Below are 112,087 nucleotides of genomic sequence, written 5' to 3'. Positions count from 1 at the left end.
TCATTTGACGGTGGTAAAAATGAAAAGATCTTTTTGGCGGGAAAGTTAGTTTTTAATTAATAATTAAAATTCTAATTAAAAATTCAAAAAAAGGACTATCCTATCTTTTAAGTTAGATCAAACTGCACACGGTGTGTAAATTTGATTAAAATCGGTTAAGTAGTTTAGGAGTCCATCGCGGACAAACAACGTGACACGTAATTTATATATATTAAGATAATAATATAAATTTTAAACTTAATTTTATTTTAATAATATAAATTTACTAGCCGCCTTTGGCGACCAGCCGGTTCGCCAATCTTATTGTTCGTTAAAATTTTAATAATTAAATATTTTATGCAATTCCAATTTTTATAGATTCTTCAGCAAAATATTTTCAAACTTCAAATTTTGATAGTCATATAATTCCCTCATAATATTATAAAGGATTTCAGTCATAACGTGATATGTATCTCTCTCATTTTCTGTTACCCCTCGTAGAATTTATGCTTTAAATTAAAGTGTAAATGATTAATCTGCAATTAATATAATAATATTTTTTACTGAAACAAAGCATTTTTTTAATAATATGATTATTGATAATAGAGTCACTGAGCGTTTAAACTTTATGGCCACTAAAGAATATCTTTCTTAATTTATGTAATATCTCAAGAATTTGTCAACAAAATTTTCTCAGATTCATCATGAACAGATCGATTAATGAACAATGTTTCATTTTAAATGCGTTAAACACTAAGAAAATAAAATGAATCGTTTAAAATAATAGGTCTAAAAAAGGTTTAAAAAAACTACTTAAAAAACGATGTACTTAAAACTATAAGCATATACAAAAAAATATATATTACTAACATAAATACAATTTAATTCCAAAAGTACACAACTAACCTAAAAATAATTTAAATCATTGAAAACAGGTTAAAAAAAACTACTTAAAAAACGATGTACTTAAAACTATAAGCATATACAAAAAATATATAACTAACATATATACAATTTACTTACAAAAGCATGCAACTAACCCAAAAATAATTTAAATCATCCGTTGAAAGTGGTTGTCATGACAACAATCAGAACAATGCGCATGAGTGAATTTTCTTCGCCAGTTAGGTAACGCAAATGCGTGAATTTTTCTACGCCAGTTGGGGTAACGCTAGGCAGATTATACAATTTTAATTTTCTTTATTCTGTGTTATTTTAATTCAAAAGTACTTCAGAATGAATCTGAAACATGGATTAATTAACAATGTTTAATTTTAAATGCATAAAACATTAAGAAAATAAACAGAATCGTTTAAAACAATCCGCCGAAAAATATTAACCCTAGCCTCATTACTGTTGGGAGAAAAAAGAAACGGAAGCCTTACTCCTTTGGCGGTGGAGGAAATTTAAGATTTTTTTTGGCGGAAAGGTTGGCGGTGGGGAAAATGGAAGATTTTTTTGGCGGGAAAGTTAGTTTTTAATTAATAATTAAAATTCTAATTAAAATTTCAAAAAAAGGGACCCCAGGTGCACATTCCCGACCTCTAAGGTATACATGTACCAAATTTGATAGCTGTATGTCAAATGACCTGGCCTGTAGAGCGCCAACACACACACACACACACACACACATTGAGCTTTATTATAAGTATAGATATAGATATAAACACGTTACTTAATTTACTAATTTAAGTAACGTGTGATTGAATCAATTTATCTATTTCAGCTTACTTTTTACATTTGATTATTTTCGAAACTATTTATTTAATGAGTAAATCATTTTCTAAAAAAGTTGAATTAAAATTATACCTCATTTCTTTAAAATATTTACTTTAGTTTTATATTCTACCAATAGATATCGCCAGCAGTGAACAGAATATATGCATTCAGAAAATCATGTCACAGGCAGTTAAAAATGATTTTTATGGGATAGTGCATCGTCAAATGCGAATATCGGAATGTCAAAGTCGTTGCTGTTAACCGGAGCGGTGACTTCACACTTTCCGATGAAGTCACCGCTCCAATTAATTTCAGTGATATGCAATTCAATGATACAATAATTCCAAGAATAACCGGTCCGTTTACTTTTCAACCCATTCACAAATTTCTTCTTTTCCCTTTATTCGCGTTTAGGGGATGGTACCCTCAGGACACAAGAGAAGAATGTTTTCTGTTTCTGGGATTTCCTTTCCACCCCCTGGAGGGTCGTGGATCAGCCGATACCCCTTCTTTTCTTTCAGAGATGACGTCTCAGGCCGCTTTTGATAGCGTAATGTCAATTCGAGGAGTTGTTCATTTGCGGGTTTAGATTGAAGGGAATCCGCGACTTTTTTTATTCCTTTCCCACTTACAACATATTTGCCTATTGCCGACTTTAAGATTTTATATTAATATCGTACATAAAATTGAAATCGACTGACTCTTTCGATGTCTTTTTGGTACATTCACCTAAGAATGATCGATCGTGTATAAATTTTTAAGCATTATGAATAAAAAAAAATTTCAATACATTTTTCAGTATTTTAAGTAAAAATATCAATGCTGAGGAAACTTGAATTTGTTATTGCAATTTTTGACAATTCTATCACATTTCTGCTGTTTTTGCTAATGAAGCATTGTTAGTGTTTATCATGGAGTTTCATGGTACAGTAACCTGAGAATGATTAATTTTATATTAATAAAGTGAGAAGAATTTTTTTAAGTTGATTATTTTCTACGTATTATACAACAAAGCGGTCATATATTCTGTTTTCTTAAATATATTTTGAAAAAAATGTTATCGTGTAAATATTTCTCATACCAAATACATTCTTTTATGGCTGTGACCTCATAGATATTTGTAAATGAAACCATTCATTTCTTCTATACAATAAGAAAGAATCATTAGATGAATGGATTATTCTAAGTATAACTACTTTTATATTCCTTTTATAGGCTTTTTATTTACTTTTAAAAAGTATTTTTAAAAAATATAAACATTTTTTTTTCAAAACTATCTGTTTTAAATCTAATTTTTAAGGATGGATGACTTGATATATTTATGCATTGCTCTGAAATAAGATTCTTTTAAAATTGAACTTCTCCATTTCCTACATTGTTTACTACTTTTAAGTGTCACAAATTGGGCAAAGATATTACTTTCCCCTTCTGCAGATTTTCCGCCCAGTCAGAATGTTAATTAATTCCCAGCCACCCGAAAGCAGTGTCAGTGTTGTTTATCGCTTTGTGAGAAAAATAGGTCCTTTTTCTTCTTTTTTTGATTTCTGAGAAAAACTAAAATTGCCTTGTAGTTTCAAAATGCAGCAAATCTGTGTGGGAATTGGTAATCGTGTTTTATATAACACTGCATAAAACTTACGTAAAAAGTTACGTTCTAGTTGTTAATAATTAAATGTGTCCGATCTCATGAATTTTCAAAAAAATGTTTAAACTTATTAAAACATTTTTATTACATTGAATTGCAAAATTATTTCTCGAAATTAGAGAAAAAGATTTAATTCCCAAAGCAAACAAAAAATATCTATATATTTGTATAATTTTTATATGAATTGAATTTATTTCTTGTTCTACTATTAAAATATTTCTATCTTTTTTTGTGTGTGTGTGCATTTTTAAGAATAAGTAAAACTGATTTGATTTCATAGGATAAAAAAAAAATAGTATTTTTAGAATATTTTATAACCATTAATGAATTAAAATCTTAATCATTTACTTCATTTTTATTAATTTTTAGTATACCACATTTCTTCATGGCATTCACTGTTGCGACTATTATGTTTGCTTCTCGTAGCATCCCGAAAAATAAAATTTTTACTGCATTAAGATTTTGTAATTTTTTTTCATTAATAATTTAATTCTACTACACTATTCTGCAAGTTTACAGTAGAAGGATTTAGGCTTTGAACTTTTTTCACAATTTTTCTATGGGCTGAATTTCCTGCTACATTGCCAATAATATAAATGTATATATTCTTTTGGGTTCATAAAAATAAAGAAGAGACTAATTTGATTTTAAAATAAAATAATAACTAAATAAGAATCTTATATGATGTACAACTGCATTAAAATTCAAATTATAACAAATGGTATTATATAATAAGCGATAATTTTAATAATTATTATCACTACTTGGAATGAAGTTTTCAAGCAAATAAAAAAATCCCTAGAGTCCATCCAAATGTCATTTAAGCACATTTTTTCAGAATGCTTTAATAACTTTCTTTTTTGCATAAACTCGTATAGCCTCCAGCGATTTTGCATTTTGGATATTTTTTTTTTTTTTTTAACATTAAGTCAGCTAAATTATATTTTGAGAACATTTTGAATTGAAATCTACAATAATCAAAATCAAGATTAGTGAATCAAATATATTCGCAAGCGGTTTTCAAAAGAGATTCTTAAAAAATTATCAATTTAAAATTTGGTGAACAATAAAATAAAATTATTCTGATTACATTTTTTTTATTTATTTAAAACTAAAGCTTTTAAAGATGCAAGAAACCGAAAACAAAATAAAATATCAGAAAAAGTTGTGTAGAAAAAACATATTCAAGTCTCCACATGTGTTAAGTAATTGCCTATTTAAATGAAAGATATTGATCCTCTTTTTCAAATAGAGTTTTTCCCAGAATAAATACTTTTCTGTGGAGATTTGAGTGCGAAAGAAAACTTCCAGTGATAGTCGTTATCATGCGATGGGATAGGGAGAGCTCGCATTGGACCGTGACCCCCGAGAGATATCTCTCGGTGAAATAGGAAGCACTCTGCTTGCGATCAATAGGTCCCGCCCCCTGCCACAACTGTTTGTGGGAGGTCTGTTCATGGAAAGTGCATCAGTGGACAAGGGACTTTCCCAATGCATGATTGAACTCTTGTTCGAGAGCTTCCATTGGACAGTTGTTACTTTCTATCGTGATCCAAGACGTGTAATCGAAATATCCGCAGTAAGATCGTATCAGGTATTTGAATCACACCCCTCTTTGAAAAGTATTGATCACTGGTATTTGTGATTTTTTGATATTGGTTACGTAATAACTGCTTGTAAAATATTCGTCATCCTTACTTCTTGCTGGATTCTAAAAAGTTGCTCATTCATGAATAGAGATTACTTTTTATCAATAAAATGTTTGAAGATTATTTCATAATACTATTTTATTTAATAGTTTTGATCTTTCTGGATACATTTTCCAGATTTGACTATGTTGTTACGATTGGACTATGGTCGTTTTTGAAATTCGAATCTGAAACATGGCATTGAATTTGATGGGAGATGGATGCTGAGCATAATGTGAGATCAACTAAAGAAGTCGTACCGGAATAAACTGTATAAGTAGGGCTCGGTGTGTTGAGAAGGATTAAATTGGAGTTTTGACGCCAATCAATGAAATCGCAGCTGATTGAAATAGATCTATTTGAACCCCTTAAAAGGTAATTTTGTTTAAAGTCACTAAAGGTGAAAACTGGAGAGGAAAATGAATAAAAAAAGGCTTTTGTGTTTTCTATGTTAAAGCCTTGAGGAGTATATAAATTTATAATGCATTTTAGATCATTGTTGATAGTTAGTTTCAATTTTGCCAATGTTAAAATTAAGATTAAAAAATAGCTGTTTTGGGTGTTAATTTCGATGTAGGAATTTCTTTCCCTTTTTTATTGCATTTTAATTTTTTAACAGCTACAAAGTCAATAATCTGGGCGAATAAACAGGTAGCCAAATGCGGCTTGTTTCGTTTAATATCCATGTAGTTTATAAGACGGGAAAAAAAGCGCATTTACAAAACCTGAAAAATTAGATACGTGCATCGGAGATTTGCGTTTTCAGTAGTGATATGATACCATAGAACTTGTCTCCATTAGAAAAAGTTAGGTCTACAATGAACACATATATAAGACAATTACACAGTTACAGTTTTACACAGTTTTAATATCTGTCAATTTTGCGGTATCATGGACATGGAGAAGTCATATCACTGACTCTCCAACCCATCCGAAGGCACACGGATAAATAATACTGATTGACCGGACCGCCGCAACAGCTACACCGTCGGGAACTGTGGTTGAGTCCTAAGGGTCATCACCAGCCACGGTACAACCTTCCCTTAAGGAAGTGCGTTCCGTCATTGAGGAGAGGAGCCATACCCCCCCCCCCCGTTATGTGTACCCTCCAGGGTGGGGAGAACCCAACCACCATGTCGGAAGCTTGTGCATCCTCATTTCAAGGAGTCCCCCAGGGGAATGGACATGGAAAAGATAAACTAATACCCTGGCGAACCAGCTGATTGCCAAATCGCCTAGTATGAAATAAAAATATTAGGAAATATAAATACACAAAACATATTCAGGTATATTTTTATATTTTTTAATAAACAGTTTTTTTAAATGCATACGAAGCAAAAATATGTTAAGAAACAAAAATGCTTTTAAAAAATGGAAAAAAAAAAAATTCTTAAACTCCTAATTTAGACTCTTACAAATTATTTTTTCGAAATTTTGTATTTAAGAAATATATTACTTTGTTCCTGAACTAAGAAATAAACTGTATTTCTATCCATTCTTTAAATGCTGGTATTCGTTTGATAAATAAAGTGAAAATTTTTACATTTGAAACGTTAAAACCACAGCTTTTCAAACAAACAGTTTGTCTATTTTACAGTTCACGGACTGCAAAACACATTCAGAAATTATTATAGTAAATTTGAACAAAAAAGGGTTTTAATTTAAGAAGTTTCCTTAAGAAAATTTTGCTATAATTTAAAATGTGAGAAGATAACATTTAAAAGATGTAAAATAGCATTAAAGTGCAAATATGCATGTGAATCTAGTTTCTCAAGGAATAAGCAAAGAAATTCAAACTGTTTTATAATGAAAACTGTTTGGATTTTAAAATGCCGAGCAAAGAATATTTCATATTTCTACCAAAAATCGTCTTTTGAGTACACTCCGAGAGTCCAGCACATTGACCTTAAAAATTGGACTATGTTCTAAATTCAGCCGTTCTGCTGGGTATATTACTACTAATACGATTATTCAATGCTATGGATGTACTTTTATATCTTCTAAATGAATATATATCGAGCATGGATTCAAACAAAGTTTCCTCACTTTTATATTTTTCAATAGATTACTAGATATAAATAGCTGGAAACCACTTATGTTGGTTAAAAATGCTCTGGGTGAAAAGAGGTGAATGTTTGCTGTATGCATAAAATGACAAATGTCGCTTAAAGTCATTATTCGCAGCTTAATAATTTTTATAACATTATCGATTGACAATAGTAACCGAATTGGGTAAGATCAATTACATTTTTATTATAACATGAGAAAAGAAGGCAATGGACTCCCCAAAAGTTTCTTGCATACTCTATAATAAAGGTTTTATGTCAGAGAACGCTTTGCATAGTATAGGGGTACAAAAATTACAAAATTTTAACCTTTGACGTGAATATAGCATTTTTACTAAATCTATCAAGTAATCCTTGGCGAGTTATTTGGCGATTAATTCCTGGCATGCTGTTAATAGTATCCGAAAATCGAATTTGTGTTTTAGACACGTTTTCTTCCAACCGATTGAAAAAAAATTGATTCAGAACTAATAGCCAGAAAATCTTATACTTAATTTGATACATTTAAGTCCGAGCCAGGCGCCCTGTAGTTTGCATTCCATTGACTCCAAGCCAATGCCGCTTGCGACGTCAGTGGTATCAAGTCAGATCTCATTGGAGGACGGACTGGCGATCTGTTGTGTTTTCTGATGAAAGCAGGTTCCGCCTTCTTGCCAGTGATGGCGTTCTCCTGGTCTCCTTCAGTGTGTTCATCTGAAGGAGGTCAGGGGAACGCTTGCAACCAAACTGTCTGCGGCCTAGACACAATGGACCTACATTTGGAGTCATGGTCTGGGTAGCAATTTTCTATGACAGCAGGAGCACTCTCGAGGTTATCCCAAACACACTGACTGCAAATTTGTACATCAGTCTGGCATTTCAACCTGTACTTCTGCCATTCATGAACATCATTCAAGGGAGAGTTTTCCAACAGAATAACGCTCGCCCTCATACCCCTATTGTAATACAACGTGTTCTACAGAATGTCGACATGTTACCTTGGCCTGCTAGATCACCAGATCTGTCTCCAATTGAGCACATATGGGATATTATTGGATACAACTCCAGCATCATCCACAGCCAGCACTGATAGTTCTATTATTGACAAAACAACAAACATGGAACTCCATACTACAATGTGACATTCGGCACCTGTATGACACAATGCATGCACGTTTGCAGACTAGCATTCGAAATTCTGATGGATATACCGGCTATTAATGTAACAGCATTTCACATTTTAAATGCCTTTTCTTGAGCTTAAATTAACATGTGATCTTGAAAATTTAATCAATTAAACATGTTAACATAATTAATTAAACATCGTTCAAATTTCATTACTCTATAATAATTTTTTCTTGGTGTTGGGATTTTTTTTCTCTCAGTGTATAACAGTATAGATTTTCGTTTAAACCACTCTAACCCAGACAAAATTTATCGTTTACCCCATCCTGTGAGGTAAATGATACTCAGATATTTTTTTTACAAGGAAAGCAATGAATTCTACGAACATCAATCACTAACGCTGGTTGAAATTGATAAATGGTCAATTCTTTTTTTTTTAATTTGATAACGTTAAATGATCACACTAAGTGAATATTTTTATGTGCATTTGAGTACTTCGATTTGGAACTAGGGGATTTTGATAATATAAAATGAATGATAACATTAACAGCAATCACTTTAAGTGGTCTTCATGCATTAACATTATGAAGAATTCCGTATTTATTCTTCGTATTTACTCATATAAATATCCGATGCAAATTAATTGGATATTACTCTTACTCTGCCTTTGATATTCTGCTTATCCACAAGTTAAAACAGCGGAAGTGGTCTCAACAAAATATTCTCGCATATTCTCTCATAAACTTGTCTTTCCAGAGACCGCCTTACATGGCATTAGCTTTCAATAGTTACGAAGTATCAACTTTTGACAAGAATTTGGCATTTTTACTAAATTTATCTTGTCATTTTTGGCGATTAAATCCTGGCATGCAGTCAAAAGTATCTGAAAATTGAATTTGGGCTTTAAAAACGTCTTTCTCAACAGACAAAATTCTATACCAAAGAATATTTAAATCATTGCGTTTTTGAGTTATCGCGTTGACATGCTTCCGGAAGTACAGACTAACAGAAAATCAATCCTTTGTTGGATTTGTCTAAAAATTTGACAAGTCTCTATACTATAGATTTTGAATCTGTGCACCGAATTTTATTTATCTAGCTCTCTTCGTTTTGTGATTATTGCTTTAATTTTTAATCCAAAAGCCGGACAAATGGATTTCCTTTCAACAGATTTTATTTAAAAGTTGCAAAAATCGGCAAATTTGTTGTAGAAACCATATAGCAAATTTCATTCGTCTACTTCAAAACATTTTTAAGTTGTCTTTGTTGTTGACAGACAGACGGGCATTTTCTAGTAATGTGTGTGTGTGTGTGTGTGTGTGTGTGTGTGTGTGTGTGTGTGTGTGTGTGTGTGTGTGTGTGTGTGTGTGTGTGTGTGTGTGTGTGTGTTTTTAACTCAGAAGGGTCTAAAACGTGGAGATACGTCAAAATCTCGGGTAAAAATTTTTTGCTGATCACTAACTACATTTTTTTATAATACTTATAATTAAAAGTAAAAGAATGGTAGCTAAAATATTAAGTATGTATTCTTTTATTTTGGTTATCTTTCCTAGTATAAGTATGGAAGCGCCTAAGATAAAACGATTAAGTAATTTTTTCTGCAAAGAACAATTATATTTTAAAAAGTAATATTATATTTATTCTTGATTTTATTATATTTATTCCAAATGCAAATTACAATTATTTGCTTCTTGCCGAAATATTCAATCTAAAAACGATTTTTGACTGGATCTTTAATTCATCTCTTCATCTTTCAAGTGCATTTACATTATCCTCAAGGATTAATATTGTCACCATAATGTTGGCGATAATGTTTATGCTAAGTTCATAAACATTATCGCCATCCCTCTTTGAACCTTTTCTGTTGATTTCAATTTCAATTTTTCTTTTGTAATGAACGCGGTTTAATGTGATTTTGACTGATATTATCATTCGTTTTTTGCTATCAACATCTTCTGCTCCCGAATCGATCTGTTTAAATGTATACGAAAATGTTCGTTTATTGTGATCGTTACATCATTTAATATTATCAGAGTAAAAAGAAAATTAACTTATCTTTTATTTTCAAGTAGCGTTAACGATTGATGTTTGTGGAATTACTTCGTTCACTTGTAAAGAAACATATGAAACACATTTTCCTCATGGGATGGAATTCACATTCTTTTGTCTGGACTAGAAAGGTCTCGATTAATTTAAACGGCAGTTATACTGCTAAGTCCAGCTTGAAATCTTTTAAACACCCGTAAAACATGAAAGTAAAATGGATAGAAAAATAACTGATTTGAATTTTAAAGAGAATGTTGAACGACAAAACTGAATGAACACTGTGGCAAAATTGAAAATTGCAAAATTTTGAAAAATCTTTGTTATTTTTGTGATCAAGTTCTGATTATAAACGTTGATGGTTCCTACAGGCACGAATGTGTAGCAGGAAACATTTCGACAAACGCAGACATGAGTTAAATATTTAGTAATTGCTGAACGTGCGGTATCGTTCAACAAATTTTTTTTAAAAAAAGCAATAAGAGTGTGAGCATTACGTAAGTGATTTGATAAGAAATAACCGTTTAGGAATTTTTAAAATTTTGTTTTTATTTTTGAAATAAATGACAGATTACCGTAAGATAAATGATCCCCCCTTTTCCTTGATGTGATTAATGTTTATTTTATCAAATACGTTTGTTGTTATAAAAGTTCTTTAATCCCAAAATGATCACATTAAACATTGTGTATTTTTGTACATTTGTGTGTGTGTATATATATACCCATACACCCCCCCCCACATGCATATATATTGTATATTTTGTATATGTTGTATATTTTTCTTCCAACTCGAACCGAATGGAGAATGGAGTTGCTACTGAAATGTATTTATGTTTTTAGTAAAACACCCTTAGGGTATTTCATTTTTTAACAAAATTTTTTAAACCCATTAATTTACCTTACTGATATGATGAGATAAAAAAAAATAGCTATTAAATAGACTTTCTAATAGAAATTAATGTGCCTTTGAAATTTGTGGGTCTCATTTTGCCTTTGAACTCCGTTTCATCCCTCGGACTCCAAGCTACGTCATACAATTACTCGAATCCATGCTTTCAAATTCATTGGTTAATCCGGATCCTTGTTAGGTTCTGAAGTAAACAACGTACAACAAAGTATATCAATAATATGAATAAAACTGAAGTGAAGCTGCAAGAGAGAAAGTAATGTCGTCACTTCAGTGGTTGCTTTTTTTTTAATTCGTTTGTTTTACGTTTTTTTACTTGAGCAGTATTTGTTTTGATGGAAAGGAATGCCACTGTGGTCAATTTATTGATCTGTTGGCAATATCTGGATTTTTATGTCAGCTTACCTTCAAAAATTGAAAATATACGTAGAAAATAATATTTTAGTGACATTCAGGTCCTAAATATTCCGATTTTTACCGTAAAGAATTCTCTTCATAGCATCGTAGAACAATGTAAGTAAATAAAAATTCCAGTAACCTAATTTACTACCAGCCAATCTAAAGCACGCATTGTTGACCAATGTTGATTTTCCAGCAATTAATTGCTTTTATTTCAGAATAGAATTTCTTTCAGGTTTTTCACTCTATTACGAGATAGAGCGAAATAAATGTGATTTTTTAACATAATTAATATTTTTATATTATTTGCTGTTATTTCTCTAGTTTATCATTTTTAAACTAAAGTTGCTAAAATTTTTTATCGTGCCTTAAAAAGATCTGTTTGTGAAAAGTTTTTTTTGTTTCGTTTTGTTTTTAATTCCATCTTAATACATATTCAGCTGTCAGTAATGCACAAATAATTGCCATTTTTTTGTCTAATAAAATGCGAAAAAATATTCAAATGATAGATTAATAACTAAAAATACCAAATCTTTGCAAAATAAAGATATCCGAGTATATTATGACAATTAATTGTTATTATTCCTTGATTTGTTAAGGACGTGCTACTTTCGGTTTCATTATATTGTACTGATTATCTAATGATTCAATATCAAATTCTATCACTTTATATATTTCGTACAATCAGGATTTTGCTGAAAAATGCATCTCATATTTTAGAGTCATCATATTTAATAGTATAGATGATACTTTTTCTATTACGATACTTTTTTATTATGCTCCAAAATTCGAAAATTCATTCTTCTCTCTCTCTATATGTATATGTATTTAAATTTTCCAATTAATAAAGCATATATTTAAGCTATCATTGAGATTGATTTATATAATTCAGCACCTCTATATCCATAGTGCTTCACTAATAGTGAAAGTGTTTTAAATTTAATAAAATTATTTACTTCTGTCAGATAACTGCAAAAGTTAAATATATTCTTATAATTTCTACATTAAGGATTTTGCCCTTATTCTCTCTGTATGCATATATTATTAGGAACTAGCTCCTTTTTTTCTGATTTGTACAAAATAATTATTTTCAAAATATTACTTCACTGCTTTGCTTCTTCTACTATTTAATTAGATGATATTTGAAGATGAAGATTATAAGATATAATTTAGTAATATGGTCATGAAATGTTTGGTAGATTACATAATGTGTTTGTATCAAATTTAATGTCCTAGAATGACTTAATTCTTATTTATTATTTAGAAAATAATGATTAGTTGATACCAAAGCTATGTGTGAAATTACAGTTAAATATTTAAATGTTATTAATGACTTTTCTCTGCTAAGGGCTCCAGGAAGTTTTAAAATTTTATGAATACTGAAAAAGAAACAGATTAACTATTTTGACTCCATATTTTTGTCATTATCGAAGGAAAACTTCTGTTTTTAAATAAAGTTGACTGTATGCGTAATGTCTCTGTATTTTTTTTATGAGGAGTAATATTAATAATTTTATTTATGAGGGGTAATATTTTTGAGGGGGAGGCAGACTTGGATGAACAATTTGCTTTCTGTCTGCAAGAAAAAAGGATTATATGTGTATATATATTATATACAACTACCGTTCAATTTTCTTGCATATAAAGACATACAAAAAGAAAGTGTTATAATTACCAAAATATTTAACATTGTGATTTTGTTTGCTAGAAGTATGATATTTGGTATGTGATTCTAATAGCAAACTCATAGATATCTGTCAAATTTTGTTCTATATCCATCAAAGAAAGTTTATATGTCTGAGTACAAAGCAATTGTTGAATGCAAAGTGAAATTTGTTACATGAAATTTTATCATGAAAAATATAAATGTGTATTCAATTCAGATTTGTCAATAAAGTGACCACCTGTTAATCTAATTATTCATGCATATATGAAAACGAAAATTCAATGACTTAGATAAATAAAATTTATTAAGCAGTTTTCTTATCTATTAATTATCAATCAGTTATTTAAATCCAATCAGTCTAGAGGATAAAGTCTAAATATTATACTCAGTTTTCTTTATATAATAAGAAACAAATTAAGCTATATTTTGTGTTTGCACATGGAAATTGGAGCATTCCCATTGACACATAGTTGCTGATCTCTTAGCAGTATATTATTTTTTTTGTAGATTTTTATATGGAGAATCTAAAATATAGTGTTAAATTGTCTAAATATATAAGAAAATCTTTAAAAGAATACTTATACTAGATTCTTCCTATTTTCATTTTAATTGAATTTTTCAAAAGTTTTAATGGATAATATGATAATGCTTGATTTTCACACAAATGGAATCCATACCTATTTTTCTTTTACAAATTATTAACATATTTTTAGCTATAACTGAGGAACTGTAGGCAATCCAAATACTACTACCTTGAATATCAATAGTCATTTAATTTCATTACAATAAGAATGAAAAAAAATTATCAAGACTTTTCTGGAATTAACCTCTGAATATGAGTGATAAGTAATCTCTTCATAAATTTGTACATTAAGATTTGTTTATGTTTTATCCAAGTAATTGCTCTTGAGAGTTTTGTAATCTTTTAAATTGATATTTTAGTTTTGATTTTATGCTACTGGTATGAAACCTTAAATTGGTAGTAAATCAAATTTCACTGAAAAATATTTTGATAGGAAAATTAATATTCATTTTAAAATACATTCTGGTTAGAAAATTAGAAATATTATTAAAATAAGATGAGAAGTTTTGAATTCAACTTAAAATATTCAGCAACCAGTTTTATTAACCATGTACATTTTTTTTAAACTGCAATCTTCAGCATTCCCTGTAGTTATTTGGAAAAAAAAAAAAAAAAAAAAATCTCTTGTACATTTGCTGATTTATTTCAAACTAGAATTTTTGTAATACAATGGAATTAAATCTAAAAAGTATTTGTTTATCACATTATAATTATGCTTTGGTTGTGTAAACATTCTTATTATCCTCAAAATCTCAACAAAAATAAAAAATGCATCTTTAATTGCTTTTCTCTATAATTTCAAAAATTGATACTCCAAATTGATGAATACACTTATTAAAATTATTTGTAAATAAAAGAAAAAAGGGCATTTCTGTGGACTTTTTAGAGCTGTACTTAGTAGCATATTGCTAATTGTTGTGAAAATTAGAATTTGACACTTCTTTCCTCTCCTCCCCTTTCTTTTATTTATTAGGAACAATTATGGCTTTATACTTAAATTCCCCCTTTCTTTTATTTATTAGGAACAGTTATGGCTTTGTATTTAAATCCCCCTCTTTTTTTAAATATTAATGTAAAAAGAAATACTTAATTTTTTTACTCGGTGTTATTTAGGTTTTGTTATTTCTCTTGCTATTATTCAGAAATTATTCAGAAAAGGTCATCTTTTTTATAAAGGAATTATGCATTTGAACAGTGCTTTTTTATTTACAGTTTTAACTTAAGTATATTTATTTTATTCTCTTCATTTAGTACTTTTGAAATGCCGAAAATTTCACATATGTCATCAAATGTAAGAATTTCTGCATATTAAAGGACTTTTTTTTTTTCTAAAGGAATGGCATTCTTTGTAACACTGAAGAGATAAAAAAATAAACAAATAAAAGGGCAGAATTCTCAAATGAGGAATATCTAATAATCCTGTTGAGATTTTTCAAGCCTCTTTTAATAAGCTGTTTCATCTGTTTATTTATTTGTTATTAGATATTTTGTTAAAATTAAAATCCATGATGGTCTATCCATCTATAACAGAAAATTTTAATTAAGTTTCCTACAAAGAATGACAGAATCTATAAATATACATAATTATCCTGCCCAAGCACTTTTTTTTTTATTTTAAAACAAAGCTCGATACTTTTTAAATTTCTAGAAATTCTTGGTTGCACATGCATTTACTGTTCATTCTTGATTTGCTGCTATAAAATCCAAAGTATCTTTACAAGTTTTGCATTCGCTTGATCTAAATGGAATATCATACTAACAAATTCAATCAAATGGTAGGGGGAGAGTGAGAAAAAGCAAATGAAATCTTTTTCAAAATTTCACTATAAATGATGTTGATGGGACGGTAAGGTGGGAGGAAATGTAGTCTTTTTGGAAAAAGATCGTTATGAAATAAAAAACTTATTTTTTAAAAAAAATTGGAATTTCCATTATAAAATTTCTTTTATTTTAGAATTGTTTTTTCCTCTTTACTAAATAGTGAAAATTTGGTGAAAATGGTTTACTAAATGGTGAAAATCTCATATCATACAGAAATATATTTTCAAGAATATGCTTTTCTAACAGGAAGATATTAGATATAGGAATTGTAATATAATGCATATGCATTTTATTAAATAATATTAAAGTATTTATGCAATTTATCCGAGTTACATTAAGAAAAATGTTTTAGGTGACAGCATTTTTCCTATTTTTTTTTTTAGCAATTGTTTTTATTGTAATAATTTTGTTAAATAGAATGTTTTATTCTCAAATTGATGTTAGCAAATTTTTAATATTAGAATTATTTTTTTTATTAGTTACTTGCTGGCAATTAGATGTTTTGCCAGGTATAAATATTGTGTTTAGTTCCAGTTGATTCTGATGTGCATAATTTGATGCAAATAATTCAAAAATTGCTTTTTAGATTCTATTTTTATCTTCCAAATTTATTTGTGCCAATTCTGATATTTCTAGATTCAATGTTTTGGTCTGCAGTGTACTCCAAAACCTACATTTTGCTTTATTATCGTAAAGATATGGATTATAAAATCCTAGTTTGTGGTTCAATAAGAAAATTATCCTATTCCTTTAAAATAACAGTTATTTTTATAGTCAACATAATACTCTTTTTTTAAAAGCTTACTTAATTATCAAAAATTGTCATTAGAAATGAAAACTTTAATTCAACCTGTGTTTTATAAATTTCAAATTGAATGAAAAGGTATCGTGAATTTTAGTGGCAATTATTTCTTTAAAGTTAAATTTTTTTACTATACCCCTTGATTTTAAAATTTAGTTTTTGTTTACTTGTATAATGCCTTTAAGTCTTGGAATTTTATCTCCCTCCTACCAAAAATGATATTTAACATTTTTTTTTTATTAAGCTAAGTTTACATTAATCTTAATGATTAATTTTAGGTATAAAAATTCTAATTCGTAATTGCTATTGCATTAAAAAATACAGTTAAATGATAAATGAAATATTATGCTTATGAAAAAGTAATTTAAAAAATTATTTTTTCTAATTATTTCATTTTATACTTATTACTGTATATTTTTGTGATATGAGTAATTTATTCTTTTTGTATAATGTTATGTTTTTAATTTTCTTCTGTTATCAGATTGCTCTTTTATTTCATTTTTAATTTTGAAATAAACAGCATTTTGTGAGTATTATTTCATTTTTGATTGAATTATATTTTTTTAAAGCATTACAAGCAATTTGTTTCTTTCTTATAAATGATTTTATAATTTTGCAATGTTGAATTCTTTTTGTGTTGTTTATGAATTTGTGTTATTCAGAGTTAGTTCTGATCTTTAACTGTTTCTTATTTACTAGAGATATCTTGTAGTAAGATTTCTACCTTTATTATAATTTTGATTTCTTGCAATCAATAATTTATGTTTATTTGATTTATTAGAGTATTATTTACTAAATAAGATTTTAATTTTTAGCCTTGTTTCAAGATGAATAGAAGAGGGAATATGGCGACAAGACGTCTCCGACAGGATTATTTGAGAATTATGAAAGACCCTGTTCCTTATGTCAAAGCACATCCTTTACAATCAAATATATTGGAATGGTAATAATTTTTACTAATAATTAATATTAATTATTTTTTAAGACCTTCTTAATACTTCAGAATATGTGATTGTTTAAATGTTATTAGTCATACATTGTTCGAGTTTGACACATTTATATACCTACTACATTTAAGAACCAGCTTGCTTACTAGCCATATTGGTTGATTTTAATTTGATTAAGTTTTTTGTACATGAATTAAATTAAATTTCTCATTTTTCATAATTCCGACATCTAGGCATTCTGGCAGTGTCTGGTTTCTTTGCAATATTCTTGAATATCTTTATTCCCTTTTCTTCATTTTTGATTCAGTAATGCCTAATTTCAGAATGTCCCTGTTTTGCAGCTTCACTTTTTTTTTGCTTCTGCTAGATGTGCATTGGATTTCATAATGAAATTGGCTTGAACAATTTCATATTTATTGTGTGAACAATTGGTTTTAGCATTGACTTATAATTTCTTCTAATACTGTTCATTAAATGTAAAAGAAGATATGATGGAAATTCAACTACTCCTATTATATATTGGCTGAATTAAAATATACTTAAAATATAAGAAGAGTAAGTAAGTGTTGGAGATTTGTGCATATTATTCTTTTTTTCATAATTTAGTAAGCGTAATGGTTTTTGCATTCAGATTGAATTTAAAAAGTTAATAGAATAGTACAATTTGAAAGTGAAACCTTAAAAAAACAGTAATAATATATTTTATATATTGAATTCTCTATTTATAGATTTAAGTCCAATATTCAGAAATTGATATATTATAAAAAATTTCTTCGACATCATTAACTTTTGAAATTAATTTCAATTAATTGCCTCAAAATTTCAATACTATTATATTATATTTGTAATATAAAGAAATGGACACTCTTTTCATTCTTTAGTTTTCACAATAAGACAGAAGAAAAACATTCAAGTAAATATTTCTAAAAATATTAAAATTAGCTTGAATTTCATTAGATCAAGGAAGGGTATTATTGCAAATAATATTTTAAGAATGTTTAAAAAAATTGTGTGAAATTATATATTATTATTATGCAATTATATATTATTATTAGTAAAATTATGTCATTAAATCACTAAGTAAATGTTTTTCTATATTTTATTATAAAAATATTCATATGATAACCATTTTAATAAGTTAAATTTTCTGGTAACTTGAAAATGATTATCATATGAATATCTATAAATGTTGCAAGCCTAAAGTTACAAAAATAAAATTCATTAATTATAATAAATGAATAGATTGCAATTGAAATTATTTAATTTTTAATAGAATCCTTACTTTTTACAATTTTTTTAGGCACTTTGCTGTACTAGGGCCAGAAGATACTCCTTATAAAGGTATGGCAAATATATTGAAATTGCTTTATTTTTCTTCATACTTGTTTCCAAAACTTATATATATTAAAGATAAGTCTTTGATGATTGTTTGTAATTTTGCTTTTTGGAGTAAATAGTTTCATATGAGAAAAATATTTTATGCTGAAAATATTTTTTGTTCTTTTATATTAATCACATGTCAGTAATTAATCGTCAAAAATGCCAATGGTATGCAACATATTTATTGCAACAAATGATTCATTGCTAAAAACATTGCTAAATAAGTCATTAGTCTATTGATTTAGTTTGCCAATAACATGTGATTAAGCCTAAAATTGTCAATGGCATATAGTTAATACATTAGTAGAAATTTTTTAAACTTATAATTGTTCCTCAGTTCATTAAATCCAAAATGGAGTTTGAAGAGAGTGATTAAGAAAAGTAAGCACAAAATATATTTGAAGAGATTGCTTGTCTCTGTTTCAATTTAGCAGTAATATTTTTCTCCTGCCATATTAATTGTCTTAAATTATATCAAGTATAGATATTGCATTACAGCTATATTTCTTTAGAAAGTTGATGAGGAAATTATGCATTATGGAGTTTAGGATTACACTGCTAGCTTTATCCGTTTGTACCAAAATTTGATTGCTGTCATATCAATAGAAAAGAACCAAATAAGTTTCTCTCATTTCCAATTAATAATATGTTAATAAAATAAAACTGTATCTTTTAGCAGAATCAAATTAAAAAAACATAATAAAAAGCATCATTTTATTAATATAATATCAAATTTAAAATATTCAGGGCATCAAAATGTGGCATTTCCTTTACAGAATTGCATTGTAATGGCGTTTAAATTTTTATATGATGTTTGAAATTCATTTGTTTTATTGACATTATATGGTATATTATTATGAATCTAATTTTTGCAGAATACTAGCTGGTACCCAGCACATTGTAGCTGCAGAAGAAAAAATTTTGGAAATATCGTTTGAAATTTGAAATATTTTTCTTGTTTCATTAGGAATGATGGAAATTATTTATTTTCTTGTGAACAATGAATATATTCATTGAAATTTAGTGATGTACAAAGGAGAAGTACAAATAATATTTATTCTATTATTTTATTATTCAAGTGCTTTAGGGTAGGCAATACTTCTTGTTTTTTCTTCTTCAGCAAAAACAAATTCCTTCGCTGTCTGATTCATAAGCATCTAGCATACAACTGGCTATGTGAAAAAAATGGATTTTCTAGGTTCAATCTGCACTCTTGAAATGATTGATCTTGCGCCTTGCTGATGGTCATCGAGAAAGCAAGTGAAATTGGGAACTGCTGTTGTTTCAAGTCAAAAGGCATGTTGGTGGGAATAATGGGAATGCGTGAAATGAGCACATCTACTCCAATCAACGTTCCATTAAGAATAATTGCCCTCTTCTTGCCACATATTGATTTTTTGATTCTGTTCCGCTGGATCAGGTGCATATAAACATTGTCTTTCAATTCTTGCCTCATGATTCCTAAGATTCTGAAGAACGTGAAGTCGTAAACGATCTGCTTTATTGCTCGCTTGTCATTCCTTGTTTGTTTGAGAAGCTTGAATCGGGTTATTTCTACGTTCTGAACTGGTAGATCTATTAAGGGACATATTTTTTGTTGATGCGAAGCAATAAGTTGACCAAATTTCATTGCAATTGATTGAACGGTACAGCAACGCATATGGTATAAACAAAAAAAAAAATTTTTTGATTTTTATATATCAGATACGATAACTGTACTATGCCTATAACCTTTGCGAAAATGCAAGCAGTAAATTGACCAAGCTTCATTGCAACCGGTTGAACGGTACGGCAATGCATAAGGTACAAAAAAAAAAAAAAAAAAAAAAAAAATACATTTTTATATAATAGATTACATTAAACATTTTTCAAATAATGTGAAAATAATTTAATCTTCATTGACTTGATTCAAATGGTTTCTGATTTCACATTCAGATATCTGTAAAATACCTATTTTTGCAGTGCAGAATAGTATATCTGCAGATTTTACTAATAAATAGTTAAATAATAAACATCTAGTCGCCTTTGGTGACCAACATGTTTGCCTACATTCTTGACAGTTAATGCTAAACATGATTAATATGGTAACTATTTTTTTAAAAATTTATTTAATTTCACATGACTGAAAAAAAATCATTCATTATATATATATTATGAAACAACAGGGAAGTAAAAATTCTACCATGTGGTTAATGATTGGCAAAAACGTGCAAATGAAAATTTGATTCCAGTATAACATTTAAATTAAAACATTGTGTATCAAATTAAATAATATTAGCAAAATTAAGAGGAAATAAAATGGATTTCATTAAATAAGTAACATTTTGAACCTTAAAATGATATAAAGACAATTTTTATAAGTTCATTGTTTTGGAAGATATGAATATAAATTTCCATAGGCAAGTGAGCAATTACTATTCTGAGATGATAAAGCCTATTTTTGTGCCCAATTAAACTCTTACTTTTGAAGTTTATTTCTTGATTTCTTTTATAGTTTCTTTCCTTTTATTAAATGGACATTTCAATGGCATGATGAATCCTTTCCAATATATTTAATAATATTTTGTAACTCCATCTTTTCATTAAGTAAAGCACTCAATTCAGTGTAGCTAGTTATATTCAACAAAGTAGCTTGAGTTAGTTAGAAAAGCTTTTATTTAAGCAAACTGAAATTCATACAATAGTTTGTTTGCATTTGATTTTTGCCATTCAACATTAAGTAATAAGAATAATTTCTGTGTTATGAACTGTAGTATTATATAATGTATATATGCAGTACATTCCAGAGTATCTGGTTTGCAACTATTTGGCTTCCATATTATCCAGCCTAGTTTTTCAGAAAATTAAAACTAAGTTCTGTCTCTAATCTTAGTTACCTTTTCATATTTAGGTATTATTTGCAAGTGAAAAATAAAGTCAGTTTGAGTCAATTTTCTTAAGAATTAGGCCTAGGATTTACGGCAATGTTTTGTTTATGTTTCCTGCATTTAAGTTAGGTATTACAGAATTTATTTTACAATGCGAACAGTTTATATCCTTTAACTTACTTTTTATCTTAAAAATTCTTGAAATGTGCTGTGTCTTATATAAACTATCCATACAGAGTCTTCTATTTTAACTTGACACTACTGACAACAACTTCTATGATTCATTTTGCAACAGTCGCGTTCACATTCTACATGGCTTGAGATAGAGGGCTTAGTATTCAATAAGAAATGAGAAAATACATATTTTAACAGTGAGTTTTGGTATAAAAACTTTGTCTTCTTGTATTGGTGGACAAAGGAATGAGTTTGTAGAATTAGCTTTTTTGTTATCTGGCCTACCCTCCCACCATATTAGATCAGATACTTTGGAGTGTACTTACTGTACATATATATAAAAAGTATGTTTTTCTGTGATATTGCTAACAAATTTTATCCTATTATTAGGTGGTGTTTACCATGGAAAATTAGTGTTTCCTGGTGAATTTCCATTCAAACCTCCAAGCATTTATATGATCACTCCAAATGGCAGGTTTAAATGTAATACTAGACTGTGCCTCAGCATTAGTGATTTTCATCCAGATACATGGAATCCTGCTTGGTCTGTCTCTACTATTCTCACTGGTCTCTTGAGCTTCATGGTCAGTATTTCTCTTGAAATTATAATTTTAAGTTAATTTTGCAATATTTGTTATTTGCTTCTTTATTATTATTAATCAACAATAAGTAGATGTTGATTGTTTGTTGATGATTAACCACCCATTAATGCTCAGTGTTCTGTTTATCGAGACAACATTTTACTTATATGGCTAAATTGAACATATTCCATTGTTTCTTTTTTGTTTTGTTTAAAAAATAAATATTTTTAATTTCCAAACATATGAACAACGTTCATCTGGTATATATAATCTATGGGCCAGATTTTAAAATTAAAAATTGTCTTAATTATTTATTTATTTTTTTGTCTTGATTTATTTCAAGATAATGCAGGAATTTGAAAGTAACTTTTATCTTTTGATATTTCATTATATTTAAAAAATATTTTAATATATATTTTTAGAAAAGTTTTTAAATGATATTTTTGTTTTTTAATAATTTTGCTATGAAAAAACTTGGAATTTACTTTTTATTTACCTTAGCCTTGGTGTTTCTGACATAAATTAAAAAACAAAACAAAACATTACTTAAGTCTATCTTTTAAATTAGGTGGTTAGTTAACAAATTAATTTTTATCGAAAAGCAGAGTACTTGTGTTTATTTGCACTTTCATATGAATTATTACTTTTTTCATTTTCAAATACTTCATAGTTGGTTTGCTCTCATTTATATTAAATTTTCTTTTATTTTTATTATTCCTTGTGTAAATTTAGACTAATTTGTAAATGAATGTCACTAATTGTAAAATGAAATATCGATAGAGTATTGTATGTCAATTTTCACATTTGAAAAGGATCATATTCATGTGTGTTGTTTTATTTAATAGGTTGAAAAGAATCCAACATTGGGCAGTATTGAAACATCTGATTATGAGGTAATTATATGTTTAATACAGGTGCAATTCATAATAATTTTATTTTCCCAAATGCAATTTTAATCACTGTAATTCCATTAATTTTAACCCTACTGAAAATTTATTTACTTTTCGGATATTCACTCTACAGTTGAGTAATCATCATTTTGATCTCGATTTTACTAAAAGAATTCCAGCTGTTTTAATATGGCATGTCCAGTTTTCTTCTGTTTAATTATTGAGATTCTTTCTTTGATCGAAAAATTACTAAAACTTAATTTATACTTCTTTTTATTTATAACTGGCAAAGGTTTTTTTACGGTCAACTTAAATCAATAAATATACTGAGAGTGGGTTTACCAATTATTGATTTTCATTTTTACTTACATTTAACATTTTCTCACCATATTTGGGTGCTTCATAAAATTCAACCGTTAAAATAATGAAAAGCAATTATTATATATAAAACAATTATTATAACAACTAACAATAGTTTGAAATGTAGCTATTTTTCTAAAATAGTGCAGATAAAAAGCCTTATGCTGGGTACTTCCATGATTCATTATTACACTCTAAGAATTATTTTTTGCATGTAATGGATTTCAATTTGTGTTTAGAATATAGTAAGTAGTACATGCACTTGACATTACAAATCGATACTTAATATATCTATGCTGCATTAAGGAATTATCTTAAATTAGAAGTTAATGGTATTACCATGAATATTTAGGTCATAACTGGAGTGAAGGCCTGCTTACTTAAAACATCTCTTATAAGCACATTAATTGATAATAAATATTACATGGATTATATAGCTTAATTGTTATCAATTTTTAATTTAGAAAATGAGATAATGTTTAATGATTTTTATTTATTATAATTATTTATTTTTTTATATATTATTTTTATTTTTTATATATTAAATTTATTTTAGACATTAAAATTACATCTGAAATTTGCATTTTGAATTAAATTTTGTTATATTTTAAATTGTGAAATGATTTGAAACTGCCTAAGTTGCATTAAGATGTCTCATATTTTAATGTTTTATTTGCTTGTTACTACAAGAATCTTTTGTGAAATCATATATCAATGACTTTTTCCCCTTTGAATATAGTTTTTAATAAATAGTTAATGTTATAAGAATGAATTTAGATCTTAAAATATTAACTTTGTAAAATTGATCATATTAGCTTTATTTGTGTGTAAATATTTAATAATATTTATAAAATGGAGAAAAATAGAAACTCTTTAAAGAAATTTTCTTCAGTGTTATGCTGTGCTTATGATGTAAGAAGTATTAATTTAATTCCTAATTCTGATAGTGATTTCTTTTTAATTGCTTTGATAAATATATTGATATTATTTTAGAAAGGCCATTGTTATTGAAAAACACATTTGAAAAGAAGAAATGTGTTTCTATATTATTATTATTATTATACTGCAAAGAAGAAAGTCCTCGTTGTTCTAAACTATATTATCATCATAAAATAATTTTTTCTCATATATATAGTGTGATGAACTTTTTTAAGAACTTAATTATTCAAAATACCATATAATGGAAGAAATTTAGAGTGCTGAAAAATATATATTATTTTAAGCTATGCATATTTTTTTAAATAAAAATTTAACTGATTTATCTGTGGATCACTGAACTGCATTTTTTAGTATTTTTTTTTCATATTTACTGTGCATAATTTTATTCTTAAGAATAACATTTTATACTACTCATTTTTAGAGGAATTACATTGTGATTTTTTTCTTTTGTTTTAGTACTTTTATGCCTAATTTATTTGTTTGCATTTTTGAAGAAATAATGACTGTAAATATGCAATTGTTTTCAAGTTAATTTTATTAAACTATGTGTATCAAGTTAAGTACTTTTTGTACATATTTGAATTTTAAATTATTTGTACAACTGTGAATGATTTATTTGGTTAAATTATTAAATTTTTACCTCATTCTCTCCTTTTTTATTACAGAAAAAACTACTAGCTACTAGAAGTTTAGAATTTAATCTTAAAGATCCTATATTTTGTGAGCTCTTTCCAGATTTAGTTGAAGTAAGTAATTTGCTAATTAAATTTATATTATTTTATTAAAAATTTTCATAAGAAATCAAACATACATTATTATTTATTAGGAATGTATGATAGAAAATTTGTTATGAAATAGTTCAGTTGAAAAAATTTTAAATCCTAAAAATAGTAATAATCGGGTTTTTGTTAAAATTTTTCAGTATAATAGATTAAATTATTACTAACATTTGAAAAACATCTAAAAATAACATAGCCTAAAAAGATTTTGAAATTTAGTTTGTGCAGCATAAGAATATTGCCAGAAAATGTATAGATGAAGTATCCATTTTTGTTTCATGAATTATGATGTTTTAGCTCATCTATTTTAGGTTTCTCTTAAAAACTTCAAATAAAATTGAAAAAAAAAAAAATCTGTCATATGTTTGCTACAAAAAGTGTTTGTGTAGAAAAGTTATAAATTGCCTTTCTAATATATATACTATGTATAATTTTCATTAAATAAAATTTTTCAATTCCAGGAGTCAATAAAAAAAATAAATGAGCTCAAATTGTTGAACTCTTCAAGAATGTCAGAAAATCAAATGGATTCCAATAGCAATGTTCATGGTTCTCAGTACCAAAAAGGGCAAGTTTTATTCAGTGCTCTAACAAATGTAGCAGTAATAGTTGGTTTTGCAGCATTTGCTTATACTGTGCGATATGTACTGATGAGCATTATAAAATGATTTCTGTAATGAAGCTGTCTTTAAATTTTTCACAGTACTATCATAAGAAAAAAAATTATATTGTCTTGTGTTATGCATTTTTTATTTCAAGAATATCCTTTTGTTTTTCTTTTCTTTTGTAAAAAAATTGTTTATTTTGTATTTAGCTTTTATTTAGTTAAGATCTGGCTTTAGTATTGGAAAATGGATGGGTTAATATAATACACAGTTTTTGTTTATGTACAGTTCATACAGGCTTTATTTTGTTATTAAATATGTTTGCAAATGCCTAGCTAATGTAGATGTTGATTGCGTGCATTTCATGAAATATATATAAATATTAATTGATTATTTTAGCTATGTTTATTTCATTATTATTATTATTATTATTTTTTTTTTTTTTAGTTTTTAATTTGATAGATAAAGAATTGAAAAGTAACAATTTTTCAGCTGTATTGCATACAGTTTTATTTGCTTATCTTTTCTATACCTTTCAAAATGCAATAATCATAATTTGAAAAGTTGATATTTTAAAATTAACATTGACTTATTAATGTATATTAAGGATATCTTTATTAAGGCACAACCTGATGTATTAAGAATTTTTGTTATATGTTTTGAAAAACTACAACTGTATATATTGGAATGTGTGCATTTCTCATGATGTATAAAAGACTTCATAAAGATAAAATTTATTCTATTGCAATTAAATAAAAAGTTTGACCTTTGCCTTAATCATTGAATTCATGAAAATTCAGTCTTATTATTTGTAAAAAATTATAGAAATTGAGGTAGTCTGAAGTATTAAGACTACCTGTCTTGAGTTATGTACAAAAATCTGTTTCTGTTTGCAACAGAAACTTTGAATTTGGTTGAAAAACCGCATTCCTTTTAAATAAAAGCTAAACAAACATGTATATAATGCCAGTATGTTAACATACTATAATTTTGTAATAAGTTGGATAGAATGTGAAAATGGAAAATAAAATCATGTGTCATCTTCAGTGTGTTTATTTAAGTAAGCTCAATTTTTCTGAAATAGAAATATTTAATGGTGCATAATCTTTTTGTTCATCTTGATGTAATATTTATATTTTTTTGATTTAAACGTTATAATGAGCTTTACTTTCTAATATCATATTTTTTTGACTTAAAGTGTTAAAAGTTCTCAGATTTTTTTTTTTTTAATTTTATCTGTTTTTATGTCATTTTAAACTTTCCAAAATTTGTCTTATATTTTCTAACCTCTTCCCCTTCCACAATATCAAAACTTGCTCTTACAAACAATAAATCTGCATGAAAATGAAATCTTTTAAATTTTTTTCCTTTGATTTAATCATAGACATGACTGGTAAATACTGTAGATATGTTTGTATTATCTTCCAAATTGATAATATAAAGATGATTATTTTACCTGAATTGCTTTGTAACAACATATACAGCATTTTAATTGGCAGTTTTTTTTTTTTAAATTTTGAAACTTATTTCTTATTTAAAAAGGGAAGGGGGGGGGGGAATTGCTCAAATGTATTTAGTACAGTGTGTATTGAAAGTCAAAAGTATAAAATTTGTTTCAATAAAATCAGCATGCAGCATCAGAACAGTAAATAAGATTACAAAATGTTCAGAACATATTTAAATTTTGACATTTTAGAATATATGAGTTTATTGTGACTTCCAAATCCACATTCCATATCCATTGATACTCAAAATTTTTTGGGGTAAGTGCTATTCAGATTTGCTGGCACATGCACACAAACTTAAACACCCCTCCTAAAAAAATCAATCAGGCTTGGAAAATGAAGTGATAAATCCTTAGCTCCTGTTACTATATGATAAAAAAGTTGCAGAGAACAGACAGAAGTCCTTCCAGACATGCCAAAAAATTCTTGTTGGCAATATAACAAAAGTTGATGACTTCTTTCCAGTTATATGCAAGTTGATTTGCAGTTGTAGAGTTAAAGCATTCTAAGATTAGATGATGATTTTCAGTGCATCCTGTATGAAGTAATTACCAAAATAATTTGTGAGCTTATCCTTTTATTCAATATCAGTTAGCAATATACAGTTTTCTAAATGATAGCAGTTACTCATCTCAATGATCATTTTTTGTCTGGCACAGAATTTTAGGTGCATTGCACTGCTAAAATTGTTTATAGGAATGATAGGTTTATAGGAATTATTTGAATCCCTCCAAATAACGAGGGTAATCACTATTCAATTTTGATGAAATGCATTCAGTTCATTTCTCTGACTTGAAATTAATCCTTCGGAAAAGGATTGATTTTGATTTAATTACTTTACTTAATTATTTAAGTTCACTTTAAATTCCTTTCGCTTAAGAAATGGCAGTACACTTTTTTCTCCACCATAGGAAAAAAGAACTTCCATTTCTAGTGATTGAGGTGGCATATGTAAGCAATTAAATGCAGAACTTGAAGCTATTTTCACCCCAAGCAGCCTTCTGATTGTTTAATGATAACCAAGTATATATTTCAAAATATTCAACAATGTATCTAAATATTGCATCAGTATGATAATGAAAATTCTGCAAAATGGAAAGTTAGTCAAATCATTAAATTGTACGAGAGCACAAATAAGATTTTTTACTGAAGAGACTATTGGTAAAACTGATTAAAAACCGTTGAACTTTATTTTCCGTTCTTCTACAACTACTGACAGGTTAATTAGGAATTTACTTTTCATATTAAAAAAAGTTTCTTCCAAAGAAAAACTAAAAAATCCAAGAAAACATAAATTGTATTTTTTTAAAATTAGAAATATTGGAATAAAGTATCTTTTCTTTAGATTGCCAGAAATAATAAATTAAGTATTTTGTCAAAAAAATGAAATTTTTAGAGAAGCCAGTTTTTTTTTTTAGAATTGGAGAGTGATAGCTGTAGAGAGGTTTCACTGTATTTTATTTATATTTATGTATTTTTTTTTTTCATTCATAACATTTCTTTTATGAACAAAAAAAAAATCTTATCAAATTTTAATATCTTCTAAATAGTATCTGTTTAGTTAAAGGCACAGTTTATAATTTCATAATTTATATGTACTCATAGAATAAGTATGTAATTTTATGTTTAATTATATTTCACTAAATAATACATTTATTATTAAAAAGTTTTTAGTTTATATGCTATTTAAATTTTCACATATGGCAGTTTTAAATAAAGGTTATATTTGAATGAAGGTGCTTTTTTTTTTTTTTTTTTTTATCAATTTCACTGCAGTCCTTATTGATTCTTGATATTTAGATTAGTAATATACTTGGATTTGTATGAATGAATTTAGCTCAGTTTATTTGCCATTTTTTAAAAAGATATTGACTCTTTGCAGTTTTCATTTCATCTACTCAAAACATGAAATGGTATATAGTATTCTATGTATAATTGGAAATCAAATAACTCGCATGTTAAAAATTGATATTCATAACTTATTTGAATATAAATTATATTGTAGTTGTTCTTAAACGCATTAAAAATAACTTATTTGTATGTTTGTTCAGATTTATACAAAATTACATGAAATTGAATATCATTGTATTTAAAAGGAAATCATCAATTTGTCATTCTGTTTATTCAAAAAATCATGATACATTAAAATTATTAAATGAGATTATATCTTTATTTTAAAAATTTTGATTAACCAAAAATAAAAAGGACTTATTTTAAGTAAATTAAAAAAAAAAGTATGCATATTTTCTATATTATTTTACAGATGAAGAGTGCCACATATTTTGAATTTTGTCTTGCTAATTGAATTATATATAAAAATAAAGCTATAGGTTTATTAAATGTGCTTTTATATCAACAATTTATTATTTTATTGAAATGCATAAATAGAGGAAAATTCTGAAACAATAACTGATCTCATTTTTTTATTATTCTATTAAATAGAAAATTCAAATTCTAAAAAAGAAGACTGAAAAATTTGACACTCCAATATGCCATTTCTTTCATCTTAAAATTGAAAATTTTTAATGCTCTAATCTTACTGCTTTGCTCATGAAATCGTAAAATATATTAACTATATATAAGGATAATCTCTTCTAAATGGAACATAAAAAGACCTCAATTTGGCTTAGAGAGTTAAAATGCAATTCATAATATTGATTTCAAATTTTGCATTACTCTTGATTATTATATAATCCTGTTCAAAGTTAAATTTTCAGAAAATTTTTCTAAATGTATTGAAATGAACAGTGTGTTAAAGGTTTTATATAAAATTACATGTAATAATGTCAAGCAGATATCTCCAAATTTCTCAAGAAAATGTATGCTTGAAATTTTACTTCATAATCTTTTGAGCAATTTTTTTAAAAAATTTATCATACTGATAATGTTATAATGTGCATACAGAATTTTGTGAAACATGGTTTTCTAAAAATAATTTTCAAGTAGAAAAATTGTATAATTTGAAGCTTTAAGTGATGTTAAATGGGATAGATATTCCTATTTTGATACAATTTACATCAAATAAATGGAAATAATTAATTCCATGTATGTATATTATTTATCAGATATTTCATTATTAGATGGGCTGTACTGCAAACAGAAAATCAAACTCAACTTTTAAAGACCTATTTATAAAAATAATTGCAAATGTATACCTAATTAAAAAGTTAGAATGTAATAAATTTTGCACATTAAAATTATAAAATAAAAAGTAATGTTGTCTTGAAAGAAGAAACTTAAAACTGCATGGGAATTTTCATTCTTTTCAATAATGTAAATATATCTGTATAGATGTTTTATAAATTGTTACTGAATGTGTAAATGTATTTTGTTGTTTATGAAAAATAATGCAGAATTCATATTAGTATTGAGTGTTCAATATCTGAACTTACTAGAAAAAGTAAGATGTTTCCCCTCTTATATTGTATTTGTACATACAATCTTGTTAATAAAATAATATTGAAACAAATTTTGAACATGAAAATCCTTTTTTAAATCATTTAAATTTTATTTAATTAAATACATGCATCAAGATAAATTTATAATTAATATTTTTAATCATTATCTGTTGTCAAAAATTACCAACTTTTGGTTGCAAAATCTATAAGGTTTGGTTTGTGCTGTTTATTGGCGCAAGAGCCATATTTGGCTATGCTGCGCCAAGCAAAATCTATAAGGAGTTATTTAAATATATTTTTAATAGTATTCCTTTATGTTAAGAATGAGTGTGCGATTCACTTTTCTCTGCTTAAAATGTGATTTTGTACAATTATCGTCTTAACGTTCATTACTCCTTGTTTTGTAGCTCGAACTGGAACAAACTGAAAAGGTAAAGAAACTTCCCCAAAATATTAATTTTTGTGAATTTGAGTTATTTGATCATAGTGAAATGTCCACTTAGGCCTCATCTTTTTTGGATAAATTTATGGTATTGCACAGGATTACATGATTATGTTTTTAACTTTCTGTAGATACTGATTTGAATGATTTCTCGGATTAGGGTCCAGATACAAAGAATTATCCGAGATTGTTTGATTATTTGAAATTTCCTTAAAATATTTTATATATGCAGGATAATATACATTGTGTTTTTGCAAACAAGTAAGATGCATCCGAACCAAACACTTTATTATAATAACATTACATTTTTGAAGTTCTACACTCATTTTATAAAATAAAAAGATTGAAAAAAAATTATATTGTTACAAAAATTTTCTTCTGCTACAACAAATATCGCTAATCAATTGTAATAGCGCAGCACATTTAATTGCTATAGTTCATTAGTTCAGCAGTTTTCTTTCTGTCTAATCCTCCAAGACCTCTACGTGTCGGCGACTCCGACTCTTCTCACTCCACACACCGCCCCTTTTTACGATCCACACGACTTCCGATACACACGACTCGACTTCCTCGCAGCTTGATGGTTGGGTTGACGGGGCGCCTAGCCCCGGTAAGGAGAGACTTCACAGTGCTTTGCTGTCTATACTTTGCCGTGGCCGTCTTCGACGCAATTTGGAGATGACGAGTGTCAGGACTCATTGTGATTGTCTGATATTAGGGTGGGGGGGGGTACGCTGCCGTTGGGCTTAGTAAGTTTTTACTGCTTGTGAGCTAGAATTGGCTATTGAGATACAGTATAATTTGAGTTTGAAAAAATAAAAGTTAGGAAGAAAAACTAAGGGGCTGAGATAAATTAAAGTAGTATATTAAGAGGTCTTCTAGAGTTTGTAGATGGTTTATATTTAGGGATTTTAGCTATTGCTTCATTTTCATTCTTATCCATGTTTTTAAAGAAGTTAGTGGCTAGATTTTTAATGAATTTTTTAAGAGGGGGATAGTCTAGGCATAAGTACATATTTGTATTGGGCTTGTAGTATTTCATATTGCATATGTCGGTTTAAAGCTATGGTAATGAAATTTTGATTTTTGTTTCTAGCTAGTATTGCAGTGTCATCAGCGTACATGCACAACATAGTGTTAAATTGCTTGGGGATATCATTAATAAACAAGGAAAATAAAATTGGCCCTAGTTTAGATCCTTGAGGTACACCTGCAAGAATAGGTTTTACTTCCGAAAATTCATTGTTTATCTTGATTTTAAAGGATCTGTAACTGAGGTAAGAAATTATAATTTTGATAAGGTGTGGGGGTATGTTGTAATTAATTAGCTTGTATATAAGACCATCTTGCCAAACTCTGTCAAAAGCTTTCTGAATGTCAAGGAAAACCGCTGCAGTTTTTTGTTTATTTTCAAAACCTTCCTCAATGAATTCTACTGCTCTAATTAATTGGTGGGTTGTAGATAGGTTACGGCGAAATCCAAATTGTTCAGGTGTTAGTATATTATGTTCTTCTAGGTAATTATTTAATCTATTGAGAATTATCTGTTCAGTAATTTTGCTGACAGAAGAGAGTAGGGATATGGGTCTATAACTGCAGGGATCAGTTGGGTCTTTTCCTGGTTTTAATATGGGGATAACTGCAGCTGTTTTCCATGACATGGGAAAATATCCTAATTTGAGAATGCTATGAATTATATTAATTAAAAATTTTAGGTAATTGTCCGGAAGTGTTTTTAACATTTTGTTGTTAATACTGTCAAGGCCAGGGGCTTTTTTGATATTAAGTTTTTTAATATGATCCTTTAATTCATCAGTTGAGGGAGGGGGAATATCAATAAATTTTTGTGGCAATGAGTCGAGAAAGCCTTTGACTGTATTATTTACATTATGTTCTGTGGTGAAATTGCTCAATTCATTAAGTTGAAATTGTTTCTCAAGGCTAGCCGACAGGCAGTTTGCTTTTTCTTTATCAGTTATTGCAATACTAGCAGGGCCTTTAAGGGCCGGAATTTTTTGTTTTTTACTTTTAAAAGTTTTGACAAGTTTCCAGATTGATCCGTCTTCTGTGTTAACACTAATTAATTTGTGTATAAATTCATTGCTTTGGATTTTATTGTTAAGTTTTCAATTTCCTTATTAATTTGGTTCATTAGTCTCTTGAAGACTGGGTCTCTGGTTTTTTGAAAATTTTTCCTGGCAAAGTTCCTGTCCCTGATTAGGTCTCTAATTTTAGGGTCAATAAAATTTTGACTATTTATAATGGGGGTGGAGGCTAGATTTTTTGCATTAATAATTTGCGATTCGAAGATGTTTACAAAATGGTCAAGTTTATCTGGGTTTGTAAATTCATCAATGTTTGGGGTTTCTGATTGACTGAGGGTTAATTTAAAATTATTCCAGTTTGTTTTAAATTTATTAAGATTATTGGGCAGGGAATATTTAAAGAAAAAATTTAATAAGATGGGATTATGGTCAGAGCTAAGTTCAGGTAAGGAGTGAATTTCATATGGGTACAGGAAGTCTTTAATTAAGGTGAGGTCTATTGTATTGGCTGACTGAAGCCCAAATCTAGTGGGGGTGGACGGTGCTATAATGTCTAATCCGGCCTCAAGGGCGAAGGATTTTAGGGAATTGCCTTTTGGGCAGTTACGCTTACAATCCCAGCTAACGTGGTGAGCGTTAAAGTCTCCGCAAATTATTTGATTAGGTCCTGTTTGCATCAGGTTTTCGATGTCGAAAATAAAATTGGAATTATCTGCACTAGGGGGGATATAAATAGAGATTAAGGTTATTGGATCTTGATTTTTAAAATTTAATTTTACCACGCTAGCTTCTACATGTTGTAGTAAAGGTGGGGGGACCTCACTGTGAGGTAAACCATTTTTAATTAAAATTGCAGTACCGCCGCCAGCCTGGTTAGCTCTGTAACTGTAATATGAGAAATAGTTTGCCAGGAAAATTTTTCTTTGTGGTCTAAGGTGGGTTTCTTGCAGTAGGATTACATCGGGGTTATACTTATTTACAAAATTACGAAGGTCAATTATTTTATTGTTAATGCCATTTGCGTTCCAATAGACTATGCGAAGGCTATTGCAGGAGAAAACTAGTTAGTGACAGGTAGACTTGGGTTATCGAAAGCCTTCATGAGTATATCCAGTTTTTCCATAACAGTGTTTGCGGTTTTTAGTTTTTTAAGCTGTGAAAAGAGTAAAGGGTACTCGGTCGTTAGCTTTTTCAGTTCTTTCATTGCTTCTATAATGTCAGCGAAATCATTGCCTTCTAAAACGGTGTTGTTGGCTTGTTTGTGACCATAGGTTTGTGGCGCCAGCTCTGGTGGGCTTGTGTGGTAAGAGTGTAATGGAGGCGCTATCTCATGATGGCTTGTGTTTTTAAAAAGACCTGCAAAACTGACATTTGGCCTGATCAGAGCTTGATTTTTGTGAAAATAGTTGTCCCTATTTTTTCTCGCAGACTGAATTTTTGGGAAGGCCTCGCAGCCGCGGTAAGATGCTATGTGCCCTTGTTTGCCGAAATTGATGCAAGTTGGCGTTTCAATTTTTTCTTTTATCACGCAAGCATTAGTTTCGTGGCTTTCGCCACACTTCAGACATCTGGGCTTTATGTTGCAGTTATTCGCTGCATGGTGAAAAAAGTTGCAACGATAACATTGCGAGACTAGGTTGCGACCTCTGTAGGGCTCTACTGTGATACTAAGGTAATCCAGATGTTCTATTTTAAAGATTTCCTCGGCTTTTTCAGTTTTATTAAGTTCAATCATATAAAATGGAAGAGGTCTCTTAGTTCTTAGCTGGGTAAGTTGAACAACCCTAGTCACTGGGAAACCACTATCAACTAGGTTTTGAGCTATTATTTTTGTGTCGTATTCATGGGGGAGCCCTTTGATGACTGCTTTTAATGGTCTTTTCTTTTGGGGGGTTATGATATAATAATCATAACCCTGCTGCCTGCAGAAATTTTGAATGGCTTTGTGTTGATCAGCCGATTCTGGGAATATTTTTATGAACCCTTTATTCAGTTTGTTGACAGTTTTGCCGCAGGTTTTGGCAATTTGGGATAAAATTTCATTAAAGTTATCTGCATATTTCAACATTATTGGTGGTATTTTATGTTCTGCAGTGTTGGGAGTTTCATTTTCAACTGGAATATTATTGAGGACTTGAAATTTATTGCTTATGTTAATTACATTTTTAGGGGGTTCCGGTTTATTTCTGGCAAGTTTCCTCTTTGTTGGAGAGACGAAATTATCATTACTCAGGTTCAGGGAGGGTTCCTTAGAGTGTTCACATTTCGAGTCCTGACAAGAACTAACAAGGTTCATCTTACCCAGAAGGATCTCCATCTCCTGAATCGCTTGTTTTCTTCTAGACTCCATGGCTGCAAGATGCGGGTGAGCATAATCAATCTGCTCCCTCTTGGCATGCCTTGTGGCTTGGTTGATACCTTCAATTTCAAGTCTTAGGACTTTTACCGCATCGCGGATCATCAATCTTTCCTTGCAATGGATGCAAGTGTATTTCTCTTTAGTTTGAGGCATATCACTATGATTGCCATCAATGATCATTTCTTCATTCGTCTCCGCGCATCTGCGCTTTCCACCTTCTTCGCAAACGCTACCGTTCATGACGGAAGCTAACACGAGAATGACTTCAAACAAAATCAAGTGAAAATCACAGCCTGCTTTTATGCACACAAGTGAATACACAGCAAATTGAAGACTTCCACAACAACGAATCAAAATACCGACTTCCTCGCAGCTTGATGGTTGGGTTGACGGGGCGCCTAGCCCCGGCAGGGGCTTATCCCCGGTAAGGAGAGACTTCACAGTGCTTTGCTGTCTATACTTTGCCGTGGCCGTCTTCGACGAAATTTGGAGATGACGAGTGTCAGGACTCATTGTGATTGTCTGATATTAGGGTGAGGGTGTGGGGGGGGGGTACGCTGCCGTTGGGCTTAGTAAGTTTTTACTGCTTGTGAGCTAGAATTGGCTATTGAGAAACAGTATAATTTGAGTTTGAAAAAATAAAAGTTAGGAAGAAAAACTAAGGGGCTGAGATAAATTAAAGTAGTATATTACGGGGTCTTCTAGAGTTTGTAGATGGTTTATATTTAGGGATTTTAGCTATTGCTTCATTTTCATTCTTATCCATGTTTTTAAAGAAGTTAGTGGCTAGATTTTTAATGAATTTTTTAAGAGGGGGATAGTCTAGGCATAAGTACATATTTGTATTGGGCTTGTAGTATTTCATATTGCAGAAATTTCCAATTAAGTTATTTTGCTGGCGTTCAATAAGTCTAGGATTAGTCTTGGCAGCACATCCCCACGCAGGGCAGGCATAAGTTAATACTGGACGCAAGTAGGCAGAGTAAATAAGCATTTTATTTTGTCTACTCATTTTGGAGTTTCGAGAAATTAAGGGATAAAATTTACGAGTTAGGTCTCGAAACTTTTTAGCTGTGTAAATAAAGTGGGGTTTCCAAGTTAATTTACTATCTAGAATAACGCCTAAATATTTGCATTCCTTAGACCACGGGACAGTTTGATTTTTAATTTTAACTGGGGAGAAATTCTTTTTACAGTTATTTTTGTTAAAAACTATAGCTTCAGTTTTACTAGCATTTATTTCAATTTTCCATTCGACGAACCAGTCCTCAAGAGATTTAATATGTCGGTTTAAAGCTATGGTAATGAAATTTTGATTTTTGTTTCTAGCTAGTATTGCAGTGTCATCAGCGTACATGCACAACATAGTGTTAAATTGCTTGGGGATATCATTAATAAACAAGGAAAATAAAATTGGCCCTAGTTTAGATCCTTGAGGTACACCTGCAAGAATAGGTTTTACTTCCGAAAATTCATTGTTTATCTTGATTTTAAAGGATCTGTAACTGAGGTAAGAAATTATAATTTTGATAAGGTGTGAGGGTATGTTGTAATTAATTAGCTTGTATATAAGACCATCTTGCCAAACTCTGTCAAAAGCTTTCTGAATGTCAAGGAAAACCGCTGCAGTTTTTTGTTTATTTTCAAAACCTTCCTCAATGAATTCTACTGCTCTAATTAATTGGTGGGTTGTAGATAGGTTACGGCGAAATCCAAATTGTTCAGGTGTTAGTATATTATGTTCTTCTAGGTAATTATTTAATCTATTGAACTTCCTCGCAGCTTCAGAGTGCCCGTCTTTTATAGTTCCGGGAGGCGAGGCTAGAATCTTCTGACCAATCAGGGCGTACCTGGCTGCATCTCGGTTGTTAGTGAATGGATCTTGAAAGTTCTCGAACTTTCCATTTAGTCGCCAAACTCATCGCCAAGCCGCCAAATGCTCGCCAAGCTCTAAGTTCATTGATCTCAGCACGTACAGGACCGATCGTACAACGGTCTTTCTTGCGATGACTCTATCCGTGTCGGGTAGCAATATTATAGGTTCGTAACAATATGTACTGAATCAATATCAACATTTGAATGCAAAAGAAGTTTCAGTATATTTCCAATTATTAAAAATTTTACATACACTACAATGGTTCAGAATAGGATTCAAGGCCTCATGAACTTTAGAGTGCATAGTAATACGGCAAGGAAATAAAATTTGTATCACATAGTAAAAAAATTACAAAAATCCACATTTAGCTGAACTGATTTCATTAGAACCTAGTATCATTAAGAGCTGATATAAATTACTTTCCCCAATAAAACATAACAAGTTTGCTAATTTGTGGTTATGCTTGTTTAATAATATATTTAATTATTAAAATTAGACACCACCCACCCTTCTTTTGTAAGAGAAATACAGCACCAGATATCTGTGAATGGATACAATCCTGTGCTATCCATTTGTAAATACTTAAAATATCCTGTATATGCTTTAATATTCTAAGAAAGTTGTTGAGATATGCAAATAACATATTGTCGTATTTAAATTCAGAGATTTATAGTTTGAACGTCAGATCTTATTTCCATGGTAGGTTGAGCACGAGTTAAATTTAGAACAATTGTAATTAAGGAAACACAATTATGTGAATAAGAGCTAACTTTTTCATTGGTAGGGGTAATTATTTTTTTCGAAATGTGTACAACTACCTAAACAGGCCTACAAAGAAAAAGAAAAAAAAAAAATTTTTTTTCTACAAATCTTGATAATATTTTTATACTTCATTCTCACAAGGGGTTATTCAACTAAATGATAAATAAAAATCTCATTGAAAATAAAGAGGATCGTCATTACACTCTTTGCTGTCCATGAGGGGAGATTAGTTGCCTCTAATCCCTCTATCTTCTATTAACAACTTAAAAAAAAATAAGCATGTATTCATAAGTGCATTGACACTTTTCATATTTCACATTGCTTCTTCGGAATAACCATTTCCAGTATTTCAATATACAGTATCATTATTGAAGAAAGAGGGGGGGGGGGGCGGAGGGGAATCATTAAGCTTTATCATAAAGTGTGTTGATATTCTTGAATCTATCTTAACCTGGATTCTTGCTATGAATTTTTTTTTCTTGATAATTCAGTATTCTTTTCTTAATACGTCATTATAAGCAGAACTTTATGACTATGCTTCAATTTATTGTATTCAATATTTGGGGAAGCAAGCAAGAATGCTTTCTTTGCACTTTTTTAAAAAATTAATGTGCTTAAAAATGGTTTTCAAATTTAAGCACATTTTATAGTTCATTTCCTTTAAAAATATCTTTTTTTAATTGCTTTAATAGTAGCAGAATTTAAAAGAAAAAAAATAAAGGATCTATTGGCAATATGTGCCATTAAATTTTCTCATAAATCTATAAGTATTAAGATAGCCAAGTTTTAATCAATCTAAGGTGAATGCTGCCATAGTAATACAACTGAAACAAAAGTTACAGAACATATCGAGAGAAAATGTCTTGACAATGATCATGATATTCCTAAGTGATTTGATTTCAAATAAAATTATCATTTAAGAAAGTTGAAGAAAGCAAATTTTAATTAAAATTTTTTTTTCCAATGAGTAGTATTATAAGTTAAAGAAAATATCAGACTATTTCAAAAACAAGGATTTATTTATTTGAAGTTTTCATAACATCCAATGACAGGAAACAATAATCAATAGAAATTTTTCAAAAGAAGTATAAAAGAATGAAAACAAAACAAAAAAAAATTATACAATTCTAAAATCTTTAATGCTAAATATACAATGATATGTGAAATGTATAAATAAAGATGAGAACATCACAGATTTTTCCTATATTACATGTTCTGACCTTCTTTTACATAGATGCTCCCACTTAAGCAGATCTTCTTTTCAATGTTACAACACCTTTCAATAATTCAGAAATATATATTTGATATTTCCCATTATCAGATGATCGTTTAACCCAAATCTGGAAGAGAAAAAGTTAAATGAGTAAAACAATAAATGAATAAGGAAAGAGTTTAGAAAGTAAATTCTGAAGATCAGAACCATTATGTATGAGAAAAGATGTGTCGAAATATATCCTCAAGGCAAAGTTACCAGTGCTTTGAATAATTTATGCATTGTACACAAGGATATATTAATTTACAATATTAACAAGTTAGATGACCACATTCAAGAAAAAAAAAAGAAAATTGTCAATAATGTTATATATTTTGTCTAAAAAGAAGTACCAAGACATGCAAGTTACCTATCCTGCACAAGGCCCATTTGCCAAAAACAGCACAAATTAAATACACACAACTAGAAAAGTTAGGAACTTTTACGACTTTACTAAAACATTAAATTTAAGAAAAAATATAATTTTGGTTTAAAAGTAGGCAAGGTAGAATAATTTTTTAAAGTTTTTAGTTGGATTTATAAGGCACAAAAGGCATTTTATTTTGGCAAATATAAGTCAATAAAATTCTAGAAAGATGCTATAAATTGGCATCAGTTATGAAATTTAACCTGATAAAAACATGGGATAAAATTTGAAAGTATCATACAAAGGTTAATATAATATAAAGTTATGGTCTAAATTGAAGAAAAAAAATTCAATAGTTCTGAAGATTCTAATATGAGGGAATGCAGTTAATGTACCATATTAAAAAATAATTGCAACAGCTGGATTCAAATTATTATGCTTTAATAGACACAATGCAGTTGTGCAATGGATACTATACAGTTTTTAGTTGATAATGATAATCCATTAGGTTTTGTCGGTTTTCAAACCCGGTTTTTTAAAGTAAATTTGTCACATTCGAAAACCGGTTTTTAAATTAAGAAAACCGGTTTTAAGAATTCATATTATTAGGTAAAAATTAATTTTGAACTTATTTGATTTGCTTTCATTCTATGCAACGGGCAGAAAACACATTTTTTCAATGTTGCAAGTTGCGTTGGCCTTGTGCACTGCACGTTGCCTTGGCCAGTGCTTGTGCACTGCACAGTTGCGCTTCAAATTCATCAATTTATGTTTTTTCATGAACATCCCTTTTCATTTTTTTTTTCTAGGTGAAACAAAAGTTCATCTCTTACTTCTCATCGGATGTTTTGTCTATTGGTATGAAGTCGGTGCTAATAGAAACGTCAGCAGTTTGACTGGCTCATTTCGAAGAACATGTGAAAGGAATAAATAATTCCCTGTTTTCTGCTTCTTGATCACAGTATTTAATGATATCATATAAAATTTTCTTCGTACCACTTCTGAAAGCTTTTTTACACCACTTGAACTAGCTATATCAATACGAAATATTCAGTTAAAATAAAATGCTGTCAGAAATGACATAACACTCACATACACATGAAAAGAAAAAAAAAAAGAACTAAAAAAGTATCTAATGTGAGACATCTAAGGTCGAATGTGATCATCGTTTCGCGTCTCCCCCCTTAATGAAATGGAATTGTCGAAATGTGGTCTCAGAATCCGATCCATCTCAAGTCACGACAGGTTTGCTTAATATTGTGAAGGTTAAAACTGGAAACAAAATTATAAAGTTGTTATATTTAGTAAAAATAACGTAAGTATGTTTGATTTTTATGTTTATATTTTCTATTTTACATTTTCAAATTTAAATTTTATTATATAAATTTCTTCTATCAAAAATTAGTATAAATTAAGAAGTTCTGGCTTCTGTTTAATGGAATTTTAAATAAAACACAGGGTGTTAAAATATTCTATATTTTCTTTCGCAATGTTTTAACATAAATTATGTCTTTAGCAAGCATCGGAATTAGATTAAGAAGTGCTTTTTTTTTTCTTTTTTTTTTAAATTCCTAGAAAATGTGTAGATTAGATTATTTTAAATTGCATTAATATTAATAGTTAAAATAATAAAATTGTAAAATAAACATTAAAATATTTATTCAATAACTTTAATTTCATTTTTAGATACAAAAATGAGTAAGTCGGAAGTTTGGGATAGACAAGGCAATCTGAAATCATTGTAATAAAATGTTGAGCAATCTGTGTAGCAATCGAGCAATCTAAATAATCATTTGAAAGCAGTTCATAAAATAACTGTCGGAAATAATATAATTGTTTAGTTTCTTGAAGACTCTGAAGAAAAACTTAGAAATCCAAACACACTGAAAGCTGAATTTTCATTATTTAAACAAACGAATAAAAGAACAAAAAACTTAATTTGTAAGTTGATGCCAAACTCAGTAACTAGTGAACGGGTATTTTCAATTTCACGCAATATTGTGTCTAAAATAAGAACGAGACTTAGCCACCGTTCAGTGGATATTTTATGTTTTTTAAAATCCTATTTTCCTAGGAGAAATTAAATTTAGTGAAAATAATATAAATATTATTTGAAATTTTTGTTTGAGTTTTCGTTATTTTGTGTAAGTAATATGTATATGTAATCTTTAATTTTGTTTTTTATATTTTGACTTTGATATTGATTTTGTTATTTTATATAAACTAAAGTAAAATAAAAAAAAATAGAATAGGGAAAAATAAAATATTTTTCCCTATTCAATTTTTTTAACAAAAATTCGAAATCCGGCTAAAACAGTTTTTTTTTTTTGGAAATATCGAATTTGAAAACCGGTTTTTCACAAAGTTGGTTTCAAAAGTCGGTAATCCATAATCATCTACTGCATGGGTCATAAGAGGCTATATCATTAAAGCTTTTATTTACAGTAATATTTAACCTTATAATAAATTTAATCATGAAGTAAATTCAGCTACTTACTTCTGTTGGATTAATAGCAGAAATCACAGCACTGATTTTACTCCCAATATGTTTGCCATCATAATATATTTGCTGACCTCGATGATACCTTTTTAAAAAAAATATTATATATATATATATATAAATAAAAGCAGGATTGATATGATTTTCTAAAAGTGACAATGAAGCATTAAGCATTAATGTACAAAAGTACTCTAACAACAACAAAAAAAGTTCACGGAAAGAAAATGCTTTCTTTGTAAAGTATTTAAAAAATACTTCTGTATATGAAATATTTTGCTTGAATCTGAATTTTCGAGCAAAAAATTTGTATACATTTTACAACAAAAACTTTTCCAAAGTTTAGACAAGCAGCTTTAAATTAAACCTGGTTAATTATGAAAGAATATTACTTTATTATTAAACTGTGAAAGGATGTTATTTTATTGAAATTAAGATTTAAACAAAGAAACATACCAGTACTTCTCATAATATAACTTTCCATTTTCCACTCTAATATCTAACAAATTGCCATTTTCGTTAGATAATTCTTCACCATCTGCAATATAAAAATAATGTTTTCTTATTCAATGAAAAAAAAAATTAAAGATCAAATTTTCTAAATCATAGGGAGCTACTGAAATAAAAACACAACGATACTAATAACAGATATAATTAGAGGTAATACAAAAAAGCATTTACATGTTAAAGAGGAATTATTATTATTATTTTTTTTTGTTAATTTGCTGAGAGGCAATAGAAATTTAAATACAGACAAATTGGAGTTTTAAATATCGCAATATTTTTAAGTAGTAATAAAAGGAAAAAATATTGAAGATAATTTCATAATGTGTATTAGATAATTTGTAATGTTCAAATTTGATTCATATTGTTTTATAGTTTTTTTTTTTTTTTTTTTTTTGCAAAGAATGATATTTATAAGATATGAAAATAATACATACTGTCAGGCGCTTGACTTGGTGTCTTTGCTAAACCCTAATGGAAAAAAAAAAAAAAAAAAAAAATACTATAAATAAAATGAAAATACATTAAAGAATTACTATATACAATTTCATTTAATGCTAATCATTTTCAATATTCATTATTTTGAAATACTAAGAAAAAGAGCCCAAACGGTTATCAATGAAAAGATATGGAATATAATTGTATATTATTTGATAATCTCAAAGCATCAGATTAAATATAATTTAAAATAGAAGTTCAGAGCTGTTCAAATTATAAGTAGTAAAAAATTGTGTAGCTTTTCCATTTATTCAATAATTAGTCATTAGCTATATAAAATAAAAATTCCTAACAGCTTGATTTGATACACTCTGAAAATATATTTAATTTGATGAAATATTCTTCAATAAATATATTTCCTTGCAAATATATTTAATTTGACAGTGATTATTGAAAAATATACTTTAGAAATCAAAACACTGACATATTAATATACTTGTTCATTAATTTAAGAAAAGAAACACAGTTAATTTCATAAATTTATTGATTAGCCTTTCTAATTAGACATATAAGCCTTAGATTTAAAAAAAAAGTTTCTTCAAAATTAAAAAAAAAAAAGAATAGGTATTCTGTCTAAAATACTAAACACTTTCTTTCAGTTCTTAATTTTAACCAGAATTTTGTGACTAGAAGGGAAGAATCATGACATTTAGAAATTTTTTCCATTATTTTCATATCCAAAATCTAAATCTACAACAAGAAAAGACTTCATAGCAGGCAAAACAATGGAACTGATTGATTTAAATGGTAATTTTCATATATTTTTCAAAAATTTTTCAATTTAAACTTCTTTTATTCAAATATTTCAAACTTTAATTTCAATAATAATTTTTTTAAAAATATCCATTTTAAGGAAAATGATATAAAGATGGGGGACTCTTTAGAAAGAGTTCTGCAATCAGTCTGAAAAGCTATCTGAGTATATATTTACTGATGTCAAAGGAAAATATGCAATGAACAATCTGTTTAAAAGAGTAAAACAAATGAATCATTTTTTAATGCATAAATCACTTTATGGTTGCATTAAAATTATAAATAAAGAAAGCAACCTAATCTGTTGAACTTCATGCCAAACAATCATAAGATTTTAGATTTATTTTTAATTTGCATGCTCAAACAAATATGAAATACTTAAATCTCGCATTTTATTCATTTTCACTGGTTGCAGTTGGAATTCATATGTAGGTAAAAAAGATTTTAAGACTATGCAGCAATTTTCAGATTCATAAAAATGTATCATAGCGTAAATGAACTTAAGCAAGAGTGTTCTTAAACACTTTTTCAAAAAGAACTTATCTCATAACAAAAATTCCTGTACTTTTCTATAAAGGAGAACCAGGTAAATTTCCAATCACACTGGTTAAATTCAAGGGCAAAATCAAATTATAAACAAATTAATATAAAAATAACCTCCATCTTATTGGTTGCTAATGAAAATAGATTAATTTCCTTAAATGTGGACAATGTTTATGATCTTGAGGATATCTAAGATCAAAATGATATAAAATATATTAAAATGAAAATATTTTGTATGGAGAAATTTTATTATAATGCATTATTATAATAAAAAGAATACATTTACACATAGTAAAATTCGACTTCTTGTAATGCTTATTTGATTTATTTGAAAAGAAAGAGGGAACAGCGTATAAAGCATTGATAATAATCACTTTTATGTAATGATATGATGCATTACAAATTCACAAACAAAGAACATTTTCATTCCCCCCCCACTCATATTTTTCATAATTTATAAGATGCATTTCTTTTTATGACACTGAATTCAGACTAATATATAAAGAATGGAATGGCAGATGAGGGGGAAGGAGTTATTTAAATGGAAAATTCACTGCTTGTGCATTAGGATATTTCCAAGATTTCATATATCTGCTGAAAACAGGGAAAAAAATCCTTAACAATAACATCAGTAACATATCTCCATCCGTAATTTCAGAGTTAATTTTTCCCTTGAAGGTAATATATGGTGCCAAGCATTTTTACCTTTATTTATGGGCTGATACAACTAGTATCAATAAATGATTAAGAATTCACCACTCCTATTTTAATTTATTAATTTCTATTACATTATATTAAGACATTTACCTCTTTTATTTGTTTAAGATCCTCATTTATTTCATCTTCAGTTAACTGAAATTTTATCTGTTGCGAATTTGAGGAAATTTTTCTCCTTTTTGTCTCAGGTGCAGGTGAAGGATCATTTCCTCTCCGTCGTAGTTTCCTGATTGGAAGATGATTATCCGTAATATCTAAAAGCAAAAAGGTAAAAAAAAAATTCAAAAATAAATATTTATGCATGAGCTGTATAAATTCAATAAAAAGCATGCAAATGCATTAATTTTTTTATAGAATATAAAAGCTAAACATAAACCAACTATAGAAAATACTGTTATGTTTATCGTTGATATTTATCACTTATTTTAAAAACTGATTTCAAGTTTTATGCCACTCTCCTCAAATGAGAAATAACCGTCTTTTAAAAGACAGATATTTTAAAAAGAAACAGAAAACAAATGATATTGAAATAAGAAAATATCCCAGATTAAGAAATACTTTTTATCTTGTTTCTCAAATAAAAATTCAAAACTTTTATTCTACACACAATTTCTTATTTTGCATCAATACTATCAAAAGATATTTTTTATGATTTTTTTTAAAAATTTAATGTTTGAATATACAGTCTAAGAGTATCTTTAAGGGATTGCTCCATATGATAGCATGAGTTGCCAAAAAAAAAAAAAAAAGAGTCTTGATCTGTGTAAAACATGGAATATGAATTCAGTAAAGAATTTGGGCATTTTTTTATTTGATGTAAAATATGAATGCTTGTTATTAAAAAAAAAGAAAGAAAAATTGTTTACAAATTCTAATGGCAACATCTTATAAAAGACGTTTTTATTCCTGTTCTTACAAAAAAAATTTGCAGGAAAAGTGATAGAGATTATTAATATTTTGCTATGATCAGGAGAATTTTCAAGAACAAGAAACTTATTTTAGAAGTAACACTAGATATTTATTAGGATCGATTGAGGCATTATGGATATTAGCTTTTGTACAGAAAATTTAAAATATCAACAGAATCTTTGAAGTAGCCTTAAAATGTGATAAGGTAGAGAAGGACGGACCCTTTAAAATATTTGATCTTGAATGTTATATTTCATCTTCCAGATTACTTCATTTTTCAGACTACTCAATTGGAATTTCACAATAAATCTGTTAATTACTGAAAACTTCACTGAATTTTGGGAGAACATCAAATGAAGTTGATTATTTGTATTCTGAAATCAATACACTAGAAAAATTGGGGGGGGGGGGGAATGCAAAACAATCATGTTTTATTCAAATTCAACCAGTCAACCAAACTCAAATGTCTAAATCACACATATTTCAGATTTCTAAAAAATTATTCCATGTAATCACCTCATTTGACTAATTCATTGATAAGAATGTATATATATATATATATATATATATATATATATATATATATATATATATATATATATATATATATATATATATATATATATATATATCATCATCATCCAGGATAGCCAATATGACAATTACCAAGGATCTATATATAAACATCGTTATAAAATTTTTCTTTTAAAATTTGTTAATAGCAGTATAACTACACTTATTGCGTTGGATTGTAATATATTGACCTTCAACAAGAATTTGCCAGGATATGCTCCTGTCTAGTAGGGGAAGGGAATTTACTGTAAACATGAAATAAAAGCAGATTATGTAACAATCAGAAATAAATTGCATAAGATTTTGTTGGCAGTTAACAGGTTAAAAATTAAACAAATTTAAAAATGGGCTAATACAACATTATATTATATATATATATATATAGCAAATAACACCTTTACAATAAAAAATAATAAATAGGAAAAATTAATCTTAGCCTTAAAATCAATAAAATTATACGTTGCTTAAACGGCAGAAACAACAATTCAGTACTAGAAACACACTTAAAAATGTTTATTTTGATATTAGTTTTGCATGTTACTTTAATAAAATGAAAAGAAATTTCTAGTACCACTAGTGATATCCATGTTGTCTCTTTCTGCTTCATATATCTTTTTCTTCTCTTCGAGATCAGCAATTAGATTTTCCTTTAACTCCTTTTGTTTTTCATTAAATTCGTCTAATGCAGCTTGTTTTTCTAATTCATGCTCTCGTTTAATTCTTTCCATCTGTATTTTAAAAAAAAATGGGAAAATGGTAAATAAATTGCATAAAAACATGTATGAAACATTATTTAAAAAGTTTAACAAATTCAAGTTAATTTTTTTAATGAATAAAATATCCAACAGAAAATTACAAAATACTTAGAAATGCTGAGATGTAGGTTCTGAAACCAATTGACCCAAATCCATATATCTCAATAATTATTAAGAATAATAAAGGATATGCTATAGATTGTTTGAAGGAAGATATGGTACACTGCAAAATGCATAGAAGGAACAATGTGCTGGAACTGTATTGGCAGCAAAGGGAAAAGTTCCTTTTCCCTTACTCTAACAAAATGTACGAGAGAATAAACTCACTGATGTATGTTAATTCTCATTAACGAATGTTACAGAATCCTACAGAACGATTATCTCATATACTATCAAAGACAAATCAAACAAAAATTCTCAATACTTATTTCATATAAGAAAACAAAATTTATCAAAAATTACACTGATGAAATTTACATTTCTCTCTAGAAATTTAAAGAATTATCAGGGACCTGATACATACACCTCTACTGACAGTGAGTCACTGTTAGCTAATTCAGTGAACATTGCAATTGTTTGAAGCAAGTCCAGTAGATTTCCTGAAGAATTATTTTAAGGATAAATTGCATCAAAAACTAAGGGAGTAAACCTTTTTTTAATGGATGGCAGGAACTCAGATTGAAATGAAATTTTTTTTTTGAAGTTTATGTACAGGATTTAAAATTCAAATTTTAGTATAGATCCAATAAAAATGGTTTGCATTTACATTATCTACAAAGATTGAAAGAAAAAAAAAAAGTCAAAGGAAAGAAATGTAGATTTATTTTGAAAACACATCATACAAAAAATAATGACAACAGTGTTTTTTTTTTCTCTTTTTCTTAACACTTTTTCTTCTTTGCTATAATCTATTCTATTTAATTTAAGATGTCTGGCCCACAATGACTGTATTCAAAACTAACCTAAGATGAATTCCAGTATGTCTGGATCTGACATGAGAGTCACTTTCTTTCATAAACAAAACAACTGCTTATGCTTCAAAAACTGGCTTTCAAATATTTGCTAAATTTAAATATTTCGTTCACTGAATTTTGCCTTAAAATCTAAATAGCACTGGATCTTGATTATCTTCATTTAAATATGGCTACAATTTGATATCTATAAAAAATGAAGAAAATCAATAGAATTTTTCTTTTAAGCACTTAAAAAAATCTAATATATTTCAAATTCATTTTTAAGTTTTACTGATATTAATAATCAATATTTATAAATAATCAGAGATTTAAAAAATTAAGGCAAAATTTTTTTATCAAAAATTTTAACAGATATGGTTATGTTTAGGCCATAAATATAATTGTTTTAGATAACATGTGACCACAGGCTTGATACCTTTGTGCTATATTAAATACTTTGGAGAAGTAACTTCAGAAAAAGAACCATTTTTGGTTTCAATCTATCAGATAAAACGCTGTTTACTGATTTTTAAAATCAAATAGTTTAATAAAGTACTTCAAAAGGCATGAGCTTCTTTTCATTCTTAGAAATCACAGGAAATACTCAAAATGAGAAATACCGTACAAATAATGTATTGCAAACTTGGCAGATGATTGATTTTATCCTTTTTTAAAATTAATTATAATGACCAAATAAATGGCATTCAAGGTTACATAAGATTAATCGGTATTGCATAAGACCATGGATAAATTCCATAAAGTTATAAAGCATTTGTTTTAAAACTGATTTAAAATTCAAATTTTAAAAAATATTGTATAATTTTTTTTTTCAAATTCTAATTAATAATTTTAAAATATACAATTGTCAGAAATATCAAAATATGACTTAAGCCTTTTTATATTCATAGTTGATTTCATATTTACAAAAATGTCTATCATTATTAATTGTTAAAAACTACTGTTGTAAAATTGGAAATATTTTGTACTATTGGAAAGTTTTGCCAAGCTTGAAAGGATGTTAAAATGATTTTAACAATTTATATTTTCTTTTCATAAATGTTTATTTAAGCATTATTTTAAGATATATTAAAATGTACCACTCCTATATATATTTTTTAAAAACATCATATTATGTACTTAAATTGGGCCAACAATAATATTTGAAAGAAGGTAAATTTGCCTAGTTTACAATAGGATTATAAGACTGTATTACTATTTTTGCTACTGAACCATCCATTAAGTCTGCTTATCTAAAAATATTACAAAACCTAGGATAGTATATTTTTATTCAACAATAATTTATGTCGTGATATATTAACATCCTAGTTTTGAAGCTACATGAGAGTTGTTATTACACAGACCAAATATCAACTGTGGTAATCTGAGAAAGACAAGAATTCAGTTTAAAACCTACAGTCTTCCATTCCATACCTAGGCTAGGATTAGGTAGGAAATGACTTGCTATAAAAATTGAAAGTTCAAGAATCCATACATTTAATGAATCTTCAGTGGATTTAAGACTCAAACTTATGATTCACAAATCTCAAATTTATGAAGACTTAATTACAATACCACTACTTCTCTCCTTGAGAAGGGATTTTTAAAAGTGTGACCAATCCTTATATCTATCTATAAAATATTAATATTTCAAAGTTAAAATGATAGAGAATAATGTTGTAATAGGAAAGTAAATATACAAAAATAATTTTGAGCAATTACAATTAATACTAATTTGAGATTTTTATAAACTTTCTATAAATGAACTTGGCATCAATTAACCAAATTTCTATGAATCTAAAGCCCATAGTGACTCCTCACTTCATTGACCACTTAAAGAAAATAAAGAAATATGTAAGAGAATTATGATTATCTGTAGACAGCAAAGAAATTACAGAATATCTCTACAGCCTTGCAAGAAATGCTTTAAATTAATTGTAGAATAGCATGTTAATGATCTTTCTAGAATATAAAAGTTGAGAAATACCTTTTTTCCGGAAAGTTTTTACCATATATGATATTTGTACAGATATATTATATGTATCTGTATACTATATAAACCATATGTAATACATAGAAGATAGCTCTGGACTTACAAGTTTCCCAAGTAATTTTCTTTCATTTGTCATTTAAACTGGCCATTATATAACAAAACTTACAAAATATTTATGCTTAGTAGCAATATTTGCTTGAAATTTAAACTGTGAAGCTGTATGAATCTACAGTGACCTGGGATTGCTGGCTTTTTCCTCTTCATATCAAACTTAAAAACCCATCAGGATCCTTGGCATTAATTCAGTTATTAACATATGTTATTAAATGCTTTAGTTATATATATATATATATATATATATATATATATATATATATATTGTTTTTAAACACATTTCTAGTTCAAAAAAATATTTTTAATTTATAAAATTACCTAATTGAAAGAAAGAGAGAGAAGTTCAAAAAAATAGACTTTTCAGTTTTTTTCTCTCTCTTTTTTTTAGAAGAATGCAAAATTTCAAGATCTAATACTTTAAAATTATGTCATACTTTCTTCATTAACTGGATTGGTAAAATGAAATTTATAGACCAAGAGAAATCACGTAGCTGTTTCATTTTTTTTTTTGTGTGTGTGTGTGTGAGCTGAATTTATCATAAATTTATTCCATGATCTTCTTTAATGATATCTTTAATCCAACAATGACAATAAAAACATAATTCATTAATAATAAATAAAATTATTTTAAATATATAATAAGGGAAAATGAAAAGTCCATTTTATGCAAATTTCTTGACATAATTTATAAAACTTTCCTCATAATTCTGTTGAATAAGAGTTGAAAAATAATTCTATTATATAATATAAAAATAAAAGCTTACATGAAATAACAAATATTAAATAACTGATAAGCTTTAAAATTTCTAAGAATATAATATAATGTAAACTACTTTGAGGTCGAAAAGAATGATTTTTGATTAATGTTAATAGATTTAAAAAAAACGAAGATATTGTCTAGCATTACATTCACAGTTGTTAAATTCTGATGAATTTGAAAAGCATTTCAAGAAAAATCGATGAAAACTAAGCTAGTTTTAAACATTTGTATTTAAATTGACATGTTTCATGCTTCAAAAGTGGAACTTGTGTATTCTCAATGACAATACTCTAATTTTTTCATAATTTACCATCTAAACCATGGAAAGGATATTATATATGCTTTTTTAAATTTTACCTTAAAGAAAACAGTAATGGTATGGTTGAAATTGTAAGATATTTTAGTATGAGAGATACACTGAAGAAATTTTTCTTGTCTTTACAAATTTTTACAAGGAGGTAGTATGTCCCACAACCTTTCAATGAGTAGTGGGCAAACATTAAGTATAACATGAAATCTTTCCATGACTTGTGCTACTATTATTTGAGCTAATAATATAGTTTTGTATGAGCAGAGAAATAGGGAATAAAATGAATATCTTTATTCAACAGTTCCACTAAAAATAAATTCAGGTATTTTTATAGAAATATCTTTGCACTTTTATTTTACAGTGATGGGAAATATATACATCTAATTTCATTGTACATATGGTCATTTAAAAATACTACTTAATGACAATTTATAGGAAATTCCTTTAAAATTTATATGAATAAACTTATTTAAGGAAAATAAAATCTATTTTTTAACAAACTTTCTAAATATGCCAGTAAAGCATGTATTGATAATAACAAAGTTTTCCCCTAATCAACTCTAAAATATGATATTCCTCTATAATATTTTGATAGATAATCTCCTTGCTGAAAGTTTCAGAGCAAAGCTGGCTACTTGCATTCCATGAGCAAAATGTCACCAGCCTTCAAGGGATTTTAGATAAGAAGAAATAGAAATTCATTATTGATATTCATTTCCAACAAAGAAGCTGGAAACCAAAGTTAACAAGCAAACACTAAGCTCAGTGAAAAGCATCAAAGAAAAACTCAGCCCCTCCCCAACTCCAAATTATCTTATAAAGAATAATAACACAAATTTTCTTTGAATGTATTTAGCAATTCACACATACTATACATAACAGTATTCTTTGAAAACTTGGGATAGTTTTTAAAAGCAGCTGGATACTGAATGCAATATCCATAGGTAATGATTTTGGAAAGGGGGAAAAACTGAAGAAACTACAGTACATTTTGTTGAAAAGGAAAAGAATGAAAAGCTAATAACATAGTTTTATATGAGCAGCGAAGTAAGGTGGGGGAGATATGAATGTCTTTATTTAACCATTCCACTAAAAATAAACTCAGGTGTTACACTTTTTATAAATATCTTTGCACAATTAATTTACTGTGATGAGAAATATATATTATATATATATATTCATTTTCATTATACATATGCTCATTTTAAAATACCAGTTAATAACAACCTATAGAAAAATTCATTAAAAATTTATATGAATAAATTAATAAAAAATATTTAGTCAAAACTTAAAATGATTTATTTACAATTTAAATGCTGTTCACAATTGGTCAATAAACCTTTAATTCTTTTCACAACTAATCCAACCGAATCTATTATGCAAATTCTATATTGTGGGCCGGTTTCCATTTCAGTCGAGAGGTGCAGGATATAAATCGAGTTACCACCAAGGGTATCTTTGCTTTATAATCGGCATCCTTTGTTTGAAAAAGAAACTGGCAAGACAGAATGGAATTTAAAATTTCTTTTAAGACTTTTTCTTTTAAGACACAGGTCTTTGTTTAAATATGAGAAACATTTAATTATTCATCACATTAATTTTTGTAACAAAATGGAAGGAACAAGTTTATATTTAAAATAAAATTTGCAAAAAAAGTGAGGCAGAAATAGTCTCCCTACGAAAAGGTTACCAACTAATTAAATAAAATTTTCATTCTATTCTATTGGTACAAAATAAAAACAACTTAAAAAATTCCTAATTAATAATAATTCATTCAATAACTGCAGGTCCTTAATATTTTTATTTTCTTGCATATAAAGTACACAATGAGAAAATATCATATTTCAAAATTTTGATTTGAAGAGCTTCAAGATGCCAGTGAATTAACAATACTCAAAAAGATTTAGACCTAAAGGTTGAAACATGATATGTATCCTATCATTGAAGTTTGAATGATATCTGTGCATGTGATAAAATAAAAAAAGCTAGGCAGATAGGATTCAGCAAACTTGCTTTATTGTTAGAAACATAGATGTGAATTAAATTTTGGATCAAATTCATCAAGGGAATGACCATTCTATAGTCCACAGAGGTATGTGTATGAAAAAAATTTAAAAATATAATAACTTTGAAACATGAAATTTGGTAAGCATTCCAAAATTGGTATGTACAAAAATTTCAGATAGTGGGCAAGCATAATCTATTATTCATGAATTTACATAAAAAAAGAAGAATTATGATATAAAGCTTAAAAATTTCTTAACAAATGCTCACTTCTTACTAAATATCATCAGCTTTATATTATAAAAGTAATAGTTAAAAAATATAACTTACTTCAAATGCAAGGAAAACAACATTTTTAAACTGACGATCCATATACTTTTCTCTTAATGCTTTTAAACCATTTACATATGCTGGATGGTTATGATCTTCCAGCTGCTTCAGTTGACTTTTATACTCTGATAACTTGACATGATACATTCTAAATAAAAGATATTTATGATTTAGTAAACAAACTACACAGCATGCTTCTGGATTTTTTTTGATTAATTAAACAACAAATTTAAGAATCACATGACAGCCATTTATATAGCCTGAGAAATTTAATATAATATCAATAATATACAAATTGATGAATAATTTTTCGTTTAATTTACATTACAGACTTATATATTGTCACTGAGAAAATGTAAGTTTATTATGCATCATCAAAAACGTTACGCAAGTTAAGATAAAACGAGCTTAATCTTTTTTGCATTTTGAAATTAAACATGTAATAAATAAAATACATAAAAATTATGCAATTTATCACTTTTATCTACATAACTTAAAAAATTTTTTAATATGGAAACTGACAAAAGCAGAAATTATTTCCAATTTACACTTTTATTTAAAAAAGTTTTCTTGCACTGTCATATTTGCAATTTCTCTTTTTCACTAATTTCAGCTGAAAATTAAGTTGCAACATAATTAAGAGATATTTTATAATATATAGAAGAAAAAAATCTAAAGAACAGCAAACAACAAAATTTTTCTTCTTGAAATTGTTCAAAAGCATATGACTATTTAGAAAAAAGAAAGAAGACACGAATCAATATTCATTGTAGAACAGTTACCCATTTCTTACATTCTTAACAAATGGATGTCTTTTTTCTTTCACTTTCAAATATTTGACAGAAAAAATTATTTTGTCACAATAAATGCAATATCTGAACAAAGTAAAATAATCTACAAAAATCCAGTATTTGAATAAAAAGCAGTTTTGGATACAAAAAAAAGTTACATAATTTCCATGAAATATGTTTTAGAAGGGTAGTAACGAATAGGAAAGCAATTTTCCACTTGTAAATGATCACTTATAAGAATGATTTATAATCTTAGGAATATATATATATATATGTAATGATATTATAAACTCTTAATTTAATACAAATTAATTTCCAAAATTTTATCTTAATTTAGCCCATAGTAACTTCATTCTAAAAATATTCTCTTATTTCCTATCCAATTCCACTTTTGGTTTAATTAATCCCTTTGTAAAAATAATGCGCCATCAGTATTACATATCAAATGAAAGTGATATCTTCTGTACCCTTGAAAAGGTGTCAAAGGTCACCCACGTGTATTGAATTGGGGCTTGGCCAGAAATCCTATCTTATATAAGGCGTGTGATCATTTGTTCGGCCCTTTTTAGCTTCTTTTCTTACTTCTGTGCTTGCTCAGTGCTGCGCCTTGCAAATAATCATATTTGTCTCCTGGGAGAGAAAAGAAAGAATAAAACGAAACTAAATCTACAAAGTCTCTTCCTTGCTTTGAACCTGCATTCTGTTGCAACCAAAATATTTTACATATTATTTAGCAGAGTGGATTCGAATAACATTACATATAATTTAGCCGACAGAATTCAAAAGTATTATATATATATATATATTAATTTATCAATGAGAATTTTCCTTTGTCAGCATTTTAAAATGGATATTTATTATTATTATTAACCTATTGCCAAATGAGCATGACAGTAATATTTCCCATGCGGCTGTGTAACACAAATAAGTGTGACAAGCTTCAAATTCATAGCCATCTCGCACATTTTACTGAGAAACGCTACATTGAATATTATATGGGTGTCTGATATCATGATCTGTTGGGAAACACCTTTTAAATATAGTTTTTACAGATGTTAAATAAAATGTATGATTGATATGTTACTAATACATGAGTGACATCAAAATAATCAAAAAGTTGATAAAATGAATACTTTAATTAAATTACACATTGCACACTATATTTTATGTCAACTGCAAAAAATGACATGCCTCAAAAGAAATATTACTCACTTGACCATGGTATATAATATTTTAAAATAAATAATTTGTAATACTAGTAATTTTTTCAAAAAATTGAAACGTAAATGATTAATAATATAACGATCCCCACTGAAAATACTATTAAAAATTTTCTATAAATAGTTTGCAAAATATACAGAATTTGATCCAAAAATTCATTTTATCCTATTGGTAAATATAACATACTTGCAGTTATAAATATATGAAGGATTGCAAAAGACCTTTAAAAAGAAAAGACTGTAATCTTAGCACTTGTTTCAATTTTGAATGTTTCATGTTTAAATTTCAATAATACTCTGATTTGAAAGAACCAATTCATGATGCAGGTTTTGCATTGCATTTTGGTATTTTAGCACTTTAAATAATTTATTATTTAACTTAAAAAATGGATATTATAGAATAATAGTTGATTTTTGTTATCAACTGGTTCACATGGTATAATGAATGTAATTCCCATTAATTAATTTACACAGAATACTCATTATTTCCTTAACTAAGCAATTTGATTGGAAATTATTTTTAATGTCTGACAGATTTTCTACTTTTTGTGTGCATAAATTTCTTCATGAAATGAGTCAAATGCAAATCTGAAGTAAGATAGTAACTGTCTACAACTTCTAACATCTAGTAGCACATTGCCATACACAATGCTGTAATTTCAGTTTCTTATTTCTTACATGCCGCTGATTATATTATTAAATTAATATAATACAACTGATATATATTATGGTGAACACCTCAAACAGTATAGCTGGATTGAAATTGGATATCTTTGTTTAAATTATCTAAAAATTATATCTCATGAAATACTTATATCATACTTGGAAAAGTCAAAATTAGTCTCATTTAAAATTTATTAAAAGCAGCAGTCCAATAACGCATTACAATCTCAACTTATTACTATAAATACTTACCGTTCTTTGATATCAATGTATTCTTCTTCTTCGTCGTCATCATCATCATCATCTTCATCATTATGAAAAGCTGTTTCACTAGCATCTTCTGTATCTATAATGGAAAAAATATATATATATTAAATTTTTTTAAATAACGGAAGAAAAATCATTTAAAATTTGATTGCAACTAAGATCAGGAATGGATTTCCAACTAAACAGACACATAGAAATGTTAAAGTGAGAAGAGACCATTTACACAAGGATTAAAAAAATATTATTAATCTAATTGCCTTATAAATAAATTAGTAAAAAAATTCTACGAACTATAAAATACTAAGATAATATTAACATTTTGCCACATAAAACTAAACAGATCTGCATTTTTTTTCATTAGGTTCTTCCTATCATGACAGTATTTATAAATGTTACATATCTGCTTAAATATTATTGTGTATAAATATTTTTTCCTGCTCAATTGCAAGTCATTATATATAAATAATAAAATATTTATAAAGTTAATAAAAAAGAATTAGCATGCTGATTCAATTAAAAATGCATCAAGATATGAAAATAAATAACGATGAATTTATTAAAAGATGAACTTTTTAATATGCACTTCTTAAGACTCCGAGATTGCTAAAAAGTAATTAATGAAAGAACATATATTTCCCCTTATATTTATAGTAACATTGAAAAATTAATTCAATTTTCCTAAAACTATCTTAGGTGATCAGTAAGAATGTATTTGTTACTAAAAATTATATCAAGCTTCTTATGAAATCAGTTTAATATTTGTAGTTTTTTAAAAAGCCTTTATCATAACTTTAAAAAAAAAAAAAAAAAAAAAGCTTATAAATCTGGAGACTCCAATTGTGATGATTTAGATTTAAAAAAATATAAAGCAGATAATTTGCAAGAGGGGGGGGGGAAATGCCAGTCTATTATCAGAAATACACAAAAACTTATTTTTCATAATTCAGTTCATTGCTTGTATTTTCATAATAATAACCAATAAACCTATTTATTAGTTTGAAAGGTACCATAAGAACCTTAAATTGCAAATAATTGCAACCATATATTTTTTTGTCAGCTATTGTAATGCTGTTTTTTTTTAAACTAAAATATATTTTACTCTTTATTTTGATTTATCTTAAAAAAATTCATTCAAATAAAAATAATTAATAAAAAAGAAAGTGTAAGTAATGAAATATTGAATATTCAGTAATTGAAATAAAAATTTCATCTTGACTGCTGCTAATAAAGTGCATTGCATAAAAAATTATTTAAAAATTGTAAAATTATTTAGTTTAATTTGTGTTAAACCAATATTTTGCACAAAAATTATATTTTACATTACTAAATTTTTATTTATATGATTTTTTTCCCCACATACATGCAGCCACTTTAAGTAGCTTTAAAAAAATCTCTACTTACGAATTGTTGAAAATTAAGTATATTTAAATAAAGATCTCAAAACGTATTTTAAATTTCAAACTTGAAGCAAAGTGAATGATATGCATTATGAAAATACGAGACAAAAGTTGATACACAAATCCCAGACACATTGTTCACAAAGAATTAAAATAAAATAATTTGAAAGTTTCGACAGTTTTAGATGAGTCACTATATTCTTCGATTCTCAGTAACTAAATAATGTTGCAATAAAGAATAAGAAAAGCAATGACCATATATAATTCAAAACTTAACATGTTTTTATATCACTTTCTGATAAAAACAAGATATTAAGGATTGCAAAAGAAAGTCTAAAAAAGTACATATATAAGAAAAAGTTTATAAATATCTGCCTAAATCCTAGGGACGGGTACCGTTATATCTAATTAAAAAATAACAATCTTACCTTCGTCAGATCCATAGCTGCAACTGCTATATCTATCTGATGTATAGGTTACATGACCATTTTCTGGCTGACGATTTTCCTTATTGGACATTCTTAACCGCAAAAATGCAGTTTAATCTTATTATTTTCTAATTCTAAGAGAATATTTAAATATAATATTAAAATAGAAACAATTTCTAAATAATATTTCCAATCGCAAAGACTAATAATTCAATCTACTCTAACTGCATCACACTCTACGGTAAACTGGATTGTATACAACAGATCTGCACATGTGTGGAAACTTGACATAAAAATAGCGCATCATTTCTTTTCACTTCATTGCAGGATGTTTTAACTTTTATCGCACTAGAACTTCTGCGCTCTTGCCTAGAGATATACAGGTGACTATTCAGTATTCATGCCATGGAAAATTACAATCCATAAAACAAATAATATCTTAAATATCATCATATCCCTTATGATTAGGATTTAAATAATTTATTGCTGTTTCAAAAAGAGAAGAGAAAAAAAAAAAAAAAAGGTATTGCTACGTTATATCTCAAATCTGGCTGTAAACAGAAAGGTCAACAATATCATGAAAACAACATGGCATCTCTTGTACGTTCTTTTTCTGCAGGGGTGCCGATTCGAACATTATTTAATAATGTGACTTGCTCATTTGGAGCTGTAATAATATCTAAAAGGTATAAATAATATTTGCATGTCTCTGGAAATCATATATTTGTAACAAAATTGTGCCCCTTGTTCAGACGTTTTTAATCAAAAATCATTCAGAATGATCAAATTATATTTTACTTTCTGTTTATTCGATTCGACTGAAAGTAATAAAATATTTTAAAAAATAAACCAACGTCTTCTGTCACTTACGAAAAAAACCCCCCATTTAATATGAATCGATGAAGAAAGGTTTCCTTACTATTAAATTCTGATACTGATACCATCAACGGTAAATACTGAAAATTTCTTGCAACGTTAAAATTTTTTTATATTACACATGTTATTCAGATATTCTCTAAATTAGCTTTTTATTACGTTCATCACGTAAAAAACCTTAAATACAGTTTGACTTATTGTGAGATCATCTCATCTTTTCAGAATTTCAGCATATTTTAAATTAAAATATGCTGAATTAAAATATGAATTTATTTGAATTTTAACATTGTTTACTTCTGGTACAAAAAGTTGTAAAAATTCATTATTGAGAAGAAGATATCAACAATGTGAATTGTTTGCAATATTTCAATGACTATAAAGTCAACAGAAGAATTTAAATGTGTCAACTGAAAATTTTCTTATTAAACTTGCACTACCTCATTGGAATTTTGGTGACAAGAAACTTTTTCAGATGAAATAGTTCCCAATGAATCTGTTTTTGGTGTTTGGGTTTATTTTGACAACTCATTAATCTTTATTTATGTGTGAAATTAACCCATGTCTTCTGTTATATGTCCTCTATGTAACTTCACGTTTTATTAATGAGCAAATCAATATTATAACTTATTTTAGTTAGGTTGGTTAAAACTGAATTTGCTATGATTTTAATTTGTGTAGAATTATAAAATATGAAAAAAGTAATTCATCATTTGAAACCACTTTCTTCAATATTTCCAGAGATTTAGCTGATTCTGCATTGTAACGAGGTACTTTTATAGTATATGAATAACTTGATGTTTTTTTTTTTTTTGAATATAATTTATTTTCATATAAAAGCAGCAATATTTAAAATTCATTTATTTTCTAGTGGTATTTTTCAGATTTAGCGTAATTGAATGTTAAGTGTTGGAAATATTTTAAATCAGAAATATACTAATTATATTATTTTAAATAGCTATGATAAAAACTATAGAAATTAATCTCATTTTTTCTCTCAGAGCATGAAAAATATACTTCCATTTTGTAAGATTTTCGAATGTTAAAAATTATATTTTTTCCCAGTTTCTATTTTATTGTTAATATTTTATGTTTCCTTATATTTTTATAAGATTTTATAAATAATTGATTATTTATTGTCAAGACAATATGCTAAACTTTTTAATTCTATATGTCAATATAAATAAAAACCTGGTAATTTGATTTCAATAAAAGTTCTGTTTGTAATCTTAATAAATATATTATTTGACATGCCAGACAATTAAATGGAAGTCTACCTGGTTCATATGTTATATATATATATATATATTGCAAATCACCTCTAGTGACCAGCTGGTTTATCAGAAATATGGTTAGTTTAACTTAACAAACAACAAATATATATAAATTAACAAATAAGTTACTTAAATATACTTTCATGTTCATGATTTTACAAAATTGTTTATGTTTAAAATTTTAATGTATGAAGTGATTTTAATGAATGTTATCTATGATAAAATAGGTTAAAGTAAGTCTTGGTACCATTAAAAAAAAAACTTTAAAAAAAATATGCTGTTTCATTTTACCATTTTGCTTATTGGCTTTGCTATATTTTATGATTTTTGTCCTAAAAATCAAAATTGGTTTGAATCTATGAAATAATTGATTAGTTGTTAAATTTTAATGTATAAATAAAATGTTATTTACTAGATTTAATAATCATCTGCAAAAAATATTTTAGAAAACATTTATTGTATTATTTAAATTTCCAGAAATAAATCATGGTATCCTGATGCAGAATTTTTTGAACAGTTTGAGGGGCCTGTTATGTATCCTCAATATTTTCCACCTGGCATAAAATGGCGTCCACCACGTTATAAAGGTAGGATTGCTTGTATTTTGTTATTAATATTTTTCAAAATTTTATCAATATTTATATCATTTATTGCTTTATGATTGTGTTTGAATTCAAAATATATTATCTTCTGTTTAAAAATATTTTATTTAAAAACTTAATTAGCCAGATAATTTATTTTCTTTCATGATTTAACTCACTGATGAGAATAAATTCTTTTTTTAAAGTTGTCCAAGAAAAAAAATGGTTTCATTGAATGTCCGAAATTTGATAAAGGCAGTTATTTTTAATGTGAGAAAAATTGTTTTTATTTTGTCAGAGAAAATAAATAGAAAACCATAAGTTAAAGAAATTGAATAAATATTTTAATTCTTTATTTAAAAATCTATATAAAATTTCTTATGTTCTAAGTTAAAATATTATCTAAAATAGCCTTCCATTTATCACTATTAACTTTGAGTGTTAAAATTAGTCTGAAATAAGTGATTAAACAAAACCTTTGAAATTAGATAATAGTTCCATGAATTCCAAATAAATTAAAAGTAATTATTTGAATTTTGATTCTAAAATTCTTTTGAATGGCAAAAAGTTAAAGAATTTTTATGTGTTGAATTTAATTTATTAGTTTTGACATGAAATTAAGCTGTATTTCATTATAACTATTAGTAGATTAATTTTTTGAAATTTTTTGTTTATTCTTTGTCAGTAAGTCTACTGTTAAAAAATTCAATTTAATGCAATAATAGAAAAAAACTTTCATTTTACATAAAATAAAATACAGATATATACAATAATACAAATATAAGGCTTTTTTTATATTAAATTTCAAAATCTACTCTCTATTAATGGATTTTCAAGTTTTGAAACTTTTCATTTATTTTAATAGGGGTGAAAATATTTGGTTTTTAAAATTAACTTAAGCATGTTATATAGGGTGTCTCTGAATTCATCGTATACAAAGTTCTTCCTAACCAGTGCATTCCACAAATGTTTTCAGGTATTCATCAACTGTGCAAAACATTATTGCTTGCTAATATTAATATTGATTGTGTGAGGTGCTGATCAATGATCCTAGTTTCTCAGTATATCTTCTTTTTACTAATGAAATGTACTATACTCCTTCTCTTGCTTTATTACATATCTGTGTGAAATAGTCTTCTTTTTTTACTGCCCTCTCTTCTCTCCAAATAGTGATGATGAATTCAGAAACACCCTGTGTAATGCAGAAATTCTGAAACTCTGGATGACAAGACAATTTTTGCTGGGTTGCAGCAAGATCTTGAATGTATATATTTCTTTCCATAATTGGCAGAATATGAACTTAATCAATCATTGAAATAGAAACCTTTTTTTTGTTTGAAATACTATTTAACCTCTAGCTTGTGAGCAGTACAACTGTTGTTCCACATTATTTTTTACCTTTCCTTACGGCTCGGTACAACTGCTGTACCAGCAACAAGTTTGAATTTCGTTCCCCCACTTAAACTTTCCAGCTGAACTCAAATTGCTTTGTAAAATCCCTTTCCTTTTGTGTTGCAACCCTTAGGGTCAGGACATTTCGTCTGGCAATTGTTATAATCATTGTTGGTGCTAGTAAGTCTTGTGAAACCTGCTTTGGTGGCATTTTTTTTAAAGTAACATTCCTAAGAGGTATGGAATGAGTTTGCATAATTTCATTTGTGAGTAAGGAGTTTCGATTGAAAACTTTCGTCTTTTCCCCTGTTTCTTAATTTTTTAATTTTATAAATTCTTTAATATTTTAATATAATTTTGTAACTTTATAATAATATATATTTATTGTTGTGCCCATCGATTTGTCTTAATATTTTAACCAAGAATTTACTTGAAAGAATTTACTAAACATTTGAATAAGAAGAATTATTTGAAGTTTCATTTCTGACGAAATGGTATAATGAAGGTAATTGGCACCTTAGACAAATTACTTATTTGATCCTATTCTTCACAAATAATGCTGAAAAACTAAATGGAACCTTGTTTTTTTTTTTTTTTTTTTTTTCACTCAGTTATTATATTTTACATGGAAAAGTAACAAAACACTTTGTTTTGTCTTCATGCCCCCCCCCCCTTGAACTGGATATATTCCTGCCAAAAATACATTTTGGTTTTGATTTTTAAGTAAGCTGTTGGTTTCACCATTATTTTTCATGATTTATGAAAATGATTGATTTAATAATTTATAATTAATCATTCATTAAAAGCTATAATTCTATTTTTAAAATATTGAAGGAGGTTGTTAAAATCTAACAAAAATAATAATTAGTAGTTTTTCTAAATCAGAAGAGAAATATTAAAATCTTTATACCTTCATTTCAATCCACTGAGAAATTACTAGACACTTAAATTATTCCAGAAATATTTGTATTGAAATAAAATAAAGTAGCTGCATAAAAAAGTCAGTAATTCTAGATTTAATTTTAAACATTTCTGGAAGATAATCTGAATCAGTTGCTAGTAAAAATACTTGTATTTAATAACACATGCTGATCATTTAGAATGCCTGATATATTTTTTAAAGTTTTTTGCTAACTACTTTTCAGCATAATATTATTACATTGTAATCTTATGTATTGTAATCTAAGTAAACCATATCTAATCTTACTTTTTAAAATTGACTTAAATCTGGTGATTACCTACATATTAGTAAATTTTTCTGCAGAAAAATATTTTTTTGTTATAATTCAATTATTAATTGTCTGCAAAATTGAGCATATTTTTCAAAAATACTACAATGCAATAAGTAATTCAAATTCTCAGAAGAAAAAAAAAAAAAAAAACCCTATAAATTGTAAGAATTGACAATAGAATAGGAAAATGTTACTAGTAATTATATTAAAAACCGTTCAAACTATGTTAGGAATAAAAATTTTATTCTATTTATTTATTTATTCTGTGAGTGCAATATATTAACACTAAAACATTCAAAGATATTTTAATCTACAAAACAGCAGATGATTGTTATCTATATGCAAATTGGGAATATTTTTAAAAAGGAAATATAAACAATTAGGATCTTTATGCATGATATTATAAATCATCACATTTTATCAAAATTGATGAGTTAGAAGAATAACAAAATAAAATTGGAATTGGGAATATTTTTAAAAAGGAAATATAAACAATTAGGATCTTTATGAATGATATATAAATCATCACATTTTATCAAAATGGATGAGTTAGAAGAATAAAAAAATAAAATTCACAATGATGTGTTCAAGCTTTATAAGAATTAAAATTACAGATACAATAATGCTTGAGAAATTTATTTAATTACAAATATGATTGAAAAATTGATAATATTTTGTTTAATGTGCTAAATAACTATGCAGCAGTTATCCTAATTGTAATTTATTTAATGCCTTAATATTTAATTCAATACTTTCTCCTACAGAAATAGTAAACTAATGTTTTAGGGGGGAAAAAAACAACAAAACTGCGATTAAAAGCTGTTTCTAGAATTCAGATGTGGTAAAACCGCAAAAAAAATAACCTGGTTATGCTGGAGAGGACAGATGACCAATTACCATTACGGGTGGTCGAAATTGGAAAGTTATTTCCAACAATTTCTTTTTAAAAAAATATTTATTGTTTGTCACAGGAAATAATTATTTGTCTTGCAAATAAAATGGGTTGCTATGTCCCCCCCCCTAAAAATTAGATCACATTGTTTGAAAGTTTTAAATCCCTAGTGCAGTACATAATAGTAGACAGACAAAATTATTGTTCATAGTAGGAAATGCATCATATTTAATTTACTTATAATCCTTTTTCTCTTTCTTACTTATAATCGTTTTGCTTATAATCTAATCCTTTCTTGCATTAGAATATGTTCCACCAGTGGAGAAAAAAATACAAAACATGATTTTAAACTTTGGGCCACAACATCCTGCTGCTCATGGTGTGTTACGTTTGTTATTGGAACTTGATGGTGAAGTATGTACTTTTCCCCTTATTTTTAAATAAAATTAGATTTTGAACTGTAATGTTATTTGTTTAATTTTATAAAAAGAAATTCAATTTTTTTTGTTTAAATTTTCCTCATATATGTCATATTTCTTTTTAAGACTGTTGTAAGAAGTGACCCTCATATTGGACTTTTGCATAGAGGAACTGAAAAATTAATAGAATATAAAACTTACACGCAAGCCTTACCTTATTTTGATCGACTGGACTATGTATCCATGATGGTTAATGAACAGTGCTATTCTTTAGCTGTTGAAAAGCTTTTAAATATTAAAGCTCCTCCTCGTGCACAATGCATCAGAGGTAATATGTTTCTTTAAAAGACGTAATTTTATAAATTTCCATAATATTGCAAAGTTGTGTTTTTTATGTGTGTCATGTGTTATTAATGATCATAATATCATGCTTTCCTTTTTTCTGTATTATTATATTTAATGTTTTTAATAGTTTTTATGATTTTCCAGTGTCAGTTTATATCAATTATAGAATAATTTATATAGACCAATGTGTAATTTAGAATTTATGAGCTAGTGGATCTGTAACAGAAAAATATATATTACAGTTTAAAAAAGGTTTGGCCTTATTGTGGAGACAATTATCTTAACAGGATACTAAGTAAAGTATTGCATTTGTATAACATTTTTATAATTGTTTTTGGTATCATATATATATACATTTATAATAGCATAGAGTATAAAGGAATCAGAAAAAAGGTTTAAGTATAATTTGTCGCAGATATTCATCTAATTGGAAATATGTTCTAGCTACCTTAACATTCTTCTGAAATTTTTATTATTTTTTAATATGTATTATTTTTTCACTATTATTTATGTATACATCATTTAGCATTTTGTAATATTAGAATATATTAAGCATAAAGGATACTATATATCAATCATCTTAAAAGATAATTATAATTGATTAAAATTAACTGCAATTATTATAGATGACACTTTTTGCAGATTTCAGCATTTTCAAAAATTGAATTTTATCATTCTTGTTAATGATTAATTTCTTATGTATTAATTTTCCATTTTTTAAATATCACAAGCACTTTTAGTATGAATTTATTCATTTTATTGTTCAGTTAACCCCTTGAACATCAATTTATTTTCAGTCAGCACTGCTCAGGCAAACAATTTAATTTTCTCAATTTTGAGATGAGGGATTGATATAGAAACTTAGCATTTTTTTTTATAAATGAAACTTTTAATAAAATGCATCAAATTAATAATTTTTAATAAGTGCAGCACCTTATTGTTAGTTTACGCAAGAAAGTTAATGAGTTGGGCCCATCATTTTAGTTCAAAGTGTTAATTGCTCTTATTTTAATTGTTAACAAATTTGGCACAATTCAATATTTTACTCCTCTTTTTTCTTCTAAGTCCATGTCATGTCTCAATTATTAATACTTTTTGAATGCATTAATTTTTTCATTCACTGAAATATTTATATCCATTTTATAATGCAAAAGTTTCTACATGTATACTAGATATTAAAATTCAAATGGATAAGCAGATTTTTAATATAAAATGTTTGCATTTAGTGTGATTTCGCTAATACTGTTTGAAATTGATGGAAATAAGTTTTCGTCTTTCTCTTGCTCTGAAATATTTATTTTCATTACAGTTTTATTTGCTGAGATTACTAGAATTTTGAATCACATCATGGCAGTTGGAACTCATGCTCTTGATGTTGGTGCTTTAACTCCTTTCTTCTGGTTGTTTGAAGAAAGAGAAAAAGTATGAAATTTCTTTGAAAAAGGCTAACTTTTTTTTTTTTTTTTGAAAATGAACATAATTTATATTGCTATTTTATTTAAACAGTTAATGGAATTCTATGAGCGAGTATCTGGAGCACGAATGCATGCTGCCTACATTCGTCCTGGTGGTGTGAGTCAAGATCTTCCTATTGGACTTCTAGGGGATATATATGAGTGGTTGGATAAATTTGGTCAGAGAGTTGATGAAATGGAAGATTTATTGACGGATAATCGTATCTGGAGAGCAAGAACTATTGACATCGGAATTGTTTCTTCTGAAGATGCTTTGAATTATGGTTTTAGGTATTCTAGTATTGTGCTATTTTCTATAGAACTGATACTTATTAAATAATCTATTGGAAATAATTTAGTCAGAATGAGTTAATTGCGAATTTAATTCCTGTTTAGAATTTTTAACCTCTATTCATTGATAAATAACTCATGTTAATTTAGAAATACTTTTTAACAATAAATAATTTTTTTAAAAACATTCAAACTAGAGTTTATTTTATTTAAATTTGAAGTGGTAATTTTCAGATAAAAATTATAATAAATAAATTAATTGGTCAAATATATTAATCTTTTTTCTAGATGTGGTATGCATATGAATTTTCACCTATTACTTTTATTTTTAGTGGTGTGATGTTGAGAGGCTCGGGCATCAAATGGGATCTTAGGAAGACACAGCCATATGATGGTTATGAAAATTATGAATTTGATGTACCAATTGGAACTAAAGGTGACTGCTATGACCGGTAAGTATTTATTAAATTTTTTAATCTAAGAATAGTCAATAATGAATTATAATTAGAAATTGTTTCAATGCTTTGAAATATGCATTAATTATTTTTCTGTGTATGCAATATTAACTTTATTTCCATACTATTCCTTTTTCATGAAGAAAAACAGTATAAACTTTTTGCTATGGATATAATATAAAAAAAACACACAATCAAAAATGCAGTTTGATTTTAAATATTTATTAACATATAGTTAAATGTTAATAAATCTCTGAAAGAAACGAAAAATATTGCATTTAGTGTTTAAGCTAATATTTCCTTGATAGTTCTTATATGTAAAAGTTTTCTAAATGCTTGCTTTGCATTAAATTTCAAAAATTTTTAAGCTTACTTTTTTAAAATTAAAAATATAAATAACTTCTATTTTGAGGGGGAAGAAATATTTTAAAACAATATATCTGTATTTATTTTCACAAAATATCATTTCAGTTACAATTTGGTCTGCTTTTATAAATTGTGAGTAGTAAATAAAATAAGTTTTTCGTTTTAAAATAGTTTACAAAGTGAGTTATTATTTGTGAAATTCATTTTAGTTTTTATGCATATCTACATATGTAGTATAGAATGAAAACAAAAATTTGAAATTAAATTTTATTATCAAATTCTGGCCATGAAGAATTTTCTTTGATATGTATGAAGTTTTATTACACTCCAGAATTATGACTGTTACCTGAATCAGTATTATATTGAATATGGAATCTGCCATACTATTTCATAGATTTCTTTTCAATTCTATTGTCTTATCACATGCAGTTTTCACAATATAAAATGATGTATTTTTTCTTCTCTAGTTATCTTTGTCGTGTTGAAGAAATGAGGCAGAGCATGAGAATCATTGAACAATGTATAAATAAAATGCCACCTGGAGAAATAAAGGTTGATGATCATAAAGTAGTTCCTCCATCAAGAAGTGAGATGAAGGTGATTATCTAATATATTTTCAAATTTATGCACTATTCATATAATGGACAGTCTCCAAATTAAAGAGAGAGAGAAAATCTGATGATAAATTTAACCTAAAATATAATTCAACTGAATTAATTTTTTCAGGCTAGATTTGTGATGTTTTCAGTCAATTTATTTTTTACTGATACAGTAAATACCAATGTGGTGATATTGGATTGCTCTATTTTCAAACAAACATAAGCAATATTTTCTGTTTAATATTATTTAATGTGTGATTATATATTGCCTTTGAAATCTTTTTAAATATTGTTTTTATTTATTGTTAAAATGGTTTTGCAAATACAAAGAGTTTGTGAGTTTTTAAAAAGTTTTTTATTCAGATAAGTTAATATTTATTACAAAAGTTATGATTTTAGAATTGAATACTTGAGTACATTTTCTTAAAGTTAGTAAAAACTGGTTAAGGTATAATATTTAGGATACTTAATAATAATTTGGCAAAAAGTGACATGAAAATGTTTTTGCAATTGAATTTAATTAAAGATTATATTCTTAAGAAATTATTCTTTATGTATTTAGAAATACTGAAGAAAATTTTGAAAGTCTTTCTTTCCTCAGAAAAAATTTATATGTTTTAAATATCATAGTTTATAAATGCATATTGATTGTATGTTACTTTGTTTTTGAGTAGTATTTACATCTATATATTTTTTTTCTGGTAATAGACTTCCATGGAATCACTTATTCACCACTTCAAGATATTTACTCAAGGTTATCCTGTACCACCTGGAGCAACATATACAGCTGTTGAAGCACCAAAAGTAATCATTCTGATTATCCATGTTTATCAAAAGTGTCATTTTTTCCCCCTTTCATATTCATCATGTGTAGTCTTATTACAATAATGATAAACCAATTTTAGGGAGAATTTGGTGTCTACTTGGTTTCTGATGGCTCCAGTAGACCATACCGTTGTAAAATTAAAGCACCAGGATTTGCTCACTTGGTAATTAATTTTTGTTTTTTACTATTGTAATTTTTGAATCATTATCAATTTTCCTCTTGCAAATTTTATATATTACTGAAAATATTTGTATAAATTCATCATTGTAGTATTATTTCCAACTGTAAAAAAAAAAAAAATGATGTTAAAACATATTAATAATTTTGTAGCATTATTTTTTATCATATAATTCAATTTATTAAAAATTAGATTATTTCAAAGCTTTAAAGAAGTCAAAAAATTATTTAATGTCATTCATAAAAGTAGCTTTTTGTTTTTTAAAGTGATTTCAACAATTGATTTATTATGAAACCATGTTTCAATCTTATAAGCATGCGTATGCTTTCTTCTTTGTCCTTTTAACTTTTCAGAAAAATTGTCATTATTCCTCTTATATATACACTATTTGTCTAAAGTTTCTGGATACATTTAAATGTACACATTTTTTTTTCTTCCTAATTTCCCTAGAAAGACTAGAAAAAAGAAATTTAGGATAGACTGCCTTTGAACTTCTACCATGTAAAAAAACATACTTAAGCTTTTATTTTCCTTGAAAATATGATCATAAAGGCATTTAGGATATTGGTCAAAAACTGAAAACAATTTCACTTCACCAGTTCACAAAGATTTGAGAATTTTTAGCAATGGCTCTTATTTGCTGTGTAAGCACAATATTTACCTTTTTTTTTTTTTTTGTAATATATTTGGGGAGACATAATTTTTCTTTTCAAAAAATACCAATTTTCGTCACAATTTTTCTGTTAATGTACAAAACTTTAAAGAATGTTTGATAATTTCCCAGTGGAGCATTGTATTTAACTAATATTTAGAATAGTCAAGGAATTATGAGTATTGATAATAAATGGATTTTTAACTAAATGTTTTGGGCAGTTTATATAAAAAATTCAAGTTGAATATCTTTACACTTCAAGAAGAAATTGATATTGAAACAAGCTGATTTTTTACTACTCTCTAAGAGTGGTCAAATAATGAAGGATGTCCATTAATTGCATTTTCAAATGAAATTCCAAATAATTAATATATCAACATATTAATACCAATCATAAACTTCATTATTAAATTATATAACTCAAATATAAATTGCAGTAAATGAGTAGTAGTAATGCAGTAAATGAGTAATAATGAGTAATTGCAGTAATAAATACAACTAAAAAGCATTATATATAGTTTTTATTGTTTAAAAATTATTATGCTTATTGCATATTGAAAAGCAGATTAGTCACGAGCCAGTATATCTACCCATTTTTCCACGAAGAATTATTTTTAGTGATATATATAAAATTAATGATCCAATTGTAAGCTATTGAATTAACTTTGGTTGGCATCTAAATGTTTTCTAAAGAATGTTAAGTTTTAAAACTCTTATTTATCAGTGCATTTTATAAATAATGCAAAATCAAAATTGGCATAGATAGTTAAAATAGAAATTTTATTAAAATCAAAAGGTTTCTTTAGTATTTCTTTCTCATTTTCAAAACTTTTTATAGATGTTGATGTTACTTTTTTCCCTTTCTAATTAATCAAAAGCTGCCTAATACTTTGAAATTGCAGCTACTTCAGAATGATTTAAATATTACCTCAGATTATACTGTATTTCTTGATAAGTTCTTTACTGTGAATGGTACGAATTTATGCCAATAAATTTATTTATTCATTATTAGGTAACAAAATAATTTTCTTTTTTTACAGGCTGCTCTCGATCATATAGGAGAAAGACATATGTTAGCCGATATTGTTGCTATTATTGGTAAGTCAACTTTTGCAGAATTGTGTCATAAGAAAAAATTATTTTACAGGATATAATGTAGTCCAGTGAATTTAAAAAAAAATGTATCTTGTTTTTTCTTTATGGAAATATTTTAAATTATTTATTATGGAATGGAATGGGATTATGTAATTATTTTAAATAGTGTTTTAAATATTATCATTACTTTGCTCTTTCTGTATATTATGAAATATTTTGATTTTAGTGTACCTGAATCTTATTTCGTGGAACAAAATTTAAACATGCTAAATTTATTAATTTTATATTCTTTTCATAAAAAAACATAATAGTACATATAAAATTCATAAAAATATACCACTCCTGAATGTATTTTTTTCTCTTTATAATTTGCAGTTTTAGATCTTTAATAAAATTTCATAATTATATTTTATTTTGCAGGTACTTTGGATGTAGTTTTTGGGGAAATAGATCGTTAATTACTTAGTTAATAAAATTATACAACAATGTAAATATGTTTAAAAAAATTGAACTATGGACTTTGAGATTGTTGCAAACTGCACATGAAATGTAAAGCTGTGAATAAATAAAAAGAGCTGAAGTTTCTTATTCATTTATTGGAATAAGCAATATCACAAGTATTTTCAAGTGAAATATTAACTAGTGTATGTTTGATCTAAACAGATTTACAATAAATAAATAAATAAATTATAGAAAATAACATTATATATTTGATGATTCATACAACCTTTTTATGTAACTATAAAAATGATTAAAAGTTTTATACAACTTCATGCATGAACTTTTATTTATTGATAATAATCAGTATATTGAATAAATATAAGCATGCTAATAAAATAATTCAAGGAAAACTAATCATTTTTATAATAGTTATGAAATATTACTTCGCAATATTTTTAAGTTACCTTATGTAGTGATAAGGCATTTGATGTATTTTTTAACCCCATGGAATGTCTAAAAATAAGTATTCAAAATGAAATAATTTTATGAAAACAGATCTGAATGAGGAATTTGCTGAAAATGTATTAAATTTATTCAATCCATAATAAAAAGGAAATGTAAGTTACTAAACTTATTATATATAAATTTATGATAATCAGCATGTAGATTAAAAATATTTTATTTCTCACTTCTTCAAAGAATGTTAAATTTTAATAAGTTCCAAAACATATTCAGTATAGGAAGCCTTTAAAACTAATGAGAGCCAATTTACATTCTTGGTCTTGAATCCCCTTTCTTTTTCAGTTGGAAAATAAAAATGACAATTACAACTTTAAAGAGTTTGATTAATTTTATATAACAACAGAAGCCAAAAAACATGTATTGCTTATGTTTCATTATTTTAAATTCTTCTCTTTTAGATATAACTTGGAAGAATTTTATTGTAGTTGTTTAAAAATCTAACACGCACACTATCACAGTTCAAATTTACGAAAAGGTAAAGCAGTTTTTGAAATACCTCTGTCCAAATCACACACAAAAGCAAATGAATTTTATTTATAGCACCAAACTGTAATTTGTTTATACAATAATTAACACCATTACGTTCTTAAGGGCTGTACACTATACTTCTGTTTTAAGAGTACTTAAATAAATATAAAGAAGGTGTTGATGATTATTGTTAAACAATTAACACAATTCATTCAAAAGGCATTTCATACAAAAAAAAATATCTAATTATTAATCTACTATGAGAGTTTGATAGTTTCTTCTATAAATTAACATACTAACAACTGCATGACTCACCAGTGATTCATATTTAATATCTAGTTATACCAAACTACCTATTTAATTTGATGACTCCCTCCTCTATTACATATAAGAAATAGCAAAGAAAGGGAATCATCAAATTAGATAGATTTTCTGATATCAGGTTTGAATCATAGTAGTGAACATGTTAAATTTATGTGACTTAGAACCTATGAGGCTCATTGAAAAGACCAGGAAACTTCATAAAAAAAAATATATATATACAGGAAATATTGTTTGACATTTTTGCTGATTTCTAGGGTTTTTTGTTTTGACCTGACATATTTGTTCTATTTTTAGCTCTTAAGATATAGTGAATTTTTGTTTTCCTGAACTCTTTAACCCATAAATTAAACTCCTAAAGAAAGTCTTTTGCCAAATTCCAGTTGAGTTTAAAAGCTACAATGTTTTGTCTTTTATACATATTGATTATATTTCATCATTGAATTTTTCAATTATATCATTATATTTCCTAATGATATAATTTTGAAAATAACTACATTAAATTTAGTAATAAGATTAATCATCAAATTAAAACAGACAGCTGTCTTTTGAATATCCAGAGAACACCATATTATTTTTGCAAACTTACATAAACAAGAAATATTAATTATATTTTGAACACATTCTGATAAAATATTTTTCTGGAAGAATACCAAGTATGAAAGATGCAATGTTTTCTGGAAAACAAAGAGGCATACATTATGAAAAAAATAAGAACACTGAGTAAAAATTTCTTAAGAAAGACAAGATTTTCTTCGTTAAGTTTAAATCAGAAAAGAAATATGAAAGCATACTGGATTTTTGATAAATAGAGGTTTGAGTAATGGAAGTCAAAATATTTTTTATGTCATCTCAACTATTTAGCACTGCAAACAAAATTGTTTTTGAGTATTTGCCACACAAGAATATTATATTTAGCAGTATCAAAAAAGATTATAAGTGGATTGAAAAAAATACAAATAAAATAAAATCACTAGATAAAAAGCTATATATTAAAATTATCAAAAATATTTCTTTAATAACTATATTAAAATTATTCCTTTCCTCAGTAATTTAAATTTTGGAAATTGCATAAAAACTTTTTATGAACCAAATTATTTTAAAAATCTTACTAGAGCAATAAACTTGTTTTTAATGAAAATAAAAGTTTTATCACCCCTAATATACTTGAAATAAATTTTAGGATTCCTCTTCTTATTATTTCATGAATATTGAAATTATCATAGATCATCTTACAAAACAAAGCAAACATCCAGAGTTGTTGGCCCTCGAGGTCATTGGTGATATCCCTGATCAAGCCTTGAAAATCTACACTGATGGAAGCAAAATAGAATCTGGGAGAACTGGAAGTGGTATATTTTTAAAATCAAGTAGAGGGGAATTGAGGCATTGTTTTAGAAACTCAGACCATAGCTCAGTTTTTCGATCTAAACTTTTTGCTATTAACAAAGTTTTGGAGACTGATAATTCCCAAATGTGGATCCTCACAGACAACAAGAGCTCAATACAATATTTAAAGGACTGGCCACATATTCATGACAAGTTGGGCCAAGACATTATCTCCAAATTAACTACATTTGCAAGGATCGGATCAGTGAGCATACAGTGGATCCCGTCTTGTGTGGGCATCCATGGAAATGAAACTGCAGATGTTCTGGCCAAGGAAGGAAACCTAAGTAGCAATCCCCCCTCTTCTAGATTGCAGGCCTCAGAGATCCACACCGGGTTTAAACAAAGGACTAAAACGAAATGGAGGATTCCCCCAGAGCATGACTGGTATGCCAGTTAGCATCCAGGCTTGTCTCTTGCATGCACCAGTCCAAGGAGTGTTCAAACACTCTTATCTAGGTTAAGGTCTGGCCATACAAAAAGTTTTTTTTTCAACAGAAGCCAAAAGATGTATACTCCTAGCCACTGCTCGGCCGACGCTTCTTCCCCTCATATCATTGAATGTATTGTCGCCTTTGTAAGGCAGCTGGTGAATGAGGGGAAGTCATTTTACAATCTTATCATGAGATACGATCTCTTGGACTTGGTTTGAATTGGTGTTCAATCCAAAAGGGATAAGAAACAACAACATCATAGTTTTATTAATGTATTATTGTCTAGAGCTCTAGCTTCATTATTTGATGTGTCCAATACTAGAAAGTAAAAGACTAATATTCTTCACAATGAGTATTTTAATCATTCTTTAATTTTTTCCCCAAATTTTATTATTAATCATCCTTAATTAAAATTTATTTTGTATTCTATACGACACGTGAAATATATATATATGTTTAAGCAAAATATTTTTAAATAAAGCACAATAATAATTTCAGATATTTATTCTTTATGACGAAAAATCAAAATGATGCAAGATGTATTTCATTATTCTTAAAAAGTTCATATCTACCTAATTTTGCATTTCTTTTAGCAAGCCAATGAATAATTTGTTATAATGAGACATTGTACTTGAAAGGTAGATTTTTAAACAGTGTTCACTAATATAAATATATGAAAAATTGAATGTCTGTAAATAATGCAAGAGAAGCTCTTGTCATTTAAAGAAAAATCTGAATCGAAATAGAGCGATTTGGAATCATTCATCTAAATAATTTTATAAATTAATAATAATCACAAGTATTTTTATCCAGTTATTGCACAATTTCAGAGTAAATTTTTGTATACAATAAAAAAAAATTATTGCTAAAATATAGCAACCAAAAAATAAAACATTCTGGCATATTTATACAAAGCTTATATACAGTAATAACAAAATTATCAGTATGCTACTTAAATAATCTCAAATGGTCTTATAAAAATAAGTACAGTTTTTTCAGTAAAATTCATACTGATGTATGTGTGTATATATATATATGTATGTATGTACAATTAATATAAGACATTTAAAATGGATAATAGCAATACTTCAAAAGTTTGCTTGAATGATATAAATATTTGAATTTTCTGAAAGCACATAAGTTGGGTCCCTTTTTCATCTTATGAATCAAAATGGGATTGAAGTTGGGAAGTGAGTTAAACTTCATACGATGCAAGATTTTCGATGTTCCTTGGAGGGCTTTGACAAGGAAATATCCACAACAGAGGTGAACCTTGAAAAAAATCATCCTTATTAAATGAAAAATTAAGCTATTTTTAAAAAATTTAAATATAAAAATAACTTAGGAGAACCTGTGACACTAAAATTATCAAAAAATAAATAAGAAATTTTGCACATTTATTATTATTTTTTGTGCTATTATGTACAAATAAAAATTGAAACAAATAACTCAGCCTGGAGATTCATTTAAAAAAAAAGAGAAACAATGAAATTAGAATATTTGATGCAAATTATAAAATTAGAATTTAAATTGTGTTAAAATAAATCATGACTTTTGGAATAACCAGTAAGTTCAACCCCTAAAATGGAATATTTCAGCAGATGAAGCAAAACCTTCACATGTTGCTTAATATAGTTAATACGCCAGGTGACAATAACTTGATTTAAAAAGATTTCAAATTGATGAAATAGCAATAATAAACCATTGTGCTTAAAAAAATTTTTTAATAAAGGTAAGTTTTATAAAAAAGATTTCTATAAACCAGTAAAATGTAAATGAAAGAAATCTGATCTCAAATGGACAAATACTTTTCAAAAGATAATGCCAAAAGTACATTTATGCAGTTCATGTACTACAGTGATTAGAAAAAAAAAAAAAAAAAAGCAGCCAGAATTGTAGCATAAAGCTGAAAGTATCAATTTATTGGTTTATTTGTTTTATCTCCTTCACAGTAATATCTTCTGACACCAACGAATTTCTGCCAAAGTTTTTTTCTAAACATTTAAATACAGCTTTAAATCATTTTTATAAAAGCCCTTCACAGTTCATAGTGAATTTTCTTTTATCAAATTATTGAATTTAGGATGATGTCCATGAAGAGGCATTCCAACCATGGAAACAAACAATCACACTGTGCCACATCATATGAATATGATGCTTGTAGGTAGTATTTATTGAATGTCTGGTTAAAAACTCATGAATAATAATTACACACTGAGAAAATGTATTATAGAGTGTAAAATTTATAAATTTTCTCATTCAGGTCGTTTTTAATAAATTATTACTTCATAAAAACATTCAAATAATAACTTTTACTGATTCTCTGGCTAGTTGGTAAGAATTTAAAATACACAACATTCACAATAAAGAGACAGGATTACAAGAACAAGTTTGATGAAATCTAGCAAGATGAGAGCTGCTAATTAAATTGTTGATTAAAATCTGGATGAACCCATTTGCTTTTTAATCCGAGGATTAATATTTTACAACTATCCAAATGATTGTAAAATAATCTTCCGATAACCTCTATTATTTCTCCACAGATCTCAAAAAATTATGCAAAACCTCAAAACTAAATTGCATGATTTTTTTGCCAAACTTTGATTTTTCTTTGGGTTTAACCAAATATGATAAGCCAATTAAGGCTGCTAGGAGGTCAACTGACAAAAATCTGATATAATACACTTAAGTCTTACTTCCAAAATATCAAATTAAAAAAAACCTACATGAAATTTTAAAATTCAGAGTACAAAATGCAGTGATTCACAATCATGACTGCTGGTATATTAACTTTCAAGGCTGTAAATGTAATAGATATGTTAGATACAGTAAACATGCACACAAATACTTCCTTTCATATAGATATCAGAAAGCATAGCTATGACAACTGTGTGCAGTTATTACATAAATATCAAAGGCTAGAATAAATGACAATTTCATTTTCCAATAAATGAATGGATATTGAAGAATCAATTAAAGATCTAGAAAATTCACAAGTTCTACAATATAAATGAGAATAAATTTAAATTAAAAAGTAATGAAGAAAACGCAAATTATTTTTATAGACACTCTCCAGTGGAAATTATGTCAGTATATTATTCATATTTTGCTACCAATAAATAAAATCAAAATTGAGTTAAAAGTTATCTATATTATTCCAAGTATACAAGAGCAATATTTTTTTAACTAATTCAAAGATTATATTATAATTATGATAATACTAAAAATAGATACCATACAAGAGAAAATTAAAAATGATACTTAAGTGCCAATGTATAAAAACCATTTTAAATAGAATTGATAATAATGTCAAATTTCATCTTAATTTATATGGATATTATGGTTTGCAGTTCTTAATATGGCTTTTTTATTAACATTTAAAAATAATAAATTTAGCTTAGTATGTATTAATTGATTAAAACAAATTTATGTAAAAAGAGTAAAAATTGAAATAAAATAAAATTTAAAAGAAATTTAAATAAATATCAAATATTCTGTCAATAGAGATTTTAAATACTATGCTCTTTAATTATAAATTTACTAATTTTCCTATTCTAAGAATATATATATTAAACTAAATGAAAAACAAACTTTGTCCAAAAATTCTTTACCTCGTCCAAAAACTTCACTCAAAAGAGCCATTTTTGGTTTTCTTGGTCTGTGAGGTCCTTTTTTCTGTAAATGCTCAATAGCTGTTTCATCAGACAATATAGCTTGAAACTAAAAAAAATAATGAAACAATATATGAAATATCAAGTAAATATAATTTAAAACATCCATTCCATTTATTTCTCAGTAGTATTCCAAAATAACATTAATTTATAAATGAATGAAAGGATGTTACTGGAATCTGGTAAACTTCTACGTTTTTTTTTTTTCCATTAATTTAAAAACTCAAAATTTTAAATACTTCTGATAGAATCTTAAAGATTATAATATCTCCTTCTTATTTTTGCTATTGTATTAAATTTTTTAATTGTATTAAACTACATGATATCAGTTATTACAGAAATATTTATCTTTTTAAATAATGTAAAGGTAGTCTATACAATATAACAGAATTCGAAAAAAAATTGAATAATTATAACAATTTTATGATACCTTAATTTCCAAATAAACATTAACAAATTAAAATAAAGGGATTAGTTGTAATATTAAAAATTATTACTTTTTATTAATATTTTTCTTCTAGAATGGCTTCAATGGAACTGCTAAATGTTATCCTATTTGAGGGACTTAACTGCTAAGATTTCATAAAATCATTACTCAAAATTTTAGATGTATTTTATTATTTGCTTATGAAATTGTAACTAATACTATAAATGATAAAAATCATTAATTAGTAAGGTCATTTCAAAATCCTACTTAAGGTGCAATATGTACCATGAATGAAAAAATAATAATTCTTTTTCCTTTAAGAAAGACATCTCATGACAATAAAGAAAAACAAATAAAATTTTTAGCAATTAATTAAAAATATATATAAATATGTTTAAAACAATAAGAAAAAACAATACACATATACCTGATCACACATTATAGCAATTACAAATACTCCAAATAGAATACTTTCAATTAAAAGAAGCACAGTATGTATCCTAAAAAGTAAAAATGAAATTACCTTAATTATAATATACACATAAATGTATTGCAAATATATATATATTTAATTTTCGAAATTGTGGAAGGGAAGAACGGTAATATATATATATATATATATATATATATATATATATATATATATATATATATATATATATATATATATATATATATATATATATATATGTATATATATATGTATATATTTATTTGTTATTTGAAAATAACAAAGAAAGATAAACTAAAAGGTAATTGTGCAGTTTCTTTAAATGACTGCTAAAGAACAAAATATTTATAAAAAATTTGTTTAATGCATCTCATTAAATTAAATTATTAAAATGCATTATAAAGTATATAGATCACAGTAAAATGTTGGCATTAAAACATTTTAATATTTTAAAAATTCATATAATTCTCAAATACAAAAACAAAATATGGATTCAATTAGGGTATTTGGAAACAAATTTTACAGGCATTTTTTGCTTTCTCAAATACTAAATATATAAGAGAAAATATTGTAATCACCAAAAAAATCTGAAAATGAGATTTTTATAAGCCCCCCCCCCACACACACACAAATTTAGTGTAGATCAATATCAAATCTGTCAAAGCATTAACTATCTGATGGTCTACATTCTGCATGCATATAAATGTTATAATTCAAAAACATAATGCATATAAATAAAATTTGGTTTAGAGAGTTAGCATCTAAAGTACAGATCCTTATGAAATTTTGAGCTGCATCTGTCAAATGGTTAGCTTCAGTCTGTTTATATTTTTACTGCATATAAGTATGATAGATCACAATTACAAAAACATAAATAAATGAAAGATGGTATTTGATCTTTTGATTATACCTCTAGTTCTGTGTCATATTTTGATTTCAATTGGCAGTAAAAAAAGAGCATTAAAAAGGCATATTAGGTTTTCTGGCACTTGTGCATTAACTACATCAGAGTGATTCAGTCGTCTTTGGGTTGCTGTGGGTAGATGGTGCCACAACAGATGTACGAAGGTTGAAGGTTCATTGTCCGAGGTCACCAATGTACGACTTTTGGTATAAGCGAGGATAGAACCAGGGACCTTGTGGTTCGCAGACGAGTAACAAGACCACAAGGCAAGAGCAACTGCTTGTGTTTCATAGCTGTTAACTGTCTTATAAGCTTTCACCACAATATTATAACGCACATAACATTCATATACAAGATTCTGAAAATAAAAATCTAAGTAAACATGGTGTTCATAGAATATCTCAAGGTTCACAATTTTATGTGGGGGTGGGGAAAGTGATTAGACTTTCAAACCCTCTAAATTGCAGTATTTTTACTGTTTTTCAACAAAGTGGAGTATTGATCTAAAACAAATTCTCTCTGAGGGTCTTATGCTGTTGCGGTAGTTTAATAAAAATTTGTTATGTGTTGTTGATTTCTGCAAATACTGTTTTTGAGTAAAATTCAGTAGCATTGTACTACTAGCAATTTTGTGCTTTCTCATGGAATGAGGCATAGTTATTCATTTTTGAGCTTGCTGGACCTTTCACTGAAACCTATCAGATGGATTATCTGCAATAACATATATATATATATATATATTTGCAATAAAAGTCTATTTGCCTCATGATGAAAATGAAATGACAATATGAGAACACAACCCAATTTCTCAGTAGAAAATTCAAATATGCAATTTGATATTTCTTTGTAATTGTTATAGCTTATATATCTAAAAAATATGAAGCTTTCTTCAGTATAAAGGAAGTTATATATTTCTTAGATGTATAGGATATAACATAACCTGAATAAATGAACAATGAAATTCATGAAAGTTTCGGTTTTAGTTTTTTGAACACATAACTAAAGTAAACAAACATCATTGCAGGGAAAGAAAAAAAAAACCTTGAATCATACTTTTCTTTCTTATCTGTATAGTTTCAATAAAGCACATTAAAGCTTTTTCTATGAGCTCATTATTTCCAATAACTCCTTTATCCTAATTATCTTTCTTGATCATAAAATAAATTATTAATAATTCGATAAATATTTTTTTAAGGTTCCTAAATAAAAACTCAATGATTAATTCTGACAATTTTAAATTCTAACATTACATTTATGTAGAGAAATTAATTAAATCAGTCCTCAAATTAATTACATTACATTATATAATTATTTACAACTACTCATCACAGTTACTTATACATGTAATTGTTTCTAGAATGAAGTATTTATTTGCCAATTAAAAATTACAAAGGCAAGTTTCCCCATTTATTAACAATGATTATAAAAAATTGAATTCATACTCAATATATATGCTAGTTCTCAAGCCTAAAAAACAAAATATCATCTTGAAAATTCTGATAAGCTTGATATAAAATAGGAATGTTTACTTATGACAAAAACAATTTACAATATAATATTGATGATATATGATAAATATTACACTATTTTAACAATGATCTATTTATCAAAACTGTTTCAAAGAATATTCTAAAGAAGGTTCACCTGATGACACAAACTCTATGGCTTAAAATAATTTAATTACAAATAAAGAAAGTCACAATTGCAAATGTGAAAAAGTACGATTATATAAATTAAAATTAAATTGTAACAGAGTAAAAACTATAACATCATGAACTTCCGAGCCTGCTAAGCTTCAACACATTTAATAGTTCAGATTATTGCAAAATTTGATGATCTTCAAAGTAGTTGTCTGTCTCATAATATGGTGATTAGAAAAGTCGAATTTTCCCCCTATTTCCAGAATCAAACTTCATTAAGTCTTGAGTTTTTGTATTTCTCAAAGAAGTGTTCAGCATTAAATTTGGTCAAAAAATCACAATTTCTGCAACTATAGACAGCAATTTTTATATTATTGTATTTATGTAAGGTATTTTTAAAAAAATATTTTCTGAATAACAAATTATTTTAATATTAAATAGTATTTTCCCACACAAATAATAAATAGTTTAAAAATTTGTAAGGAAAAATTCCAGAACATAATGCCAAATGTTTTAAAGTTACGAAAAAAAAAAAAAAGGAATAAAGAAAATGTATGCAAACTGAATTAGACAGAATTCGGTTTATAAAAAAAATATGCTCTTGATTGATTATAAAGTATTAACATTAGATTTGGTATTTTCAAGTTGTTCATTATAATTTCACATTACTTTTTGATTGAAATTATTATGTTCTGTTTTTTTTTGCTTATCTCAACATATTTTAAATTATTCTTTTCTTTATTTATTGAATTTTGTAAACTAATTTGTTACACCAATAAAACAGTCTTCCATAGTCATAGTTGGAAAATTCTTTCAAACTATAAATCTATAATGTCTTAGTTACTTTGTAAAAATGAAATGATTTAAATTATTTTCATTAGAACATGCTTTTTATATATTTCTGAAATATGAAAAGGAATAAAATTGTATGAAAATATTATTAAATTCTATAACAAATATGCAGCTTCCAGCAGAATATCAGTAAAGCTAAATAATCTATAAAGATAACTACCACCAATTAAAAAAAATATGAAAGATATCAACATAGTAATCATACTTACACACGATGTTGCCGAAATACAATTTCTTTTTTACAGTCAGTACAGTCTGCAGTCCATGAGATAATAACCATAATAATTGAATATAAACTAGCTAAACCTGGTAAAGAAAATTATTTTTTTATAAAGCTTTATACTAAAAAAATGTCATTAAGAGAAAAAGAGACAAAAAATCTAATTAGAATGAATAAGAATTTAAAAGAAATTCAATGAATTAAAGTCTCTTACCAACAAAAATCAAAAACTGAATAAAGTATTTTTGATTCAATTCACCAACACAGTTGTTAATCCTAAATAGAAATATAAGGAGATTAAACTCTTTGCTGTAAATTAACAATGAAAATGAAATTTTTTTACTTTCATACCTAGAATAAAAAATTGAAAGAGACACATTCAGTAAGCATACACAAATAAAGAGGGGGGGGGGCGAGGGTTGCTGCAAACTATCCATGAAAATAAATGTTGAATTTTTTTATAATTTTATATGAAACATGCTTTATAGAAGGAAATCATGCAAGAGTTATAGTTTGCAAAATTCTTATTTTAGACCTGATTTATATATTTGAATATTAATCAGATGATGATGAACTCATATTTAATAATAGGAAAACATGTGATAGTACTTTTGATCAAACATGCATCATTTAAACTTGAACAAATTTGAAATTTTTTAAAGTAGTTATTCAATTAAATATATTATTTCTGATATAGATAAATGCAGTTATGGGAAATATAATCAAACGATGGATAATTTATCATGTTTTATGAAGTTACATTCATTCTCTTGATATCTTTAATTTATTTAGGAATAACTTCAATGTTTCTTATTTAAAAAAATCAAGTTTATCAAATGTAAGGCAAATTAATACAGCATTAAATTATATTTATGTTCCTATCTTCAACATTTTCCTGTTATTTACAATACTCTTTTGATGGTCCTTTTAGACTTCTGAAACATTTGTATCAGTACAAAGAAATTCCAGCGATTTGTCCCTTGATAAATGTTATAGATGAGTAAATAATGCATTTTAAATAATTAAGACAAAATGCAAAAATTTAGTTTAACATTTTGTGTTTTGATGTGAAAACATTTATTAATATTGATAATTCAATTACCACCTGCAATTTCAAGCAAAATAAATAGCTCTGAAGGGTTCTCATTTTTGAAAGGAAAAAAAGATGCAAAAAAATTCATTAAACTATAAAATCAAATGTCTATGGTTCTGACTAAAATAACTATCTTTTGCACTTAGATAGAAGATGACCTTTACTTTTCTTTTCACTTTGGAAAAAGGATTTTGCTTTTCTTTTTGATACTGTTCTATAGTGCCTACACTTTTTTATTCCTTTCCTTTCCTTCTCTCTCTCTCTTTTTAAATGGTCAAAGTCAGATATATAAAAAATGATAGATTTCACTGAGTTTAATGGATAACCATACTTGACTTACAGAGGGTCAAGGGGTCATTTTAATATTATATATATTGGCCAAAATTTCATTGCCAAATTCCTTCTTCATTTGGCATATGATGTTATGGAAGATATTCTAAAAAGGATCTGTAATCTGCATCAATAATTCAGATGTAATTTAAGAACTTTAACTGATAGTAAAATACAATAAGCTTTTAATTTTCAATACTAAATAATCTGCATTTTAATTAATTTTTTTATTACAATTGAAAATGAAACATTAATTATTACATAATTAAAAGTGGTTTAATATTTATGTAAAGGATGCTTTTTATTCATTATTATATATGTTTTAATGAAATTTAATGCACATTAGTCTTTTTCATGTGCATCTGTTCTCCAAGAGGTTAATTAAAACTGGTATCATGATAATGTGCAAATTTTGAAAGCACTTATTTCAAAAAAAAATAAGACGAGCAATCAAAAAGGCAATTTCATTTGGAAAATTTGAATGCAGTTATATATATAAAATATAATCAGAAAAATAGGAAATAAATCATTACAAATATAAATTTAATGACTTATTAAAAGCAAATTTACTCTTCCAATAAGAAAAAAAAACCTATAACATACCATGGACAATGATGATCCATTCGGCGTATACAACGTCTGCAAATTCGGCAGTGATGAGCTCGAGGTGGTCTGTAAGTTTCACATCTTGAACAAACAGTCCAATCCTCCTTTGAGGAAAGAAAGAAAAAAAAAGTGAAAACCAAAATCAAATTGAATATTTGATATTAATTTATGTTATGAAAATGCATCAATCTTTTTACAAATAAAAAGAAGACATTAATTCAATTTTATTCTCTAACATAGTGAAATGGTACTATTATCAAAAGTCAATGTTAATTAAGAATGATCTTATTTTAATTGAAGTATTTTAGATTGCATTTAGCAATTATACTTTAATTGATAAGAGTATCATGCATTATATTTGATAACAAACATAAATAAATAAAAATTAAAAAAAGCAGATTTTAAAATTTAGTTATAAAAAATTCTAAAATCTAAACTTTTAAAGAAAATGCATAAAAATTACTGCATTTATATCTTTCTCCCTACAATTTAGTATATGTAGTTATAAAGAATAATCAATTTTAGATTATTCATATATGCAGTAAGTATTATACGTAATTACAGATACATCAAATTAAATATTTACATGGGAATATTTCTACAAATAATTATCATTAAAATCTAATTTGGCTCTCCTTATTACTTTTTCTTATACTGAAACATCTATAAATTAAATCAATAATAAAAGCTTCAAGTCCCATCAACAAGAAATCAAATATTAGAATTCTGAAAAATATAAATAAAAAGAATCACAAAATAAAATTATTTCCATTTACTTTATTCACAGGTGATCCAGCACCTCCACTATGCATATCAGAAAAGTCTAAATTGTTATCAGGGAAAGGAACTATTCCAGGATCTGAGAACACAGCACGAAGATGAGCCATGATAAGTAAAAATACTATGGTGTTAAAGCATACAACATTGAAAGCTCCCCATAAACTGGAAAAAAATAGAAAAATTGAATGGCTATTTACTTTAAATTAACAAATTTAAATTTTATCAGGACAAGAATAAGTGATAGTTAAGGACAGAAACAAGCAACAGTTAATTTGTAAATATTTGATAAAATAAATTTTAATAAAGTAAAATTATATATGACAGCATCCATTATATGAAACTGCACTTCACTCACATTTGATAACAGATAATTGCTGAGCATAAATATTGGTGGTAAATGTGATTTTTTTAATTATCTTAGTAATCATCAAAATATATAGACAGCATCAAACAAAGAAATTTTTCATTCATAAGTTAAAAGTAGGAAAAATGCAAAAGCTTATTTTATATATAGCATGGATTTTCAATCTATCATCATCTAGCAAAATAAGTTCCTTGAAAAACAAATGGAAGAATGACAGAAGGAAATTAATAGTAATTTAATGACCATGCAATATTTATTTTTTAAAATAATGAAAAAGAAGAAGAATATGCTTTTTGAAGTTTAAGAATTTTTTTCCCCCTAACCATTGTTCCTTCTTTTATTACTCAATCTTCATTTGCAATCCATTAGTAAAATATACTGAACATTAAACTTTCATTCCAAATTAATTGAAATGCTACTTTTAATTATAGATTTCATTATAATGCTAGAAACAAAGTAGAGTAAATTAAATTTCGAACGACTCCATTAGAACCAGTTTTAAAAATTGAAAAAAAAAAAAAAAATCTGCAAAAATTAACCAATACATAAAATTAAAAAAATTATCAAAAAGGGATAAATAAAGGGAAGCATCACATGAATTACATTTGACTTATAGGAAACCATTAAACAGATTTGTAGATATACAATTTTTATGATAAAATAATGAATTTATTGTAAAAGGTATAAAAATAATAGAAAAAAAACAGATATATAACTATTCCACAGAAGAAGGAAAAAATTCAGTCAAAGTGGGAAATAAAAGATTTTTGCAAAAAATCAAATTTAAAAACCTGGAAAATTATTTATTTACTTGAACCCTTAAGTTTGTAAGGCCATTTGAATTCAGTTGCCTTAAAATATTGGAATGCCCGAGTTTCTTTTTCAAAAATAAAAAAAAATTCTCGCCACAAAAACCACAATGATAGCCCGTTTTCTCAATAAGTTGATATAAATAAGAAGATACAGCTTAGTTGAAGGCTTTTAAGGGGAATTTCTTGATAAGCATAAAATTGTTTTTTTTTGTAAGTTTTTTTTTTTAATCTGGTTTTTTAATTTATCTTAGTACAAAAAAGTGATCTTCCTTTGATGGTGTTTTTTCTTCTTCTTTCCTCCCCCCCTTCTGAATTTACATTAGAAATATGAAAATTCCAAACATGTTGATGGAAATAGGTAAAAAAAAACACTATTTTTATATTTGCTAAATGATAACAGACTGAATAGAATGGAAAATTCAATAATATTAATTAACTTTCTAAAAACATATAATTTTATTTCATATGAAATAATTGCTAAGTTTTGCTAGATTTGATAGCTAAACACAAATTTTCCACAAAATGAAAATGGTCGTGTTTATTAGATCCTATAAAACTAAAGTTTCAAATCTAAAGAAATTTGAATTATGTTTGATATAAATAAATTGAAAATTGACTTATTCGGTATTCTCAACTATTATCTATCTAAAGGAGGGTTTACTAAATCAAACATCATTATAAGTGTGCTTGCTGTAGGTCAAAATTATATATGCATCTAATATAGAATAAGTTAATAGCTCCTTTTTTCCCATTTCTTTTTGCTCAGGAAAAGCTGTTTCCTATTGCTTTTTAAAACTGTTTATATTTGTCAGTCTCAGAAAATTTATATAAATGTATAATAATTCACAATATGTATTAACATATATATTTCATCCTGTAAATATGAAATATCACTTCATATTTAAACAGAGTATACTCTAAAATATATTTCACCATATTTAGGGCTAAATCCTAGGGATGGGTACTGCCAAATTTGGCACTAAACTTTAAAGATAAAGTCGCCAGCGTCTCTTGAAAATAGTCATAATATTGAGAAATAAAATTCTGAAGATTACAGTATCTGCGGGGCTTGGCAAGAAAAATTTGGCAGAAAATCGCCAAATGGTACCCATTCTTAGAACTGTACCCCATCTAGTATACATGCACAATAGCAGTTCTCCTAGACCCTTCTATTTGATGAGAGAATCTCTATGAAATTCCATTATGAAATAAATTTATTTATATTACATCCTATTTTAAAGTTTCTTCAGCCCTTACTTCAAAAAATGGAGAAAAAAATTAAAAAATATATTTTCTTAATGATGAAAATTCATAGCTGTCAAATACATGAATAGTGTAAAAACAAATCTGTATGATTTTAAGTTGTTGTTGTTGTTTCTTATGGTACTAGCCATGGACAAGCCCACTGTTACAAAGACAGCGATTTTAAGCCAGTGGGGGAGCGTCTCTTGTTTTTTTTTAATAGCACCAACTAGGGCCAAGAGTACAACTTTGCTACTCACGAAACACTCATTCGCTTGCACAACCCCTTTTTACAGGAGGGCACATTAACACATCTCACAGATAGAACAATGGAAGAACAACCATGCCCAAACCCAGATCATGGGGAAGACGCGCTACCCCTACGCCAGGACGCCGGCATGATTTTAAATAAATACAACCTACGATTCCATTCTTACTTCCTAGTCACTCAGATCCATCTAGGCAAATGCTCATAATGAACAAAGCCTGGGGTAGTCAGTTAACTAGATTTAACAAAGGAGGGGAAAAAATTTTGCTGTGATATCAGGGCGAATCAGGTGGGCAAAAACAGTATTATTAAAAAGAAAGTTTACTGAAAAAAAGAATCAAAGTCTAAATGTGATTTACAAATCACAACATCAAGATACTCTAAATGTAAAAATCAATCCCAGTCATTTAGCTACAAAAAATTGAAATATGATAGTATAAAAAAAATTCAAGAATAAAAATGCTCAGAATTAATAGAACATTATAAGATCTAGACACATCATTCAACAGGTATATTCATATATAAATGAAAAATCAATACTTTCCCATATTAAAATTTCAATGTCATATATATATATATATATATATATATATATATATATATATATATATATATATATATATATATATATATATATATATATATATATAAGTAAATATAATTTAGCAGATGTGTGGCTGAAAAGAAGAAACTTTAGGAATGAATTTCAATTCATTTTACCATGGAGGACATAAATTTTATAAGGGTATGAAAGGTGATACACTTTTGTTTACACCAGAACATAGGAGCACAAATAAAAGTCATTTTTCTCTAGGTGATTTTAATATAAGATTCTGATAAGGATTTTTTTTTTTTTTTGACACACACAGATTTTGAAAATGAAATCTTAAGTAACTTTGAAAGGAATGTTCTGGTGTCAAGGATTTTTATTCCACTACTTGTAACATGAGATTTACCAACACAGCGTTTTTTTAAAAGCACTTGTTAGAAACAATTAAATAAAAAAATGAGAACTGGGTCTGGGAATATGTGAAAATTTTAGAATGAAATAACATAACATAAAAATTAGGAAATTAATTAGGATTTAAATTAGGAGATATATTTTCAATATATATAATGCATTAAAATGTTATTCATAATTTCTAATGGACTTGAAATTCTAAATGTTAAAAATATACACATTTGAATTTAACTCTAACTTTACTAAAATAAAATGCTTTAAGAATTTATAATTCACATTTTTTAAAGAAAAATTTTAATTTTACCTTTGTGACATTGTCGGAATAACCATCCATTCTACAACGGCGTAATCTGCATAAAATACTGCTAAATAAGTTAATATAATGCAGATTATACCACATGGATCAAATCGAAAAACCGCCATCTTTCCTAAATGTAATGTTCTAATTACATTTTATATATAAATATTCGGCTATTGTATTTATTTCTTCACAAAATGCAAAAAGCGACGTCATTAAATTCCATAATTCGACATAAGTATAAACAAACAAAATAACGAAACTTTGTTTGCAGACAGCGCTTAGCAGCCATAATTAAGTTCCCTTGGTTACAGTGAGAAATCGAAACTTTCAGGAAATAAATCAATCAAATCAATATAATATTAAAAGAGAATGAAAAACTAGAAATTTTTAAGATATATATTTCAATTTTATAAGCATTTATAATGCTTTATTTCATCTTTTTTTTTTTAAATCAGTTTTATTTCTGGAATTTACTTAGCTTTAACCGTGGCATAAAATTACTCATTTATTCATGTGACGCAAGAGTATTGGTGTGACAACATAAACGTATGTAAACAATATTCTAGAATATCCTGGTGTAGAAACTCGGACAGTTGACGAATTTGCGAACGTTTTATTTTAAAACATACTGATTAAGATTTAAACTTTTTTTTTCTGAAGGTAAGATAAATGTTATCTGTAATATACAATTGTCATGTTTAAAATGTCATTTATTTCCTCCTTTAAACAAATGTATATATTGTATTAATTGATGTTGCGAAGTATTAAAAGTTAATAACCTGGTGTTTTTTTTTGTTTTTGTTTTTTTTTCCTCTAAAGCTGCAGATACTGTTTTGTTTACAATGGCTGGTTATCCTACTTCACCAAATGGACAGTTTCTTCCTCCACCAACATCTCCATGTTATTCACCCCGAACACCACCGCCTCAGAGAGTTAATATTCCCCCTGCCGTAAGTTAATTTAAATGTATTTTATTACGGTTAAATGGGGTAAAATTTAAATGTATTGTGATCAATAATTCATCTTTTAACTTTCTATCGCATTTTCCCTCTGTAGGCAAATTATGTCCCTCCATCTACTTCCCCTTATCCAGTTGGTGTAAGTTTTCTTTTCTCTTCATCGCTTGTAAAATTATCTGGCTTCTGCTTGCTTACCATTATGTAATTGATTTTCCTGCCATGAATTTTATCAGCTGTAGTTACTTCAAATAGAAATAATTAGTCTTTTCTAATTCTGACTGCTTATGATAAATTCTCTTCAGATTTTTTTTTTTTTTTTTTTCTCTAATTGATATAATTCTTCAAGGAAAACATTTCCTCTGTTTAATTCTAAATTTTAAAAAATATCTTATAAATGAATGAAAAATTAAATATTTTATGTAGATATATAATACATAGAATGCGATTTTTGTGAATGTACTTCTAAAGTTTAAAGTTTGCATTATTGTTTATAAACCTGTGTTATTTATTCATGTTTTCTTATTATATATATGTATAAATTCGATTGACAAGTTTTTCTTAATAAACTTAACAAATTTTTTTAAATATATATTTCACAAATTTATGTTATGGTTCTATTAATGGCAATACATTTTAAATAAAAATTGTTAATTGGAAGAATTCTGTAGAATATTTTTGCTAATGAAGTTTGTGAGACTGGTTTATTGGCTTGATAAAAAATATTATTTACTAAATGTTCCCATTTTTTATCAGTTTTTCCTTGTAAGAATAATGCCAAGAAGTACATTATTGTAATTTAATCTATTGTTCTGAGTCATTCCTTTGTTTTATCCTTGGTTCAGTGCAGATATTAATAGCATATTACAAATTCTTTGTTATTATCTGTAGTTCAGTACCTTCAGTCAGCTTTTGTTTCCTCTTCAGATAAAATATGTGGCAACCCTTGTTGAGAGTATTATAGAATATTATATTAAATCTGAAATTAGATTAATTTGATGGATAATTTTTGTAAAATTTTAAAACTGTGACTTTTTGGTTCAATTAGCTATTTTCTACTCTTTTCAATATGAGTAATTAAGCAGCATAATTTATAATTTTTGCTTTTCTTTTTGGCTTTTCTGCTAATGATAATTATCACTTTGATTTAATCATTTAATTCCCATAGTTTATTTTTTTTATTATTGTTTGATTGTCTTTGCTGTGCGTATTTGAAAAGTTCTGATTTGTAACTTTTTTATATTTATTGCTTATTATAATGAATTTGTTTTTAAACAATTGAATTATATAATGAATTTATTTTTAAATAATTGAATTATATAATGAATTTATATCTGTTGCTGTTTTTTTTTTCTCCCTCAAATATTTAATATATATGTTTAAAAAATATTTGAAATATTTTTCTTTCTAAAATAGGGTCTTCAGGGCACATTATCATCTGTATCAAAAGAATTTAGTGGCGTTTTAAAAGGATTAACAAAAGTTGGTACTAAAGCTCTAAATAAGGTTTTAGATCATCCAACATTGGTAAGAAATATATACATATCTTCATAATTTAAAAATGTTAAATTTTTTAGTTAAAAATATGCTAATTAAACACTGCAAATTTTATAATATTTAATTTTTTTATTTGCTTGTATATCACATTTATATTATAATTTCACTTTAATATGTGTTAAAATAATGAAATTACAAACTATTACAGATAGTAAAATGAATAATGAAACAGAAAACTATTTTCAATATTTCAGAGTATAAAAGATTCCAAATAAAAATATATTCCCAAATTATTTCTCATTTAGTAAATCAGTAGAACTTACTAAAGTCATAAATTAGGATTTTTAATTAATATAAAATATCCTATTAGATCATGCCTAGCATTAAACATTTTTGTTGATCATTTCTTTCCTACCGTGTTAAAGGTGCCTGAGATTTGAATTCTAACTTGTTATTATATATGCTATTATACATTTGTATAATGTTGAATACCACAAGAGTCAGCACCTCGCAATTTCCTAACTTTTCCCTTCAGGGGATCTTCTCATTCAAATTTAATCATATATTATCTGCTGTAAGGAATTTTTCTAGTGGTAAATTGACTGATATTATTTAGCAAGTTCAGAATTATTACATGTCTTCTGTGTTTTTACTAAAGTTGATATGGTAGAAACATAAATACTTTTAAACTGTTATAATCTCTATTAATTTATAATTATTCCTAATTTTTATCTTAATTGTCTTTCAACCTTTGATTTTTTTTTTTTTTTTTTTTTTTTGTATTATGAATCAGTCTGGTTATATTCCTTTTTATGATTTATCTTAAATATCAATTATTTTTTATACCATAATCTTTTTGTGTTATTAAATATTTAATGTTCATTCATTGCTTCACAAAAGTTGAACAGCATAGTTTGGATAAACTGAATAAAATATTTATTATTTAAAACCTGTTCCTTGATATTGAATAGTTAAAATTTTATATATAAATTAAGTTTAGTTCTAGGGATAACTGTCATTCTATAAATATTGCTTTTATTATAATTAGCATAATTTTTTTTAGTAAAAATATGATTATTTAGTGTTATTGGATAAAGTAACTTCTGAACATTACACATGAAACATTAACATGAAAAACATTATAAATGAAAAAAAAAAGTAGTTATTTATGAGAAAAGTCAACAGTAAATTTAAATGTTTTACTAAAATGTGAGTTTTGTTTTTCTGTAGGAGAATATTAAAAGTGGGAATGTTGTACAATTTATATCTCGTATTACTGGGCAGTCTCTTCAGATACTTCAAACCCCTGAAGGTCGTTTAGTTTTAGATAGCCGGGGAGGAGATGGCCATCAATTTCATAATGGTAGGTATTCTTACCATTTTAATTTTATTATTTGCCAAAGTACATTCATATTTTAGTGTATTCTTAATCTTTCTAATTTGTATCTGTAAACAATACTGATATATAAAACTCTGATGAAATGTTATGTACTCAATCATAAGGGTATTAAGTCCAGTACTTGGGCTAATTTAGTTTTTTATCAAAACGAGTTAAATTATAATGACCAGATGTCTGAAATTACCTGAGGCAGTCTTAAATTTTGGCTTTTTGTAAAAGTGTATTAGATACTTCTTTAATCATATATATCAAAATTTAAGGGCCAAACTTTAAGAGCAAGTAAAATACATATAAAGAAGCATTTTTTTATATATCAATATAGGGTCGGAAATGAAAAGTGAATGTGGAAATAACAAGAAATGCTGAGAACCATGAGGCCTGCATCCGGTCTCTTTCTAAGATACATGTCTATTTTCTCAGGAAACATTAATTACTCCATCAAGCAAAAATTGCTCAATAGGGATACATTGTTTGAAGCTCGCATGTCATTTAAATTCAATAAAATTGTTTTGTGGGAGATTTGATGATGTAACTAAACCATAACTATTTCATATTTTTCTTCTCAAAAACCCGTTTAAGCAACACCATTAAACATGTATAATGTCTGCATTAAAAATATTATGCAAATAAAGATTTTTTTTTTTTTCTCTCATTTCCTTGATATTTTGTATTTTTTCCCCACCTACACTTTTCATCTCCAATCCCGTATTGCTATAATAAAAATGCTTCTTTACGTGTAAAGTAGTTTTTGGCCCATGAATCCAGTGATATCCTGTATATAGCTGTATTTACTAAAGGGCTTCACTCACCAACCCCATTGTTATCTGATACTGTGTATGATGTTCTTCACTTCCAGTTAGCAGGTTTTTAAACTCCACTGGCCGTTTGTTCTGTGCTGGGAGCTTAATCTTTCCATGATGAGAGTATACATTTTCATACTCATTTCATACCTTCTGATTCAAAACTCAAAGCCCCCAATTGAATCAATTTTTCACATTTTCCCACCAATTTAGCAGCTTCATGATCAGCTTTTCTTTTCAAATCACCAGATTCTTGTTCAGTCTTTCTTTGCATTTTTTCTTCATCCGATATTGCTAAAACAATTTAAAAGAACAATGTAGGGTTAACATATGTATTGCTTAGATACTCAGACTCTCATAGTTAAGAGACAAGAAAGTTCTATTACTCCAAAAAAGTAAACAAATCGGAAAGTTATTCATCAATGTTGTCACAAATAGTGTATCTAAAGATAGAATTAATAAATAATGTTGTTTTAAACTCATTTAGTGTTAATTAAAGCTTTATTGTTTTTTTGTAACCATTTAACTGTCAAGTGCAATATAAATACTTACTATGAATAATTTTCATTAAATATTTCAAACAGTACTGGCAAAATTAGCTCAAATGTCATGGGTCATTTGAATCACTATCTACCAATCACAAAGCGAATAAAACACAATGTTTACATGCAAAAATTTTTATATTATATGAATTCCAATGAAATAAAGGTTTAATTAGAAAAGTTAAATTAATTGAAGTAAATTTAATCACAAATAAAAGTAAAGTGAATTCTTTTTCCACTTTTGCTACATAAAGTGACTGAATTAATGAAGATGGCACATATTTTTAAATCTTTTCTTGACTGAATAATTTTGAACATTTCTTTATTTATCATTTAACAGCTCATGTTAAGAAAATTTATTAGATTTGCCTTTTTAAAAATAAGGATTTTGAAATATTTAAAAGAATTATCTATTTTCCATACTCTCTTTAGCTTTAATTATGGGCAGAGTGTAGTCTCCATAATATAGCATGTGTAGATGAATCAAATTGAAGGAAAAATAATACATTACTTTTGTTTCTTTATCTTTCTTACATACTTTTTTAAAAATAATTCTTTCTAAATTATTTTATTTATTCCTTTATATAGTTTTGATTTCATCCATTACTTTATATACTCATTTTTAGGATCCAGCATTATCCATGAATTCTAGAATATACCTCATGTTTAGAATTTAACTATTAATTGCTTATCCAGTCATCACCAAATTGAAATACGCTTGCCTCTTTTATAAATGAATTTTTTTCTGATATATCCCAGAGTAATTTATTTAATATATTCAATAGATATATTCTTTCTCTAAGAGAATTAGAACTTGATATTGCAGAATCATAAACTTTATATAAAGTTTTGTTATTGTTCAATTACAGATATGGGCTTCATTCAAATTTAAAATGGTATAAAAGTTTGAAGAGTAGATCTTCGATATCATTGTCAATTAATTGCAGTTCAAACATATTAAAAACATTCACCTTAAAGTGAATTATTTATTCTTATTGTTTAACATAATAAGGACAAATTTAATGTTATGTTAAATTTGTTTTAATTATTTTATTCTTTTTATGAATTAAATTTAATATTAGTGTATAATTTTTTTTAATATGATTTTTTATTTATTTATTTTTTTCACTTAGCACATTTTACTGTTGTTCAAGATAGAGATGGCTACATTATGCTTCACAATAATTTTAATTATTTAGCAATAAAGGATGGAGTACCTCAACTTTATTCTGCTGTAAGTAAATTACTTGTTGCAAATATTATAATTTTCATTTTTGCTTTCATGTATATAGCACAAACAATTTCTAATTTATTGATTTTTTTTAATGTTTAAATCTGATGTTCTTATTGGATAATCAATCAAGGATACATATCAAAGGATGAAAGCAGCTAAAAATAAGCATAGCAGCCACTTATTTAGTAATTTTAAAAGCTTTTCTTTTTTCTAATGAGAATACAAATTAATAATGTAGTTAGGAGAGGATTTTCATTTTATTTTGAATAACTTCATACATTTGCATAGATGGTAATGGTGTCAGTTAAAACAGTGGTATATACTTTTCAGAAATGTACGGTTGTATATAATTTAAGAAGTTCAGTACGTGATAATTCTCTTTTATATACTAAATTTTCTTGTTCTTCAAACATGTTCTCAAAAAAAGTTTCCAAACAGTTCAATTCAATTTAATGATGAATTAGAAGTCCATCTCAAATGTCATATAGTAGTTTACAAAGTTTATGTTATGCAAAGATTCTTATTCTTGCAAATGTTTTACTAAAAAGTTTTGGGGCATTTTCCCCCCCTTCTTAAATTATTATTTTGCTTAAAAATGTATTAAATGTAGAAAACGTTCTTGATATATTTCAAATAATTAAAAGCTCTGAATTACATAAAAATTGTGATTATATGGAATTTACTATCAAAGGCATATATATTTATGTAATTTCCTTTTCTTTATGTTTAGATTAATAACAACTAAAAAAAGCTGCAAAAGTTGAGTATTTTAATGAAATTTAATGTTAGATTTTTAAAACCACATATTTATTAATTTTTAGTTTTGGAAGTAATATATTTCATTATTTGTTTGCAAATATAACATTTTTGTTACAATATTTTCTCTGTATTTAAGGGACCTGCTGGTCTTCCTACTCCTGAATGTAGGTTTAAAATTCGTGAAGTTTTGATGCATAATCAATTTATTACTATTGAAAGTGTTTCTGAAAGAGGCAGATATCTTGCTATTATGCCCAATGGTCAGATGAAATCTGCCATTGCCACAAGTGGAGCTGATCAAGATACTCATTTTGCAGTTCGATTAATTGTAAGTTCAGTTATGTTGTGTTCAAACACATTTTATTGTTACTTAAATTTCCTAAAAAATGTCATTAATGAAATTAAATAATATAGCACTTGAATTTTATTAATAATAATTTGTGTAGCTAATATTTAATGAAATTTCTTGGAGATGAATAACTATTCAGTAGCTTATTAAAATTTGAATTGTTGAAAAATTATACTAAAGGTACTTACTTATATATTAAAATTAAATCTGTAACTTGCATTCAGTAATTGTGATATTAGATACTACTATATTCCCTTTTGGTTGATTTTTCAATGGAATTTCCATAGTTGTATTCTAAAGTTTATCTCGCAGCAAACAGTTTTCACTTTTCAAAAAATATAAAGTAGCATGCTCTATAAAGTACTTTATTTATGCTCTAAATATGATTAGAAGATCCAGTTTGAGATATATGTAATATAAAGAAAAATTGCTACTTTCCTAAGCATCAATTTTTATTAAGTAACTTTGTAAATAAATAAACAATATAATTTGAATATGGATTTCCTTTGGGATAAAAAACTAATATTTAATCAAACTACCTTCATCTAATGTATAAGTATAAACTTAATGAAAGCTTCATATTCAGGTTATCTTTAAATGCATATTATTGTAATAACATAAAATTAATCTTTTCTTTTCCTCCTAAAAGAACAGAGCTCCTTTTAGTTAAATGAAAATGTTCAAATTGGAGTGAACAGAATAAGAGTTTGATTAAACTAAACATGAAAAACTTAAAAATTTAATTAACCTTAGTAGAACATATAATAATTGAAATATATTAGAACTTAAACCCTTTTCAACAATGACTTCATTTTATATAAGAGCAACCAAGCCAAATTTCACTTGAAGTATTCTAATGCAATATCATAATTGGAAAATAAAATAAAATGTAAGCAGTTATTAATTAAATTTAAAAAAATAAATTTTAATTCATTGTTACCAAATTTTTAGGAAATAATATTAACTATCTTTATTAAATAGTTAATTGTGTTTTATGTGCATGCATGTCAATCCAAATCTTCATTTTGGTGCAATTGACAAGTAATTTTTTTTTATTTAATAAAAATGAAATCTTATTTGTTAATCTATGATTTTTTTCATAATATTTATTATGCAACTATTTACATTGTGTTCAACATGTATACATGTCATTGCTTGATTTTGATTACACAGTGTGTGTGGAACTTTTCAAATTAAATTTCAAGGTTAATTGGTTAAAGATTTAGTTAATGAAAAGGAAGCTCCAAAAAGGATCTTGTAACTCTAGCACAATTTTATTCATCTCATTTAGGCATAAAGAAAACTAAAATAATGATTATAAAATATTTTTACAGTTTACACCACATGCTAAACCTACCAAGGCATAGACTCTTTTATATGGAATGGTTCCATTTCTTGATTCTTCTGCAGCTTTAAAGATGTTCCATAGTACAGTTGTTACAAGCCATTTGTGATATATTGTAAGATTCAATCTTCTATCACTAGCTCAACTTGTATGATAATTGTATAATTAGGGTTTCTTTCTGTCTTCCTTTCTAAAGAGAATTATATTTTTCTTAAAATGCATGATGTGTAAAGTTTTAAAGAAATGTTTATGTTGAGATTATCTTATGTTATCTAATTCTGTATGCATATTATGTTTCAGTGGAGAGATTATATTTAGTTAATATGTTTGATTTGAACAAGAAATGAATTATTACTTTTGTTTATTTACTTTAATTATATTTAGAGATTGTATATTTTTGCGGTATAGAGAATTTAAAGGTGTTTTTTTTTTTTTTTTTTCAAATTGTGATATAATACAAAATTATAAAAAATTGTAAAGTGAGATATACAAACAAAAATGACCTTTTAAAATAGTCTTCAGAAAAGGAGTAGGTTAAATTTTTAATTCTAATTCAAAATGTGTTGCATTAGTAACCAGACCAGCAAACAATGCACAATTTAATCTTGTTTTCAATAGCATTAAAATAAATTGTCGATGCATCAGCATTAAGCCTGTCAGAAAGATGCCGTCAAGACTGGTCCATTAAGTGCTGGTGCTTAATCACATTGTAAAATTATATATAAAAAAATATAACTGGTTTATATTTATTTTTTGGCAACAGGATATTTGAAGCAGTATTCTTATTTGTCTTCATTATCACACATAGTCATTCTCTGAAACACTTGATTTAGTTTTAAAATATTTTTTTTTTAATTACTGATTGGCATATGTTTACATTTTGTAGATACATCATTTACATCAAAAATACATTAAATGAGGAAAAAATATGCACAATTTAATTTGAAAGTTTAGCATCTTGTTACTAATGCCATTTTTATACCATTAAGATATACAACAAAAAAAAAAAAAAATAGAATCAAATTATCTTTGAACTTGTATTTACCATGTTTATAATACCATAAAGTGCACTTATTGCAGATTTAACAATGAAAACATCGACTATTTTCTGTCATTTTTCGTTGTCTCTTTTCAGATATAAATTGAACAGAAGTTTCATTGTTATCTGTTGCAACTTAAAATACCTTTCTATGTTTATTTATATATATAATTAACATCTTACTATGAAATGAAGCAAATACAGCTATTTCAAACTTATTGTGATTTATTTCTAGCAACAGTACAAATTTCGCTTTGATGCTTATTCCATATTTAAATATTGTAATGAATATATGACAAATTTGTTTTACTTACAAGAATTTCTTTATTCTTTAATGGAATCTTGTCTTATATTTTGTTTTTATATTAAATGTCTTAAAATTAATTTATCAGTGTTAATCCTTTACTATATCTAACATTTATCTGCTTTATCTTTTTATTATTCTTAGCATTCCTTAGCAAAATATGTATACTACAGTTATCAAATAAACACCCTCTATTTTTGAAAGTGATAATAGCTTTTAAATTTTTTTTATTGAACTTCGAAGAAAGTATCTGTCCAGATTTGTTGTTTAAATGTGATAAAATAGGACATTTATATAGCCTGTAATCTAAATGTTTGAGAGGAAATTTTATATTGAATTATGAGCTAGAATTTCAACTATTTGTTGAGAAAAGCTTTAAAAATGTGTGGAATGCTGACGTGTGATTGAAATTTATTAATCCAATTTGAACTTGAGAGCATAGGATATGATTCAAAATTATTTGGAAAATTTCATAATGCTATTTAATTTCTGTACTTTTATTGTATTAAATACTGTGCATTCATATGTGAATCTTAGTTTCAAATATATTCTCAGGGTAGAATAAGCTATTTTTATGGTTATTTGTTTTAGAGAAGAAAAGTAACCAAAGTAATTTTATTGTTATTTTAACTAATAATTTTGTTAGTTGTGACTTGCACTTTTTAAATTTTAGGCATTGTTATTGATGCATTTATTTTAGATCTTGAGATTTTTCCCTTGCTTGTGAGTACAGGAGTTAGAAAATGAATGTCTATTTAAAATTTTATTTCTCTGTGTGTTGACTTTTAATCTTTTAAAGGTATCTATCAATGTTATAGAAAATATTGTATTTTATTTTACATATTTGTTAATAAAATATTTGTCAAGAACCCTGTTGTTTCTCTTGTTTTTCATTTTAAATCTATATCTTAATTATTTTGCTCTAAGAATAAATTTCATTTTCAAAATCCTAGCTGTAATTCAACTGATATGTAGTATATCAAAATACTCTGTATTTCAATAATTTATTGAAATATTTTTATTTTGTAATCAAGCATTTGATTTTTATATGTTTATTCTATGCTTAGAAATTGACAGAGAAACCTTAATTAGATAAATAATTGATAATAATTTTGCATAATTATTTAGAAAAATATATAACATGTTATATATAGTAGGAGATCAATTAATGAACATAATTCATTCAAATACAATGTATGTAAACTTTCATAACTATATATAGCAGGTGATTAATTAATGAATATAATTCATTCAAAGGCAGTGCATTTTAAACATCATTCATAGAATTTAATTTTTCATGGTAATTAAATTAATTTGTTTTGGTGATCCAAAAATATAAAATAATGCATTTTTTACTATATTTATGAACAATAACCATAATGCATCTATTTCTTTCATTTTTTGAATTTTTTAGGTTCCATAATAGTATCCTTTTCTTAAAGAAAGTTCTGTACTTACAAAAATTCAGAAAATAAAAATAAACTTTGAAACGCACTCGTAAGTTATTTATGAAATAAATTTCATTTTAGAAAGTGTTCATCATCTGAGAAATTAGAAGTGTTACCAAAAAAAATATCAAGAAGTATTTTTTAAAAAAATGCTAATTTATCATTAAGTTGCCTGATTTTTTAAATTTCAAAACAATACATGATATTTTTTTAATCTCAAACATGGCTATTACATTTTATTTCTTAAATGTTTTTCAGAATTTTTATGTCCTTTTTTTTTTCTGTAGAAAGATATTAATCATTCACTTAATCAATAGTTCATGCATCATCTTCACCATAAAGTAAATGTGGTAAATAAGATGATGATTTTTTTTTTTTTTTTTTTTTGTTCTTTACTGCCATATAACAAACCATATTTAGAATAAATTTAACTGTGAAACTTTCGCTGATACTAGGATTTTCTGCTTAAAAATTTTCGAACAATGTCAAGTTCAGTGTAGAACAACATGTATTTTTTATATTCAATGTTTCGCTCAGTGGAAGCTGCGAAAATACAATTTGTCAAATCTGCAGTGTTCGTTGTTTTCCATGTGTAATAATTAATCCCTATATATGTTTTGTTCATCTGAATATTTTAGAAAATTATTTATGTATCTTTATTTGAAGAGCGATCACTAACTAAAAAAATGAATGTTCCATAAACGAAATATATTCTGTTGTTCGATCAAGAAGCAAAACCAAATTCATAAACAGCCAAAAGTGGGAAAAGAAAAACGTTGAGAGAACGACGGCGATCTTCGAAAAAGTAAGTAAAGCGTGAGTAATATATAATATATACATATCGGTTGTTCATATTTAAAATCAAGTCTGATCCAATTGCAGCTCAGATCCTCTAAACTCAATAGCAGTGATTTTTCTTAATCTTCAGATCAATCAATCAGTCGAAGTTAAGATGCAGTTTCCAAATCTTTTGCACAGCATTACTTTCGCTTGTATTTGTTTCGTAAGGCATTATTTGCTGTTGCCAGAAGATAGCTCGAACGGCGTTTCTTTTACTTGTAAATTACGAAAAACACGAAGTACAAAATGAAAACACAATTTTAGAATTATGTTTGTGAGAAAAGTAACGTAAACACCTTTGATTTAGAAATTCGATATGTCATCTTTATACCACGTTTGCAAATTTTTAACGAAATCTATTTGGAGAAAGCTGTTTGTCTGCAGTTTTAGTACAAGTAAACAAGATGGATCCAAACGCACACAAAGCTAAGTGAAAAAAAAATTGGTACTCAGGTTAAACAACTAAAATATAGACTGTCATCAAATGTTGAACCCAATCTGTTAAAGAATTGGCCGCCTGTCAATCGGTGTTTCCGCATGCATATAAACGCAATGACTTGAATAAATGAAATTAGGTATATGATCTTATGATTAAAGTTAAAATTCTGTGTCAAATTTTGGTTCCAATCGATCAATCAAAATACAAATTCGATTTTTGGATACTTGTGTATTAATCGAATGCCAGGAATTAATTGTCAAAACATCACACAGTGCACTCAGTATAAATGTTAGTTTCATACCGAAGATGAATATTTCATAATGATTGTTCCCCAATGCCATGCAAGGCATTCGTAGGACCCAAGATCTACAATTTTACGCTGGGGAGAAGGGGATAACATCTTTGTTATAGATGTTCAAGAAAGTTTTGCGATGACCACGAATTCTTGAAATATGCAAGCAATTGTTAAGCAGCATTAACGATATTTTTATCCAGTCGAGCATTTCCATTGTGATACGTGTTGCAAGAAAAGTTATGCATTTACTCATAAGGATTAATAATTAATACAGGCACAAATTAGCTAAGTAAAGTATAATTTCTTGTTGTTGAGTTGATTGAAAGTGCTTAGAATAAAAACGTTCATATCGAATGAATATACGAAGCATGGGAATAATAGGCGTATTAGTAACGCTTTTAATGTCTGTAGACTCTTTTGTTATAAAGTATTTTAGTTGGAATGTTACTTAAAGCCGATTAAAAATGATTCCAAAAATAGTCCAGAAGGCACCTAATATAACTAATTTTGAAATATCAGTATGGCTACTACTGATAAAGAAACAATAGCCTCATCCCTTTTTAATATGATAATGTTTATAAGCTATCATACTAATTGTAAATTGTGATATGCCTAATTAAGAAACTTTTAAACCTCTCTAAGAGTAAATCGTCCAATTTAGCAGGTGTTTCATTAAATAGTTGTTTTTTCAAGATTTTAATGAAATATTTTATTAAAAATTAATAGAATTTTATATTTTTTCCTCCACAGTTTCGGTACATTTTATCGCAAGAACACCATTTTTACATCGTTTCAATCGTTTTTTTTTTCATGTTTTCTAATATACTTGCAGATCAGTGCGGTTACACCCCCTCCCTCCTCTTTGTAGCTAGCTGGTTGATTCATGAGTCAACACCCTTGGCAATTTTATATTGGAGTTTAAAGATTGAGTGAAAAAAAAGTTTTGCAAATTTTTAGTATTTTATTTAAAATTATTTTTAAATTTAAATAAAAAAATTTTATACACAATATATTGAAACTAATTCGCTAGAAGATTACATAATTAAAGTTTTACAATGTCATTTTGTCATAGCCTTTCTTAGTTAACAATATCTTATATTAGTTAATAAATTTAAATTAATTTTAAAATTTGATCTTTGAAGTTGGACAGGGGAAAAGGAACTCCACGACGCATTACTTAAGGACTCCCCAACACAGCTGAATCCAACTCTGATCTTTGGTGGCGATTTCTATAGTAGTGATGGTTCACTCATCTCTGTAAACTCGTCGACTTTGTTAAAGAAGTCCGAATAGTTCCTTGACATGATTGTAATCAACTTCCAAATGTAAACGCAATTGCTTGACAAGATAAACAACATTCTTTATTACATGATTAAGTTGATCAGTCTCTGAGGTTGTTCACTTCAATTTTGAAAAAGGAATGACACATTTTCGTTTTAATTCTATTTTTTTTTTTTTTTCTTTCAGGATTTTTTATTTATATCCCATTCTAAAATAGGAAATATTCGGATTGCTTAACTTCGAGTTTGTATAATTTGTGGCATTATTGTATATCGCTATTGTGTTACAAATTTGCATTAATCAATTATTTTCTAATTAACGTAGTTTAGTAATTATATTCCCAAAATTTATTTTTGACATCACAATGGTAGCATACCTGATAGTATTATACAAATCAAAAATAATTTTTAGGTGCAGTTTCAAACACATTTTCTAATATCTCAGTTAAGATATATATCACCATTATTGGAGTTTATTGAACAAGTGAACAAGGATTTTATCCAATTATCCATGTATTTAAAATATTTGAGACAGCGAAAAAACCTTCTCTTAGGACTTCCCTTCCCAAGGTCATTAGTGATCAATTACAACTCATTTTCGATAAAAAAAACTTCAAAAATCACTACTAAACTGTGCATTTTCTTGGGAATGGTAGTTTACCAGTCACAGTGCCGATTTCCTGAATAGTTATTTCATTTGAAAGCACCTGAAATTTAGGCTTTCCATTTTTGAAAAATATTCCAGAATAAAACCTTCCCCAAATTAAAAAACTGGACCGATTTCATCCATTAATTTCTTCTCTTTGCGTACACAGCCTTACCAATCAAAGTACTCAATGTTTGTTGCGTAAATATAGGTTAAAATGATACTTTCATTTTTTTTAGTCCTTTAAAATTCATTAATATTAATAAATTAATATTTCATCAATATGGTGTGCAAACAGCTAATCATCGGACGTAGCTAGAGTTTCTTAGCTCGTTCGTTGCCACGATTCACTCTTGCGATTTAGACCATTTGCTTAATTAGATGATCCCTACTTTACTGTCTCTTAACTTCAAAAGAAAAGGGGTTATTAAATTAAAAAGTAGGTGTGGATGATAGGCAATACTTACGATAGCCAATGTATTAATATTGCTATATATAATTATATCAAAAAGAAACAAATAACATTGCGTCTTTCATCAACTTATTTTCAAATGTGTTTCAGAAACGGGAGACCATAAAATTCGTGTATTCTATTCAATCCTCCTTCCCATCTTAACTTAAGAAGTTTGTTAAAATTAATAACCATAGTAGTCGATTTAATATGAATGAAATGATTAATAAACATATTCTTTTGGTACAAATTATTTCTTTTCAATTCAAATGGTCGAATAACAACTCATATACTCCTAACAGTACTTCTAAAACCTATTCGTGTAACAAGAGTTATTTGCACTCCAAATACGATGTTATTTTATTGCTTTATCACCCTATTCAGTTTTAAAAAGTGGAATTAACGTACTACTACTATTTTAATCTCATGGCATCAGTGGATTTCGAAGATAAAGTGACGGCGAGAGCTAGGTATTTTACCCCCAGTGGTTATCAGTAATTTAGCAAAGATAAATTACACTTGAGGCATGGTATTATTTTTTCGACTCCTCATAACATTTGACTTTAAAAGGGGGCATAAGCACACTAATATTCAGTCTTTATGTCGCAGCTAAAATTGGCGCTTGAAGCATCTGCAGTCCTTGCCCAGGGTCGTTACGCCATTGCATAACATATATTACATATTATTATAGCATTTATACATTTATTCTCTACAACTAAGATTATTCACAAAAAATCGTTTAAACAATCCATTTTATTTGGAAGCAAAAATTGAAATAAGCTGCAATGTATATATATATTTTTTTTTAAATTTAAGAACTGAAAATGAAGTAATAGATTCTAGAAAGAATTATAACTGAATCAAAAATTATAGTAATAAATAGATGAACTAAAAACATTAAAACTATGAAATTTTTAAGTTTCTTGTGAATAAATTCATGACCCATATATGCACTGGAGTTTTGATCGGCAACAAAAAATATATGGATATATGCTTCGCATTTATACGTAACCTTTACAAAAAATTTGAATGTAAGGCTAAACGTGGACGAACATTTAAAACATAGATTTCCTGAAAAAAAATGTAATAAAAAATTTATTACTTAGTAAATATTTTTATTCCAAAAATGAGTAATAAAATATTTTTAATCAAGATATTAAGTATCGTGATTAGTTTCTATAATCAGCTTCGAAGAATAAAAAAGAATATGTGCTGTCAAAGTTCATCAACAGCTTTCTATATTTTCTTGATTCTTCATAGATACGACCTATTTTAAGTTCTCGACCCATATATATATATGTTCATAGAAAAAAAAAAACAAGAAGTAAACTATTAAATATAATTACAATTTCTTAAAAGGTTACATTAAACTCGAATATTTGCACGTACTTTGAGATATTTGCAAGACTCCAAAAAAATCATAAACAAAACTCAATGCTATACCACTATTACTGTCTCCTCCTTTTAAAATTCAATATTTCCTCATCCTCTTTTGTCAAAACCATTATTTCCCATCTCCGAGCATCTCGATCGAGGAAACTTTTTTGGGGAAGATTACACACACCCACAAATTCAATCATTTTCTCCGATAATGATGTCTACCTCACGTGCAATAGGTCGACACCCTACCAAGTTCCATTCACAGTGCTCTACTTTTCGGACTCAATCGACCTCTTTCCAGAAACCGTTGCTTCTTTTCTTGGTTTTCACCTCCTTTTTCCTTGAGATTATCGAGACGAACTTTCTCCAACCCGAAAAATCAAGCTTTTTTTTCTGTTTGTTTTTCGAGGTCATGGCAGCGGTCAATCCAGGGCTCTAGCTTATGCAAAGAGACTCCTCCCGCCAACGCTTCTTCCACCACACAACTTCCCTTTAGACAGCTTTTTGGGACAAGGCATCCAGTTAGGGGCTAAAGACCCTTTTTCTCATATAAAATTTCGTGAAGACCAGATTATAGGTTAAATTTAGATCTATTGTTGGTTTTAACCTTAACCTTAGATTTATTATTATTATTATTGGAAGAAGTTTTAAAAAGGCAGAAGTTTTTAAAAATTCATCTCTTAAAATTTTTCTCCTTCAAACTCTAATGAGACGATGAAAATTTTAGTAGCCGAATTTTAATTTGAAAATTTATTGGTGATAGGAGTATAAGTATACATATTAACCCGTGACTGGACACATGAATTTCCTCACACGGCCAGAGACATGAAGTCAAAATGACTCCATTGTTATTTTTCTTTTCTGTCTTTTGTAATAGCATTCGAATTTATTTTGTAAACACAATACATTCTGGAAATCATAAAGTTACCAAAAATATTAAGTGTTATAATATCAAATGATGGAAAGATGTTATAAGAAAAAACCTAAACAATCTTTTAATGAATATTTACTTCGTTTAGATATTACAGAATTACACTAATGCTAATAACTGTTAAAGTTTAACAAACAAAAATAAAGCATTCAATATTTTAAAATATTATTTTAGGCATATTTCTTTATTCTCTTTTGCATTATTCAAATTAAAAGCAGTTTTAAGAGACATGGAGTCAAGGACTCCATAAATAACAACAAAAACTTTGAAAAAAAAATAACTCGGTTATACGCCCGTGCTCATACTTAGACTTTTGCCAACATACTACTGAAAGAACAATTTGAAGGTACTGAAAGATGATTGTATTCAAAGACAAAATATAACGTGATAAACAGAGTTAATGTACTACGCGGAGTCATTTTGATTCCCGTCTCCAGTTACGGGTTAATGTAAAATAAGTGAATAGCTATTCAGTCAACGGCAAATAAATATTAATTTCAATTTCATTCAGACATTTCTTAAATATCAATGAGAAATTTAAATCTAGAAAAAAAAACACCAGAAGCACATTCGACCAAAGATTTCTGAATATGAAAATTCTCATTCCCAATTGGGATCTCGTTCTAGTGATTTAAAATGTCAGTTTAAAATTAAAGCAGCGAAATGGTCGCCTCAAAACTTCCTCGCATGCTGTCTAAAAAATATTATACCCCGCCCTTCGCATAAGAATTGCGGACTTTGATTAAAGCCACGAATACTCAGATTTTTGTTTTCAAAGTGCTGTCCCTGAGCGCTTTGTTCTTCTTAATATAAGAAAGAAAACCGAATACGCATTATGATGCTTTTCCATCAATTAGATGAAACTAAAATTTATTTGATAGATATTTGATAGATATTTTGAAGTCGTAGGCAGTTCACATTATAAGACCCCTCTTTTAATAAAAACGGTGAATTTAGTTTCACATTTCAGTATATGTTTTTAATATTTTAATTATTTTTGGGGTTAATGTTTTTTTTTTATTTTGTGAATATGTATTTGTTTTTATTTATCTATAATGACTCCAAACCGTTTAAGCCAGATTTGTTATATATATTAAGCAGATGTTTGGGTTTGATTAATATTCTAATAACTAAGTCAACGTATTTAAACGTATAGCAATTTGCTCAATTATATTTGATGAAGGCACCAATATTATCCCAATAATTTATCATTCATAGAGTTCGTATTTTTATTGAGCTTATTTATTTGACAGCTAGGGAAACAAAGTTTTTAATCAGCCTGTTTATGGCTGTCTCTCAGCCTAGCGGCCCTAAGCAGCTGCCTAGTTGGACATTCCCCCATTGCATACATGCGAATGCATAGAAAGATGGGTAATCGACCAGATTCAATTTCTTTGCGGATTTACAATTTAAATGCTAAAATTTGGTATACTAAATTTTATCTGTATAGCTCTTTGCAATTTGTAACTATCGTGTTCACTTACATTAGAACAGACAAGCTTCCCATGGATGGATTTCGTTCAAAATTTGATTTATATTTACAAATTTGGTGTAAAGATCGCATGCTAAATTCCATTTATCAAACTCGAAGCTTTTTTGAATTATCGTGTTTAAGAAAACAAACATAAATGTAAAATGTATTTTTCGAAATCAAGGAGGCTTTAAACATTGCAAATTCTTCAAATTTAAATTTCGAATTTTTTGACGATTATTTTGATACCATCTCTTTGTATGTATGAAAGTAAAAATTAATCATTAAACACAAACTGGTTAAAATGCATAAAGTAAAACTTGATGGCAAGCATCCCCCCCCCCACACACACATACACACTGATTCTCTCCTTCCAAGTGTTGAAATATAAAAAATATAAAAATTATAAAAAACTTGAAACATAGAAATTAATCATTAAATACAAGCTGGTTAAAATGCATAAAGTAAAACTTGATGGCAAGCATCCCCTCCCCACATACACACTGATTCTCTCCTTCCAAGTGTTTTTTCTGTATGAAAGATTTGTTAGATTAAAATCCTACCTACATTTAAAGCTTTTGCAAGAGAAAGATGTTAATATTTCAATTAGAAATCGTGCCTAAAAACATGGAAACTTTTTGATTCTATCTTTCCTTCTTTTGTCAACATATTAATAGAGTCTCATTTATTATATATAATTTATCGGGATATGCTATTCAAATGCAGACTGCTCACTTTAATTCATTTTTTTAGCTTATACGCAAACGTTATATGCTTATTGAGGCATAGTATGTTAAGGCACTTTTAAAGAAGAAGGTTATGAGTTATAACCTCCAACTGTACTCTTAATTATTATTCTTTCAAACCTGAGGAATTTCGTTAATGAATTACTCATTGCAGTTGGTAAAAATTTAACTGCTCCGTGTTTTGTTTTTCTCCTTTTGCTTTCTTCCCTCTATACCTTGTTTAAGCTATGCTGTGTATTTTTTTTATCGTCAGAATTCCTGCAAGTTTCTTTTATTCCTTACAGAACTGAAACATTTTCTTATATACTATTTTGTTATGACCCTTTTTTTATTATTGAATTTTTTTTCAGTATAACTTTCAATTAAACAAGTTCTGCTGTTATTTAATCAGTGTAACCTTTAATCTGTTAACCTTGAAATATAATTATTATAATCCTTATTGCAATGAATTTTATTCACCTTGCTCCTATTTGTATATTTATACATACCTACTAATCTTCTTCGTGTATTGTCCTCCTAGAGGGTCAATTAATGTTCCAATACAAAAAAGCCGTGCTGCTCCTACTAGACATTAAAGGAATGAATGGGTAAGATGTTCTTGATTTTCCTCCAAACGAAACACAGATGTGGACCAGTTCACTTGAAAAACTTCCAAGAAACTTCCAAACTCCTCCTCTCTAAGAGCTGATTCTGACGGATATCTCAGATGATGTAGGGCATAAGTCTTCCCTCATCAACGGTAGGACATTTGAGCTACAATGTCATATTCAGGTTCTAGGTCGCTTTAATCAACAGAACATGCCATTACTTTTTCTTTATTATAAGTTTTTGAGTCATTAACTTTTAAAAGTACTAAACCAGACGGTATTAGGAGTACAGCATTGGATTAAAAATAGTCCGTCATTAAATATTTGAAAAGTAAATATCTCAGTCTGTAAACTACAAAAATGAAGCACGGGGGCCTAGTTTCAATTATATTAACGTCCAGTTTGTAAGAAATATGAGGGCTGTAAAAGGACATAATTTGCAATTATTCAAGTAATGGTAAAATGGTTATTACATAATTTTATCAAATAAAATTGTAAAATTTATTAAAGTAAAAGAAAAATTGTTCGCAAATGTAAATCGTATTATTATAAAAGTAGTCTTTTGAGTTTTAAGTTAGATTTAAGTAGTAAGAGCATTTTAAGACATATGAGGTAATATTTTCGATGATATAGTTGAAAAACATCTAATTTATGCATAATTTTTTTAATTAATAATAGATCGATTATCTTTAAGATTTTGAAAAACTGACAAGGATTTTGCTCGTCTTGAAGAGCAAGATGAATTTAAGTTTCATGAATCTCATTTTCACACTTTTTTTCCACAGATCTTTTAAAAATAATTTTTGTTTATTTATTATTTTATCTCCTAAATGTGTTTTAAATTTAAAAAAAATACACAATTTTATTTTATTTTTCTGAATTATTTTTCTTCTGATTTTTTTTTTTTTTTTTCTGAATTTGAATTTCCTTTTTTGGCATCGCTTAAGTCATTGAAACTAAAACTGAAGTGGAAGAAGTATGGAATAGCCTATCATTGTATTT

General features: G+C 27.0%; 5 protein-coding genes across 6 annotated transcripts; 3 read left to right on the top strand and 2 right to left on the bottom strand.

The window, feature by feature from the left end:
• The first annotated feature begins 11,401 nt into the window (after positions 1 to 11,401).
• On the top strand, positions 11,402 to 30,918 carry LOC129968665 (ubiquitin-conjugating enzyme E2 J2-like). The gene is made up of 7 exons (XM_056082788.1): positions 11,402 to 11,664; positions 17,238 to 17,365; positions 18,670 to 18,710; positions 22,181 to 22,374; positions 23,217 to 23,264; positions 25,226 to 25,306; positions 25,801 to 30,918. Exons 2-7 carry the CDS (start codon positions 17,250 to 17,252, stop codon positions 26,005 to 26,007), a joined length of 687 nt encoding a protein of 228 aa, XP_055938763.1. The 5' UTR covers positions 11,402 to 11,664; positions 17,238 to 17,249; the 3' UTR covers positions 26,008 to 30,918.
• Positions 30,919 to 39,376: 8,458 nt separating this feature from the next.
• Positions 39,377 to 59,191, bottom strand: LOC129968500 (sin3 histone deacetylase corepressor complex component SDS3-like). Its single transcript, XM_056082441.1, has 9 exons — positions 58,927 to 59,191; positions 57,087 to 57,180; positions 54,161 to 54,308; positions 47,516 to 47,672; positions 45,553 to 45,716; positions 43,389 to 43,422; positions 42,904 to 42,985; positions 42,448 to 42,535; positions 39,377 to 39,671 (listed from the first exon to the last, which is right to left on the bottom strand). Exons 1-9 carry the CDS (start codon positions 59,015 to 59,017, stop codon positions 39,576 to 39,578), a joined length of 954 nt encoding a protein of 317 aa, XP_055938416.1. The 5' UTR covers positions 59,018 to 59,191; the 3' UTR covers positions 39,377 to 39,575.
• A 293-nt stretch (positions 59,192 to 59,484) lies between these two features.
• On the top strand, positions 59,485 to 72,442 carry LOC129968499 (NADH-ubiquinone oxidoreductase 49 kDa subunit-like). The gene is made up of 12 exons (XM_056082440.1): positions 59,485 to 59,612; positions 61,551 to 61,660; positions 65,475 to 65,584; positions 65,716 to 65,917; positions 67,244 to 67,356; positions 67,441 to 67,679; positions 68,012 to 68,131; positions 68,968 to 69,097; positions 69,808 to 69,903; positions 70,005 to 70,088; positions 71,796 to 71,853; positions 72,271 to 72,442. Exons 1-12 carry the CDS (start codon positions 59,515 to 59,517, stop codon positions 72,306 to 72,308), a joined length of 1,398 nt encoding a protein of 465 aa, XP_055938415.1. The 5' UTR covers positions 59,485 to 59,514; the 3' UTR covers positions 72,309 to 72,442.
• Positions 72,443 to 72,531: 89 nt separating this feature from the next.
• On the bottom strand, positions 72,532 to 90,628 carry LOC129968501 (palmitoyltransferase ZDHHC3-like). Its single transcript, XM_056082442.1, has 8 exons — positions 90,351 to 90,628; positions 86,396 to 86,561; positions 85,617 to 85,723; positions 83,805 to 83,866; positions 83,580 to 83,676; positions 79,951 to 80,023; positions 79,037 to 79,145; positions 72,532 to 76,697 (listed from the first exon to the last, which is right to left on the bottom strand). The coding sequence occupies exons 1-8, from the start codon at positions 90,467 to 90,469 to the stop codon at positions 76,621 to 76,623; spliced, it is 810 nt and encodes a 269-aa protein (XP_055938417.1). The 5' UTR covers positions 90,470 to 90,628; the 3' UTR covers positions 72,532 to 76,620.
• A 227-nt stretch (positions 90,629 to 90,855) lies between these two features.
• Positions 90,856 to 101,440, top strand: LOC129969491 (uncharacterized). Of its 2 annotated transcripts, XM_056084089.1 has the most exons (8): positions 90,856 to 91,007; positions 91,167 to 91,297; positions 91,404 to 91,445; positions 92,720 to 92,830; positions 94,031 to 94,163; positions 96,675 to 96,775; positions 97,671 to 97,862; positions 99,218 to 101,440. In XM_056084089.1, exons 2-8 carry the CDS (start codon positions 91,190 to 91,192, stop codon positions 99,248 to 99,250), a joined length of 720 nt encoding a protein of 239 aa, XP_055940064.1. In that variant the 5' UTR covers positions 90,856 to 91,007; positions 91,167 to 91,189; the 3' UTR covers positions 99,251 to 101,440. The 2 variants fall into 2 exon arrangements, with proteins under 2 accessions (XP_055940064.1, XP_055940065.1); XM_056084090.1 differs by lacking the exon at positions 91,404 to 91,445.
• Positions 101,441 to 112,087: the final 10,647 nt, after the last annotated feature.

Source organism: Argiope bruennichi, chromosome 5, assembly GCF_947563725.1.
Source record: "Argiope bruennichi chromosome 5, qqArgBrue1.1, whole genome shotgun sequence".
Classification (NCBI taxonomy): Eukaryota; Metazoa; Arthropoda; class Arachnida; order Araneae; family Araneidae; genus Argiope; species Argiope bruennichi.
This window is presented reverse-complemented; position numbering and strand designations above follow the sequence as displayed.

Coding starts and splice junctions, on each gene's coding strand:
- LOC129968501 (XM_056082442.1), bottom strand. CDS start 90,469: ATGGCGGTTTTTCGATTTGATCCATGTGGTATAATCTGCATTATATTA. Junction 86,562..90,350: donor ATTCCGACAATGTCACAAAG/GTAAAATTAAAA, acceptor ATTTTTTTCCAG/TTTATGGGGAGCTTTCAATG. Junction 76,698..79,036: donor GAGTGAAGTTTTTGGACGAG/GTAAAGAATTTT, acceptor ATTTTTTTCAAG/GTTCACCTCTGTTGTGGATA.
- LOC129968499 (XM_056082440.1), top strand. CDS start 59,515: ATGGCATCTCTTGTACGTTCTTTTTCTGCAGGGGTGCCGATTCGAACA. Junction 59,613..61,550: donor GCTGTAATAATATCTAAAAG/GTATAAATAATA, acceptor TTAAATTTCCAG/AAATAAATCATGGTATCCTG. Junction 65,585..65,715: donor TATTGGAACTTGATGGTGAA/GTATGTACTTTT, acceptor TTTCTTTTTAAG/ACTGTTGTAAGAAGTGACCC.
- LOC129968500 (XM_056082441.1), bottom strand. CDS start 59,017: ATGTCCAATAAGGAAAATCGTCAGCCAGAAAATGGTCATGTAACCTAT. Junction 54,309..57,086: donor TACATTGATATCAAAGAACG/GTAAGTATTTAT, acceptor TCTTTTATTTAG/AATGTATCATGTCAAGTTAT. Junction 47,673..54,160: donor TTGTTTTCCTTGCATTTGAA/GTAAGTTATATT, acceptor TTTAAAATACAG/ATGGAAAGAATTAAACGAGA.
- LOC129969491 (XM_056084089.1), top strand. CDS start 91,190: ATGGCTGGTTATCCTACTTCACCAAATGGACAGTTTCTTCCTCCACCA. Junction 91,298..91,403: donor GAGTTAATATTCCCCCTGCC/GTAAGTTAATTT, acceptor TTCCCTCTGTAG/GCAAATTATGTCCCTCCATC. Junction 96,776..97,670: donor TACCTCAACTTTATTCTGCT/GTAAGTAAATTA, acceptor TCTGTATTTAAG/GGACCTGCTGGTCTTCCTAC.
- LOC129968665 (XM_056082788.1), top strand. CDS start 17,250: ATGAATAGAAGAGGGAATATGGCGACAAGACGTCTCCGACAGGATTAT. Junction 18,711..22,180: donor AGAAGATACTCCTTATAAAG/GTATGGCAAATA, acceptor TCCTATTATTAG/GTGGTGTTTACCATGGAAAA. Junction 25,307..25,800: donor TCTTTCCAGATTTAGTTGAA/GTAAGTAATTTG, acceptor TTTCAATTCCAG/GAGTCAATAAAAAAAATAAA.